This window comes from Acomys russatus, chromosome 28, assembly GCF_903995435.1.
Source record: "Acomys russatus chromosome 28, mAcoRus1.1, whole genome shotgun sequence".
NCBI lineage: Eukaryota > Metazoa > Chordata > Mammalia > Rodentia > Muridae > Acomys > Acomys russatus.
The window spans coordinates 42,114,889-42,236,568 of record NC_067164.1 but is presented as its reverse complement, the minus strand read 5'-3'; the positions used below and the strand labels follow the sequence as shown (position 1 = coordinate 42,236,568).

Here is a 121,680-nt window from a genome sequence, read left to right as displayed (position 1 = left end):
AAGAACATTTTGACAGGAAGCAGCAGAGACAACTGAGGATGTCAGCAGCTAATGTCAGCCTGAGGTTTTTAAAATATGTCAGACATACTGGGCCAGAAGGCTGACGATGATGCTTATAGAGCTTTGGGCGACTGCTCAGGCAGCAAACGGTCTCTGTCATCTTCTCACTTGGGAAGCTGCTAACCTGCACTCCCGGCAGACTCAGGTAATCAAGTTTATTCCTTCTCAAGTCTCTGATGGAGTTGAAGACCAGGTAGCTTAGTTTTACAATGACGCTTAGCTGGTTAGGGGTTAAGATGTTTTTAGGTCTAGATAGAGGTTTTAAGTTGATGATGAGAAGATGTGATGGGGATTGATTTACATTCAGAATTTTAGATGCACCAAGATAGGAAAGATGTTTTCTTCAAGGCTGCCAAATACAAACAGCCAAAACACTAAGAATGTAACAATTATATAATTCCTGATTGTGTCATGGTTCTTACTGATATAAGTAATCTATTATATGTGTGTAATAAAGTAAATGTATATGTAAAAAAAAAGTTTAATTAAACAATAAAATAATATAAAATAAACTTGTGGCTGGGAGCATAGTTCAGTGGGAGACCACATGCTGAGCATGAATCAAAAACTCACGTAGGTAACAAAATAGTAAGAAACAACCCAACTTACCATTTCTGTTAGCAGCTGGTTCTAAATATAATGGTTAAATTTTCAAGATCTTCGCATTTTAAATGCAATTCTGTCAGCAGGGCAGCTGTAAACTGTGTAAATACCACATTTTTTGGAGAATCTTTCTGAATGCCAAGACTCGGCGTCAATCTGAAACCAATAATAGCAAATGTATATGAAGGAATGAGAAGGGCTGCAGGGTGCCATGGCAAACCTCCAGAGGAGGAAGAAGTTTCCTTGAAATAACAAAATTCCTACAGAAAAGGCTTTCCTAAGGTAGAAGTCTCAGAAGACTGAAAGCCATCTACATAGAATGCTTGGATTATACCACCTAAAAAAACCAAACCAAAACAAAAAGATTACCTTTTGGGATATAACTTGTTTTAACATTTTAATTTTAAAAATATTAAATTATGTATCATAAAGCATTTAATAACCAATTTCATGTTTTCTTTAAAACACTTCGGATAAATTTCTCTAAAGACTGACTAAATGTAATAGAGACTGTAATTCTTACCAAATATAAACAGTGCACTGTATGGACTGAATTAAAAGCTTTGTACATGCTGGACAAGCTACACTCTCAGCCCTAAGATTTTTAATTTTTTCTCTCATATATTACATCCCACCTGCGGTTGTCCCTCCCTCCCTCCCTCCTCCCCACCTGCGGTTGTCCCTCCCTCCTTCCTTACCCCCCCAAACACTGCCCACCATCTCCCTTCAGAAGAGTGCAGGCCTCCCAGGGAGATCAAACATGGCACATCAAAGTGCAATAAGACTAGGTGTCTCCCCTCATATTAAGGCTGGACGAGGAACCAGTTGGGGAAGAAGGTCCCAAAAGCAGGCACAGGAGTCAGAGGCAGCCTGCAGTCTCACTGCCCCACAGGAACACCCAGCTACACAAACACAGCTTATGTGCAGACGGCCTCGGTCAGACCCAGGCAGGCTCCCTGACAGTCCACGTGCCTTTGTGGCACATGCCAGGGGCCATTTTGAGAAGTGAGATAGTAGTTTGGACTAACTGGGTTCAGAGATGCCTGCAAATTCTCCCGTCTGGGCTCCCACAGGCATTCTGTTGCACTGGTGAAGGGTTTAGCTGCCTTACCAGTTCAGCTTGGGCTCAGCAGGGTAACTATGACCTCAGCCTTTGAGTGCTGACAGGAGTCATGACATGCAGAGCTGAGGGGCTGTCCTTGAGAACCAGGATATCAAGGTGCTTGCCCCGAGATCAGAGATATATATGGACATGTGCCTCTTCCAAGACTGAAGGCCGACACCCACTCTCCTCACTGTGCCAAAGCGAGGTGCCTGCTCCTTCCAGGACAGGTACACATGTATCATCATTAGCATGGGTGTCATGAGGGGGTCTTGAGCATCTGTTTCCAGCCGCTGCTCCACCCCAGATAAAGGGGATCAGAGGAGAACACTGCCCAGCTTTGAATGAAGCAGCAGAGAACACATGTAGACCTTTCTCTGTAGTTCCCAACACCACTCTACCTCTGTATCTTGTCTGCAGCGCTGTCAAGCCTCCATGAGTGCCACAGAAGTGGCAAGTGCCTCTCTACGCGATGTGTGCTGGAGGCTGATGGTCTTGGATACACGCCTTTTGATAGTAGCAGAGCTAGCACTGAAACACTCCAGGAAACACCCACTGCTGGGCAGAGGCCATTATGCCCACTGTGGGAAGAGCGACACGGGGACAACCCACACCCAGTGTTCTCTGTTGCTGAAAAGCGGTCTGTAGAGACTGTGACGGTGTACACTGTGCCTAAGTCATTAGCCACATCTAAAGAAACTAAACAGCGAGATGACAGTATGATGTCCAGCTAGATGCAAACCCAGCAATGACGGTGTAATGAAATGGTGACCAGGACACATTTTTCAGAGAGAGCTTCTCACTAACACCCTATGAAAGTGGTTGCGATGTCTACCAGACATGCAAACCCCAGGGAAGGGCACGGCAAGTACGAGAGGCAGACACCCATGATGATATCGGGGTCCCACAAGGACTTTTTATTCAAATTTGATGATGAGGAGGAGGAGGATGTGTACACGCATACACATGGTGTGTGTGTGTAAGCATGTGCTGTGGCATGCATCTGGAGGTTATAGGATGACTCTAGAGTTGGTTTTCTCTTTCCACCTCTTATATAGGTTTTGGGATGGAAAAGTTGCCAGATTTAGGCATCAAGACCCTTTGCCGACTGAGCCACTTCATTGGCCCCAAGAACATAAGTCTTTTCCAACGGATTCCAAAGAGTTCAAATGGATAAAATACTTGATAAAGAATTTAAAATAATTATGATAAAACTTTTTTTTTCTTGAATGGGACTGGAGAGATGGCTCAGAGGTTAAGAGCACTGCCTGCTCTTCCAAAGGTCCTGAGTTCAATTCCCAGCAACTACATAGTGGCTCACAGGCATCTATAATGAGATCTGGCGCCCTCTTCTGGTGTACAGGTGTACATGCGGGCAAAACACTATACGTAATAAATAAATAAATCTTTAGGAAAAAAAAAAGAAAGAAAATGGAAACCATCCACCAAAACTTGTAGGATTCGGCAAAGGAAATACCAAGAAGGATGTTGACAGCGACAGGTGCCCACATGACATGGGTATGGCAACACCAGCCTAACCCACTGGGGGTGGGGCATAACAATTCTACAACAGCTCATGACACATAATTGGTTCTTTGAAAAGATACAGCCAGTAAATCTCAGCAAAGAAAAACAGAAGCTCCAAATAAACCAGAGACATAAAGGGACATTATAACTAATGCCACAGAAATATGAAGTTCCATTAGAGACACTGTTAAAAACGATGTGTTAAAGCCAGGCATGGTGGCACACGACTTTAATCCCAGCACTTGGAGGCAGAGGCAGGTGGAACATGGTGAGTTCAAGGCCAGCCTGGTCTACAAAGGGAGTCTGGGACAGCCAAGGCTACATCAGAAACCCTGTCTCGAAAAACCAAAAAGGTAAAAAACATGATCTGTTAAACTGGAAGGTATATAAGAAATGGATACATTTATGAACACACATGATCTATCAACACTCAACTATGAGGACAATAAAACCCAAAAAAACCAATAGCAAGTCCCATAATAAATGTGAATTCCTAGTAAGCTTCCTAACAGAAAAGCATAGGAATAAATGGCTTCACTACTGAATTTTATGTATCTTTTAAGGAACGAAAACCAATGACTGGAATCCTTTCAAGTTTATTCTGAGGTCATGCATAGGGTTTGGGGTAGATTATCACAAACATGCAAGACTTCTCAAAAAGTATTTAATAAATCAAATAGGATATCAAGATCATTCATCACAAAGATGATCCAACACACTCAAATTAGTAAATAAACATCAAAAGAATGAAGGATAAAAACTATTATTTCAATAGAAGAAGAGAATTTGATGAAATAAAAATACTAAACAGGTCCATAAAGAGGTATTGGACATAGTAAGAGCTAATGTCTGAAGTCCTGGCCTCTCAGAACTATGGGACAAGGTGCCTATTCTCCTTGATCCTGGTCAACGCACTTCCCCACGCTGTCATGAGAGCAAGTAGACAAGAGAAACACGGCACACAGATGGAAGGGAGAAAACCAATCACACCTGTGTGCAGACAGTACACTCTAAACAGGAACCCAGCAAACACCACTGACACTGACAAAGGAATTCACTGAAGTAGCAGGCCATAAACATGAAAACCAACAGGTCTGGCAGGTGTGGCGGCGCACCTTAAAAACCTGTAGAGCATTGCAAGTAAGGTAGGCAGAGAAAGTGTTGATGGAGGATCACACAAGGTCTGTTAGTGACAGCAATGTCAGTGTGGGGCTGGAGATGCCTGTAGCCAGTCATGGAGACCACATTCCTCAGGCACCTGGTGCCAGGATCGCCTGCCTATTCACGCTTGGAGCTTTAAGTGCGCTGTGTAATTGTACTCCTGGAAAGCTAGCCATAGACAATTCCTTTACTATTATTTATCTCCTTGGAAAGTGTTTCTTCCACACCCTATTCTCTAATAGAAATGCAAATGGCCACAGCTATATAACATGGACCTTCTAAGTGTCGTTAGCTCACTGAAGTTGCTTCTGGAGCAGAGGTGAGATGCAAATGAATACACAGGCTCTAGTTTTGGTGCTGCACGGGGGCTACTTCTAGACAGTCCTATAGCTTCTCTAGAGAACAGGCACTTGACAAAAAGACAGGATGGTTTTGACAGGATGGATCGCTGTGAGTTGGAGGCTAGCCTGGTCTACAAAGTGAGTCCAGGACAGCCAAGGCTAAAACAGAGAAACCCTGTCTTGAAAAACCAAAACAAACAAACAAACAAAAACAAAACAAACTCAAACAAACAAAAAAACCAAAACAAAAACCAAACTAAACAAAACTAAACAAACAAACAAACAAACAAAATAAACCAAAACAAACCAACCAAAAAAAACCTATCAGGTGCCTGCAGCTTGAGAGGCCACTCTTGTATTTTCTGTAACGTTCCTCTCTTTATCACAGCCCTCATTTAGAGCCATGAAGGTGTTCTGAGCCTCCCTTCTTGTTTGTATACAGCTGCGTCCTCCTGCCAGAACATTCCAGAGCACCAATCAGGAGTTTGAAGTGCACTTTAAATGCATAGGTGGACCAAGCACTACACAGCGCCTTCCACCTCACTCCTACATGGTCCTCCTCACTTCTGTTCGCCTGGAATTCTGTGCTGTCAGTTGTAAGTCAGGGCCTGGGCCGCGGCAGCGCGCTACAAGAGGGTCTCTCCTCCCATCTTCCACGGGCCAGAAGTACTAGCCAAACAAGGAATAATGAAATGCAGGGAAGGGACATTCACAGTGGTCACTGTGGGAAGAGGAAAAAATAAAGATATCTAGTTACACCTCCAGCTTCCCAAACCCTGACATGAGCTTTAAAGATAATGTCTAACTAGGCAGACCTGGTCTAGGTGTAATCTGCCTTTACGGACCCATGTCCTGGCTCCAGTCTTTCCTGCAAGGTAGTCTATTAAAAGTTGTCAAAGTTACGTGAAATCTCTTTCCAAGAGACAAGTTCCTCCTTTGGCTGGCCCTAAGCTTCAGCCTTTTTCTTTTCCCAGTATGAAGTTCCTGGGGGAATCCCAGTTGCCCAGGGAGCATTGTTTCAACGGTGTAGCAAGCAAAGGGAGGGACAAGTGTCTCCAGAACACCTGTGTTCTTAACAGGACAGACACATGGGAAGTGCTCATTCTGCTAGGAGGAAACAGAGCCAAGTGTTCCTGGGCAGGCTGTCTAAAACCAGCCAACCAAGCAACCAGCTGGATCCAACAAGAACAGCCATGAACCAACTCTATTACTCAGTCTAGACCCAAAATCCCAGGCTCAAGTGATGATTCTCTTGGCTCAGCCTCCCAAGTGTTGGGATTAAAGACACACTATGCTCAGCTCTTAGACTCCGCCTTCACGTAGTGATCTGGTCTTTTTTTTTTTTTTTACAAGATTGCTGATAAACTACTACTTTGACCTCCAGGGATGGACACTTGACACTGCCACGTGGAGCATGCTGCAACGGTGAACATATCTTACACTTTATAGACACCATTCTTCGTACATAATTGAATCTCAGAGTTTTCACTTTGTTTCTCCCTCTCTGACACACACACACTCTCTCTCTCTCCCCCTTTTTTGCTTTTCAAGACAGGGTTTCTCTGTGTAGCCCTGGCTGTCCTGGACTCACTCTGTAGACCAAGCTAGCCTTGACCTCACAGAGATCTGCCTGCCTCTGCAGGGATTAAAGTTGTGCACCACCACAGCCTGAGTTTACTGTTCTATCTTGGACCTTGTGGACTTTTGGGAGGGGCTGAGGTTCCTGAAAATGGCTTAAGCTAACACCAAGTCCTGCTCGTCCTTCTGATGCCACGTGGCTCCTCCTCATCTCAACTGCTGCTTCCTTGTGCGCCACCAAGCCTGTCACTAGGAGAATGAGCGCCTCAGCACACACACACACTGTCTGCATTTACTACCACAGACTATAGCACAACAAACCTCAAGACTACACTATGAAATGAAGTTGTCTTCCACTTCAAAATTCACCTGCCAGATCTTATCAAACACCCCCCCCCCAGTTAAACTGACTTTCTAGGCCCATATGTATATTTTCTCCCCCTTTTGAGACAGGCTACGTTGTTCAGGCTGGTTTCGAATTCCAAGACTCAAGCAATCTTTCTGCCTTAGCCTTCCTACCCTCATTTTAAGTTATCCTTTCAATCTTTTCATTAAACAATAACCCATCATACATTGAAAGGGACTGAAGTATCTATTTTAATCCTTACACTTTTAATAGTGGATATCAAAGAAAACTACAGATTGAATAACTTCTATCTAATTAAGAGATACCAACACATCACAGTTGATATTTAACAATGTGTTTTCTGTAGGAAATATCTTTAAAATCACTGGTAGAGAATGTGAATGGCAGTGAATCTTTTAAAAATAATGTTTGTTTGTTTTTTAAGTACCAATGAGGGCACAGATGATACTGAAAGGAAAGGGCTGCTTAGCACACCTTACACTAGATGGTGAGAGCTTAGCACACCTTACACTAGATGGTGAGAACTTAGCACACCTTACACTAGATGGTGAGAACTTAGCACACCTTACACTAGATGGTGAGAACTTAGCACACCTTACACTAGATGGTGAGAGCTTAGCACACTCTAGACTAGATGGTGAGAGCTTAGCACACTCTAGACTAGATGGTGAGAGCTTAGCACACTCTAGATGGTGAGAGCTTAGCACACTCTAGACTAGATGGTGAGAGCTTAGCACACTCTAGACTAGATGGTGAGAGCTTAGCACACCTTAGACTACTAGATGGTGAACATCTGTTTTTGTTTTTGTTTTTAAAGGCAATAAAAAACTTGTAACACAGCTGGGAGTAGTGGTGCACGCCTATAATCCCAGCACTAGGGAGACAGAGGCAGGCAGGATATCTGTGAGTTCTCTATAAAGCAAGTCCAGGACTACACAGAGAAACCCTGTCTCGAAAAACAGAACCAACCAAACAAAACCAAAAACCAAAAACAACAACAAAAACCTTGTAACATATAAAATCACAAACAAGAGAAGAAATCTCTCATACAAACTCCAGGGATTCAAATGCCAACTCTGAAAACACAGAGGCATGAACAGGCGGTTCTTTACCATGTGGCGAACGGCATGACAACAAAAGCAAAGCCAAGTGTGGGCCAGCACATCATGGGCACGCCCTTTAGACCACTGCTCCACATATGCCACCTATCAAACGGAGAGAGTGCGTCAGGTTGGGGCAGGCACTCTCCACTGTCATTACAACATCTGGTCATCAGGACCTGTACACAGTGAGTAGGAAGAGTTTCAAAGTCTGGGCAGGACACCTGAGGGATTTTTAATAAAACACAGTCAAGGATTGAGGGCTGTGAAGACTATTGATTAAGACTCAGAAGTTACCCAGAGGTCATGGGTTTGTAGTCTATCACTAGATAGAGACATAGTAAGAGTTCATGTTTTTGTTTATTGAACAATTGGTTAAACAGCAGATTCCATGCTGTATTCCCTGTAGGGCAATGACAGTCAGCGGTGAGCTTGGCTTTTTCAGTGGCCTCTCCATCTGACCCACACGGCTGTGGTCACGGCTCCATGTAAAGCCCCGGAGTCTCAGACGTCTCTGGGCACCTGCATCAAAACTCATCTGAAGTAGGAACATTGTGTCTGGGGCTTTTTCTGAGAGTCAGACAGGCCGTTGTGAATGACACTGGGCCACACATCTCCCTCATACAAATGATCTAAGTGAAGAAGGAGCTGTGAGAAGGCCTGTGTGAGTAAATGTCACCAGAAAGCACAATGCTGTACGGTTTAGGGGTGGAGGAAGGGGCAGGAAGCAAAAAGCCACACTTTTTTTTTACCTATCAGATTTGAGAAATTACTGGGTTCACACAGAGTTCTGCCGCAGGGAGGGAACCCACTCTCTTGCTCACCCTGCATAAAGGCCATGAAAATACAGTGACTGTTAAAAGGTAACACTGGCCTTAAAAGAAAAAACCTCCAGACCCTCACCTGGCTTAGATTCTGTATATTAGAGCTGGGAAGGAGACGGTAGGAGGGAATTTTCTGCTCAAGAGAAATACCGTCTTAGTTTGCACACATTGTGTGTATCATGTTAGTAACATACAAAGACACATGAGCTGGAGGGGAGGCTCACCCCTGTAATTCCAGCCTTCCCAGGCTGGGCAATGAGGACTACCACACGTTCTAAACCACCCTGGGTTAAAGTTCCAAATAGGAAATGTAACAGAAGCAAAGGCTGCCGGGACAGTTTCACTTTTCATAGGTTTATGTAAACTGCTCAGGCTCCTGAGCGCTGGTTACGGCACTGCATGGCTGAAGCATCACTGAGAACGGCTCAGGTGAAAGTCTAAGGCAAGTGTGCCTGCAGCTGTGCTCTCTGAGGCTACGGCCTGACTTCTCAAATGGGACTCTAGAAACTGAGCCAGGACTTACCGTCCTCACCAGAACTGAACGGCAGAGGGTTAAACTAGAGCACCTCTCCTTATCAGCCTGCACTCACTCAAAAAGAATGAAACCCCAGTGACCTGTGACCAGCAACACAAAAGCTTGAGATGTCACCCATCTTCAAAGTTCACAAAATACCTTCCTCAGATAGGAAGAGGTCAGATATAGTTTCCAAAGGAATTCTGCCTGTATATTTAGGGCTCTTTAGGATACAAATAATCAGAATTTAAAATTTCAAGTTTCATTCATATTTAACATGACCCCCCCCCTTTTTTTTCCTGTTTTTTTGAGACAGGGTTTCTCCGTGTAATCCTGGCTGTCCTGGAACTCACAGAGATCTGCCTGTCTCTGCCTCTTTAAGTGCTGGGACTCCCCCTTCTTCTTGAGACAGGGTCTCTCTGTGTAGCCCTGGCTGTCCTGGAACACAGAGATCTACCTGCCTCTGCGTCCTGAGTGCTGGGGTTAAAGGTGTGCGCCGCCACAGGCCAGCACCTTGACCTTTCTTTACCCCATTCTTTCTTGGACGGAAAGCAGAAGGTTCAATGCCAGCAGGGAGACCACAGACTTTGTCTAGCCATGGGATGAACTTCCCTCCTACAATCATACGATAAGCAGCTGGGCTAAAAGTCCAAAAAGTCACACGCGACACAGCCTTCCCCTTCTGTAAGTAGCACAGGCCACGTGCCACGGCCACTACTTCAGGGCACTTTTCAGTTTTGTTGACCCTGACAAGGAAACACAGGGAGAGGTCAGAAATCAATTTTACCTTCATACACTTTGTTTCTCTTGCAGACCCCAGCCCTGTATCCTAGCTGGCCCCCTTGTAGGATTCCAAACACAAATCAGTGATTTATAACTTTGTAAAAGATTCTTTTTTTTTTTTTTTTTTTTTTTTTAAATGAAACTGTTGGTCTTCCTGTGAAGCTGCAGCAGGTGTGAACGCCACGATGAGGCCAAGTGACTCTGAAGGTCACGTAAGCCAGTGACAGAGGAGCAAACAGCCCCAGAAGCACCCACAGTCTGCACTGGTAACCGCGAGACCACAGCAGCTCACACATCGCATTCATTTTAGGAGCCGAGCAGGTCTCATGGTTTTCAAAGGCCATTTGTGTATGCTCTTCAAGTAAAACATGAGATCTGCCATTACAAGGTAAGCATACTAAGGAAAGCGGGCAATCCTACTACTAACACCCCCCTTCAATTTCGTGCTCTGCCCAAGCACGCCTGGTGCACACAGCTCAGTCAAGACCCCAGTTTTTGGTTCTTTGTGTACAATTAGCCCCTAAAACCAAAACCTGACGTCTTACAAAGACCTGAATTGAAACTTGTGAATCAGTCACTAGTAAATGTATTTTTTAAAGTTCCTGATGTGATTCTTTTTTTTTTCTTCTTTTTCCGAGACAGGGTTTCTCTGTGTAACCTTGGCTGTCCTGGACTCACTTTGTAGACCAGGCTGGCCTCGAACTCACAGCGATCCACCTGCTTCTGCCTCCCGAGTGCTGGGATTAAAGGCGTGCGCCAGTAGGCCTGGCTCCCCTGATGTGATTCTAATGGGCAGCCAGGACAGAGAAACTACAATTCAAAGTGCCCCCTAGTTGTTTCACCTGGATCTTGTGGTGTTGCCTGGGCTGGCTTTGAGCTCTCTTGTCTGAGGCTGAGTAGCTGAGACTCTGGGCACGTACGCTCATGCCTGCACTTTTGAACTGAATTTTTGGTCAAATGCAATCATGCTGAATCTGTGGTTATGTATTACCACACTCTAGCTGTCCGCCGGCTGCTGACAGAAACTGAACAGTAAAGGGAATCTTCTCACAGGCAACCAGCTAGGGGAGGTAAAGGCTGTCACGGACAGCTCCCACTGCATGTTAGACAGGTAAATAAGGACAGTCATGGTGCTACCACCTGCCTGCTAGGACAGGCAATCGGTGGGCGTGGCAAACTCCACAGAGCCATGTCAGACATCACAATCTGGGAAGTCACTAGATATTTGAAAAACTAACCTGTTCTTAGGAAATTCTGTGCATCTGCAGTGCATGCTGGCCACTCCTCCCCCACCTCCCTGCTAGCACTCCACCCACCCGTCCTCCCCACAACCCTCCCTTTTTCTGTCTATTCAGTTTGTTCTGTGATGCAGTGAGTTTAACTAACTCCGGCCATCAGTGTGATGATGCGTTTGGCGTTCTCTGTTGGGGCCCGGCGGGCTCAGTACAAGGCACACAGCTGAAGCCAGTCATCTCCAAGAGCCTGTGAGCCTCCACTGCCCTTGTTGACAGGCTGGCCTTGTGTGGGCCCGCTGAGGGAGCTGCACCTGTGTGTGTTCATGACTGCAAAGGCTGTACCCTGAGAACGGCAGTCTGCAGGCCTCACCCTATCCTGCAGCTCCAGCATTCTTCCTGTACCATCCTCTGTGCTGTTCCTGAGCCGTGGAGGGATGCTACAGATGGCCAGCTGAGGCCTGGCCCACAGTCCTTGCTTGGTCTCTGCACAGCAGGCATGAGCCTCTGCAGGCTCCACTGTTTACCTCAGGAGGAGACTTCTCTATCGTGCGGCTGTTTTGTCTGTGTTAGGCCCCTGTGTAAGGTCTGGCTCAGCAGCTGAGACCTGTACTGCTTGCTCTCCAGTGGCCTTGAGTTCTGGTTGTAGCACCCACACTGGACACCTTATAGCTGCCTGTAATTTCAGCTCCAGGGCTCTAGTGCCCTCTTCTGGCCTCAGTGGGCACTCAGCTCAACATGTCCATGCACACAGACACACATAAATAAACATAATAAAACTAATATTTAAAAACCGTCTATTCCAATCAGGGTTAAACGTCAGTGAAGAGAATGTAATAGCTGGGTGGATGGGCGAGACACACGGCAAATGGCTCTGCAGAGCACAACCTCAGGTGTTGTTTTGAGATAGCGTCTCTTTGCTGTCCTCTCACTGAGTGTGCTAGCCTGTGAGCTTCCAGGTGTTGTGTCTCCACCCTTATTACATGGCTGCTGGAGACTCAAACTCAGGTCTGAATCTTTTATCCACAGAGTCACCTCCCCAGCCCCTTGCTCTCTTTCTGGAACCAATCTCTTGCCTTTACTTCCTGAATCTTTGTCCCTTTATCTTAGCTACACCCAGCAAAACTGCAACCCAAGATCAGAGCAGTTTTTCCAGAACACAGGCTGACTGTAAACAACTAGGGCAGGACTAGGAATGAGGGTGGGAGAAAGGAGCTCGACTGGTAGCACCGCACTTCATCAAGGTCATGTATGTCAATCTCCTGTAGCTCTCGGTCAGCTGCTTTTCTGCATCAAGGACCATTGTCACTACATTTCCCCCAGACCGCAGCTCTGTGCCCTGAGAGCACAGCCTCCTGCCCACCTCACCACAAGGCAAAGTGTCCACCTGGAAACCCATGTGACCAGAACACACTCTTCACTACACTCTCCTGATTAGAACACTCGAGCTACTCTCTCTGCTTGTGTCCACAATCCCATTTCTTTGAATGTCTTTGAAAGCATGCTGCCCTCGTATCCTGCCCTTGGCTCCGAGTTATTAATTTTTAATGGTTCTTCCCCCGTCTCTTATTGAGGTGACAACGAACATGAGCGTCTTTCTAAGTGTTGCTATCGAATCTCTTCTCCTCTAATGTGTGTGCGTGTGTGCGCGCGCGCGTGTATACACGCTGCATTTTCAGTACTAAGCAATCTTTTTTGTTTCTGTTTCTCTGTGTAGCCTTGGCTGTCCTGGAACTCACTTTGTAGACCAGGCTGGCCTCGATCTCATAGAGATCCACCTGCCTCTGCCTCCCGAGAGCTGGGATTACAGGTGTGTGCCACTGCACCCAGCAAGTACGTGCTCCTTTATGGCATAGATACATGAGCTGTTCCAAAATGGTAGCAGCGAGCTCTCAAGTTTGTACATAGGGACAGTCAGTGAGACACTAACACCTAGGACAGTCAGTGAGACACTAGTAACGTAGGACAGTCAGTGAGACACTAACACCTAGGACAGTCAGTGAGACACTACTAACGTGAGACAGTCAGTGAGACACTAACACGTAGGACAGTCAGTGAGACACTAACACGTAGGACAGTCAGTGAGACACTAGTAACGTGGGACAGTCAGTGAGACACTAGTAACGTGGGACAGTCAGTGAGACACTAGTAACGTGGGACAGTCAGTGAGACACTAGTAACGTGGGACAGTCAGTGAGACACTAGTAACGTGGGACAGTCAGTGAGACACTAGTAACGTGGGACAGTGAGACACTACTAACGTGGGACAGTCAGTAGACACTAACACCTAGGACAGTCAGTGAGACATTAGCAGGAGGATAGTCAGTGAGACACTAACAGCAGAAAGCAAAGGACTCCAATGTCCTTCCCTCCCCTGGCTCTTACATGCTCTAGAATTCTGTGAACAAATGTAAGAGAACGGAAGGATTTGCATTCCAGCCCCAAGAGCAAGATTTTACCTTTAACTAGTGTGACCGTGAAGAAGCAAGAAGAGTGTTCGGCCTCCGCAATACACAAAATAAACAGACATAAAGCTAAGGAAGGAAAATTTTTGGCAAGCACTCTAAAATTTGAGAATACTAATTTTTCTTTTTATAGCTTCATTTAAATTTGAAAGACTATGCAATAAAACGGATTTCACAAAAACTAGTTAAAAGGAAGCCTCTGGAGCTGGGCATGCTAGCGCACGCCTTAATCCCAGCACTCAGGGGGCAGAGGCAGGTAGATCACTGTGAGGTCAAGGCCAGCCTGGTCTACATAGTGAGTCCAGGACAGCCAAGGCTAACACAGAGAAACCCTGTCTTGAAAAACCAAAAAACCAACCAACCAAACAAAAGGAAGCATCTGTGCTAGAGAGAGCCTTGCCCTTGCTGTCTGATGAGTGACTTTCTGCCAGTTATCCTGCCTCTGCCTGCCAAGTGCTGCTGATCAAAGCATGTGCCACCATCACTGGGCCAGACAGCTCTTTGACTGTTTTACCAATTGGTATATGCCAGTGAATTTAAATAATTTAGCAAACGGTAGGTGTGGTGGGCGCATTTATAATCCCAACCCCTGGGAGTGAAGGCAGTAGACTAAGACCGAGGCCAGTTTGGGCAGCAGAAAAACAAGGAAACAGTTCTTTACAAGTGTGCTCACTTAGCTAATAGTTATAGACCTTAGAAAACACGGCTGGGGAGACGGCTCAGAGCTATGAAAGGGCCTGTCGCTACCTCTGTAACTGGAGTCCGACCCCGAGATGCACACGACAGAGGGAGGGAACCGACTCCCACAAGCTGCTTGGCCTTCACAGGGTGTCTCGGCACAGACATGGCCCCCACTCAATAACTTACAGCATAGTTAATTTTTAAAACCTAGAGGTATGAGGATGTGTTTTTAGTCGTGTTTTTAAACTATAATTTGTTGATGCATTTAGTGTTGGGGTGGGCGTATCTGTGGCAAAGCACGCTGAGGAGGTCCTACAGCTCACAGGGCTCTACTCCTTCACCTGACTTACTCAAGGAATATACCCCCAAGTTAGTCATGGGGGGCACACGACACGAGGACGCGGAACAGCAGGAGCCCACCCCGTGACGACAGTGACGGAGGCTCTGTTTGTGTAAGAACAGTGTTTCAAAATCACTCCACTGACTGGACATTTGTCCTGATTTAGCACTGCTTCTATGTTGTCCACACAGACTCCAGAGATAAAGAGAAAGTCTCTTGTCTTACAGAGGCTTGTGCTTACATATATATACAGCTTTTGGAGGGGTGAACTCCATGCTCATGTCCTGTAGACTGACTCGTAGGCCATGGGAAGATAAAGGCATGAGAGGCAGAACTCATAAATGTAAGACGCGAACCGCTGTACAGGCCAAAGCTCAGATGGCTGGCCTACTTTCCCTAGGGCACATCGCTATCTGAGGTAGGAGGAGAACGAATCGGAACCTCTAAGTGTGGAAGCAGGGAGAACTTGTGTGCATGTGTGCACACCAAGGACTAAACCCACACTAGCTTCGCGCACTCAAGACCAACACCGAACTCCACTCGCCTCGTTCTTCATGTCTGAAATAAAGATTATGAGTAAACCTTCCCCAAGTAACACTGACTTCAAGCCAAACAGAGAACCATAGTGGGGAGAGCAGGTAAGGAGGTATGCTAAGGGCTGGAGGGAGAAGAGAAAGGTAAATACACCTTTGGGGACAGTCCCAGAGTCTTGGACATGGCAGCCATCTTCCCAGGCCCTCACAGAACTCTGCCCGCCTCCTGCACCACTCCTCCCTTTTCGCTCAGCTGGACGCCAAGGAACGCACTTGCAGCTGCTGGGACAAGCGCTGCCTCACCAGAGCCCGAGCTCAGTCTAACTCCTCACATTTCCACCCAGTGAGGCTGAGGGATTTGTGCAAAGTGGAAGTGAGGGCTTCAGGACTCACGCACAAGTTCTGTCTCTAGGCAGTGGGACTGCACTAAGAGCTACTTAGTAGTTAACCCTCCCTCACGTGAGCTGGGTGCAGCGCTGCACTCCTGTAAGCCCAGCACTGGGTGTAGCGCTGCACTCCTGTAAGCCCAGCACTGGAGGCCGAGGCAGCCAGGGCCACAGAGTGCGACTGTCTCAAAAAACAAAACAAAAATTTACCTTAAGTAAAAAGACAGAGTCATCAAACTAAGAAACTATAGGTACATAAGGCATGCAGTGTGATGGTTCAAGATCAGAGAGGACAGATAAGAGAGCACACTATAGAGGGCCATGCCATCATGGGCTCTCCACTTCAGAGCTTTATCTGGAAAATGGAGATAAAAGCTTTGATTACAGAAGCCCATAGCAGCCAAATAAAATAAAGTGTTTTCCTTCTAACAGATGGCTCATGCCCTGATGATGTTTAGGATTACCTATTAATAAGGAAGCAAGGGTGCTGTCCACCGATATTTCTAATTCAAAAGAAACAAGTCCTTTGTAAATCACTGTGGAGGGCTATATTACATGTATGTTTGTTTAAGGGGCTGGGGTGGAGCACCTCTAAAACTTTATATCTAAATCCTGTTTGTGGCGGGTCTGTAAAGCAGCTGTAGATGAGCAACAGTTTGTTTTCATCTCTCCTGCTCCTGGGCAGTGCTCTCAGGTCTGTGGCTCCAGCCTTCTGCTTTTCAATGCTGTGTGATGAAGTGGGATCAAGCAGTGTGCCACACAGTGATGGCCGCACTCTTCCAGTGGTGAGCCCCAGTGCTGGGGTCCCACACAGTGATGGCTGTACTCTTCTAGTGGTGAGCCCCAGTGCTGGGGTAACGATCACTCAGGGAACTTGAGATGCACAGATGCTCCTGACCTGAAGCTCTGGCTAGTGAGAGCTGCTTGCCACCAACTACTGTCATCCTCGACGATGCTGGTGTCTGGGAATGTGGAGGAAGTCCCCTCCCCTTTTTTTCTGAGGTATCTTGTTTGGTTTTTCTTGTGGGGTACCAGAGATGGAACGCAGGGCCTCACGCACTGGTAATTTTTAACATGGATTAAGACAGCAAGTTATGGATAAATAAAAGACTAAGTTATAAAATTGCTGGAGATGTAGGAAATTCTAAGGAAAAAAAAAAACTCTGTAGAAAGTAGGCTTTGGTTAGAAATTTTAAAAGGTGTTATTTCTTTAGAATGTGTTTGAATTTTGGGGTTAGGGAACTGGCTGAGTGAGTAAAAATGCTCACTGTGAGAGCCTGATAAGCTGAGACAGATCCCTGGAACCCACGCTAAAAAGCCAGGTGCAGCAGTGTGCATCTGCGCCCCAGCACGCCCACCCCAGATGGGTAAGCAGAGGCAGGACTGCCTGACCCTGAGACTTTAGGTCAGCCAGTCTACAGCTGGAGGCCCGCTGGCAGAAACAAGCCAGGCCCTGCCTCAAGCAAGGTGCAAAGTGAGACGTGATGCCCAGAAGTCATCCTCTGTATTCCATGCTTCTCTGTGACATGAGCACGCCCTTAACTGACCTTCTGTGCACCGCTCTGCTGGCTGAGAGGAAGGGACCTCAGTTAAAAATACAAGTGTTAGTTATAACCCCTAAGCTTCCTTAACCTACCAAACAGTGTCATCAGCTGGGGACAAGACAAGCACAGGACATGCAAGGCTGTGGGCACTGCGCATACGAGCACCCACAGTGATGGCTGGATGCAAGGACGAGACACGTATGAAGAGTCAGTGTGTGGGAGCCTACACGCTGCCAGTGACTGTGGGATTTGCGCTACTGCAGACAACAGTTCAGCAGTTTCACAAAAGGTTAAACATGACCTAGCAATTCACTTCAATGTGTACAACTAAGATGCATCATACAAAGCTGGCCCAGAGTAGGAATGACAGCTGAGCAAATGAGTGCAGTGTGTCCACAACATGGACTAGTATTTGGTCGTAAAAAAGTACTGTTATATGCTGTGACAGGAACAAAGTCTCTAAAAATGTGTTAGCTGAAAGAAGCCAAACACAGACAGACACAACCTTCGTGATTTCATTGATTTGAATATTCAGAATAGGTGAACAGATATACGGTCATTCCATACCGTTCCAAGTGTGGTCAGGAGGAGAAATCAAGGCTGAACTCATATGAGGCTTCTTTCTGGGGTGACTAAATTGTCCTGTTATTACATAGTATGGCAAATACTCTAAAATCCAGGACAGTGTAGAGATTAAAATGGGAATTTTATCTCAAGATCAATTGTAAATATTCCATAATTATAAAAAAAAAAAATCTTAGTCTTCTAATATGGTCTCCAATAGCAAATGTGCTTTGGAATGGTAAGGGAGATCCGGTTTCAGGAACACTTGTAAGAACCGTCTCTTTGTTTTCCAAGGTGTGTGCACAGACTCTTAGGAGGAAATGAGTGGTGGAGTTAAGTGCTTTAGAAACCGTCAGCTGAGGGGAGAGCCCAGCAGCCCCAGGGAGGTGGTCTCCAGAGGGCCTGGCTGTGATGCTGCCTCGGAGTGACTGTCTGCGTCCTGATGGCTTTTGTTTAGAGATCGTGGTCAAGTTGAGCTCGTTTAAAATACCATTTCCCAGGACTCACAAGCTACTCCCTGAACGACAGGAACGCTCAAAGCTTTTAGAGGGAATAAACTGCTGGATGGTCTCTGACGACAAACAGGCCACAGTTCACTGGAAACAGCAGTTCAGATAAATAAAATGAAAGCAGACACTTTGGAGACGGCGTTGAAAGCTTTCCATTAGAGAACACCACGGGCGGCAGTGTCGGAACGTTATGACTGGCAGGAGCCTCTTCCCTTTATCTTCTCTGAGTGATAGAGCGCGGTATTCATCTCCTGCACTGGACAGCCAAAGTTCCAGGGAACGTGACACATTTTTAGTTGAGGAAACTTGATCCGCATTCCTGGCACGGGGGCTACATACATGGGATGCCGTTTCTTTGGCTGCCAGTTTTGGATTTCTCACCAGCATTGGCATAGTCCTATTTTGTGTTATAACTAGAATTTCATGACAATGGTCCAATCCAAGGAAACAAAAGGCAAAGGCAGAGCAAAGGAGTGGTGGGACAGCTGAAGGAGCTGACCTACGGCGTCCTCTCAGGGACTCGGGACTATGAGCACGCACAGGGGCCTGTCGCGCCTCTGCCTCGGTGAGACAGGGATTACCAAGCAAGGAGAAGTGTAAGGGAGCTCCGTGCCGGAGGGTGCACCCTGATGCAGACTGTACTTCCTAATTTGATGTATAAACAAACTATATATCAATAGGTTTTGTGTAGTATAACACATAGGTCCTAAAATGCAGAAAAGCTAACCTACACACACTCTTTTGTTAAAAGTAACATAGCAAAGATTGTAATAAAAGCCTGTACGTAATTAGGGCATATTTATTTGGGAAAATCCAATTCAAGTTGTATTATTCCAATGTATAGATAGCCCTTCCAGGAAGAATCTAATTTGAAAATAAGATTTGGTTAGATTCGATTAGAAAAATTATTACTTAGGGCAGTAATTACTCAGTTATTTCACTGCATTTCCAATCAGTTCTTCTTTGTAAAAGATCAATCAATGATCACTGTCATTCTGTGCCTCTTGAAAATCTTTAACACGGGGTAAATAAAGATGAGAGGGCGAGGACGGCAACTCCTTCACGTGAGATGAACACACACTGCTTAAATCCTGCTTGAAGGGACTCTATGTGTTCTTGGCAACTAGTTAGGCTCTGAACATATAAAATAAGCCAACCAATGCTGCAGTCACAATAGCTATTGAAGCCCCATCAACTCAGTGAGTGAGCTGTGAAGCATTCCCCTACACACTCAGATCACCAGCGGTGCCACCTCCACCACAGTGAGTCTATTCCTGAGACTAGATTGTTATAAAAATCCAACACATGCACCGAAGCATGATATGTTGTGATCTAAAGTTTTATCAGTGGTAGGTTTGTGAAAGCTCAAAGAAAATCACCAGGAAAAGATTATTTTCTATTTTTAAAAATTCTTTCTTTCTTAAATACTTGTGTGAAAACTGAAGCCCTGGCACTTCCTGTGGCTGTGGGCTAGCATGTCTTACAAAGGCACACTCCCCAGGCCCTGGTAAGAGCGCCACAGAAGCGTAGAATTCTGAGATGCTTTCATGTGTTCAATGAGTATTAGCAATAAAACTTTAATATTCAAAGAACTGTACTATACTGTTACACTATTTATCATACAAAATCATAAATATCTTATATAAGATGACTGGACATACCAAAACCTGAGAGGACTATATTTTAAAACATTTATTTACTTAGTGTGTATGAGTACAGGTGTACACATGCCACAGCACGCGTGTGGAAGCCAGAGGACAACTCTCAGGTGTGTGTTTCCTCCTGACAATGGTGGGACTTGGGGGCCAAAACCAGGTCACCAGGCCTGCGTGCTGAGCCTCCTGCAGTCTAGAGAGCCTTCCTCAGTAACAACAGTTGCTCTACAGGATTATGTTTGGTTTTGAATATGCAACTTAGAAATGCCTGTAAGTTCTGAGTAACTTGCCTTGAAAATCTGGAAACAGCTGTGAGGATTTCTGCAGAATGAGCAGGAGAGACTTTTATGCCTATACCCAGTTTCGTGGCAGGGTCACTGGCCACAGTATATGCGGGGCTCCCATTTCTCTGGCTGGGGGTCTCTGTGGCTGTCTGAGCTCTCTACACTTTCCACGGTAGGGCTGTCTGTCCAACACTGACCCTCACCCCATCTCTTCTTTGCACAGGGTAGTGCTATATTCACTAGAAAGTCTCTTAAATTGGACATGGGTAGAAGGTGGTGGGATGGCATACCAAGGATAAGCACCCCTTACCGAGGAGACACATATTTAAATTCTAGCCCCAACAAGTGTAGCAATATTTATTTTAGAAGGGTGCTCAAAAGAGCTGTGGATGAAAGGGCTGCCGGCTAAGCAACAGGTTCCTAAGGGGTATGTGAGAGGCTAAACGGATACTCTGAAAAAACCAATTAGACAGTAATGTACCGAGATGGAAGTCTTAGGAGCTAATGATGAAAGAGAAAGGAAGGCACCTGACACCTGCAGCTACAGCCTGTGCACACAGACTGCTTAGGAACTGCTAAGGACACAAGATTTCAAAAACAAAACCTTGGGACATGGGACCTACAGTGACCAGTGATTTTAGAAGAAGCGAAAGACTTACTCCAGCTGTCAAAAGGGGGAAGATAGCTCTAGCTGTAGCATCAGGGCATAAGAAGAGTGGCAGAGGACACAAAGCAGTGCTAACAGCTACAGCTTAAGATTGCGCATGGACAACCTGACGCGCTTAAGAAGCTCACAGCCGGGTCCAGTGAAGGGCTGTTACACCAGAACCCAGAAGCTGAGCAGCACAAAAGAACCAGCACAGTGTAGTTCCTGTCACAGGACACCTGTTAAAACCAAGCAGCGCTTTTCCTAAAATTATTCTTAGGCTCTAAATACTTGTTTGTTTGTGTGTGTGTTTTTGTTTGTTAGGTTTTTTGTCTTTTCAAGACAGGGACTTTCTGTGTAGTCTTGGCACCAGCACCACCAGCATGAGCGTGTGTACACATGTGTGTGGAGGTCAGAGGTTGACGTTGGTGCCTTCCCCAGTCGACAAGGCCTCTCAGGGAACTGGAGCTCACCGACTCAGGTGACCTGGCTCACCAGTGAGTCTCCCATGCACTAGCTGCCACACCAGGCTCTTACGCGGGAAGGAGCCAGGGAGCCAAGCTCAGTCTGTAGCTTAGCAGCCATTTTGCTGACAGAAGCATTTCTCCAGCACCAGAGCTCTGTGTTTACAGGGAGAATTATAAGGATTTTAATACTAGATTGTATTATTGTATTTTTCCTTTTTCTAGGGGTGGGGTGTTCGAGACAGGGTCTCTCTGTGTAACCCTGGCTGTCCTGGACTTAGTAGGCCAGGCTGGCTTTGAACTCAAGAGATCCGCCTGCCTCTGCCTCCTGAGTGCTGGGTTAAAGGTGTGCGTGGCCACCGCCCGGCTCAGGCTTTTTGCTGCTAGACATTTGGAATGTGGCGGGAGCTTGATACAAACAGCAAAGCCTGGTCACGCCTTCAGCTGCAGAAGCACAATCCCGAGACGACTGCTCACGCCTCTAACATGTCACCCAGACAGTCTTCCCTCTCAGGTCATAACCCACAGAAGCAGTCAAAGACAGTGTCTATGTGCGCTTATTGCCAGGCATAGCACACTGTGGGTAGCCAGTTATTGATATTTTTCTGTCAATGACCAAAATACTTACACATTCCATAAAGTAGAAAAATCTTTTAAAGATTAATAAGATATTTTTCATGAATGCCAATTCAACTGGAATACTGGATAGTAGAAATAACAAAAGATTTGTTCTTAGGGCTGATTAAAAATTTATACCAGAGCATCAAGTAAAGTTATTTTCTGTGTTCTGATTTAATGAATCCTGTGAGTTGTATCTGGCTGGGTGACACAGATTCCAGCTCACTGAAGCTTACTCTGATCCACCCCACACAGGCTTCCGTGGGACAGGGAAGGCACATGTCAGACCAAAGTAATATCAAAGAAAAGGAGAGCAGGGCTGGAGGTGCCACGAGGTCGACGCATAACATTTCGTGACCCGCAAGCGCCCGTAAGTCTCCAATTGTCTATGGGCTCCAATGACCTAACAAAGGCGGCAGTGCAGTAATGCAGGGTGAATGATCCTCAGAAGACTATTCTAGCTCAAGCTGAAGAACACTACACCTAATAAATGGCTTTAACCCTTCTGAAAACTAGCCTTAGAAGCCACCAGTGGTTTCTTAAAAGGTGAGTGAGTTTTAAATGTTTCATGTATACTTATTTAGTGTTTGCTTAGCTCTTTTAAACCTGTTAATTTAAAAATGTACACTCACAAAACAAAACTACCTACTACTATTAAAGACAAACTATGTCCAAAAATAAAAGATATGTAAAAACACAGATATCAAACAGTGAAGTCATTCCATCTTAATAGAATAGGTATTAAAACGAAATGTAAAACACTGTTGCATCAATCTTGCATATGGAGATATTATCTAACAGGAGATAAATATTTATGAAGACCGAGATTCTCATAAGATGGTGGAAAAACAAGGAAACAATTACAGCTTCTCAGGATATGGTGCACCCCTTTATCTGGAAGCGACCTTATTGCTTAAGTGAGGAAATAAGGCACAAAGCATGGAAGCAGCTCTCCCCAAGACAGCACGCAAGACCTGTGCCCGTTTTCCCTAGCCAAACTGTTCACTTGGAGATGAAGTCTGAGAGAGTACTTACAATGACAGCAGCACCACCGCGATTAACGTCCATTCCACGGGCTTGTGTATAATGTTCCTATTTGATAATCTGAAAGACATCAAGATTGGCCTTTGGATTTTAGTCCGTGGAAAGAATTATGACTTAATGTGTCAAAAGGTATCTGTAGATATCTGTCTTGCTTCTCTGTCAGGAGGGCGTCCGGGGGCGTCAGGGGGGTGTCAGGGGGATGTCAGGGGGGTGTCAGGAGGGTGTTGGGGGGTGATGGGGGGTGGCAGGAGGGTAACAGCACAGCTGTTACTGGGACTTGACTTTGACTGTCTCCCACCCAGGCTGTAAGAGGCGCAGACTGCGTATCTCCTGTGCTCAGATGCACTAGGCGGCGTGGGGTGGCTGCGGATGGTGGAGGCACTGGCCTCACTCTCACATGCGCACAGCAACAGGGTTACTAGAGAGAACAAGGCTGTGAGCTTAGCGAGGGACACGAGGTCACATATATGAGTAGACGCTGAGGCCGTGGTTTGTACCATCACCCATTGACGCTACCAAGGTAAGTGCTCTGACCTTACTTTTACCTAATAATCTTTAGCACTTTTCAGCTTGTGCTCGGTGGCAGCAGGCTACTAAGGGCTGTCAGAACAGGCGTGCCAGCTCACCAAGCTGTAAGAACAGGTCTTTGCTAAGAGTCTGGAATACATAAGTGGTAGCTTACATGTGCCTATAAAGACTAAAAAGTACTTTGACTGATGATAATGGTATCTGGAAACCTTTAGCAAAACATTCCTTATAGCACAGGAAAACAAACTGCAGCATATTTAGAGCACTGAACACCCTTAACACGAATGACCTGGATCTACACATGCTACCTAATCAGCCTGTGAGTGAAAGCAAACACGGCATGGCTTCACTTCCATTAAGCAAGGATGGGCAGCGCTGAAGCCTGCCAGCGGACACACGCCTGTGGTGCCTGCGCCTCACAGGACAGATGGCCGCCTCTCCCTCTCCCTGATTTTGTGTTCTTGTCCCCCTAGACCTCACAGCGCCTCCCCACATATTATTTCTTACTTTTCTCTTGCCTGGGGGAAGAAATCTGTGTTCCTCCTGTTTACTCAAAGTACCCAAAACAAGTGCCTGTAACCAGTGGCCATTTGAGTCAGTATCTTTGTCTATGTCTGTCTTTACTTAACATCTGAATGAAATTTTAGAAAATTTAAAATCTATTCATTAGCTTTATCAATCTGGATTTTCTCTATAACTTAGAATGCTTATTCAAAATTTTAAAAAAAGTCTGGCTATAAAAAGGCAGTACAGTGTAAGTCAGCTAACGTGGACATTAGGCCATCTCTAACACTTCCTAGTGCTACAGACTCTGATCCATACTAATAATGTAAACCATTAAGCCTGGTGTAGTAGCACACCTTTGCTCCCAACACCGGAGAGGCAGAGGCAAAGGAATCTGAGTCTGGGCTAGCCGGGTCTACAGAATTGGTACAGAAAAGTCAGCACCACGTTTCCTCACAGGCTTCTGCACTGATCAAGGGTGCAAGAGGCACATGCTGCCAGAGCCCCTTCCCCTACCAGCTGCTCCACACAGCTGAGCCGAGCAGTCCCTACATGGACTGAACCCACCTGGTTTCTCCCTCTCTCCCGGCATCACCTGCCAACATAACCCTTAGTACCACTGGGGCCTCGTCTCTGAAACCAGTCTGACAGCACCAAGTGCACTGTGAAGCAACACTCTCAAACCCGTCGGCTCTGGGCTGGATCTCTTTCCTCAAGTCTGGTCTCTGCATCAGATGGTCTGCTTGATACATGCAGCACAGGCACACACATGTTCTGCACGCTCAGGGAGATTTTTCTATTCCCAACCCAGTTCCATGGTTCTTGACCAGATTTTTCTCCTCTAGCCTTTGACAACTTTCCCAGGCTTATCAGTATCCTAAATGTTCAACGACTACGTTAGGCTCACTCCTGTTTTCAGACTTTTAAATTTTTCATATGATTGGGAGCCTTTCTTGCATGTGTCTGTGCACCATGTGCATGTAGTGCCCACAGAGGCCAGAAGAGGGCGTCAGACCCCCTTGGAACTGGAGTGACACATGGTTGTGAGCAACCATGTGAATATTAAGAATTGAATTCAGGGGTGGTGGTGGCGGCGGCGGCGCACGCCTTTAATCCCAGCACTCAGGAGGCAGAGGCAGAAGGATCACTGTGAGTTCTAGCCAGCCTGGTCTACAAGTGAGTCCGGGGCAGCTAGGGCTACATAAAGAGAAACCCCATCTTGGAAAGAAAAACCCACCACCAATAAAAGATAGCGCAGCCCGTTAAGTCACTCTAATAAATTCCACACGCGCATGCACTCACTCTCTTTCTGTCTCTCTTCCTGAGCACCCTGGGTTTCTACCCCGAGGCCGTTCCTCTGCTGCTTGAACTCAGGCCCCTCTGGAAGGCAGTCAGTGCTCTTAACTATTGAGTCATCTCTCCAGCCCCATTTTCAGGGTTCTTAAAAAATTTTTTTTTTAATTTGGAAATTTAAAACAAAATGTAGAGATGCAAATGGCTGAAGAAATTATTTTGGATTCTGCTATGAAACTAATTTTTCTATCTCTCCCTTTTCTTCTGCTTTATGTTGTTGCTCTGCCTGCTTTTCCTTAGTCATGTCTAGGAGACGGGACCCGCTTACAATATGGCCGAGCTTGAGGCCTTTTGTCTATCCATTTCATAAACCATCATCTTATAAAACTTTTGTTTCTTGAAAATAATATTTTCTTTTTTAATATTTTAAATTTTTACATATACATTTATATTACTATAATATATAAAATAAACTACATAGAGCAAGAAGAACCTGAGACAATCAGGAATTCTATTAGGTTTCTTACTTTTTCATCTTTAGCATGTGCTGTGATGTGTGCTGGTCTGTGTGCTGTGGCACACACATGAAGGTCAGAGTCAGCTTCTCTAGAGCTGGTTCCCTCTTCCCCCTTTCTGTGGGCTCAGGAGATCATATGTCAACAGGCCGAGTCATCCTGTCTGCCCTGGTTTCGGGCGGTTCTGTCTGACAACTTCAGGCAGCAGCTCCCTCCTGGTCTCCCATTCGCTCTTTATGCAGAGGCCGCTGACCGCTGTCTTTCCCTCGAGGTTAGCTAAAGCTGAGCTTTCTCGCTCTTCAGTCCTTATCCCCCCCAACCCCCGGCCCAGCTTCTCGGAAGAAGTGGAGAATGTACTGGAAAAGAGAAGAGCACGCACAGCCATGCACACTAAAACGTGTATGCAGCGTCTGTCTGGAGGGCCGCCGTGAGATAAGAGCTCTTCTGTTTGTTCACTGTCTTGTAGCAAATAACCTAGAACCCAGCGCACAGCCATAGGAGCCCGAACAGCAGGATAAGCGTGGACATAAAGATGACAAGAAGTACGATACAGCCTGTGTGTGTGCATGTGTGTGTGCGCGCACGCTCATGCACAATACAACCTGTGTGCATGTGCATGCAGACAATACAACCTCTCTTGTGTGTGTGTGTGTGTGTACATGCACAATACAGCCTCTCGTGTGTGTGTGTGTGCATACAATAAAAACTCTCTTGTTTGTGTGTGAAACAGGGTCTCACTATGTAGGCTTGGGCTGGCCTGGAACTTACACAGACTGGCCCACCTCTGCCTCCGATTAAAACTGTGTACCATCAGGCCTCAAATTCTGTTTTTTGATGTTTTTAAACCTCTCAGTTAACATATATTTAAGATTTCATGAGTTCATTTTGTCATTCAGGGAAAAAAATGTGGCACTGTGTAATCCATATCACTGTTCCAGGCACTGGGCAAACAGAAGTAAGAGGCTGTTTTAGTTGCTTTTCTATTGCCCTGACAATGCACCATGACCAACACAACGTATAGAAAAGTGTACTGAGGCCCCCAGTCTCAGGGGAGGCCACGGCCACGGTGGCAGGAAGCAGCCATGGGCATGGTGCTCACTGCAGCAGCTGCGGCTGAGGGCTCACATCTCATTGGAAGCAGGACAGGGAGAGCTAACTGGGGTGGCCCGGGCTTTTGACCCTCCAAGCCCACCCCAATGACACACTCCTCCGACAAGGTCACACCTCCTGATCCTTCCTAAATGGCTGCACCAGCTAGAGACCAAGTGTTGAAGCGCACGTGTCCCTGGGGGCCATTCTCCCTCAAACCACAGGGACTGTGCTCTTGTCTTGCAGTGCTTCTGTTACGTCAGCAAAGTCGTTTTCATACTCCGAGCATATTCATATGCTGAGTCTCTGCTCTAACATGCTAAATAGGTTTACTATTGTCTAATAATTAAAAAACAAAAGGGGCAAGGGGCCAGAGGGATGGCTCAGGGGTTAAAAACACTGGCTGTTCTTCCGAGGACCCGGGTTCAATTCCCAAATCCCATGTCCCGGGCTCACAGCCATCTGTAACTCCAGCTCCAGGGGCCCAATGCCCTGTTCTGCCCTCCCTGTGTTTAGGCACACATTTTTAAAAAAGTTTTGGTTCATCATAGCTGTAATTTTTAAAGAGGATATTAATTCACATCGGCTCAGACGAAAGCCTTGACCAGCTGTGTGGAGCCTGCTGTGTGTGTGACAGGTTGGTAACAGTCACAGCCCAGCTCGGGGTTGGGGAGTGCGAGGGGAGTGCGGAGGGAGTGGTGGGCAGCTCTACTCACGCATGAAAAGCTCTTCAGAGAGCCCTAATAGGCTGTCAAGGCTGCACACTGGAATTACCTAGGGGGCTTTAAGCTATATTGCTGTCGGAGCAGAACTCAACTCGTCAAGGACACCTGTCTCCAGGGCCGAGCCGAGCACTTGGAGCTGACAAACGCGTGAGAACGGCTGCTCTACAAGTTCTTAGTATGGATGATTTCAAGGGGAAAAATGTTGTTCTTTATGTCAGCTTTTCCCCAGTGGTCAGTATTATTTTAAGGAGTTCTCCGCAGTGGTCACCACCAGCTAGAGGGCATCTTCAGAGGACACACAGATTACAAATTGTGCTGTCCTGTTAGAAACCTAGGACCCTTGTCCCTCAGAACATCTGACGTCTCCCTAACGGTAGAGAGGGGAATTAATCTTTATTAGAGCTATAGACTCTGACCTACAGGTTTTAGGAAAAGACTTAAAAAATAACTTAGTCAACATCAAATTCTGTCCTGGAAGCAGAATTCTATCGTGTCCCCTGGCGAGATGACGCCTGCTTTTTGGCTTTTGGCAGATGGCTTTATTAAACTTCAAGTCCATGTAAAGGTAGAGGAGAGGTGAGGCAAGCTCGTGAGCTCTTCCTGACTAACGACGTCAGCTCCTGGCCAGCCACGCTTCACCTCCACAGCCCCACACCCACGGATCCCACTAACTCAGGTGCTTTCGGAGCTAACAGTACCATAGCGTCATAGAATACTGACAAAGTAATTGGGAGGGATCTGGTTGTAAATAGGGACGACAGAAAATTGACAAAATGTTTACATATTAGAGGGCACAGCTGAAAGTGAGCCTCCCATATCTGCAGCCTGTGTCTCAGGACTGAAGAGCATGTGCCTGAGTCCTGGCTTGCTCAGGTGTCGGAGGGAAGCTTGGTGTGTGATGTAAGTCACAGAGGATCCCTACAGCATCTGATGGGATGTAACTTACAGAGGATCCCTACACCATCTGATGGGATGTAACTGTTTACAGAGGATCCCTACAGCATCTGATGTGATGTAACTTACAGAGGATCCCTACAGCATCTGATGTGATGTAACTGTTTACAGAGGATCCCTACAGCATCTGATGTGATGTAACTGTTTACAGAGGATCCCTACAGCATCTGATGTGATGTAACTTACAGAGGATCCCTACAGCACATGATGGGATGTAACTTACAGAGGATCCCTACACAATCTTCCACAATGATCCCTTTAGGCTCTTTGGGGTTTTAAGATTTGGCCTGGTGAAATTACTGGTGTTCAGCGTTAATACCTCTGGAAGTACTCAAGTACTCTTAAGTGTGCTCCCAGGGGGTTTTGCGTGTGTTCTAAAAGATCAAACCTGGGCCTCAAGCATGCCAACTGCATACTCTGCCACTGAACCACACCCCCAGGCCACATAGCAGACTTACTTTTCGAATTTCAGCTCTATTTATTTTTTCGTTTTTGGTTTCGCTGTGTGGCCCCAGCCGCCTCTGCCTCCGCAGCGCTAAGGTGCACGTCACTGCTGCCTGGCGTAAGGCTCAGCGGCGTTTACATCTCTTCTTCACGACAGTGCCGCTGACGCAGCGGCCTCCTCACCTGCAGGGCGGCTTCCTACCACAGCTTCAGAATGCCGGAAGTTTGGTACGTGTCATAATTTTTCCAGCTTTACTGAGGGATAATGGGTAAACTTGTATGTAAGTGACTATATATACATTTACCAGAAAAACTGGGCTGATCAGCACACCTCTCACTGTATGCAGCCTGTGTGTGTAAGTGTGGGTGCAGCAGTAACAAAAACTACTCTTTTAGCAAACTCTAAGCCTACTATCGAACATAGGAAAGTAATAAATGTTTCCTACAGTCGCTGGTGAGACGCGTAAGGGAGAGACTATGTCTGATGTGTGTTCAGGCCCCCAAACACAGGCAGCAGATAAGTAGAACTTGAGTTGTAAGTGAATAAACAACATACGGCATGTGACTTGGAGGGACACTGGCCTGAGCACAGACCTGGCCTGACATGGCTTCCAAACCAAACACCTACACCTTCATGGTATACACAATAATGGAGGGATGAACCTCTGGTTACTTTAAAACTATAATTAAGATGACATCAGTAGCTCCAAGGAGTAAGAGATGCCGCTTTTATGGCAGCACAAGTAACGAAAGCATCTCACTTCAGAATTTTACGAAGTCCTCGGCACAGAGGGAACAGGAACTTGGAGAAGAACACAGCAACAGGCATTTCACCAGTGTCTTCACGTGGTAAAAATTCCATCACTACTGACTGCATGCAGGAGAGAGCAGGAAAACCAGGGGCCTGGGATGGTCCGTGGGGCAGTAGGCTGCACGTATATATACACGCAATACGGCAGTCAATTCTAATAACATCTGTGGAACATTATTTCCCCGTCACTTCAAGACCATTTAATTGTCAAACCAATTAAATCAGATTGCATGGGAAATAAAGGGCAGCAAGACCCAGGTGGCACTTGTGCAATCAGTTTCCAAGTTTGAGCACATCTCACTGTAGACTGTTTCATTTTCTTTGAGTTTCTAGAGGACCCAAGAGCCTTGAGTTTTGTCACTGTGGTTTATGGCAATATCCACACATCACTTTAGGACATACAAAGTAAACCACTAATCTACTTTAAACGAGATTAGAAGAAGTGCAGTTTATGATGGAAGGGCTTGCTGTGGGGTTGGAAGTCAGTGCCGTCTGCATGCCAGGTGCGCGCTCTGCAGGTGGGCTGCTGAGAGGACTCACTCCGAGAGCGCTTCTGTTGCCCACGTTTCTAAGTCAGGGTCTCCCTATGGCCTGTAACTTACTACCAGGCTGGCTGGCCAGCAGGCCAAAGCGGTCGGCCCTCCGCCTCCTCAGCGCTGACATTATCAGCCCACGGCCATGCAGCTTTTTCGTCTTTTTAATTTGGTTTCTGGGGGATGAATTCTACTGACAGTTCTCTCTCCATCCTGAAATTTTCCTCCTAATGAAGTTTTCTTTATAAGCAAGCTATCCAAAGTAAAATGTGTCAGAATTTGAGCCAATAAAGAGTTGGGACACAGACTGAGTCTAAGCTGTGAGTCCACAGAGGCACGACACTGCTGCGCGCGCGTCTCACCTAGCTGTGCGCTGCGCAAGACAATCAGTCACGGCAAAGGAGAAGGAAACTTACATTAACACTAACCTGAAAGTCTGAACGAGGCTTTTAAGCTCAGTGTAAATATCTCCTACTGTAATCTGAAGGGGACCCAAAAGTCCAGGCAACCTGAAGAGAGGGAAAAAAAGAAAAAAAAGAAATTAGAGACATTTGAAATAAAACATGATGCTTACCATACATGGAACACGTGCAAAGGAATGAATATATGTAACACACACACACACACACACACACACACACACGTGCGCATGCGCACATGCACACTGGAGATGTAACCTAGGCTATCCTCCACCTTTCTGTGTAGTCAGGGCTAACCTCACTTCTCGTCCCTCCACTTCCAGTCCCCAGGAGCTGGGCTGTCTGCATGCACCACCCCCAGCTCAGATCCAGCCTTTCAATGCTATGTTTCTTCATTTTTTTCTGTCTTTTGCCCTACCCCCAATACTACATTAGAGCAAATCCTTGACATTACGTTGTTTGGCCTTTGTTTTCATTTATATCTCTAAAGACAAAGGCATTTTCTTTCTTTTGTTTTTTGAGATGGGGTTTCTCTGTGTAACAGCCCTGGCTGTCCTGGACTTGCTTGTAAACTGGGCTGGCTACAAATTCACAGAGCTCTACCTGCCCCTGTGTCCCTGAATGATCACAGGCGTCACCACTGCACCCACCCTGAATGCGGGATCACAGGCGTGCAGTACTGCACCCACCCTGAATGCGGGATCACAGGCGTGCGGCACTGCACCCACCCTGAATGCGGGATCACAGGCGTGTGGCACTGCACCCACCCTGAATGCAGGATCACAGGCGTGCGGCACTGCACCCACCCTGAATGCGGGATCACAGGTGTGCGGCACTGCACCCACCCTGAATGCGGGATCACAGGTGTGCGGCACTGCACCCACCCTGAATGCGGGATCACAGGTGTGCGGCACTGCACCCAGACAAAGGCATTTTCTTATACAACTACACCAATATTTTTTTTTCTGATGTTAAAAAAAAAGACCTTCCCAGAAGAAGGCGTTTCAAAGCCCTTACCCCCCGTCTTCCGGCCCTTCTTCTGCACTGTGCACTAAGCCTTGGAGGAGGCTGCATACGCACAGTCTTGTTTAGGCTGAGCATGACCATCCGTGCCATTAGCTAAAGCACCTAGGAAGCCATTCCCACTGAAAGCCCTGAAATGACAATCTCCCCCAACGTGCAAAACCCACAGGACCACAGGTAAGTTTGATAACGCTCTATCAGATGGGTGGTGACTTATATTTAATTATTTCACAGATATAAACGATCAAGCATAAAGATCAGTTTAAGACGTGGAACAACATGGCTGAGGAGAAGCAGGAAGATCTGTGGGCGGACAGGTGGGTCCTTGGGGCTCCGTGGCGCTGCCCCAGCCCCGTCAGCAGCAGTGAGGTCCCAGCTCAAGGAACAGAGTGAAGGTGAAGGGCTCTTCGGGAATAATAACATCATCTGAGGTCGGCCTTTGCTTCCATGCTCACACACATGGACCTGCATACACATGAACATATGCAAGCACCCCCCCCCACACACACACACACCAGCGTAACAGACACATATGCAGAGCCTAACATATGGGCTTGCTGAAAAATTATTAATTTAAAAATTTATTAAAAATGTAAAGAGTAGTCTTCTTGATCAGCATTGTTTAGATTGAGGCTGTGTCAGGCGTGGTGGCACTGGCCCTCATGACAGATGCACAGCTGTGTCAGGCATGGTGGCACTGGCCCTCATGACAGATGCACAGCTGTGTCAGGCGTGGTGGCACTGGCCCTCATGCCAGAGGCACTGCTGTGTCAGGCGTGGTGGCACTGGCCCTCATGACAGATGCACGGCTGTGTCAGGCGTGGTGGCACTGGCCCTCATGACAGATGCACGGCTGTGTCAGGCGTGGTGGCACTGGCCCTCATGACAGAGGCACTGCTGTGTCAGGCGTCATGGCACTGGCCCTCATGCCAGCACTCTGGACGCAGAGACAGGAGCAGGTGTGCCCCTGTGCATGGGCTACATCGTGAGCTTTAAGCCAGGACACCAGGGCCACGTAGTGACGCTATTTCCAAAACCACAAGCCAAATCAATGAACCAATCAATTAAGATCCTAGTACTAATCAAAAAGTTCCAAGTGTGGCTTAGAAATCCGTATTTTAAAGTAAAACAGTTGTACTTCCATTGTGTCACCTATAATGTTTTGAATCCTGGCTGCTTAAAAAATACTATGCTTCCAGAAAACGTTTTTTCCTTTTTTTCAAAATACTAAAAAACTACGACTTCTCTTAATGCACAACTCCTTAAACAGGGGCCAACACAGTTCTTTTTTTTTTTTTTTTTTTTTTTTTTTGCTAAAAAAAAAGAAAATGCAGGTTGAAAAGTTTAGGATGGATCTTTTTTTCTTTCTTTTTGGTTTTTGAGACAGGGTTTCTCTGTGTAGCTTTGACTGTTCTGGACTCAGTTTGTAGACCAGGCTAGCCTCGAACTCACAGCGATCCACCCGCCTCTACCTCCTGAGTACTGGGCAGACTGGATCTTATACCCTGGTAAAAAAGACTTGCCAACTTTTTTTTAAAAACAGAAACAAAGAGCAATTTTTGTTGCTGTTGTTTTGTATTTTTTGAGATAGGGTTTTTCTGTGTAGCCTTGGCTGTCCTGGACTCACTATGTAGACCAGGCTGGCCTCGAACTCACAGAGATCCACCTGCCTGGGGTTATAGATGTGAGTGACCATGCCCGGCTTAAAAAGAGCAATTGTAAGTGTTATTGGTGACTGGGCTAATTTTAAGAACCATCTTCAAGGCAAAGTGCAAGTTGAACTGAATGAAACTCATATCCAGACTGGGAAATGGGCTATAGAAGGTAGCAAACCGAGGCGTGTCCGGGGCTGTGACTGCCATGGCGCAGAGCTCCCTGCCAGCTTTAACGTCTCTCTCTTCCTTTGCTGGCTTGGGAAGGCCTGGGGTGGCTTGTTTTTCTATTCTACAATCTTAGTTCCCTCCTTATGATATTCTTATGCCATCTATTACTGAAAAATATCTGAAAAGATACAATCTTAAAATGAAAAAAATTCAAGTGAGGAAATTCATGAAAGCTTTTCAAATCATTTAAAAATGTTCAGAATTCAAGGATAATATTTGTACATTGCAAACTCATGAAAATGTTGGGTTAATATAAACCTCTTACAAAACGAAAATGATACATCCATACTTACACTTTGCTCAACTTTTCAAGAACAATCCGTTTTCTAATCTGGTTCTGGGAACTTGAATCAATCAGTGGGAAACTGGGATCAGGTGGAAAACCACCCTAAAGCAAACAGAAAAATAAACTGTTTAAAAAAAAAGAAAAAAGCAAAGCAATAACATTAAATAGAACAGTTCACTCTTCTAGAATAGAAAAGACTTGAGAATTAGAACATCCAACCCTGGGCATCAGCTGACGTCATCATCAGTCTGAGGAACCTGCCTGGCCCATCTGCCCTCTTCTGAGGTAGCTGCCTCTTCTGTAAACTGCTAAACTCAGCATAAATGTGCATTTAAGGATTAACATCAACCATTACTAGAACTTGTGGCAAAGTCCTATTTCCAAAAAAGATAAGATCATAAAAATAAACTAGGAATGAGACGGTTGAAAGGAAAACACACAAACATACTAAAACACAAAACAAAACCCATCTCACGTTTGTTTGAAAGTAGCATGGAGCTGGCAAGGTAGTGAGGGACGCAGGCTGAGACCCTGGAAAGGGTCAGTCAGGAGGGAGCCTGGGCTAACCCTGGAGGTCAGGAGGGAGCCTGGGATAACCTTGGAGGTCAGGAGAGAGCCTGGGATAACCCTGAAAGAGGCAATTCAGATTCTGAGGAGCTGAGTAGTTTTTCTACAGAAATTACAGGCCACTGCACGCCACAGAGGAGGGTTATAGGTGATGCTCCCAACTGGAGGAAAGACAGGAGGGAAAGCACTCTAGGAGCAAGTCGGACTCCGGAGGACTGCTGCCCCAGGAAGCTAGCTCAACTCCAGGTGAGGGCATGGTGATGTGGGGCTGCTGACAGTCTTGAGAGGGGAACGGATCCATCCTAGAAGATGCCAGCAGTATCTCATGCCTCCCATGTGCAACAGGCTGGCTTCAGACACAGGAGCCTGCCTCAGCCTTCCAAACAGGGGTTACAGGCGTCATCAGTAAGCTCAGTTTGAACATTTTAATATACAGTGTTTGATGTTTAATAAAATAAGACAATATAACAAAAATCAAGAGCAACAGCCCATCAAACCCAAACCCTCAGGGTTCAGATAATGGAGGTATATTGCTGTGGAGAGCTGTGCTGTATAATGCCCATACAGAAACATTCAACGTCTACAAACAAAAATGACATTTACAAACTGTAGCAGACGACTGAAACTGTATGAAAGGACCAACAGAGGCTCCAGAACCAAGCAACACAGCATTTAAAGCCACTCACTGGGCAGTGGGACAGCAGAGCCACACTCTCCCAGATGACTTAGGACCAGGGTCTATCATGAAGCACAGGGCCTGCGGCTAGCAGCGTGGCAGCTGGGCCTCTGACGAGGGGGAGGGGGCAGTGAGCATTTCCACACGGATTCCAGCCACCACCTGCGTCTTGCTCCTGGCTGTGTGTGGTCTTGGTGCTGGGGTTTGCAAGAGGGGTGTTGGGAGCTGCCTTAGTAATCGTCACCCAGTGCTGGGGACTCTCCATGCTGTAGCTGTGGCTGCCCAGCACGTTAGTGATCCTAGCACGCTCAGCCTCCCACAGCGGACCTGGGTGGAGGCTTCTCTTGGACTGCTGGTCCCTATTCAGGGGAAAGTCATACAAAAGGCGGGCTCAGGGCCCACAGGACACAGGCTGGGGCCTCGGAAGCTCTTCCTCATAGTGAAAGGACGAACTGCAGGAACGCACAACAGCACGAGCGTCTGGAACCAAACAGTACCATACAGCAAACACAGAGTACTCAACCCTGCAAGCGTAACCTCTGCTGCCACAGGACTGTGGTCCTGGAAAGAGCGATGACGGGGACGACACTGGTGCTGCAGTCCCCTGGTCTGGGCAGTGACGTCACGGGACGTCAGTGCAAACACTCAACTATCCATACACTCGCTATCGAAGGCCAGTGAAAAAGCTGTGAAATGTCCTCCAGCACAGTCAGGGCTCCAGACACTCATCTTTTCTTTTTAAGCTTCTCAGGGCAGACAGCGGTGAGTGAGGGAAGCTATGCAGCTCACAGGGAGAGACCAACGGCTCTCTAGCTCAATGTAAGTTTTTGGTGTTGTCTACTATTAATGCTGAGATTTCAAATATGATGTGCAGTTAGGTAAAAATTCTGTAAAGACCCAAGACATTTCTGTATATTTTTCCTAGCTCCACTTCCCCTCTCCAAATCTCCAAGTGCGTTTAATCTTAGGGTGGTGTCACTAAACCTTAGTAACACAGGTACACAGTATGAATGAGACCATTACCACTGCTCTCTTTGTGCCATCCGATTCTCAGACACATTTGAGCAGCGTCCTGGCCTTCCTGTCAGCGCACTCTCAGCCTGCATGAATAATGGCTGTGTACCAAGTTATCAGTGTGTGATGTGCTCTCAACAAACGGTCGATGGGCGCTACTACAAGTCCCCGTCACAGAGAAGCGGAGACAAAGACGTGTAAGAAGCTCACAGACGACAAAGCGGACATTCATGTATCTGCTCCATCCAGCGGGTGCCTTTACTGTGCTTTCATCTGTGACACTTCCTCTTGTGAGCTTGTGGGTGTTTACACATGTGTCTGTGTGCACATGTAGGCACATGGCGGCCAGACATCAATGGTGCATGTCTTTTGCTCTCACTGTTCCCCACCTTAGCTTTTAGGGATAGTTTCTCACTGAATTCGGAGAGGTTTCTCTAGACAGGCTGATCAGGGAGCCCTAAAACCCGCTGGCCTCTGCTCGCCCCTGCATGGCAGTGCCTAGATGCACACAGTGGGTGTGAGCAGTAGGTGTCCTCCGCCCCTGCCTGGCAGTGCCTAGATGCACACAGTGGGTGTGAGCGGTAGGAGGTGTCCTCCGCCCCTGCATGGCAGTGCCTAGATGCACACAGTGGGTGTGAGCGGTAGGAGGTGTCCTCCGCCCCTGCATGGCAGTGCCTAGATGCACACAGTGGGTGTGAGCGGTAGGAGGTGTCCTCCGCCCCTGCCTGGCAGTGCTGCAGATGCACACAGTGGGTGTGAGCGGTAGGAGGTGTCCTCCGCCCCTGCCTGGCAGTGCCTAGATGCACACAGTGGGTGTGAGCAGTAGGTGTCCTCCGCCCCTGCCTGGCAGTGCCTAGATGCACACAGTGGGTGTGAGCGGTAGGAGGTGTCCTCCGCCCCTGCATGGCAGTGCCTAGATGCACACAGTGGGTGTGAGCGGTAGGAGGTGTCCTCCGCCCCTGCATGGCAGTGCCTAGATGCACACAGTGGGTGTGAGCGGTAGGAGGTGTCCTCCGCCCCTGCATGGCAGTGCCATAGATGCACACAGTGGGTGTGAGCGGTAGGAGGTGTCCTCCGCCCCTGCATGGCAGTGCCATAGATGCACACAATGGGTGTGCGGCAGGTAGTAACCTCAGCTCCTCAAGCTTAGGCAGCACGCACCTTCTCCCATGAGCCACCTCCCCGGCCATATCTGTAGTATTTCAAATGGATATGCTAAGCAGACATCACCTAGAAAAACAGCTCCTGTCTAGGCAATGGCTCTGCAGAAACACTGCAAAGCAGGAGACACGCTCCCAGATCTGCTTTGCTGAGTTCTCCCAAAGTGAGCAGCCTAAAAACCTCATCACGGAAGACTTACCTCTCCTGGGTCCTGCGACTTGGTAGTTTCTTCATTTAAAAAGCTGCGCCCTCTGTAGAACTCCCTGACCCTCAGATTCAGCAGTTCGGTTTCTTTTTTCAAGCTCTCATAACTTGGCAACGGCTTAATGGCTGTGTCTGAGCCGCTGAAGGGCAGTGTCTCCCCCAGGTTGTTCTGAGGTCGGCTCAGGGCAGTGCCACGGCCACCTGGGTCACAACTAAGGTCATCTTCATCAAGTTCTTCGCCAGACTCCAAGGCTGAAGAGGGTTTCGGGCACACAGAGGCATGATCCTGGCCATACAAAAACCTGAGTGTTTCTTCTGTCTTCCATTCAGTCAAAGTGTCCTTTAGAACTCGAAGTAAGTTTGCCTTTGCGACTTCAGGGCACACCCGCACCGAACCAGACGCTGACCTGGAACCTTGGCTGGATCTGGCAAATTTGCTCCTGAAGTGCTGGGCACTCTTCTTGCTTATGCCTACGAGAGTAACTTCCAACGCGCTGTGTTGACTTTCAGAAACTACTGGAGTGTTTGATCTTTCACACAATGGGCCAGGGGAAGATATCTGAGTATTTTCTTTCTTCGCAGGAAGTTTATCAGCAGACACTTTCTCCTGACTATCTAACCTGCAATTACCCAGCCGCTGAGTGACCTCTGCCAGCGGCTGCTCCCCGTGCTTGGGGGTCCCTCTCGGAGCAGCCTTCTTTCTCACTGTGCCGCCATCTGTGTGTGGCTGTGGTCTCGTATCTGCTGCCTCTGGTCTGTTTCCTGGTAGAAGGGAAGAAACAAAGCCTTGCTCGTCATCACTGGTGCGGTCACTCCAAGAGTTGGACGACGTAGGTTCGATATCTGCGGCTGAAACGGCTTCAGTGAAGAACTGAATGACTTCCCCAGAACAGCCACTGTGTAAGGAAGGACAGGCAAGCCAATCACAGCCACGACCACAAGGCAGTCACTTACACTGTAGAATCTCCAAAGTAAAAGCTTCTGCTCCTTAGACACAGCCTGACTTATCACCTCTCGCACACAAGTCTCAGAGGCTTTGGTTTATCCGTATCTCACACCTGTTTCTCAGAGTTCTTTTGCTTCTACCTAACACTGTGCAATTCTTAAAGCAGTACAGCAAACAATCACTGTAACACCTAATGACTCTATCCTACTCTGACCTCTGCTTTAAAAAAAAAAGTACCGTCTTCTAGTTCTGGGTAACCATTACGCAGAAAATTCCATGTAATAAAACAACACAAAAAGAAACTGGCACATCCACGTCAGTCAATGAGAGAAGCTCAAATCTGAAAACTCACAAATGCAAACAATAAGACAGCATCTGTTCTCTGGCTGCATCTTTCCATTTTTAGACTCAACTTAAATTCGATTTAGAATTCTGAAGGAGTGAAGACAAAACAGGAGCTCGTCCAGGTCACGCGGAGACCTCAGGTATGCCTGAGCCCTGAGCCCTGACCCTGTCGCAGGAAGACCCGTCTGTCTAGAAGCACTGTGGCAAGTGCGAGGGCAGAGCTGAGGGAGCAAAGAGCTGAAGACGAGGCCACCGTGCGAACACAGAAAATGGTCAGAATTTCAAAACTTTCAGGGTCACATAGAGTTGTTTTTGTTTTTGAAACTAAAATCTAACCTACATCGTTAGGCAAGTGACTTGGATAAGAAGAAAAAAAAGTTTAACTTTAAAAAATCAGAATACAGGCTGGAAGGGCATGTCTGTGGTTAACACCACCTGTTTTTCCAGAGGACCCAGGTGTCTCACAACTGTCCATAACTCTAGTTCCAGGGCGTCAGTGCCGTCCTCTGCCCTCCCTGGGCCAGTGCACAGACATACACAAGGCAACACTTATATACATATAGAAAAATGAAAGAAATCTTTAAAAGAGTTAGAATCTTTCATATCTCACTTTTTTCTCCTGAGGTTTTAAGGGAATTATATTCGATACTAGGTTAAATCCATAAAGGTGTCCATCAATAAACAAGTGTCTCTTACGTGTGCTGAACACACAGACTAAGGCTGTGATTAGCAACCGAGATATTTAAACTTCTAGAGATTGCTACAGTTGAGCAAACACTATGAAGATCTAACAAGTGGAATCAGGAAAAACCAAAAACCTACAACCTGCATTTTATATTAACACTTTAGATATTATTTCAAATAATTAACACATTAATATCTTAAAAACCTATAAAATAAGACCATAAACCCTTTCTCCAAATGTACTGGGCACAACCTCTCCAACAAAGAACAGTATCTGAGATGGGGGCTGTGTTTGTGTCTGCGTCAACAGGTTCAATTACATGTGCTCAGTGGGACAGCTGTACAATAAATCAGACAGATCAAACAAATCACCTTCCCCTCACAAAAGAAAACGCTGAACATGTCACACACTTCTTTGTGGCACACTAGCACAGGAAATCCAGTGCTCGAGCCACCTGGCCCCTCAGGTCAGTGAAACTGACTCGAACAAACCTTTGTCCTTTCTTCAGCAGCTGAAAATCAGGAGGCCTGGAACAAAACACAGAAAGAGCAAACTGAAGGCAGCTGACAGGTTCAAGAGTCTACTATAACTGCACTGCACAGGAAACATAATTAAAAGAGTGATTCATATGAAGAGGTTTTTCTTCCTTAATTAAAAAAAAAAAGGACAAAGTACTGTAAAATACATGCACTGTAACCTACAATTGGAGTTTTTGTTTTATACTTAAAATGTGGGCAAAAGCAAACCACCCCTTCTCTAAGTTCCAGTCACTGTCAGCTCCAATGAATACAGTTACCAGGCTATTTAGTTTATTGCTAAAACTATCATGTTTTACTATTATGCTAGAACTAAATGTTTTACTTCACAAACGCTCAAGTTGGGTTCTTAACTGATCTACCTGCTCCTTAGGGCAGGCCTACGCTGCAGTTCTTACCCGGCCAGCCCAGCTCCTGAGACAGCAACCATGTTGCACTATGAAGGCCTTGAACTCATAGCCCAGTGCTGGATCAAGGTGCTACCAGACCTGGCTTTTTAAGACTGTGTTTTGCTTGCATGAGTATTTGTGCCCCGTGCATGCGCACTGCCTAGAGATGTCAGAAGAGGGTGTCAGATTAGCTGGAGCTGGAGTTCCAGAGAGCCGTGAGCTGTCACGTCGTTACGGGAACTGACGCAGGATCTGCTGCAAGAGCTGCAAAGTGCTGGTGCCCACTAAGGCACCTCTCCAGCCCTTGGACCAATCAAGTAAGTTCAACCTAACACTAAGGCACCTCTCCAGCCCTTGGACCAATCAAGTAAGTTCAACCTAACTCTGCGAACCATTTGGATATACACTGTCAGAAGCCACATTTGACCATCATGAATGCTGAAAAAGGGTTGGAGATGTAGCTCAGTTAGCAGACCTGCCTAGAGTACGCAGAGCCCTGGGTTCAATCCCCACCACTGCACTGACTAGGTATGGCAGCGCATGCCATAATCCAACACTCAGGAGACAGAGCAGGAGGATCAGAAGTGGTGGCGTAGCACTTTCCTCTGAGAGAGAAACATTCTATCCTGCAGGGAAGCTCCTCAAACCAGATGGTCAACAGCTCGAAACAGCCAGGAAGTCCCTGAGAGTGACCAGATTGCTAGGTCCTGCCCCCAGAGTAAGCAGTAAAAACTGCAGAGCATCTCTCCGAGACACACCAAGCTGCAAAGAGGACTCTGAGACTGGCCCAGCTGCCCGGAAGAGGCTTAGACTGAGTCCCTTGGAAGGACACTCTCCAATCGAGCTGCTGCAGGCGCTGCAGAGTGCTCTGGGTTCCATCCATCTTTGAGGCACTTCTGCTCCTGTAAGTAACCCTGATAAAGCTCACTGGCTCACCACGCTGGGCTTTGGTGGTGTTCACACTTTGATCTGTCCTGGGACCCTATCTGGGATGAGCAGACGTGTGTTTTGTCTCCTCAGAATGTTGTGTCAAATAATAAAAGTTCAAGATCATCTTTGACTTAAGAGCAAGTTCAAGGCCAACGGTGGCTGTTTCAAAGAAAGAAAAGCAAGCAAATGCAAAGCAGGGCAAACATGATGGCCAGTGAGTTCAGGCTGGAAAGATGGCTCTGAGGTTAAGAGCACTGGCTGCAGCTGGGCACAGTGGTGCACACCTGTTATCCAGCACTCGGGAGGCAGAGGAAAGTGGATCTCTGTGAGTTGGAGGCCAGCCTGATCTACAAAGTGAGTGCGGGATAGCCAAGGCTACACAAAGATTCAGTGTCTCAAACAAAACAGAACAAGAGCACTGGCTACACAGAGAATCAGTGTCTCAAATAAAACAGAACAAGAGCACTGGCTGCCCTTCCAGAGAGAGGACCTGGGTTCGATTCTCAGCACCCACACGATGCCTCTCAGCCATCTGTAACACCAGTCTCAAGGAATCTGGTGAGATCTTCTGGACTAGATGGCACATGCACACGGCACACAGGACACATGCAGACAGTGCAGCCCAACACATAAAGAAGATCTGCTCTCGTCATTTTCAGTTCCAGATCTCTCATTCTGCTTTCAACCCTCTGTCTCCTGGGATCTACACCCATTGCTTGTCTTTAATGGCTTTTGAGATCAGCGATAACTACCACGGTGGTAAACTAGCAGAGTGAAAGGAACCAATCTAAAAGAAAGAATGGACTAAATCATAAAGTCAGGCCTAGGAGAAAGGCAAAAATCGAGTAACAGAGCAGAGCACTCTGTTTGCAACGAGGAAAAAGAAATGAGAAGCCAGGAAGAGCCAGTGCTGGCAGGGATGGCAGTGCACTCACATGCGCGGGCACAGCAGTGGGCACACCAGAGGCGATGCCAGCAGGAGACCTGAACGTGCAGGCAGTAACAAACCAGTAGGAAGTGTGGTAAAGCCGTGATTGCGGGCAAAGGGACACGGAAGACATGAGCTCCGACACCAGATGCCCCTGGGTGGGTGGCGGTTAATGTATATATGTATGTACATTAGAGTCTTTTTTTGAGGGGGCGGTTCGAGACAGGATTTCTCTGTGTAGCGTTGGCTGTCCTGAACTCGCTTTGTAGTCCAGGCTGGCCTCGAACTCCCAGCGATCCGCCTGCCTCTGCCTCCCGAGTGCTGGGATTAGAGGCGTGCACCACCACGGCTGGCCAAGAGTCTTTCTGTATCTCGGGCTGTTCTTGAGTGTATGCTTCTCCTGCCTCAGCATTTCAGGTGCCAGCATACAGATGTGAGCCAGCATGCAGACATGAGCCAGCATACAGATGTGAGCCAGCATGCAGACATGAGCCAGCACACAGATGTGAGCCAGCATGCAGACATGAGCCAGCATACAGACGTGAGCCAGCTTGCAGACGTGAGCCAGCATGCAGACGTGAGCCAGCATGCAGACGTGAGCCAGCATACAGATGTGAGCCAGCATACAGATGTGAGCCAGCATGCAGACATGAGCCAGCATGCAGACATGAGCCAGCATACAGATGTGAGCCAGCATGCAGACATGAGCCAGCATGCAGATGTGAGCCAGCATGCAGACATGAGCCAGCATGCAGATGTGAGCCAGCATGCAGACATGAGCCAGCATGCAGATGCGAGCCAGCATGCAGACATGAGCCAGCATACAGGCGTGAGCTAGCATGCAGACATGAGCCAGCATACAGGCGTGAGCTAGCATGTCTGGCTCCAGATGATGCACCCCAACCTCTGCACACAAGCCACGTGCCCTCGTGCACACTGCTGCACCTCCACGTCCCCGCCCCTGAGTTACAGAGCACTGGGTGACCACAGTAAAGGGAAGCTCTACCTAAACTGCTAATGGTCTTCACAACATTCTCGGCAATATTCAGCAATCCAAGTACTGGAAAAAATAAAAAGGGCAACTGGACCTTGGGAGCCACACTGTAAGTGCCGACGACAGCCTGAGAAAGCAGATATAGAAGAGCCAGTCTGTCAGCCCGGAAGGCCAGAGCTGGGGGAGACGGAGGTCAGAGGCAGGTCACACAGTTGAGTGACAGCTGTGTCAGAGAGGGAGGGAAGCTCTGACTGCAGTAAGTTCCAAGCAAGAGCATGCTCCAAACACAGCTGAGCCCAGGGACAAGCAGACCAAACATGTCATACCATCAATACAATCTAAGCTAGTGTGACTTTCATTTTGTGGGTTCCTTTCTTTGAAAAGAGATCACGCTATGTGGATCAAGCGGGTCTTCAACTTGAGGCATCACTGATGCTGCCTAGCCTTCGGCAGCCGGGAGCACAGGCTCACACTGCTGTGCCTGACAGTCTCTGAGGACATCAGCACACAGTAAGCACGGACTGTGTGCTGCACAGGTTCTTGTTTTTTCCATATTGCTATGACAAATGTGCAACTCAGGGGAGAAAGGGCTTATTCTGGCTCTTGGTTCCAGACTTCACTGTAGGCAGCTCAGAAGCAGCGCTCCAGGCAGCCTGGGCCACTGCATCCAGCCAGGAAGCAGAGCAGAGCACAGGCTGCCTTCTCCACCCATACAGCCCAGCGAAGGTGATAGCTACAGTGGGCGGATCTCCCACTTCAATTAAGGTAAACTAATCCCCACCCCCACTCCAGGGTATGCCCCGAGGGTCTAAGTTTTTAAAATTGTGTAAAGGGGCCTAGGATTCAGCTGGGAGGTGGAACCCGTCTAGCAAGGCCAGGCAAACCAGGAATGGACAGCACATCCAGGCGTCTGTCCAGCTACCGCCGCTGCTGCGGCTGGCAGTGCCTTCTGTCTAGACTGCCTCGTGGCCTGAGCACTATTTCTTTTAATCTCCGACTTCCAGCTGTTTTTATGGGTAAAGGAGGAAGTGAGGCTCCGGAAGTGGCTGACCTGAGGCTGCACAGCCAACAGTAAGTCAATATCAGAACGCAGGCCTCATTCAAACTCTACGGTCTTTCCACCTCTGTTGCCTCTGGTGTGAGGAAAACACCCCCCCAAACCAAACCAAACCAAAATAAGACAACAAAAACAAACAAACAAAAAACCCAACCAAACTTGAGGACAAAACTTTTGGTTTGTTCCTCTTGTAGGGACTAAACATACTTTACAAATCCTACTGTCCTTTCTTCTAACCTCTGGCTTTCTATAGAGTCTCACAATCACCCTTGTACTAGCTGATACACTCAGGGGATAAATAATACCTTGGTTGGTCCATCGGCACCTAAACTACAACTGACAAGAGGTTTATTTTTGTTACGTGGCATTTAATAGACAATGAAACAGGATACACTGCCTTTTCTATCCTGACTTGGGTAAAGTTAAAATTCTCTTTGTGTTAAAAAGGCTGTTTTCATGCTAACTTCTTCATGAGTTATGTTGCCCTGGTGATAGTTCTGGAACCAAAATTAAAAACACAAAACTAGCAACTACCCTTCTCAAAGAATGCTTTCAAAATGGCTGTTCATAAGTGCTTTATCTTATTTTCACTGAAGTATGTTAGATGATTAATGTAATTACCTTTATAGTTTGGTTTTTAGAGACGTGACTAATCCATGAGCTTACAATGTAGTGGAGTACAGTCTCTAGTTCCTTACCCTCCTGCCACCACAGGTGTATGCCGCCGCCGCCGCACCTTGCTCTAGATAACTTTAATTTTAGCCAAGTGAATCCAAAACAGAAATAATATATGCCCCAAACATCATGTAGATATGTTCATACATGTGCGTACCATGTGAATCAACACATCTGGCAGCCTAGTGATCCTGAGACAGGTAGGACTCAAGTGCACTCGGACATTCTGAGACCCTCTTGCTCTGCTCACAGGAGAGGCTGCTGCTCTGCTGAGGCTTCCGCCGCGCTGAGAGGGTGCATGTAAACTGCTGAGAACTGACATGTACAAGTCCCTGACTCTATGCCACATGACACACTTAGCCCTCTCAGCTTAACCACTTATCCAAATTTCATATTTAAAACAAAATTTGCTTTTTAACATTTGTCCTTCCTTTACAGATTTAGCACATAATTCTAGAAATTTCATCTTCCAAGCTCTGTCAAACTCTGCATTTATAAAACCATACAGGAATCTATGACCCACATCATCGTCAGAACTGTATATGGTTTGTTTGTGGCCACCAGCTGGGCAAGCAATTTCTAAGTCACAATTTGAGACACATCATACATTGTGAACCACAGAGCGCTAACTCACGGTCTGCCTCTGGCAGATGCTCTGTGGGAGGCACTGTTCCCCAGTGTTTAAGGGTGTATTTTAATTTTAGATATTTTTTCATATACTTAATGACTCTTCCTAACCCTAATACATCAGTAAGAGAAACAGCAAACTTAATTGAGGCATCAGGTTGTAAGACTAACTTTAATTTGCTTGATTTAATTGTCACCTTGGTAGGCTTAGTGCCTCCTGCTAACCTCAGCCTGGTCCTGGAAGCTTCTGGCCTCTGTACAATCTAACCTAGGCCTAGAATGTTTTCAGCCTAAGAGACTTACTGCTGAATAAGCTCACCCTTTCTAATTCTTTCTGAGCTCTGGCTGGCTGGTTCAACTCAGCTGTTCTGGCTCAAACTCCTCTCCAAGCTGACTGGTTCAAACTGCCTTCTCTTAGCTTCTGACTGGACTGCTCTGCTTGGCCTCAAACTAACTCTAGCAATCTGTTCTAATCTTCTGGCTCCTTCTCATTCTCTGGCTCGTTCTGTCTTCACCTGTGTCCAGTTTGTAAAACTCTCCCTGTAAAAACTGCCTCTGGATCCCATGAGCTGAGCTGCCATGATCTCAGCTCCACTGCACTGCCTCTCAGCTGACTGACTCAACCGAACTGCCTGACCAGAACTCAGAGATCTGCTTGTCTCTGTCTCCTGAGTGCTGGGATTAAAGGCGTGCACCGCCACACCTGGACCTAAGCTTTTCTTTTCCTGAAACTTGCTCTATAGCAGGCTGGCCTGGAACTCAGATCTGCTTGTCTCTGTGTCCTGGACTAAAGGCGTGTCTGTGTTCGAGCCACCTCACACGCACCTAGGAGGTGTTTAGATGTGATCTCTTGCCAGAAGAGCCACATTCTGAATTAAAATTCCTCTACACAAAGTTATGAATATGATACTACAATGCTTGAGGATTTTATAATCTAATAAATATATGCTAGTATTCACAATAATTTATGAGAGATCAATTTGGGTCAGATTTAATATTCTGTTTCTATTGGTGTAAGACCATGATGTCCCAGGATTCAAACACGTAAAATGCCTCTGGCTTTTCTTCTCGTGTAGAACTCTGGCCCAGCCCTTCATCAGCCTTCACTTTTATAAACAAAAGCATCCCAACTAGTCTAAATTCTTAAATCGGAGCCTGTAACAAGACAATTCAAGTTTACCTGGTCTCATTCTGACAAAAAACAAGAACAGATCTAATAAAACCACAAACTTCTACTTTTACAAACGAGGAACTGTGATCCAGGGCTAAGAAAAGGTTTTCTGATACTAAAACAACTAACACCCTGAACAGCGAGTGACAAGCGAGGCACGTGGCCAGCATGTCACAGAAGTGCTAGGAAATAACTAGACACGTAGTACCTGTTTTCAAGTTATATGCATATATTAGACTATTAAGAATGTCATAATTCACTGCAGTCAGATTTTTTAATTGAATAGATTAATAATTTGTGCAATGTATGCCCATATTTTAAGACAAAAGACTGCATCAAACACTAAAGGCTGCTACTTATTCTAAAGGAAGCAACACATTTAGACCTCAGCAACAGTGACCTCTAGTGGATTCATTGAGTACAGCATGGCCACATGGCCAAGGGTTTGGAGATTAAGTCAACACTGATGCACCCAGACAGAGAATGGACCAGAAGTTAGAAGCTCTGGTTACAAGACTGCAAGAGGAAGACTTAAATTGACCCTCTACTGAGTCCTGTTGGCCAGTCAGAGTGCACAATCCTGGCCTCACTCAGAGCCTCCCACCAGCCCGGGAAATGGGCTGTTTCTGAAAGGCCACAGAGGGACTGGACTGACTCTGTGGGTCCTTTAAGCTTTTGTGATTCTTTCAATTCATCACTTAGACCAAAGCCTTGAGCAGATCCAGCTCTGCTCCACAGACGTGTGTACTAGGTGTCCTTGACTACCACATAAAAGACCCCAGGTGTGACACCTGACAGCTCCCAGTACTTGAAAACTGTGTGTGTCATTCATTCTTACCAGGTAAAGTCAGCTGCTCAAAGCCAGGCCCTGGCTGCCCTGCACACCTGCACCCTGACGGTTTTCCCTCTACCTTTGCAGCGGTTCAACAATCAAAGCCATCAGGTCACCACTTTGCCCTGATGCTCGCTCTCTTATTCAAGTTTTTATAGGTTTCAGGATAAGAGCGAATGTAAGACTTTCTTCTCAGCTATTATGACCTTGCTTTTCAACAATGCACAGCAGTGTCCCTCTGATCCACGAGGGACACACCCAAGGCTCCAAGGCTCACGCCTAACTTCATGAACTGTGTACAGTGTGCTTACACTGGAAAAGGGCTGACTCATGCCCTGAACAAGGAGGAGCAGTGGGTATGAGGTTTTTATTGTGCTGTTCAGAATGGTTCATAACTCAAAACTTATGAATTACTGCTGGAGTCTTCTATCTAGTACTTTCAGGTTATAGTTGATGTTGATAACTGGGAAACTAGACAGTAAAACAACAGCTAAGAGAGGGCCAGCTTAGTGAGCCACTGTTCAAGACCCCAACCTACTCCCATAGTTTTTCTCTTTTGTTTATAGTTTGTCATTAGGTAATGTCATAAATGTATCTTATACACACTCAGTAAAGTTACTAAATATTGTTTCACTCATGCATTATTATCCAATTCCTATTAAATTTGCAGGTTGAGATTTATGTGTGAACATGAATATGCATGTCTTGCCAGGTACATATATGGTGACATGAATATGCATATGCTTGCGTGTGTCTTGCCAGGTACATATATGGTGACATGAATACGCATGTGCTTGCGTGTGTCTTGCCGGGTACATATATGGTGACATCAATATGCATGTGCTTGCGTGTGCCTTGCCAGGTACATATATGGTGACATGAATATGCATGTGCTTGCGTGTGTCTTGCCAGGTACATATATGGTGACATGAATATGCATGTGCCTGCGTGGGTCTTGCCAGGTACATATACAGTGACATGATTATGTATGTGCCTGCGTGGGTCTTGCCAGGTACATATACAGTGACATGATTATGTATGTGCCTGCGTGGGTCTTGCCAGGTACATAATGGTGACATGAATATGCATGTACCTACATGCATGTGAATACTGCATACTCTGTACATTAAAAGTATTGTCTAGAGGCTGGAGAGATGGCTCAGAGGCTAAGAGCACTGTCTGTTCTTCCAAAGGTCCTGAGTTCAATTTCCAGGCACAATAGGGTGGCCCACAACCATCTGTAATGAGATCTGGTGCCCTCTTCTGGCCTTTGAGCACTGTATACATAATAAATAAAATCTTTAAAAAAAAAAAGTATTGTCTAGATTAGAGACGGTGTCTTTGTAAAAAAAAGACAAGCATAACTTAGGCCACTAGGTGTCCTCCAGCGGGGGTGCGATGCGCTGCTGCTGCTGGGATCATCTCACTGATGGCAGTTTTGGTGAAACAGTGAAGCCCAAGGCAGGCGTGAGTCCCGCTCACCTTAGCCAACGCTGTTCTTAACCCTCTAGATGAGCAAGCTGCAGCTAGTACTGAAATGACCAATCTAGTCTATTAGTTCAGTTCAAGGCCAAAGGCTGGTGGCAGGAAGGGTAAGAAGGGAGTCTGCCCTCAGAGGGACTGGCATGGCGGCCAGTGCGCTGCTGGGGCTGAGTCCTGTCCTACACCTTCTTAAGGCGCGGACTTTAAGGCTGTGCCTGTTTGGGTCAACTGCATCTCTTCAGACCTAACTGTATCTCCTCAGCATTCCGTCTTCACTGTCTGACCACAAGGAACAGGGCTGGTGCGCTCCTCAAACACAGCACTGAGGAGGACACCCATTTCATTAAGCCTGGAGCTGCGATACAATCTCTTCAAATTCTGCGTCAGCACAACACTTCGCGTGTTTAATTATTTCCCTAGGCAAAAGCCCTGTGGTGACCACAAACTTTTTAACAAGAGGATACTTTCTTATTGGCTTTCTTTAAATTCAGGGTTTATTGTAATAAAGCCTGGTATCGTAGCAGCAAGGCAAGGTTGGCCAGATTTGCAGGAGCTAGTGCTCTGCAGGAGCTAGCACTTTAAATCAGGGTGGTTACGTTAGCAGAGTTCAGAAGCCATGGCAGACCAAGAGCCAGAATCAAAGTTCCAGGCTTGTGATTAAAATTACAACATTAGAGAAAAAAATGTCTGCATATAAGATTTCCCATTTAAAGTCTTAGTAACTGTGCCTAGACATAACTGTTTCCTCACAGCTACGGCGTGTAAAATGGTGACGGCATACAGAAAACCACGTCCGCTCTCAGCCCATGTCAAAAGCAAAGGCCGCTGACTAGCGGAGCGGAACAAGACAAAGACTGAATTACCTCTCTTCCTCTCGAAGCCACACTGGAGTTTTGGGAATCTGTGTTTCAAAATATTTAGATGCTTTGTAACAAAAATTGCTGCAGAAAGACTGAAAAAAAAATTAAAATTAGTTCATTATTTTTCTGTTTTGAAATATAACCTACACACAGAGAACATGAGTGTGAAGGTCAAAGACAGAAACAAACCCCGGAGCCAGGTGGTGGCGCACGCCTGTGATCCCAGCTCTTGGGAGGCAGAGGCAGGCCCATCTCTGTGTAGACCAACCAGGCTGGCCTCGAACTCACAGAGCCTGGTCTACAGAGCGAGTCCAGGACAGCCAGGGCTGTCTCAAAGAACCAAAACCAAACAAACAAAAAAAGCAAAATCCCACAGGCTCTACCACACAAGGTTGAGCATAAAGGACAGGACCTTTGATGGCTTGTGTGTCCCCGCCAACTACATCGCCTTCTGTGTTCCCCAGGCTTAAACACTATCAGAAAGTCTTTTTTCACCATGGCTTTTGGTCACCACCCACCCACTTCCCCTGTAAAACAAGAAAGTGTGGCCGGTTCTAAGCTTTATCTAGATGGGGTGTGGTCACGTGTTCATGTCTCCTTTCTTTTTGTTCAAAGTCACATTTTTAAGATTTGGCTTTCTGCTGTGCAGCAGTACACTCTGGAGCTGGGTCACAACAGGGGCCGAGCACGCGTGCCGCCCCTGCAAGTGCCCGGGTTCCATCCTTACCACCACAGAAAGCAGCTATGTTCCACACTGTTAGCATATATTCTTCCTTATGCACAAGTGAATTGCTTGATTTTTTTTGCTACCACTTAAATGTTATAAATGTTAATATATATATTGAGATGTGTGTGTGTGTGGGGTCTCACTTTGTACCCCAGACTGGCTCAAAACTCACTGTGTAGCACAGGCTGGCCTTGAATTTGTGGCACTCCTGTTGTGCAGGCCACCCAAGTGCTGGGGTTTCAGGGTGAGCCACCACAGCCACCTTAATAAAACACTTTTCAAGACTATCTTTAGCTGGGTGTGGTGGCGCACGCCTTTAATCCCAGCACTCGGGAGGCAGAGGCAGGCAGATCACTGTGTGTTTGAGGCCAGCCTGGTCTACAAAGTGAGTCCAGGACAGCCAAGGCTACACAGAGAAACTCTGTCTCATAAAAAAACCAAAAAAACAAAACAAAAAGCAAAACAAAACAAAAAAACCCCAAAAAGACTATCTTTAATACTTTCACTTTTTAATTGTTTTGTGTGTGTCCTTGAACTCAGAGATCCATCTGCCCACCTCTGCCTCCCTGTCTTTTTTTTTTTTTGGAGAGTTTTGTTGTGCGGCCCAGCTGGCTTCAAGCTCTCCACCCTCTTGCCTTTGCCTCTGGTGCACGGCTGCACACAATGCCACAGCCCAGCTACTCAGTGCACAGTTCCGCGATGTTCCGTTCACAGCGCTGTACAGCTCTCTTCAGTATTTATCTTTGGAATTCTTCTCAGCATACAAAACCGAAACTCTATAACCATGAAGTAGTAACTTTTCCCCCTAACTTCTTTGACAAGCACCATTCTGCTATAAATATGATGTTTATTTGTGTTGGTTCATTTCCCTTGACAATGTTTTCAGAGTTCCTGCATATAAGAGGCTCTGGGTTTGAGCCCAGCCTTCCCCACTTCAGGGTGCAAAACTGAGTCCACAATAGGTTCTCAGTGTGGCTGTAACAACCTTTACTCCCACCAGCTTTGTTGGTTTTTATCTAACTGCTAAAGAGGCTGAGCGTGCTTCCCTCCATGTGTTCACTAGCCGTGTGCACTAGTGTGTGAGAGCCTCCGTGTGTTCACTAGCCGTCTGCACTAGTGTGTGAGAGCCTCCATTAGTTTGCCTTCCTTTTTCTTAGACCGCCTGCTGGAGCTATGAAGTTGTAGGAAACAGAACTTTACACTTTTTCTTTGTTTCCTCATTTTCTAATGAACAAAACTTGTAAAGTTTAATACAGGAAAGTTTACCAACTTTTCATATGTGGTCTAACTTTCTGCACAAGTTCACACACTCCCATGCGATTCTGAGAGAGGTCTTTGTCCACCTGTTTTGACTGGAGGTTGGTCAGTTCTCACACAGCTGCTGCCCTCCCTCCCTCCCTCCCTCCCTCCCTCCCTCCCTCTCCTATGACAGTCCTGTCTCCACACGTGAAGGGTTCGCACATGTGACCAATCTGCTCCTGGCCCATCCTTCTTACCACAGTTTATTTCCTTATATTTATACCAACATGCACCTCACAGTTTTAAATGTTTAGATCTTCTGGGGGAGAGAGGTAGCCCCGAGAAGCTTCAGGCTTGTTGCATGGCTGACAATGACTGTGAGGTTCTGACTCTCCTGCCTCCACCATGCCCAGCTTCAAGGCTTCCCACCCATCTCCCAAGACAGGGTTTCTCTGTGTAGCCTTGGCTGTTCTGGAACTCGCTTTGTAGACCAGGCTGGCATCAAAATCACAGGGACCTGCCTGCTCTGCCTCGCGAGTGCTGGGATTACAGGTGTGCACAGCACCCGGGCTGCTTCCGGTCTTATTAAAGCTCAAGCAAGGAGCCTTCTCAGACCTCAGCTTTTACTACAACAACCTGTTAATATAGTTGTTTTCTAGCAGGCAAACTTTAAAGTAAGTACTAAAAGTTCTATTTAATGTCATTTAAAAATTAACTGCCACATTAGACAGCTTTTGAACTTACCTTTCTTTCAGTAATATCATAGACTTTATTGGTTTTGGTGGAAATTTTGTATTTCTGTTTCGGTATCTAAAGAAAAATAAAGTATAATTTACAAAAGAATTTAAGTAAGGAGCACAAGCTTTATGTCAGACACAATCAAGTCATCTACAGTTAATACCTGTGGCCAACTCAAGCTATTATTAATTCATTATTTCCCGTACTATGACGTATTTTGTAAACATTAATACATACACTTGAAAGAAAGGTACTTACAACCCCTAGCTTCTTCGGACATACAGGATAGCCACAGAGTCTGAGGATGGCCCGCTCCTCTACAACATCACTGTAGTGAGCAGGCGTGATGAGCGCCCCCTGTGGAGAAATGAAAGGGTGTTCCCAGTGGACCTTCAGGACCAGAGGAGCACGTCTGACAGACAGTGACATTATATCATTTTATGACTTCTGCCTGCCGAGATGGCTCCAGGGTATAAAAGGTGCCTGCTGCCATCTCTGGGACCCACGAGGGGAGGACAGAACTGAAGCTACAGCGCTGTCTTCAGACCTCCACACACATGCTGTGGCACCTGTGAGTCATGGCTCATGTGCTTCTCCCACACTAATATGATAAAAATAAATTTAAATGTACATTATATGTAACTACAGCCATCTTACTGTGCACGTTTTTATAAATTAATTCTCATGCATCATGTTATCTGTATGTAAGGACTAAAAAATGAATGAAAGATTTCAATAGTACAAAGAAGTTTTACTTTACTTTGGGGGCTGGAGAGATGGTTCAGTGTTCAGCAAAGCTCACTGCTCTGTGAGAGAGGCTGATTTTGCTCACACTTGCTGTAACCCAGGCCCTGAGGAGCTGGTGCCCTCTTATGGAGTCCACAGGTTTGCATTCCTATGTGGCATACACACACACACACACACACACACACACAGCGCTCAACAGTCAGGAGCATGTGTGGCCCCTGCAGGTCCTGAGTTTGGCGCCTGGCACTCATGTTGAGCACATCAGTACCTGCAACACCAGTTCCAAGGGATCTAATGAACATGTCTGGACTCTGGGCACCGCACACATATAATACACACATGTAAATGTACACACATACAAGACACTTGGGTTTCTCTTGCTCTGATGAAACACCATGACCAAAAAAAAATTGGGAAGAAAAGGGTTTATTCATCTTACACTTCCACAGTCTTGCTCATCACCAAAGGAAGTCAGGACAGGAAATCAAGCAGGGCAGGACCCTGGAGGCAGGAGCTGATACAGAGGCCATGGAGGGAGTTGCTTACTGGCTTGCTCAGCCTGCTTCCTTATAGAACCCAGACCACCTGCCCAGGGATGGCTCCACCCACAGTGGGCGGGGCCCTTCCCCGTTGGTCAGTAATTTAGAAAACTCCTTCCAGATGGATCTGATGGAGTCATTTCCTCCACTGAGGCTCCCTCCTCTGTGATGACTCTAGTTGTGTCAAATACACACACACACACACACACACACACACACACACACGACTCTAGTTGTGTCAAACACACACACACACACACCACTACAGAGCCACACTCCTCCTTCCCAGTATCTCGCATTAAAAACATACATAACTTTAAAGGTTCAACAGTCTTGACAAATTCAAACACTTTAAGATTTCAGTCCCTTTAAAATAGCCAATCTCTTTTAAAATCCAAAGTCTTTTAAAATTCAGTCTCTCAACTGTGGGCTCCAGTAAAATACTTTCTTACTTCAAGAGGTGAAACTCAGGGCACAGTCACAATCAAATCAAAGCAAAGCAAAATCAAACTCCCAACTGTCCCATGTGTGGGATCCATTCACGATCTTCTGGGCCCCTCATAAGGGCCGGGGTCACTTCTCCACCTCTGCCCTGTGTAGCACACAGCGTGTCTCTAGGCTCTGTGCTGCTGCTCTTGGTGGCCGTGACACGGTACTGACATCTCTAAAATGCTCGGGTTTCTGCCTTAAAGAGCTACACTTTCACTAACAGGTTCTTTTCCTGGTCCCAATTCTCAATTTCTTTGAATGACCCTTCAGTCCTGGGCCTTCAACTGCTACTGAGGCCACACTTTCACCAGTGGCCTCCCCTGGCCTCTCACAGTGCCGAGCCTCAGCTGCTCTCTATGACCCTTCATGCCTTCAAAACTGGTGCCATCTAGGTGACTCTTACACATGACCAAGTCTGGCTGGCAGCACGAGGTGCAACCATGGCCACCTCTGGAGCACAGCTTCCTTCCCAGAAGGTTTCACCTAAGTGGTGCTGGTCTCTTGTCACTCACAGCTGACTCTTCAGCCCTCGCTGACCAGAGCCACAGACTCTTTGTTTGTTTGAGACAGGGTCTCTCTGTGTAGCCTTGGTTGCCCTGGACTCACTTTTGCAGACTAGGCTGGCCTCAAACTCAGAGACCTGCCTGCCTCTGCCTCCCCAAGGGCTGGGATTACAGGCATGCACCACTGCACCAGGCTGAACCACAGAATCCTAATTCAAAGTAGCAAACAGCCCTGATAGAGTCCTTACGTGACTCCCCAGCCTCCCTCTGTCCCTCACAAGCCAGGCCTCCATCCTCCACAGGCTCTCAGCACGCTTATCTTCAAAGTTTCTACTGAGCATCCCACTGAGCTCTCAACACTCATTGGCTTTTCTAGCCCAAAGTTCCAAATCCTTCCACAGTCTTCCCAAAAACATGATCAGGTCTGCACAGCAGTACCCCACCGTGCTGGTACCAACTTGTCCTAGTCAGGGTTATCACTGCTGGGATGAGACACCACATCCAAAAAGTAAACTGGGAAGGCAAGGGTTTATTCATCTTACAATTCCATGTCACTGTTCATCAGAAAGGAAGTCAGGACAGGAACTCGCACAGGGCAGGAACCTGCAGGCAGGGGCTGAGGCAGAGGCCAGGGAGGGCGCTGCTTACTGTCTTGCTCAGCCTGCTTTCCTACAGAAGCCAGGACTTCCAGCGGGGAGACGGCCCCACCCACCCCGGGCCCGCCCACATTGGTCATTAATTGAGGAATCACCCACAGCTGGAGTTTGTGGAGCCATTTCCTCCACTGGGGATTCTTCCTCTCTGAGGACTCCTGCTTGTGCCAAGTCAACACGCAAAACCAGCCAGTACAACACTCACACACGAGTCCTTAAATATAGATGTTATATTTTACATCTGGTAGTCTGTCAACTTAATACTTACACACTCCTTCAGGAAGTCTTCTGTGATGCTGTCTTCTAGGAGCTGCTCAACGGCGCGCACAGCGTTCCTTTCAAACTCCACCTTCCTCTGCACAGCAGCTTTTAGTTCCGCTTGCCTGCAATGTTAATGAGAACGTTAATCCAAATAAGACTTCTCTTCAAAAAAAACAAAAACAAAAACAAAGGGCCGGGCGTGGTGGCGCACGCCTTTAATCCCAGCACTCAGAGTGAGGAGAGGCAGAGGCAGGTGGATCACTGAGTTCAAGGCCAGCCTGGTCTACAAAGCGAGTCCAGGACAGCCAAGGCTACACAGAGAGACCCTGTGTCAAAAAAACAAAACAAAAAGACTTCTCCTACCTCCAACACTCCATGCTTTAAAAGCCACCACTAACCTATTATTCTGCCAATAAAATTTATAGTATTTAACCGTGCCACTTCTGATCCAGTACCTTACAAAAAGCACACTATTCATTCCAGTGTGTATACAGAAGCTGACCACGCAGACCAGCGTGCAAGGCACTTACAGAATCACACAGAAAGGAGGGAAGGGCAGGACATGGCTGTACACGTCTGCAATCACAGTGCTTTGGAGGAGGAGGCAGAAAGAATCAGAGCTCAAGGCAAGCGTGGACTACATAGTAAGAACCTTCTGTCACAAATGATGGCGATCACCGGGCGTGGTGGAGCAGGCCTGTAATCCCAGCACTCGGGAGGCAGAGGCAGGCGGATCACTGTGAGTTCGAGGCCAGCCTGGTCCGCAAAGAGAGTCCAGGACAGCCAAGGCTACACAGAGAGACCTTGTCTCTAAAAAACCAAACTGAAACACAAATGATGGCGATCAACACGGTGCTGCAGCAGTCTTACGTCAACTTGACACAAGCTAAATTCACTGCAGAAGAGAGAAACCTTAAGAAAATGCCTCCAGAGGATCAAGCTGCAGGCAAAACTGTCCGGTGTTTTCTTAATTCCTGATGGGCTGGGAGAGCCCAGCCCATTGTGGGTGATGTTATCCCTGGGCTGGTGGTCCTGGGTGCTGTATAAATGCTGGCTGAGCTAGTCATGTTGAGCAAGCTGGTAAGCAGCACCCCTCCATGGCCTCTGCCTCAGCTCCTGCCTCAGGGCTCCTGTCCTGATTTCCTTCAGTGATGTGCAACTGTAACCCAGATAAACCCTTTCCTCCCCCAGGTTGCTTTTTTGGTCATGGTGTTTCATCACAGCGATGCTAACCTCAGACGGTGGTGCACGGTGGCAGCCTCTGCCTCCTGAGTGCTGGGGTAAAAGGCGTGTGCCACCAAGCCTGACTAGCTTACGGCTTCTTTAGAGAGGCCTTGCCTTGGAACCCCACAGGGCACCTCCCTCCCAAGCCCTCTCTAAAGCAGCAGCTCCCTCGTAGCATCAGTCGTCTTCTTCATAGTGCTCACTGCACTTTCTAGATATGTATTCAGCTGTGTCAGGTCAGCTGCTACGTCTCAGTTCCGGTGAGCAAAAGCAACGGGTTCAACAGTACATCCTAAGGGCCTGGCTCTGAAATACACACTACCCTGTATTTGGAAAATATAGTCAAAGAAAGAATTAGTAAATTCTGAAATGATGAATCACAGACGCTTTTAATCTCTTCAGATGAGATCCCATTCTCAGGATCTCCCGGGACAGGAGACTTGACTTTTTAGAAACACTGAAGGATGTTTTTGGTTTGTTTGTTTTAAAATCCACACTGAATGTTGCAAAGGAGAAGCTTATTTCAGTGGGATCATGCACCAGAGCGTGCCTGGAGAGACAGGAAGGGTGCTTGGCTTGCACAGCCTCCTACAGGTGCTCACCACATTGGTTCCCACAGCCTCCTACAGGTGCTCACCACATTGGTTCCCACAGCCTCCTACAGGTGCTCACAGCACTTCCCAACAGGCAGAGACACCAGTTTGGTTTTCTTAATTCTTCTTCCTCTTCCTCCTCCTCCTCTTCTTCTTCTTCCTTTTTGTGTTTTCATTTTTTAAGGCAAGGTCTCTCTGGGTAGCCTTGGCTGTCTTGGAACTAACTCTGTAGACCTCCAACTCAAAGATCCACCTGCCTCTGCCTCCCTACTGCAGGGATCACAGGTGTGTGTGGCCATCACCATGCCTGGCTGCCGAGTTTGGGTTTTTCAAAGCCAGAGGCTGTAACAGTCTTAAGTGAGAACTGATAGTGCTCCCTACACCTTCTCATAAGTATTTTCTTCAAAAAAGGTATCCAAGCTGGGCGTGGTGGCGCACGCCTTTAATTCCAGCACTCGGGAGGCAGAGACAGGCGATCATTGTGAGTTCAAGGCTAGCCTGGTCTACAAAGCTAGTCTAGGCCAGCCAAGGCTACACTGAGAGACTCAATCTCGAAAACCCAGAAAAACAAAAACAGGTATCTATGATAGTTTTAAGCTGTATGGGCTGGGAGTACAGCTCAGCAGACACACTGCTTGTTTAGGGTGTGTGTGTGAAGCCCTAAGCTCAGGTCCCAGGTCCCAAGACCAGAAAATAAAACATCAAGACCAAAAACATCTGATTCGATTAATATGATGTACAAGGAATGAGAAATGCAGTCGCCCACGTGATTATACCTTCTAGAAGCATCTCCTCGGTTCAGGGTACTTGTCTGTTTAGTGCCTACAAGCGAAGAGGTAACAGTTAAGTACAAACGCACATTTGATGTAGCAGAGTCTTGCCCAAATGGCATACCGTAGACATCTCTCTCTTCCTTTTCTCTCACACATTTCACTTCCAACTCCAATTTGTAAAAAAGAAAGACGGGGGGAGGGGAATAAACAGGAAGGAAATTCCATTGTTTCGGTAAAAGAATTACATTTCCATTTTTCTTGACTAAACTCTCTTTGGGGACTGGCCTTTCTCATATGTCGTATCTGCTTTAGCCAAGTGCTTCTTAACAGCGCTTTGAGCTGGGTTCCTCTAGGCTAACATTTCTCCGTCTCCCAAAAGTTCGCCAAGCCTGAAGAAAGGAGTCTGGCCCAGGCCACGGCTCAAGGCAGCTGACCACCACCCGTCTAGGTCCCCAGGTCCCCGGGGATCCTCAGCACGGCCCAGGCAAGGGAGACGGGGGATCCGGAACGCCTGAAGAGCCGTGGGCTGCTTCTCCCGAAAGCACCAGGGCAGCGGTGGGAGGAAGCTGCGGGCCTCCGCCACCAGAGCCTCTCCCCGGGGCAGCCTCGAGAGCGCCCCGCGCGCGCGTCCTTCTCAAACCCAGCTCTCAGGGTCCAAACCTGGGAAGAGGCCTTCTTCGTACCTGCAGCGCTTCGGCAGGAGCTGGAAGCCAGGGCACTCGGGCACAGAGAGCAAGGAACAGCAGAGTCAGCCATGGCCGAAGCGGTCAGGAGCTAGGTGTGCTGTGAGCAGCGGCCGCGAGGCTCCGCCTCCCTACGCGTCACTCGGGCTGAGGACGGGCCTACGGAGGGCGGTGGACCTATGGAGGGCGGTGCGAGCGCGGAGGGGCGGGCCTAGGGAGGGCGGTGCGAGCGCGGAGGGGCGGGCCCATGGAGGGCGGGGCGAGCGCGGAGGGGCGGGCCTAGGGAGGGCGGTGCGAGCGCGGAGGGGCGGGTCTATGGAGGGCGGTGCGAGCGCGGAGGGGCGGGTCTATGGAGGGCGGTGCGAGCGCGGAGGGGCGGGTCTATGGAGGGCGGTGCGAGCGCGGAGGGGCGGGTCTATGGAGGGCGGGGCGAGCGCGGAGGGGCGGGCCTAGGGAGGGCGGGGCGAGCGCGGAGGGGCGGGTCTATGGAGGGCGGGGCCAGGAGTGCGGCCTGCGCTGCCCGCGGTGGCGGAGGAGGCTCGCGGTCTGGCGGGTAGGTAGGTGGACGTGCTGGGTCGGGGTGGACCGGGCTCGCCGCACAGGATCCGGGCCGCACGCGGCTCGCCGTCTAGGCCCCTCGAGGTGCTGGAGCCTGGACGCTCTGTCCGGCGTCCAGGAGGAGGGAGGCAGGGAGACATGGCTTCCCCGGGCTCAATCCACAGGCGCGGTCGGGTGATTTTCCTGTTCGTGCCTGCGGGGCCAGCACCGCCGCTGGCCTCGTGTTCAGAGAATCGGTGGATCTCACTGAGGGGTGGTGACTTTGGGGAGGGGCAGGGCCTGTGGGGAACCGGCTGGGGGGCATCAGAACCTTCAGTTTCTTTAGGTGACTTAATTGTGTTGGATTCCAGTTTTTTGTCAATGGGACCTTTAAAAAATTACCTACCGATTAGAATTTTTATTCTAGGTCCACGGTTTGGCTTTTTTTTTCTTGGAAAGATTACTTTCCCCTTTTGAAAAAAAAAAGGGGTTTTTTTTTTTGGACTTCTCTAGGGCTCCTTTTCGTCTTTTTTACTCATCATTCTTTCAAAATTATGCTCTTTAAATGAAACAGTAGGCTCTTTAATAGAATGGCGCATTAATAATGTTCAGTAATAGCAATTAAGCTATAAAACCACATTGTGTTTATTTTCTAAGAATTCAGAATGAAACAGTTTATCAAACATAGTTTACATAATGTCACACAATTAACTGTTTTGTATTAGTTCATTTCAGTGTCGGAACTAGGAGAAGTAATTAGGAATATGGCTGTGGAGGAACTTCAGTGCGTAATCAAAAGATGCGTAAGTAACTCTGAAAACCACTTCAAAAAATGGGGACGGGCATAGGTTATCTTTACTTTGTGGTCCCATCTAATTTCTGGGTGTTTTGGGGGGTTTTGTTTTTTTTGTTTTGTTTTGTTTTGCTTGTCAAGAAATGGCATAAAATAGGAAAGTGGGCTGGATTTTTTCCCTTTTGTGGCCTTGAATCCCAGTACTTGGGCGGGAAAGACAGGGGGGATCTTTGTGAGTTTGAGTCTGGCCTGGTCTACACAGTGATTTCCGGGACAGCCAGGGCTACTTAGAGAGGCCCTGTCTCAAAAAAGGGGAAAGGTGTGGGGGGGGAGGCGGGGTGCTAGAGAGATGGCTCAGTGATTAAGTTGCCTGGGTTCATTTCCCAACACCCAGGCCCTCTCTGGCCTCCAAGGGCACCAGGCACATGCATACATGTAGGCAAATAATCATACATATAAAATAAAAATAAACCTTAATAATTATGTTTTAGGTTTAAAAACATTTTATGTGTCTGTGTGTGTGTGATGTGTGTGTGGGTGCTCATGGACGCCAGAGGGGTGCTGGGTCCACCTGGAGCTGGGGTTCTAGGCGGTTACAAAGCCATATAACCTGGGTGTTTGGGAGTTGAACTCAGGTCTCAAAGCCACAATGAATAAGGCCAAAAATTAAAAAATGATAATTCAAATTTTCATATGTATATATTGTGTCCACTTTCTCTGGAATTTAAGATTATTTTCCTAGAGATCAGGAACAATCACCGACTTCATATTTGCGTCTGTGCTTATTTTTGTCCGTCTGTTTACAGCAAATTCTGGAAGAGCATGACTTTAAAGAAGAAGACTTTGGCCTCTTTCAGCTGGCAGGCCAAAGGTGCATTGAAGACGGGCATATAAACCAGCTGCTACAAGTTATCCAGGATGAAAGGAACAAGGTAAGAACAAGCTTTGTGTCTACTTTTCAGGAGGGGGTAATTGTTGGCTCTGTTTCTTAACAATTAAACTTTATTATACAACCCAACTATCTTACACAAGAGGGAAAAAAGGTTAAAGGGACACAAGAGTGAACCTTCCGGTATCCATTCCTTGGGACGGGTCCCTAGGTGTCTCTGGCCTGCGGCCTGTTCACTGATCCTTTTCCCGATCCACGTGTGCTCCAGCTCGGTCTGAACCTGCTGCCCCTCTCGTGCTCTCTGCCTGCCTGTCTCTCATGCTCCCATTGAGGATCGATTAGAAACACAATAGTCCAGGTGGAGTCCCTTGGTCCCCTTCCAGAATTCCAGGCCCAGGATGGCTCCACCCAGTCTATCTCAAGGTTAATCTCAGGGAGTATCCATGGTGTGTCCAAGGGCAAAGCCCACCAAGACTGCTTTCACCTATGACAAAGCTTACAGTCCTTCCCACAGATAATACATTGTTGTTTCCCATTTATCCGTCTTCTTACTTGTCTCCTGCTGTCATGAGAAACCATGACCTTGACTTCCTTAGAGAGGGATGTTTATTAGGGCTTAGAGTTTCAGGGAGCGAGTCCACGAGAATCACACCTGGGAACTGACATCCTGGTGGATGCCTCAGTGGCCCCTGTGACCCCAGAAGCCTGAGAGCACTGTAGAGCTGCTGGTCCTAGGTCATCCACACACCACAGGATGGAAGGCCAGGGGGCAAAAGTGCCATCTTCCTGCTGCCGTTCCCTTATGTCTGTGCTGCTACCACACCAATCAGAGCGCTTAGGACAAGGCTTCACGGTGAGGCTCCCAGTGGATGCGAAAGTCAACTGCAGTAGACTTTTACAGCCTCCAATACAATCACTTTTCAGGGGGTTGGTTGGTTGGTTGGAGGTTTTGTTTTGTTTTTTGGTTTTGGTTGAGATGGTCTTTAGCCTTTGTTTTGTTTTGTTTTGTTTTTGGTTGAGATGGTCTTTAGCCCATGCTATCCTGCAGTTCTTTTTTCTTTTCTTTTCTTTTCTTTTTTTTCTATCCTGGAGTTCTTAAACTCACTGTGTTTTATTGGGGGGGGGGGAAGGGGGGAGGACTGTGTGTGTGATGTGCAGATTCATATCAAGACCCGAGGCTGACATTGTCTCCCGCAGTCATGTCCCTCACTGAACCTGGAGCTCATGGCTTCATTGAGGCTGGTGGCCAACAAACTCCAGGGATCTGCCTGCCTCTGTATTTTTAAGTTTTCTTGTTTTTTTTCCCAGTTGTGCTATTGAAGGGTAACTTTTGACAGCAGTGTTAGGTGCTTTCAGTGCTAAAATTTATTAATATTTAAGCTTCTGCCAGATGCCTTACCTATGTTACCACATTTCGCCTCTTCAGCATCTCAGGAGGTAGGCATTTATGCCGGGCGTGGTGGCGCACGCCTCTAATCCCAGCACTCGGGAGGCAGAGGCAGGCGGATCGCTGTGAGTTCAAGCCCAGCCTGGTCTACAAAGCGAGTAGAGTACAGCTAAGGCCACACAGAGAAACCCTTTGTCTTGAAAAACAAAACAAAAACAACCAACGAGACAGGCATTTATTTGTAACGCCTACAATTCCAGTGACTTGAGAGACTGAGGTTGGGAGGGTACTTGAGCACACAAGTTCAGGACCGCCAGGGCAGTATCATGGGACTTTTACTTCAAAAGAAACAACAAAACAAAACAATCACTTTATAGGTAAGAGGCAACCCCTGAAAGACACATCAGCTTTGATGTGACAGGATTCCTGTATCCCAGGCTGGCCTTGAGCGCGCTGTGTGCTTGAGGATGACCTTGGGTTTCTTATCCTCCGCCTTGCGCCTGGGATTATAGGTGTGGCCAAGTGCATCGGCTTTATGCGGTGTCTGGGAGCTTTGTATATCCTGGGCCAGTGCTCTACCAACTGTGTCCCCAATAAAGGATACGTTGATTGTGGGGATTAAGAGCAAGTGAGTCATAAAGGACGACTGGTTGTTTTGGCTTGGTTGTCTTTTGTTTTTCTATGTGTTTTCATTATTCACATCTGCAATACAGATGTGATTTCAACAAAATAGCACCCTAACTTGAAGAGAAAGCTTGCAAAAAGAAAGGCAAGGGAGAAAATTTGTCTTGTGAGACATGGCAGGCAATGGGAAGTAAGATTTTTTTTTTATTATTATTATCTGCCTGCCTCTGCCTCCTGAGGACTGGGATTAAGGGCGTGCGCCATCATGCCCAGCTCGGAAGTAGACTTGTCTGTGACTCTAAAACTCAGGCAATTAAAGGACAAAGGGTGAGGAGGCCCTGAGCTCACTAGGGTAGGCAGAAGGAGGCCCAGTGTCTCATCTTTTAAAACCTCTCAGGGTGACGTGCATGTGTGGACATGGGCAGGCCATGGTGCATTCCTAGATGTCAGAGCTGACAGGACCTCTTTGCCCTTTGCTGCCATATATGCTGCACAAGCTGTTCCCTGAGCGTTCACACATCCCCGTCTAGCTGTGGGAAGACCACATGCACGCTGCCACACTGCCACGGGGTTCTGGGAACCAAGTGATCCTGGTGCTGCTTCTGTTAGGAGCACTGCGCACACTGAGCCACTCCCCTGCACCCAGTGTCCCTTCTTGAGGAACCCGGTAGCTGAGAATCCGCCTGCCAAGGTGAGGTTCAGCACTGCATCCCTGAGGCCAAGGAAGGAGGAGGCCATAGCACACTACCTGTAGGTATCCTGTAGCTCAGTGGTTTATTTTTAGTATGTTTCTAAATAGCTAATAGGATAAATTTAAAGATAGTGAGGCTTAGGCTTAATATCGAAAATCACCTTTGTGCTATATAATCTGATATATACAGGGTTCAGATTTCAGTACAATATATAACACCAATCACGACTTGATTTTCCTTCCAGGTGACATTTTCAGGACTGGTTCTGATTTACTATTAATAGTCTATGTTAATATTTTTAAAGTCACATGAAGACCATCTTGTCCTAAGACCCTGTAGTGTAGACTTTCTTACTTTAACACTGTTTATATCTTGGCAAGGATCAGTGTCCTGTGCACTGTATATTCAGGGCAGTGCTGGCCTCTCCCTGTTACACCAACAGCACCCTCTGCGCCAACACCAACTGAAAGTCTTCAGACCTTGCCAGGTATCCCCTGAGAACTTGAAAGCAAGACTGCCTCAGTGGAGAGCAGTTGGAATGTGGGCAAAGCTTGGGCAGGAGATCTAAGCCCTGGCTTTGCCACAGTCTTACACAAGGTGGGGCGGATACAGTGTTACCCTGTATATGTCAGGGTTAAGGTGGGTAAGGATACAGTGTTACCCTGTGTGTGTCAGGGTTAAGGTGGGTAAGGATACAGTGTTACCCTGTGTATGTCAGGGTTAAGGTGGGTAAGGATACAGTGTTACCCTGTGTATGTCAGGGATAATGTGGGTAAGGATACAGTGTTACCCTGTGTATGTCAGGGTTAAGGTGGGTAAGGATACAGTGTTACCCTGTGTATGTCAGGGTTAAGGTGGGTAAGGATGCAGTGTTACCCTGTGTATGTCAGGGATAATGTGGGTAAGGATGCAGTGTTACCCTGTGTGTGTCAGGGTTAAGGTGGGTAAGGATACAGTGTTACCCTGTGTATGTCAGGGTTAATGTGGGTAAGGATACAGTGTTACCCTGTGTATGTCAGGGTTAGGTCTCAGGAAGCAGAGGCAGGTGGATCTCTGAGTTTCATGCCTGCTGGATTCAAGTCTGTACCTAACTCTTTTCCATATACCGATTAATGACCCTTTCCTTTCCCTAACAAAGACGGTGAGATATTTAGCACTAGTGCCTATAAAGTTCCGAAAGGCATCATTCTACAGTGCCTAGTAACCTAACCTTGTGACTGATACATGTAAAATGTTTAGCTAAAATTCGTGGGGGTAGGCAAAGAGGCTTATATCACTTGCCACCAAGCACCGTGGTCTGAGTCTGACTTCTGAGATCCACATGGCTGAAAGTGAGGTTGACAACTCCCAGCTTGTCCTCTGAGCTCCACATGCTGTTGTACATGTGCCAAACACATACGCACACTAAATATATATTTAAAGTTGTTTACCTCAGGTAAACATTTTACTCTTAAGAATCTGATTACCATTCAGAGGATCACTTAAAGGATCTTAAAGGAAAGAAGTAAAGCTATGCAAATAGGAAAAAAACAAACAAACCAAAAAAAAAAAAAAAAACCAAAAAACCACCTGGTTAGAAAGTACACAGGAGTCAAGGCTATTTTGCTTTTTTAAGCTTAAGGACAATTAGAATTTAAGAGAAAACCATTCTGGTCAGGCAAGATGTAACCTCAGCAGCTGTCCAAGGAGAACAGAAAGGAAAGAAAGGCCTGTGCTCAAGTTAAGCTGGCACAGAGGTTGGCCACGTGGTAGCAGGCAGCCATATGGCAAGAAGTGGGGCTTCCGAGAGAGAGCAAGGAAGCCACAGTACCGGAAGAGTGTGCCTGAGTTATGGCCAGCATCTGAAAGACACACAAAAAGGAAAAGAGGAAAGATGCTGAATTCAGGGAGGACTGTGCTGGGACCAGGAATTCTGGGAATAGAAAGTACAGGATCTCTTTGAAGGAAAAATTATCCTGCCTATCTGGGTGTCAAACTTTAAAAAGTGAATTTGGTCTTATTCAGTAAGTTATGGTGAGATAGGAATTTTCAAAATTTTAGTGCTTGTGTTTACATATGTGCATGTATATGAAAAATTTGAAAATTTTAACAAAATTTCAAAATTCAGTTACTAATTCATAACATGAATTCTTGAAAAAAAATTTTAAGAACATTTTTTTTTTCCAAGACAGGGTTTCTCTGTTTTTAAGAACATTTTAATGACTTGTTTATTTTTATTTTATATGCATTGATGTATTGCCTGAATGTATGGTTGTATGAGGTGTCAGATCACCAGGAACTAGAATTGTAAACAGTTGCGAGCTGCCATGTGGGTGCTGGGAATTGAACCTGGGTCCTCTGGAAGAGCAGCAGTGCTTTTAACCCCTAAGCCATCTTTCCAATCCCAAATTTGTGAATATTAAAAGTCAAACTATACAAAAGAAAATTAGAGAAAAACAAAACATCAGATCGTTGGAAGCAGGATAATTTGCTATACTTAAAAGCTAATAGATGTCGCCAGGCGTAGTGGCCCATGCCTTTAATCCCAGCACTCCGGAAGCAAAGACAGGTGGATTTCTATGAGTTCCAGACCAGCCTGGTATACAAAACAAGTCCAGGACAGCCAAGGCTACACAGAGAAACCCTGCCTCGGAAAAACAAAAAACAAACCAACAAAAAGCTAATAGCTGTCCTCTAACCGGTGTTGCGTACCTACTTTGTTCACTGCCTTGGTGGCAAGACCTGCACGGTTACTTTGTAACAGGTCCTGGGCTTGCTGCCCAGAAGAACTCCTGGAGTGACATTCTGTTACTTTGCCTTCTTGTTTGTTTGCAACAGAGTCTATGTAATCCTGGCTGTCCTGAAGCTCCAATATACACCAGGCCAGTCATGAACTCAAAGAAATCCTCCTGCCTTTGCCCCTTAAGGTCTGGGTTTGAATGCATATGCCACCATGCCTGGCTTACAACGTGATATTCTAGTGAACAAAAAAATCCACACCCTAAGATAGTTCTAAAGAATGTCAATGAGAATACAGAGGAAAATCGGTTCGTGGTGGAGGAGATAGATTTGAAAGAAGTAGGGACGCCAACGACAGAAGTGCAGCGCAGAAGACACAGCACACTAAAGGGTATTCAGGGCGAACGCCAGGCACAAACACCTGCTGGGAAAATGTGGTCATACAGAGTAACAGTAAGAAGAATGAATAAATATTTTAGGAAGAAAATTGAATTATTAGATAAAAAGCATGATTTTGTTCATTAAAGTTGTACTTTATTTTCTGACATATTCTAAGCACCAATTTCATTGAATAAAAAGAGAAAAGTGAGTTTTTAAAAATTGACTATAAATCTCTATAGCGAACTTCATTTAGGCTTAAACAGTAAAAGACAGACCAGCTGCCCTGGCCCAAATGTTTGGTGTGTCTATTAAAATCAGTGAGAGCCTAGGCAGACTTGAGGTCATGTCCCTTTACCCCAAGTACTGTAGTAGCTGAGAGTGAGGCCCACTTGAGCTTAGGTAGTAAGACCAGCCTGGGTAGCATCTTAAGACCTTGTCTCAAAGCAACAGCAACGGTCCAAGCAAATAATTATTTGTCAGAATACAATTTTTTAATATTTATGCTGCAACTTGATAAAAACACTGAAGCATCCACTGAGCGAAGCTGGTGATATTTCCTCTTGTGGATTCCTCACACCTTAATGAAGCTCCTTGAATTTCTCTAAGGCCTGGTGAGCTTCATATGTACACGCTGCCGTTTGAGAACCGTAAAGCTTTTTGTTTTTTTTAACTGTCTATTCCTGATTGGTTTGTTTCTTCAGAGCTTTAACTTAGCCCTGGGGACCCTCTCTTGCCTTTACTGTCGGAGCTTCACGTCATGCACGCCAATCACAGCCCCTTCCCAGTCCTCCCATGCCTGCGCCCCGCCCCCCACCCCAAGAAGTTTAAAAAAAGGAAAGGAAAGGAAAGGAAAAAAGTTCTCTTCGCTGGCTTCCTGGCTAGGCTGTTACCTTTTTTGGGTAGGGGGTCAAGGGCTGGGGTAGGGGTTGTCACAGAAGCCTTCCATGTCCCTCCCTCTCAACTGTGTCTGCAGTCATTGTTGATACCACAGCACAAATAGCCTACTTACTCTTCCTAGTCAGTGGGAGTCCAGATCATGGGCCTCCTCGTGGCTTCTGGTGACACCACAGACCACGAACATAGTTCCCTGCTATGGTAGGACCCTGGGCCCTGACAAGATCCTTGGAGGCAGCATGGCCCACAGACGTCAGTGTGGACTCGGGTGGCAACACCAACCATAGACCTTTGGTAGTAACTTGTACCATGGACAGCAACACAAACCCCAGCTGCAGTACTATGGCTCAGACTCAGGTGGGGGACGGGCAGCAAGACCTCACCATGGACTTAGGTGGCAGTAGAGGTAACTCACATCAACTTGTGCATACCACCCCCCCTCCCACCAGGCCTGGCTGGCTGCTGGCTCTGCCGCTGAGCGCCTGCCCAAGAATCTCATACAATGAATTCCATCAGGATAGAGACTTTTCTCTGACGTGTTAGCAATGGTATGTATTAATAACTTGAAACAGGTCAGAGAGCTGGGGTATATTGTTAATAATTTTAAAAATCTGTTTGTTTTTGTTTGTTTGTTTTCGAGACCAGGTTTCTCTGTGTAGCCTTGGCTGTCCTGGACTCTCTTTGTAGACCAGGCTGGCCTCAAACTCACAGCGATCCCCCTGCCTCTGCCTCCCATGTGCTGGGATTAAAGGCGTTCAACACTATGCCCGGCGCAAAAATCTGGTTTTTGGTATGAATATAAATCATTAATTGTAAAGATAACTTGTGTAGGAAGCATTTGAAATGTGTTTGAAAAGAGTAGAAAATTGCAGCCCACACCTTAATTCCAGCACTTGGGAGGCAGAGGCAGGTGGATCTCTGAGTTCGAGGCCAGCCTGGTCTTCCGAGTGAGCTCCAGGACAGCCAGGCTGCACAGAGAGACCCTGCCTTGCAGGAGGGTGGAGAAAAAGAGAAGTAATTTTTGTATAGGGAAGAATGACAGTGACGCCACGGTCCTTATCTTGTCAGCACCAACAGCTGCTGAGGCCTGAGATCTAGCTGCTGAGTGAGAGTACAGGCTTCTGTCTCCCTCGGTGAAACATTACTGCATTCAAACATGGTGGTAGGCACTGGCTGTGTGCCCCAGAGAGGCCGTGGGCACTGGCTGTGTGCCCCAGAGAGGCCGTGGGCACTGGCTGTGTGCCCCAGAGAGGCCGTGGGCACTGGCTGTGTGCCCCAGAGAGGCCGTGCGCACTGGCTGTGTGCCCCAGAGAGGCCGTGGGCACTGACTGTGTGCCCCAGAGAGGCCGTGGGCACTGGCTGTGTGCCCCCAGAGAGGCTGTGGGCACTAGATGTGTGCCCCAGAGAGGCCGTGGCGACAGTCTCACCTCCCTCCTAGTTCAGGTCAGGAGAGCACTAAGCTGAGCCGTCCTGCTGACTGTTTGCTGTCCTCTTGCCTGCTCTGCAGACCATCATTAAGTCTATGGGCTGGAATCTCGTTGGTCCTGTTGTTCGATGCCTCCTGAGGAATGGGGAAGAAGATAAGAGAGACTGTTTGCTGATGTTTGATTTGCTGGTGAAGGTACGTCAGACACTGAGCAGCCCTGCAATTCCCTTTCATGTTTAATTCTTGTTCTTTGGTAAGAAAATTTTAGTGCAGGAAATTACCCTTATGTAACCCTGGGTGTACTCGGCTGGATGGGTGGGCATTTCCCACCTCAGCATTTCCCAGCGTGTCTCGGTGCAAGGATTATCCACTCTGAGGCCCCTGATTCAGATTTCCAGTAGGAGAGCTATACTGCAGTTTAACAAGTGTTCTTATCATATAGATGAAGGCAGTTTAATGCCATCTGGCCCTTGGCGGCAGCAGAACCAGTGCTGCCTGAGAAATGAAAGCTGAAAGGAGACTATGGGGGGAGGGTAGACGAAAGGATGGGGGGGAGGGTCAACAGTAGCAACTTCTGTTTGAAAATACCATAGTAAAACTTAAAATAGGAAACCAGAGACCGGAGGAATATGCACAAATGAGTAGCTGGAAAGAGGAAGCTTCTTGGAGCAAGTGTTGATTAGGAGGACTTTAAAGAGGGAGGCGGTAGCTGTGGAGACAGCGCTGGAAGACATGCTAAGGAAGTTAGGCAGACTGAGACGCTAGGACATGGCTGTCAGGGCTGGGGGTGTGGGCAGTGGGGGGGTATGGGCGGTGGGGGGGTGTGGGCAGTGGGGGAGGGTCGGGCAGGGCCCCACATGCAGAGTCGCCAGAGACGGTCAGAAGCTGCGAAGGGCCATTTAACAACAGCATAGTGAGTGCATTTTACAGCTGAGCAAATGTAACTGTTGTCTAAGTTTGTCTTCTTAAACACAGTAATCATGTGGCTTTAAATACAACTTGTATTAAACAGGTTCAATTGTGAATATTTTTATAGTTATGTAATCCAAAGGAATTGTTGTTGGGTTTGCTTGAACTCATTGAAGAGCCTTCTGGAAAACAGATTTCCCAGATTATTCTTCTTTTACTTCAGCCACTGCAGACAGGTAATGAGCACTTTGTTTTATTTGCATAAGTACCTTGATATTTCCCCCAGCGTGAACAGTCTACCAGAGCAAAGCTTGTGATAAAGTACTGAGTGCTCGGCTTTTAGGCTGTCCCGGCAGTGCTGGTGTAGATGTTGCAAGGTACTCAGAAGAGTGGCTGCTCAGTAAACACTTCCTCCCACGTCATACTGTTTTCATGCATGTAACCTGGTTAGTTTTCTTTCTTTCTTTCTTTCTTTTTTTTTTACATGTATGAGTGTTTTGCCTGAATTTGTGTCTGCACACCACTTGCATGCCTGGTACCCTTGGAGGCCAGAGATACGCATCAGATCCCTTGAACGGGAGTGACAGCAGGATGTGAGCCACCACAGGGTGCTGGGAGCTGAACCCAGGTCCTCGGGAGGAGCAGGCAGTGCACCTAACCACTGAGCCATCTCTCTAGCTCCCTGATTAACTTTATTACCTACAATTCACAATTCCCTCTAAGCATATTTAGTTGTCATCCGTGGTATCTGCAGCGTGCAATCTAACAGCAGGTGGTAGTCCTGTGTTTTGGTTGAGAAGGATGTCAGACAGGGCGTGGCTCAGCGCTTGAGTTGGGAGGCTGGAGTTAAAAGGTCCGTCTAGAGGATGGAGTGAGGGAGGTGAGAAAGCCCCATGGCTTAGGATTGGCAAATAGTGGGTCTCAGGAATCAAGACAGCGTTTTCCCATGAAGGCAGCTGTTTCATTTTAGAAAATGTATATGCTTTGAAATGTGGTAGAGGGACTTAGACACATATTTCTTAAATATTTAAAATCTTCTAAGGGTACAAAAAGCTTTATAATACTCTATTACATTTATACAGTACTTTGTAATTTTCTATTCATATTTCATGCTTTAAACAAAAATAAGGGGAAAATGTAACCACTTATAAAAATACTATATTAGTTGATTTTCTTATTGCTCGGCCCAAGCGCCTGACAACTGGAAGAATGGTTGGCCTGGGTTGGGGTATGTGTCCATCGTGGTGGGCGAGGCACGGTGGCAGTGGTGCGACGAAGTACCTGGCCATACTGCAGTGGTACTCAGAGGAGTGAGGCCAGGCCATACCACCTCAAAGCCGGCGTTAGTGACCCACTTCCCTCAGCAAGGTTCCACATCCTAACGATCCAGAACCGTCCTGTCCTGTGTCCAGCATGCCTATGGGGCGGTCCCTCAGCAAGGTTCCACGTCCTAACGATCCAGAACCGTCCTGCCCTGTGTCCAGCATGCCTATGAGGCGGCCTCAGGTAACAGCTTGGTCTGTTGCAGTCATTCGGAAGGTTCCCAACGAGGCTTACTCACTTGGCTTGGCCCTGTCCACCCTGTGGAGTCAGCTGTCGCTGCTTCCTGTCCCACACTCAGAAGAGCAGATACGGGCAGATGAATATGGCCTGTGTCAGTGCTGCAAGGCCTTAACAGAGTTCACGAGACCTTTTGTGGAAGACATGATAAATAACAAAGAAAACAAGTTAAAAGATGAAGTACTGAAATTGTAAGTATATTTTGAAGAACATCTTTTGGTGGAATAATTGGTAGCCCAGTTCCTATTTCTTATTCTATGTTTTCTATTTGTACATATAAATCTAGCCTTAGATTCTGAATTTTACATACAGACATTGGGCTGATACAGCATGGTTGTTTATGAGGCAGTGACAATATACGCCAAACCCTTCGTTTAATTCACACTTACCCATTACAGCCAGCACATACTGGAAGTGGGGTCAGGAGACATATTTAACTCGGAATTTACGCTGTCTGTGGGAAATTGTATTTGGAAGCAGCAGAAGGACCACTAAACACCTGAGCGTCCACCCTACTGCACAGTCAGCTCGCCCACTGCCCTTCACTGACTGAGCGTCCAGCCTGACTGCACTGTCAGCTCGCCCACTGCCCTCACTGACTGAGCGTCCACTTCAGTATGGCAGACAATCACTTGGCACATGGATGGTGCCATCAGTATAAAATAGCCTGTAGACTTGAAGACTAGGCATGTTTAAAAAGGGAAACCGTAAGCTGGGTGTGGTGGTGCTCACCTGTCATTCTGGGGGAGTTCAGACAGGAGGGTACAAGAGCCTGGGTTACAGAATAACCTGTCTCAAAAAGCCACACCAAACCCAAACCTGCAAAACAAAGAAGAATGTACACCGTAAAAAGAAAGAAAAGAAGGTAAAATTCTTAACTAATCTTGTGTAATTGTAACCTATCAAAATATTTCAGCTATATTGATAACTGAGGAAAATTATTAATTTCACCTGTTTCTTATAACTTTTCTCATGTGACTACTAAGAAATCTTAAATCCTAAATTACATATGGAATTTGCGTTAAATTTCTCTTGACAGTACCAAGATTTTGGGGTTTTTTGTTGTTGTTGTTGTTCTTTGTTTTTGTTTTTGTTTTTTGGGGGGGTTGCTTTTGGAGGGTGGGGTGGGGGAGACTAATGTTATTGTTACTTTTCTAAAGAACTAAAAAAGACTTAGTTACAGAAGTTAGATTTTTTAAAAGTAAGTAAAAGTCTGTGGAAAATATATACACTGCCCTGAATTTCCCTTGGCCTGAGCATGGCTGTGTGTTAGAGCAGCCCTGGGTCTCAGCGGACATTAGCACCAGCTGCAGCCGTCTCGACACTCCGGGAGTCTCAGTGTGTGGACTCCAGCAAGGCTTCTCGTGTCCCCATCACTGTTACTAGTGAGAACGGACGCATCGTGATGTGTAGGCGCTGAGCTGTTGGCGCTTGCCGTAGGCCACTTGTGCTGCTATGGTAAAGTCTGAGGTGATTTACTATAAAACTATACTGGCTTGAACTCGGGGCTAGACTCCTAAGATTGGAGTGCTAGGAGTTGGTGGAGGAGGAGCTTCAGGTGTGCTGAGCTCCTCTTTCCCATCTGAGTGGCCCCCACCTTCCCGAGGCCGCACTCTTTACTCCTGTCACAGTGACAGTTAGGTTCCGCCTGATTGGGGGGGATGAACAAGCTGTGCAGTGTTTACGGGTCGTACAAAGCTGAGCTCCAAGTACTAGATACGTTGTGCTCTGGGAGTGTTGGCTGCACCATCACCTGTCTCTTTACTCCCTAGCTGCTTCAAAAGCTTGAAATGCCCGCTGCTGACAGCACAGTTCCTTGAACAGTCTGAAGAAGTTGGAAATGACCCTTTTCGGTGTTTTGCATCTGAAATAGTAGTAAGTACAGCCAATATAATCTGCTATAATACTTGCTGTAATTTTAAATTTATCCTACTGTGTTCTAATATATGAGCACTTAAACTGAGAACTTATTAATAGAGAAATAGTTTTTTGAGAATACAGATAAAAAACAGGATGAAAATTAAATAGTAATAATCTCATTATCCAAAGCCTTACAGATGTTTCTATTTATATACTAATAAATAAGAAATGTATCCATACACAAAAGGTCTTGAAAGTTTATATCATACACTCCTGTGTATTTTTCTCTTAATACTACAATACGGCCGGGCGTGGTGGCGCACGCCTGTAATCCCAGCACTCGGGAGGCAGAGGCAGGTGGATCGCTGGGAGTTCGCGGCCAGCCTGGTCTACAAAGTGAGTCCAGGACAGCCAAGGCTACACAGAGAAACCCTGTCTCAAAAAAACAAAACAAAACAAAAAACCAAAAAACAAAATACAATACGAACCATTGCTATTGATATAGCAGTATTTTTAGAAAGAGAGAAAGAGTTTTGCCTGGATTTGTCTGTATGCCGCTTGCAGTACCTGTGAAGCCAGGAGATCTCGGTTGTTAGCTAACATGTGGGTGCTGGGAATTGAACTTGGATCCTGTAGAAGAGCAGGCAGCCCCCAGCTTACACATTTTTAACTACAGCTGTCAACAAAACTCATCTGTGTGTGTACCTTTAATTATGATTTTGCGTGAGTCTCATGAACAAAGCAAAGCCCTACCTGAGTAGGTAAAGCCCATCCAGGGATTCTTTTGAATAACTCATTGGAAACCTTCGTTGCACCAGCAGGCTTCCTTGCTGCCTTAGCTCTGCGGCTGTGAAGACACACCATGATCTTAGGAAAGAAAGCATTGACTTGGGGCTGGCTCACAGTTCAGAGGGTCAGTGCACTGTCACCACAGTGGAGAGCATGGCAGCGTGCAGACAGACATGGCTGGAGAACAGCTGAGACCTCTACACCCAGATCCTCAGGCAGCAGAAAGAGACACACTGAGCTGGGTTAGGCTTTTGAAACCTCAGAACCCACCCTCACTGACACACTTCCTACAGTAAGACCACACCTACTTTAGCAAGGCCACGCCCCTTAATCCTCAAGTAGTGCAGCTCCTTGATGACTAAGCATTCAAATACATGAGCCTGTGGGGCGTTCTTATTCAAAGCACCACACTCACACTCACACTCACACTCATCATGAGAGTGATGATCAAAGCAAGTACCACAAGTTCAAAGAGAGGGGGTTGTGCAGGGCGTGGGGGGAGGGGGTTGTGCAGGGCATGGGGGGGGAGGGGGGTGTGCAGGGTGTGGGGGGGAGGGGGTTGTGCAGGGCGTGGGGGTGAGGGGGTTGTGCAGGGCGTGGGGGGAGGGGGTTGTGCAGGGCGTGGGGGGAGGGGGTTGTGCAGGGCGTGGGGGTGAGGGGGTTGTGCAGGGTGTGGGGGGTTGTGCAGGGCGTGGGGGGGGGGGGGGTTGTGCAGGGTGTGGGGGTGGGGTAAATGGGTGATACACAGGTTATATGCCAAGAGCTTCCTTTTGAAAAACCATTTCACAGGGATTTTTATCACAAATTGGACATCCTGTCCCCCAAATTATTCTTAATCATGGAAGAAAAAAAAAGACTTGGGATTACCTTGAATTTGAGGAAGACGATGACAAACAACTGGCAGACTCTGTGGCTTCTCTGACATACCTAGTATTTGTTCAGGGCATCGGTGTTGATCAGTTTCCAATGGTCCTAAGGTAAGAGTCAACATCAAACTCTTGATTTGTGTATATCCGGTACAAGCATGCTAACATACCAGCACACTGAAAGATGGAAGATGAGAGATGCCTAGAATATTCCTGAATCTCCACCAGTGTGAAAAAAAGACATTAAGGGGGCTAGAGAGATAGCTCAGAGGTTAAGGGCACAGACTGCTCTTCCAGAGGTCTTGAGTTCAATTCCCAGCAACCACATGGTGGCTCACAACCATCTATAACGTGATCTGATGCTCTCTTCTGGCCTGCATGTGTACAAGCAGGCAGAGCACTGTATTCATAATAAATAAATCTTTAAAAAAAGAAAAAAGATACCAAGTAAGTGTGTAGCTGCAGAGGGAGGCACGGGAGTACAACAGCTGTCAGCACACAGAGCAGATGACACCCAGTTGTATTGAATATTAGGCTTATAAAAGAAACTACGGGGACAGTGTCCCCCAGGGGAGCTGTAAGAGGAAGACAAGAGCAGCCTCGGTAAGCCCCACAGGCACAGAGCACGGCACTCTGTACAACAAATCAAGTCTGGATCTATGGTCTACACAGCAAACAGCTAGAGAGGTGGGCCTGCCCTGCTCACCGATGCCGCAGGGGACCCTGAGAGATCTTGTCGGCAACCTTTTCGGGGTGGGGTAGGGGTGCAGTAGAGGCCCTGGAATTCCTAAACCTCTAAGCTCTAGAGGCTTACCCTATCTGCCGACTCCGGGAGCAACCACCCTGAGGAGCACTGGGCACAGGAAACTGATTTTGACTTGGACCGGATCCGGAACACAGGGTTAACTAATAGGAGGTGTGCGCCCACTGCAGAGGGAAGAGGAGGGACTTACCACCGGGAACTAACTGCATCTTTACCTCTGCGAAGAGGAGTAAAATTGGCTGTGAGTAAATATAAGCCCAGGGCTCAGACAAGACGAGTGTGGCCGTGCCTCCTCCCCGCCCAGCACAGATGCTTTCTACAGTCAGAGCCCTGCAGACTGTGGTAGAGACACAGCTGCTGCTTGGGTATTCCCCACGGCCATAGGCACACCTCCGGTAGGAAAGAACATCCAAAAAATATTTCTCAGTGTAACTGGCAAGACTCGATGCAGGGTGGACCTGGCCGGCTGAACAGATATTTAAGGGAACCAGTTCCGTGGGAAAAGCACCTCAGCAGGACAGGAGGGCGGGTTTCTGTCTGACCGTGTGGTATTATATTCCCTCCGGGTTATTTCTTTTACCTTTGTCCTATAGGTATCTTTGCTTTTTCCACTATCTTCTTTGTTCTCTCTCTCTCTTTATTTTTTATTTTTTTGTCACTTATTTATAACTTTACTAGCTTTGTAAATTCTAATTTATCCTATAGATGTCCTAGCTCTTTTCTATCCTTTTTTTGGGAGTATGGTTCTTGTTTTCATTTTCTTTTTCTGTAACTAAATAGTTGTGGGTTTGTTGTTTTTGTTACTGTGGCCTGTTTGCTGTCCTCGGTTGTCACCACTCTAGAAGCAGTGGGGCCTGGGAGGATGGAGCCAATGAAAGAGGTGGACAAAGTCTCACCAAGAGCCGCAGACTGTATTGTGAGGGTTAAGAAAGGCCACATGGATAAGGTTCTAATGAATTCAAGCTGTGTGCAGTCACAAGGACAAGCCGCGTGTGGCAAAACCGTATTGTCCCATAGAGGCATGTGAAGGACAACTTAAACAGTTAACCGAGTAGCAGCAGCGCACACTGAGGAGCAGTCTGAAGTAAACTCACTCCTCTCCGCCACCCCTGGAGGAACACGACAGCACAGTCCAAGAGCAGTGCCGAGCTGTGGAGACACCGAGGCCACAGGACTCTTGCTCTCATGGGGTTTTCTCACGGGCACTCAGAATTTTCACATGACTCCATTCCTGGACCATGTTCCAACACTCTGTGTACTAATGGGGACTTAGAGAAAGCTGGCGCATTTTAAAGACCCACAGAAGTTACACTCTCAATAACCAGTTCCAAACACAGTGAGTGAAGTGAGTGAAATGCCAGAGAATCCAGAAAAGGAGGCAGCCACAGTGGCCATTCAAGACACTCTGCATGGGAAAAGTAAGCTAAAATGTCAAGGGTACGGGAAAAGCAAGATGGAAAGCTACAAGGGTAGAGTGCCAAGGCAAACTCATCACAATGCATCAGACCCCTCAACAAAAGGAGACAAGCAAGATCATGGAATGATACATTTCAAGCTGAAAGTAAATGACTTCCAAAAATACTACTATAGCCAACAAAACTTAAAATCGGCACAAGCTAGAGTAAGTCAAGACCATTATGCCAGCACTTAAGAAGGTGCATCAGGCAACCACACACACACACAGCACAGCCAGCACTAAAGAAGGTGCATCAGGCAACCACACACACACACACACACACAGCACAGCCAGCACTAAAGAAGGTGCATCAGGCAACCACACACACACACAGCACAGCCAGCACTAAAGAAGGTGCATCAGGCAAACACACACAGCACAGCACAGCCAGCACTAAAGAAGGTGCATCAGGCAAACACACACACACACACACACACACACACACACAGAGCACAGCCAGCATTAAAGAAGGTGCATCAGGCAAACACACAGCACAGCCAGCACTTAAGAAGGTACATTAGGTAACCACACACACACACACACAGAGCACAGCCAGCACTTGGGAGGCAGAGGAAGGTTAGGGTTGGGGTGAGTTCAAGGCCAGCCACCATGAGTTCTAAGCTGGCCAGGGCTACACGGTGAGACCCTGTTTCAGAGAAATATAGACAGACAGGAAGAAAGTGACAACCACAGCAGCATGGAGGAGAATAAGTCACAAGGAAAGCAGACGGCCAGATGAGAATCACTGAACTCCAAAACAAGGTGCATAACTTAAAAAGAAAACAGTACCTTAACCAGAATTGGCCATAAGCCTCTCAGTAATAGCCCTAAATGTAAACTGTCTTAATTTTCTAATTAAAATATACAAGTCAACTGACCCAACTAGTTTCTATCATTTTAGAACATTTTAAATTGTGTATGTGTGTGCATGTGAGTACAGGTGCCCAAGGAGGCCAGAGTACCTCGGTCCCCCTAGAGATGGAGTTACAGGTGGTTGTGAGTCACCCAGTATGGGGCCAGAACATAGGGAATGGTGCTGCCCTCAGTGGGCTGGGCCCTCTCCACACCAGTCAAGACAGTGTCACAGGCATAGTCACAGGCCAGTCTGACCCAGGTAACTCTTCACTTGAAATCCCGTCTTCCTGGATGTGTAAGCTGTGTCAGGTTGACAGGAAAGCCGGCTAGCACAGCCAGGAAGAAGACTCCCTGGCTTCTCTGTCATCTGGATCCTTGATGGTCTTGGATCACCCTTCCTATGTGCAACTCTCTAAATTTCCTTTTGTGTTTTTAATTTATTTAATTTTATTTTATGTACATTGGTGTGGGGACAAGGGTGTCAAATCCCTTGGAACTGGAGTTACAAACAGTTGTGAGCTGCCATGTGGGTGCTGGGAGTTGAACCTGGGTCCTTGGGAAGAGCAGACAGTGCTCTTAACCACTGAGCCATCTCTCCAGCCCCTCTTTTTGTTTTTTTTTTTTAAATACTTTTTAATTATGTTTGTGTGTGTGTGTGTGTGTGTGAGAGAGAGAGAGAGTACAGTGCCTGCAGAAGTTTGAAGTGGACCTCATGGGGCAGGAGTTACACACATGTGTGGGCCACTGACGTTTGTGCTGGGAACTGAACTCAAATTCTCTACCAGAGCAATATGAGCTCCTAACCACGAAGCCGTCGTCCAGCCCAACTTTCCTCTTTAATAGGCATGGGGGACTGTGTTAGAGCTCACCCCCAAGGACCTCGCCCGAACTCCATAAAAACCTTAACTCCAGTATTCTGATTCCGGAGGCTGTGACTCCAGCATGTGTGTGTGTGTGTCTGTGTGTGTGTGTCTGTGTGTGTGTGTGTCTGTGTCTGTCTGTGTGTGTGTCTGTCTGTCTGTGTGTGTCTGTCTGTGTGTGTGTGTGTGTGTCTGTGTTTGTCTGTCTGTGTGTGTGTGTGTCTGTCTCTGTGTGTGTGTCTGTGTGTCTGTCTGTGTCTGTCTGTGTGTCTGTGTCTGTGGTGTGTCTGTGTGTGTGTGTCTGTCTGTGTGTGTCTGTGTGTGTGTGTGTGTCTGTCTGTGTGTGTGTGTGTGTGTGTGTGTGTGAGATGTGTGTGTGTGTGAGATGTGTTTGGAGATCAGTGTTAGGTGTTCTTGTCTAGCATGTGTGGGGCTCTGGGTTTGATCAATGCTGGAAACTGCTGTTTCTCAAAAAATTTTTTTAAATTCTTTCCTATTTTAGCCCATCATATCTTTTGCAGCTGAACATGGAGCACATTGAAGTGTTTCTGCAAAAGTAAGATCTTATTGATGAAATCTCAGGACTAAATTGTAGCATTAAACAGTCTTTGGGAGGGAGGAGGATCAGGGTTCAAGCTCGTCCTTAGCCACGTCGAGTGCTGAGGTCGGGGCGCTACATGAGACTCTGTGGCAAAGAGCAACAACAAAAAATGTTTGCTAATTCTTCAACAGAATTTCTCCTTAAACATGCATATCATTTAATTAATTTTGAAACAGTCCTGTAGTGTCTAATGCTTGGCCCTTTGCTTCAGCCTCCCAGGTGCTAGTATAAGGTATGCATGAGTCACTCCAGCTAATGGTGTGACTCTAAAACACCTGATAATTTCAATGTTTATTTGCTTATCCAAAAATAGTCATTCTAAATAAATTGTAAAACCATAGTAATAACTTTTAATGTTTTCTTCCAGAACAGAACAGTCTGTTTTCTCCAAAGGATTGGTAAGATTTGCTACCATTGTGGTGTGTGTGTGTGTGTGTGTGTGTGTGTGTGTGTGTGTATGTGTACAACCTGCAAAAGCCGATTCTCTCTACTATGAGTTCTGGGGGTCTTAGGTCACCAGGCTTGGGGTAAGCCCTTTTCCCTGTCTGCTAACATTATAAATAGTAAAAATATCAAAAGTCACTGTGAACTGAAACTGCATGTGTGTGCATGTATTTTCATGTGTAGGAACTTCTGGAGACTAGCTTATTGAGATTAGAAGACGACAGCCTACTTTACCAGTACTTAGAAATCAAGAGTTTTCTAGCAGTTCCTCAGGTAAGCAGAATATATATTCACATATTGCCACAGCTCTTGCCTATTCTGAACTCTAAAGCAATGTTGCCTGTGGCTCCTCTCCTTTTCTTACCAGCCTCTGCAAGTGCTACTGCAGCGTCCCCTGAGCTATGCTGACCATGACAAAAGCCAGACTACTTGCTATGTAGCGAGGAAGATGCTGAAACTGAATTCTAAATTCTATCTTGATTAAATTAATCAAAGTATAAATATACTTTAAAAATACTTTTATTCTTCATGAGCTTCCCCTGTCTCCTAGGATTAACATAGACCTAATAGCTTTTAGCGACCATCCTAGTCGATGGCGTAATAAAGGCCCCTTGACTTTCACTCTCGGCTCCACCCTTTCCCATGCTATGAACACAGTGTCCACTGTGTCTCCTCCTGTGGTATACTGCCGGGTGCTCTCTGTTCACTATGGAGCTCCTTAGCTGTGAATGTGGACATTTCTCAGTGTTTAAGTAGAAAGGTGTGGCTTTTGCCATGGTTATATTTAATCAATGTATTATATTTCTGCACATTTAATTTCATTTTCTTGCTATTCCATACATAATTGAAAATTAGCCTTGACTTTAAAATCACATTTAGTCACATGTCATTTTGTGCTGTGTACAAAATTGACCGTAGTGAGCTTGCCACCGAGGTACTAGTGCGAGGCCAGAAGAGCAGGTCTCCTTTCTCTGCCCTCTTTCTCTCAACTTGTAGTTTGCACCTCGTGATAATTTAACTTTGCAGACAGAATCTATTTACATCTGGATTTAAAATGCTTTTCTTTTATTTCTAGGGCTTAGTCAAAGTAATGACACTTTGCCCTATTGAGACGTTGGTATGTATGATTTGAACACTTAACTCATGAATCACAGCGAGAAATTTTAATAAACAATTTAATTTTAAATGTTTTGTATAATCTTATTTGTTTCACTGCAGAGGAAGAAAGGTTTAGCCATGCTTCAGCTGTTTATCGACAAGTTGGACTCACAAGGCAAATACACATTGTTTAGGTGTGTATCGATCTGATGGCGGAGGCAGCTTAGGGGGAAATACACATTGTTTAGGTGTGTACCGATCTGATGGCAGAGGCAGCTTAGGGGGACAGGGCTACTGGGGCTCAGTGCTTCTGCTGTGGGCCTGTGGTAAGACAGAGCTCAGGTGGAGACGGTGCATGGGGACCATGATGGAGCAGAGCCGCTCACCTCACAGGAAGGGCCAAGGACAAGCACAACCTTTCAGAGTGTGCCCCTGAGACCTACTTCCTGGACTAGACTACCTCCTAGCTCCCATTCCTCAAGATTCCATTATATTATGACTCGGCCGAGGGGTCAGCTATTGATCTGTTTGAACCCTCAGCATCTCATCAGTCACTTCAAGAAGCCTGTCAGCTGCACGCAGCCTTTAACACGTGAGCTTTTAGGAGATATCTCAAAACATAGCTGGTGGCTCATTACCACATGTGGCAGATGGACACTGACTAATGCCATGTAATTGATTAAAGGTACTGTTCAGTATCTGCAAACTAAAGGACCAGCTTATCAAATGTTCTGGAATCATGCTATGTGAGCGGCAGTGTGTAGCTTCCAGTCTGATGGACACACTTTGAACTTGAGCATCTTAAAGAGTAACTGAGCCTGATACCGCTCCTGCTGGAGCCCCACAGAGTTGAGTAACCTCCATTATTTGTAGTTAGCACTGAGGGCAGCACAGCGGGCACCTGTAACTGGACAGGCTTGTCACTGAAAGTCCATAAAGGTCAGCAAACTTTAGGCTAAACAATAAAATACCGACTCTGTAAGGCTGGATAACAGTTGGGTTCCACTGTCCTGATTTAGGAGGTGGGCGTGTTCTGGTGACCCTGACATAAACAGCAGCCTAAATTCAGCCTGCAGACCCTATCTTGTCTCGCTCTGTCCCAGGGGCTGAGCTAACAGGGCTGGAATGCTAAGTGGTCTTTGGGTGTGTCCGACACTCGCATCACTGAGCCTCCCCTTTTCTTCCCTGCTGACAGTGCAGCCAGACCTAGCTTACACACTCTCAGCCCTCAGATCTTGTCCTGTCTGTACACTGCCGAGAGATGCCTTTCTCTTACCTCCTTGGTAGCGTCTGGCTCCTGGCTTGAGTCTGTGCAGTTGGCTTTGTTGCCTTGGGGCAGAATGTCATGGCTGTAGTATGTAGGTAGCAGAAGAGCTGCCTTCTTCATGCAGCGAGGAGCACATGCCCTGATGTAGCTGGCTTCTTCCAAGATGCCACCACTAGCTGAGAACCAGGATGTCAGCACATGGGGCTTTAGGGGACACTAGCGATCTAAGCCAATAAAGTGTCATCAGGGTCACTTAGCGAGTAAGCCAGCATGAGGTTCACATGGAACAATTGTGAGTTTTTAGGTTATACTAGTGCCCAATTTTGCCATGTTAAATTACCATAACTATATATAGAAAATATTTGAATCTGACTTGATAGAAATTTCTCCCTTGAGGGCTAAGGAGATGGCTTAGTGGGTAGGAACGCCTTCACGAGCTTGGGCCTGTTTTCAGATCTCCACAATCAATGTGGAAAGTTGTGCATGCTTATACACACCTGTAACCCCAGGGCTGGCTAGAGGGGCAGGAAACAAGAGGACTGCTGGGTCCTGCTGTGCCAGCCTGGCTCTGGTTCAGTGAGAGAACCCTGTCCCAAAGAATAAGGCGACTAATGGAACAGACCCATGTCCTCTGGCCTCTGCACCCGCTTACATTTACCAGGTAGTGGAAGCAAAAGCTGCTAAGATGGCCCCATACTTGGCTGGCCACGTTGATAATTGTCTTCACTGTGAATTTCATATTCCTAGAAATTATATAAGGCCCAATTTAATTGTATAATTTCATGTGTTGTGCTTTTGCTTTCAAGGTGCTTATTAAATACAAGTAATCACTCAGGTGTAGAAGCCTTTATAATTCAAAATATCAAAAATCAAATTGATACCTCATTTAAGGTAAGAGTGCAGACCCAGGTAAGGGGTCAGTTACCAATTTACTTATTCACATGTGGCATATGTCAATACGGGTTACCCACAGTATAATTAAAATTACCCATTTAAAAACATACCGTCCCCACACCCCTGAATTCTGAAAATTTGTTCACTATAAACTTTTATAGTGCATTTTAGTTTAAGTTTAGTTAAGTTTGGCTGATAATATGGCTTTTGTTGTGCTATATACTTCAGAGAAATAAGAATTTGAGTCTCAGTATTTGCATATGCTTAACCCCATGGAGAAACAAGCGACCACCAGTGTTCTCAAGCGGCAGGGTCTTCATGTGTCTGGAATGTTGGTGGGGGCATAGAAATGAAAGCTAAAATGTGTATTTAAAGTGTAATTGTTTTTGTAGTGTTGGGTTATTACAGTACATAAGATTCAACATAAACTTTCAGTCTTTCTCTTGCTTTTCAGAAAACACGTAACAAATGGTTTGCAGGCACACAGCTGACCTCCCTGCTGCACTTGGTCCTGTCCCTCCCCGAGGGCGCTGAGACAGATTTACTGCAGAACTCAGATCGGTGAGGTGACCAAGGAGATGTGCCTTATGTGATTTTATGATCTGTAACTAGTTTTAAAGTATGTAAACTTTCCTGAATAAGTTGCTCAGTGACTTATGTAGAAACGAAATCTATTCTTTCAAGGACAGTGGGGTACTCTGCTTTTCACAGAGATTCGAAACTACACATTTGTGACAAGAATCTCCCAAAAAATGTTCATAAAGGGCTTATGTACTTGGGTTTTGTCTTCCAGGTCCATTTTTTCCGATGTAGAGCATATACTTTACTTTTGGTGTGTTAGAGTGGGTGTGGACAATTGCTTGTATTATAAACAGAACCTTAAAGTCTGGAGGACGGCGGGGCGGGCTCTGGGGTGTGGGGTGATGCTCCCCTTTGAACTGACATCAGAACAGTGGGAACAGTTCCAAGAGCAAAGGTGTTGGCAACAGGATTTCCAAGCCTTTAACTTGCTTTATATACTGCAGTTGTTGAATACATGAATCTATACTGCAAATAACAATTTTTTTAAATTAACAGGATTATGGCTTCATTAAATTTATTGAGGTATTTGGTCATCAAAGATAATGAAAATGACAATCAAGTAAGTGAATTATTTGGAAAAAAAACCTTGTGAGTACATCCTGCTATCTTGAATGTCATCCTAAGGCGGCATTTAGTATTTTCGGGTACCTGTTCTGACTCCTGCTGCCACTCCCCAGGCACACCTCACTTTTCCTGCTGTGCCTCTGCTCTCTGGTGGCAGGTCTTGCTAAGGCCTGTGGGTGGTAAGTCACGGGTCATACTCTAACTGGCCTCACGGGGGTCCACAGCACACGGACATCTCACTCCGCTTCCACTGCTTGTCTGCAGCTCAGGGTTTTAATCTGAGCTATACGAGTAAAATTATCTGATGTGGCCTCATCCATCATGACAGACTGAGACATTTTTAGCCCTAAAACTGGGTCTGTTAACGGCACTTTTTGAATGGTATGTAGGAAGTTTGATATTATTAATAGCACCTCATTAGAGGTATTCAGTAAATAGGAAACTATTTGAGGGAAATTTGTCATGCCGTAAGGTCACGTTACTTGGAGCTTCTTTCCTCCTACTCCATTCTAATAATTGCTCTCCTATTACCTGTGTCCACGTGAGTCATGTTGTTAATCTGGACTTTTAAAAACAGTAATACAAAGAATGAAAGTAATTAAGTTTCACATAAAAGTGCCAAAGAGATATTTTATACTCCGATAAGTCACGACCTGGATGAGAAGTATGAGTGTCTTCAACAGAAAGCTGAGGTTTCCAGCGAGCAGCTTCCACACGTGTGCACTAGTGCATGGATGCAGTGGCGTCGCCGGCTCTTGTCTCTTTACCCAGAAATACGTCACTGCTACCATTGACTGGGGCTTAGTCTGCACTAGATGATTGTTTTCAATATTTTATTGTGAAAAAACTGAAATGTCCAGCCAAGCTAAGAGAATTCTACCGCAGTTCTTCACTGGCCAGACTCCGTATCAGCCTCCCTCTGTTTCCACTGTTTGTTTGATGCATTTCAAAGTTAACTTAGACATCAGTATATTTTGTCCCAAACATTTCAGCATAAAATTATTTTGTTAGGCAGAGTTAAACATATGTCAGGGTTTTTTGTTTTGTTTTGTTTTTGTTGTTTGTTTGTTTTGGTGAAGTAATGAAGTGCACAGATTTTAAATGTATGGGCGTTGTTTTGGTTTGGTTTTTGAAACATAGCTGTATAGATCTGTCTGTCCAACTGTTTATCAAACGTGCCATCATCACCGATGCTCCCATGTGTTCCCACTGGTCTGTCCATACCCTGACAGAGGTGACCACTGTCCTGCCGAGGTGCTGTGTGTCATCTTCACAATGCTGAAAGAAAAGTACACTTTGTTTCCCTTCTCATTAATCCCTCTCAGAGGAAGGATCAGTATTTCACTCAAGTGTAGATATCTAGAAGGTAATAGGAATTGGCTGAGTCCATGCAGAACTTCTGAAATTAAAGCAGCCCAATTCCTAAAGGAGCTTATGGTAAAAACAGAAAAGATACAACATAAATGGAGCAGCACTGGGCCTGGGGACCCTGGCAAATGTCCTGAGGGACGGTATGAACTTAACCTTGCAGTAATCAGGAAGGCTGAACACACACAAGAGTAGATGTGATCTGCTCGGCACAAAGTAGTCTCGCTGGTTGAGAATGGTGGGTGGGCTTGCTGTAGAGCACAGCGTCAGGAGCGTCTGGAGAGGGAAGGCAGGGTCTATTCTGGCATCCATAGGTAATGCCTGAATGTACTTCAGGCTGCCTTCTTAGTGGCTTATTTTATACTGCTTTTTGCTTATTTCTTGCTGTATCCCACCATAAGAATTACCGTACCAGGGAAATAATTAATAAGAGCCCTAATAAACTGCCAGACTGATGCCTAGTGCTCAGCTTAATAACCTGTGGCATAACGGAATGGGGACATTCCCCTAAGAGCAGTTCCAAGGAAAGGCAAATAACCGCTGTGGCTGTCAGATAGCTGGCAGCTTCCCTCCTGGAGCGCTCCCTCTGTGTGGAAGCGCTTACAGGGCAGCCTGCCTGCGGTGTGAAGGAGGACCCTAGAAACAACCAACCGCAAAGTGTGGCTTTTGGCTCCTCTACAACTCACAGGTGACACTGTGGCGCTTAAGTTTTTCCTCAGAGGAAGCTGCCACTTCCTGTTTTGCCCATTCAGGTGTACTAAGAGATGAAAGCTAGAAAGGCACATGGGAAGAGTGCGAAAGCCATCCCCATGTAAGAACAATGAGGTGGTTCCTGACCAATGTGAGTGGCAGCCTGTGTTCTTTCCTGTCCTCCTTGTCCTCTCCCCCCCACAGTGCACTCCCAGCACTCTCCCCCGCGCCCTGGTTTGCTGTCATCTTTAGAATTGGATAGACCAATTATCTCTCATCTCTAAGTTTCATGGCTCACATTCTCCATTGCTGGGGTTCTTTAGATAGTTTCACTTGCTTTGAATTATTTATAAACTTACTCTAAAATACAGCCATAATTGTGCTACTGCTTACCGTCTGTCCTCCTCACCAGATCCTTCCTAATGTCCCTTTATTCAAGATTAAAACGCCAGGACGGGAGTTATAGCTCAGTGGCAGGATGGCTGTCAGCAGTCATGGGTTCAGTCCTCAGCACACAGTAAACAAGGGAAGTGGGGCGTCCCCGTGGCTATGGCAGTGGACTCTGCAGGGCCACGTGGCTAGTGGCAGTGGACGCTCCTTACTACTGAAGTGGCAAAAGTTCTGTGATACCATCTAGTAAATAAGCCACATGGTAGGAGAAAGGGCCAAGAAGTGGGCACGGCCACACCCTTTCCCCCTTCTTCCCTTTATTGTAGTTGACTCTGTCTTTGTAAGATTCTCGCCCATTCTAGAACCTATTGACTGTGGTGTCACAGTGTCTAGTTGGGTAGCATAGGCTACCCTGAATCTTCACAATAGTTACACAGAACTCAACAGGTCTCAGCAGTGTTAGGTCAGTGGCCTGGGTATGAAATGAAAGGCAGACGGGTGTGAGGATTTCAAAAGCTTAATCCTTCCAAACATTGTAAAAATATCTTGTTACTTTTTTTTAACATTAATGATGAAAGAAATCTTATTAACATTTCTTTTGTGTTTTACTTTCATGCAAGACAAAGAATATATTTTTACCTCCAAAGCGTCTTTACTCCTACACACATCTGAAAACAGCATCAGTATAGGAAGGGTGGAATTGTGCTGAACAGCCTATGAAAGGAAATGTCTGAATTTTTAATTAAACCTTTCTAAAGTTTAATTTTGAAGAATACACTGTTTTAATGTTATAGACTACAAATTAAAATAAATTATTGCCCTTTGCCAGATGTTATGGCTCATGCCTATAATTACAGCCCTGGGGCGGTGAGGTCAGCAAAGGAAAAAGAAACAAGGCTATATACAGTTATACCTTTGTTTGTTTGTAAGTTAATACTTTTAAAAATTATTAATAGTAATAATAAAATAAAAAGTGTGTGTATGTGTACGTACGTACGTACGTGGAGGTCAGAGGACAACTTTCAGGAATCAGTTCTCTCCTACCATGTGGGTCCGAGGATCAAACTCAGACCACTGGAGTTGGCAGCACAGGCTGCCAGCTGAGCTGTCTTGTTCTTTAGACAGGGTGTCAAGTTGTCCATGCCGGCCTGGAACTTACTATGTAGCCAACAGTCATCACAAATTATGGTATTATAAAATCCTTGTACTGGCTGAACAAGAAAAACAAAAAACAGGCCAGTTTGTGAATTCCAGCAAGAATTTCTCTTGCCTGAACATCAGAACAACAGGATGATTAGGTTTTCCCATCTGTGGGAAGGTGTGTGCCCACAGGAAGTCTTTGCTCAGGTCTTGAGAGCAAAGGGGTGAACTAGCACCCTGACTTCGACTCCTGTACTCGCTCCTCTTCTAGGACAACCCAGTAAGATCCAGCCAATTACAGGTTGTTATTTTTTTTTTTTTTTTGGTTTTTCAAGACAGGGTCTCTCTGTGTAGCCTTGGCTGTCCTGGACTCACTTTGTAGACCAGGCTGGCCTCGAACTCACAGCGATCCGCCTGCCTCTGCCTCCCGAGTGCTGGGATTAAAGGCGTGCGCCACCACGCCCGGCTTACAGGTTGTTATTTATTTTTATTTTTGCTTTTAAGAGTGGGTCTCACTATGTGCCTCTGACTAGTCTGGAACTTGCCAACATCTTTTAATATATATTATATTAAGTGATTTCGACATAACAAATGTTAAGCACCTGGTTGTTAATGGCTACCTTGAGTACAGGGGACTTCAACCATAATGAATACTTCTTCTGTGTGGATATGGGAAGTGTAGGTTGAAGAAGAGATGGGTCAGTGGTTAAGAGCACTGTCAGGCAGTATGGGTGCACACCTTTAATCCCAGCACTTGGTGGACAGAGCAGGTGGATCTCTGAGTTCAAGGCCAGCCTGGTCTACAGAGTGAGTTCCAGAACAGTCAGGCTACAGAGAGAAACCCTGTCTTAAAAACAAACAAACAAACAAAAACCAAGACACACACGCACGCATGCACACACGTGCACTGACCACTCTTGTGCAGGATCTAGGTTTGGTGCTCAGTACCTACTCCAGTCCCAGGAGACCTGCTGCCCCTCTCCTGCCCCCCTCTCCTGCCCCCTCTCCTGGCACACAGACACATATGCAGGCAGCGTGTTCACGCACATCCTAAATATCAGCGCTGAGTATTCTTCCTGTATGCAGTGCATACAGTGCATAGTTGTGCTTGTAAGCCACAGGTGAAGGAAATGGGGACAGAGACAGGAGTTAACAAGAGAGGGTAGAGAGGTGTGAACAGACGTGAGAACAGTGGTGGCACACTGTCCTACTGTTTAATGTGCCTGTGCAGTAAAGATGAAAGTCTCTAAAAGCACACTTAAAAATAACAGTACTAAGCAGGTTCCCTGTTTAAAACAAGGTAACTACACAAGAGAAAGTAAGAGAGCTGAAGGTGGCTCTGTGGGTACCACGCCTGAGTTCAGTGTAATGTGTAAGGAGAGAATCCACACGGCAGAGTTGTGGTCTGACCTTCACGTTCACACAGGGCTGTGACATGCACACGTCACACACATACTAAGTGTGTGAGCCAGAGGGACAGCTCAACAGGTAGAGGCCTGATGACCCGAGTTCAACCTCTGGGTCCCACAAGGTATCAGGAGAAAGAACCAGCTACAAATTGTCCGTCTTCCTGAGCGCCACGTTGACACCATGGCACAGCCTCATCCTCACACACACACACGCACACACAAAGTAAATTTGCAAAACATTAGAAGTAAAGGCCAGAGTCACACACCCGTCATCCTTGTTGGTATTATACTCTTGTGGCACTTTGCACATTTTTCTCTTTTAAATAAAAATAATATCAAGTCCATTCAACAATATTTATTCAAGAAAAAATTTTAATGTCTATAATTTTCTGTTATGTGACTATACCACAGCTTAACATTTTCCTGTTATGAAAAATATTCTTGCATTCTTCATTAAACATTGTTTTTAAAGGCATCTCTACATTATAAAACACATCTTTGTTTTCCTAGCATAAATCCATAGATGTTGAATGGACTCGATAGGTCTGTTTTTTAAGTTTGATTTTGTATTTCGTTTCTCCTTAGACCTCTGCATTTCCCAGCAGTATAAGAATAAAGTTTTTTCTCTCTTGTTACTAGCATATTTATTTGACCAAATAATGAGTTTCATTATGGCGCTTTCACAGATGCACATAGGACACGCCCATCATAGTGACCCCTTTTCACAGATGCACATAGGACACGCCCATCATGGTGAACCCCTCTCACAGATGCACATAGGATACGCCCATCATGGTGAACCCCTCTCACAGGTGCACATAGGACATGCCCATCATGGTGAACCCCTCTCACAGATGCACATAGGACACGCCCATCATGGTGAACCCCTCTCACAGATGCACAGACACGCCCATCATAGTGAACCCTTCTCACAGATGCACATAGGACACACCCATCATGGTGAATCCCTCTCACAGATGCACATAGGACACGCCCATCATGGTGAACCCCTTTCACAGATGCACATAGGATACTTCCACTATGGCAAACCCCTTTCACTCTGTTGCCCTTTCTCCCTCCCACTAGCTCTTTTCTCCTTTTAAATTGTCCTTCTATTTCCATGTCTCAAAAAAAAAAAAAAAGTGTGAATTCTGCATATGAGAGACAACAATATGAGGTATTTGTCAAGTGTCTTACTTTACATCAGATTAACTCATTTCATTTGTTTTTCTGAAATGACACTTTGATTCTTTGTGGCAGAGTAACACTCTGTTTTCTTTTCCTGTCGTCTGTATTGGTGGTACCTAGGCTGGTGCAACAGTGTGCACTGTGCCTGTGTAGATGGCCTGTAGTATAGGGAAACTACAGGATAGTACCAGTTAATGTGGTCACAGATCTCCACGTCAGGAGTTACTCAGGTAGAGCATTGTAAGCAGTGTGCTGTACACTGTTCTAGTGGGCACTGCTGGCTGACAACACTGGGACTTAATGCATAGTGTCTGGAAGGGCAGGACCGTGATGCCCACATTGTTTCCCCTGTTGACAGAAGGCATCCTGTCTGTGATGAATCAAGTCACTAACTTGTTCATTAAATCTTTTAAACAGACTGGATTATGGACAGAACTTGGAAAGATTGAAAATAATTTTTTAAAGCCACTTCATATAGGACTTAATATGTCAAAAGCACATTATGAAGCAGAAATTAAAAACAGCCAGCAAAATAGCCAAGGTTGGTAATATGCAATTTTATTTTCCATTAGGTCTAAACACTCAAATTCTGGAATGGCCATATTTTTTTAAGTATTTACTTTATGTGTCTGTCTATGCCTGAGTGTATTTGTGTATGCTACATGTGTGGATGAGCCCGTGGCAGTCAGAAGAGGTTGCTGGGTCACTTGGAACTGCAGTTACAGGTGCTTTTGGACGCCCGTGTGGGTGCTGGGAATACCCCAGGGTCTGTTAGAGCAGTAGGTGCTCCAAGCCACTGAGCCATCTCGCCCACCGCAACGGTCGTGTGTTAGTGTATGGTCCCTTTATGCAAAATCAAGGGGCCGTGAACGCTGTGTGTGTGCAGTTAAAATGGTTCTTAGCCAATACTGAAATTGGGTTAATGAAGACTTAAAACAAATGGAAAATTTTGTGTCTTAAAGCTTTCAGTTCTGGGTGTGAGTGGGTGTGTCACAGGCATCTGTCCTCAGGTGCCAGTGCGTTCTTTTACACCATCAAGTGCCCACCCCTCAGTGCCCCGTAGTAAACTTGTACAAATTTTAAAAAAGAAATGCAGATTCAGAATTACTTTTTTACTGTTAGCAGTTCTGCTGTAGTGACATTACAATCCCTGCATGGGTGTTATTAGGAACTGTCCTGTAGGCATAATGGCAGTAATTCCAGTGTGCTACAGAAGCAAGCTCCATGTGCCCCACACATGCCAAATGGAGCTCTTCCCATACAGAGTCAGCTCACATGTTGCATAATTCTAGTGTTTAACTTTCTATAACAAATATTCCCTAAGGTGTTACCTCACTGACACGTTTAAAATTAGTAATGACTGCAGTGGCGTGTAAGTATATTATTAAAATCTGAGAGGTGACACGATGGCTCCTTGCCATCTGCCGTGCCTACAGCCTGAGTCCAATCCCTGGCACCATGTGGTGGAAGAACCGGCTTCAAGTCCTCTGACCCCCACACGCACACACAGCACACACATGTACATACATGTAATAACGTCAGCGTTGGAGCTGGGCACGAGCTCAACAGTAAAGCATTCCCCTAGGAGGTTCAAGACCCTGCATTTGATTCCCAACACTACAAACACACACAGGGCAGAAACTACAAAATGCTGTGCTGGCTAACTGTGAAATGCTTTTTTTTTTCCCTCCCTACAGTAGCCTCGATGTGTAAAGGTGTTTGCTCAGTGACAGTAGGAGGAGAAGAGATGCCTGCAATGCCTCCTGAGATGCAGCTCACGGTAAGCCCAGCTCCAGAGCTGCACCCAGCCCGAGGTCCTCTGAGGGCTGTGTTTTAGAAGCAGCATTAATGACATAGATCACTGCTGGGTGTGGAGGTGGGTCTGGAGCCCCAGCACGGGGTGCTGAACCGGGGGGGGGGGGGGGGGGGCTGCAGGTTAGTTGTCAGCCTGGGCCATCAGCAAGAGCATCTCCTGTCTTGGCATTTCAGGTCTTACACTCAGCTCTTTTCACATTTGACCTGATTGAAAGTGTTCTGGCCCGAGTAGAAGAGCTCATTGAAATCAGGACCAAGTCCACCTCTGAAGAATATGTTGGATAAAGTAAAAATTCTGTTACATAAATAAAGTGTTGTTTTCCAGTATCCTTTATACTGCCAGAAAAATATCTGCAGAAATGTACTGCTAGAAAAATACAGCTGTCGAAAAGCCGGGCGTGGTGGCGCACGCCTTTAATCCCAGCACTCGGGAGGCAGAGGCAGGCGGATCGCTGTGAGTTCGAGGCCAGCCTGGTCTACAAAGTGAGTCCAGGATGGCCAAGGCTACACAGAGAAACCCTGTCTCGAAAAAACCAAAAAAAAAAAAAAAAAACCAAAAAAAAAAAAAAAAAAAAGAAAAATACAGCTGTTATTTTATTTTTTCTTGGCTTGTCAGTTTCTGATACTTGTCCATAGTAAATTGCCCTCACTTTTAAAAGCCTGGAAAGATCACTTCATGGTTAAGAGCACTTCCTGCTTTTCCAGAGGACCTGGATCCAGGTCTCAGCACCCACCTGGAGGTTACACCTGTCTGTAACTTCAGATGCAGAAGCTGTGGCACCCTCTTCTGGCCTCTATGAGCACCAGGCGTGTGTGTGTGTGTGTGTGTGTGTGTGTGTGTGTGTGTGTGTGTGTGTGTGTGTGTGTGTGTGTGTGTGTGTGTGTGTGTGTGTGTGTGTGTGTGTGTGTGTCTCTCTCTACAGGCGCGCACATGCGCAGGTGCAAATATATGAGGTGAAACGTCGACACACATAAAACAATTGTTATTTTTTTGGTTGTGAGCCTAGCCTTTAACAGCTGAGCCATCTACAACCCATAAAACAATTCTTTAAAAAAAGATAGCGTACTACTTTAGAAGTTTGGACAAAGCCAGGTACACTTTCTGCTTGTTGGATGCTTGTTGACGCCCTAGGGCACCTCTGCTAGGCTGGTACCACACTGCTGTGGAAGTGTGGACAATTGTACTTCAGAGCAGTTGGTTGGTTCCCTAACTCCCCTCCCTGTTCATGGCCTGAAAGCGGTCTTGGGGAGTAGCAGTGCCTGTGGTTGGGAGGTAGAGGCAGAGTGTTAGTTACAGATGAACCTCCACATGGAACCCTGTCTCAAGAAACTTAAAAAGCAATCTCTTGCAGTTATGTGTGAAAACGCCTGCAGAGATTAATTTTAGAAAGCCCCCAAAATGTACATGGCTTTTCCTTTAGTCCAACTAATACATTCTGTACTTTCATTTCATACTAGATTTGTGCATCAACAAGGTATCATTGGGAAACTGAGCTTTACGCATATATCATTATTTTTTCCCCTCTGCAGTGTTGGTTAAACAAGGGCCTGTATATGTCAGGGAAGCACTGTACTACACAGCTACGCTCCTAACCATTAAAGGAATCACTCAGCCCAACTCCCAAAATAAAATCATGTTTAATTTATACATATTATTTATAATATACATGCCCTTAAATATACATTTGGACATTGTAATCTAGTAAGTTTAATTATCTGGATATTCCTCCTAGAGAGCCCTTAGGTCAGTGCTGTGGATCTGGGCTGACTGGGTCAGCGCTCAGCTTTATCTTCTGGAGAGTTCTCCAGACAGGACTCTGCTCTATGACGTAAGCCTTAGCTGTGATCATCCTGTAGCAGATGCTGTCTATGTTTGGTTTGGAGGAAGTCTGAAAGAAGATGTAAGCATGTTGCATTATTTATAGAAACTGTTTTTGTAAGATTATATATTACAAAATTCATTCTGCTGGAGTGGTGGCACACACATCTGACCCCAGCACTTGGGAGTCTGAGGCAGGTGGATCTATTTCAGTTTGAAGCTAGCCTTGTCTGGATGGGGAGTCTTAAGATACCCAGAGCTACAGAGTGAAATCCTGCCTCAAATGGTAATTTAGCAAACACCTCTTGATACTTATTTGCCAAAAAAAGTTTGTGTGAATTAGAGTGATAGAGAAGAAGGTACCTGAACTGTATCCCCAGTGGACCTCAAACCCTAACACCCCAAACTGTAGTATTAGGAATGCTTTAGGACATACCTTCCAATGCAGGCACAAGGAAGGGAAGTTGAGGTGTCTATGCACGCTTGGTGGAGAAGCCCCTGGGAAGAGACTGTGCTGGTGGGCAGCAGTTCCCATGGTTACCAGATGTACGCTGAGACCTCAGGCTTGAGAATGAAGTTTTCCCTCCTGGCAGCTGACAATGCTCGCAAGAGCTACAGGCCATCTAACAGACCCCAGCACCAGGCATGAGGAGCCCTCTTGACTTGTTGGCCAAGGTTGCCCAAAACATTAGAGGCTATTGATATTTCTCTTGGTTGCCCCATGGCTAGACAGCAAGTAAAAGTCCGTATTGCTTAAGACACCGTGCACTTCAGTCGCACTTGGAGCTGGCACTGGCGCTGACCTGAAAGCTCCCCTGAAGCCCGGCCTTCATGACCCCAGAAGGTGCCAGCTTCCAAAGGAGGGAGCGGCCAGCAACCCCGCAGCTGCGATGCCTGTGGAGCGCAGCAGTGACCGGCATGCTGTGATAACCCTAAGGGTGCAGTGGTGGCATGCATGTCTCAGCAGGAACCAACAGCTCTGTACCTGGACGCAAGACCTGCTCGTTAAGAGGGAGAGCCTCCTGTCCTGGGAGCCTGCCAGCTGCCCATGGCTGGGGGAGCCGTGGGTCTTCGAGGAGAGAACCTACAGTGGTCACTGGCCTAGAGCAGCGTGTTCCCTAGTGTACTTTAAATGTTTCCATCGTATCCACAGGTACAGTTAGTCCTCACCCTTACCAAGGAAACTTCTCTTTGCAAAGACAAAAGATCATTATAGAAAACCACAGAATTGTGGAGCCTAGTTCTTGTAAATGTTTTTATTTCCTCTGATGATGGCGTGGGATGAGAGCTGTGCCCAAGCTTTACTAATGCAAGGCTTGGGCTGAGACCAGAGTGTTTCTATCCTTAGGGCTAGGGCTGGAAGCCACACCCAGTTTTTAGAGCAGTGAAACAAGAAAAACAGTAAAAATGGCAATCGGACCATAAGGCACACACTAGTTTCCCCCACACACACACTTTAGGGAGGAAAAAAGTGTCTCTTATGGTCTGAAAAATACGGTAATCTTCTGCAAGCCTGGACCTTGAAGGCTTCAGCTTCCAGCGTCAGGGTCTGCTAAGAGGCCTAGAGTGTTTTTAGCCTCCAAGAGTTACTGCTGAATAAACTCACTCTTTCTAGTTCTTTCTAAACTCTGGCTGCTGGTTCAACTCGGCTGCTCTGGCTCTAACTTTTTCAAACTGGCTTCTCTCTGCTTCTCACTGAGTTTTTCTGATAGGAAAAACTGCTTCTGAGCTCTTAAGAGCTGAACTGCATGAACTCAACTGCGTTGAACCGGACTGTACTTCTGAACTCTACTGTCTGCACAGACTCGACTCCTCTGTACTGCACTGTCTCACTCACTCTCTACACTGCTCTTAAATGCCCGTCTCTGTCTTGAGTTAGACACACCCTTTCTCTGACTCACTCTGCCAAATCTTTCTCCGATTCACCACTTTGTCTCTCAATTAGATGTCACTGTTTGGGATCAGGGGTATGCAATAAAGGCATACCTATATCCAGCCAGAGGATTAAAGTGTATACTAAGGGCATGTCTGTATCCCAGCCGGATCACAGACCTAGGTCTTTGGGTGGGATTCCCTGCCAGAGTAGCAAGGACTGAAATTCCTCCACAAGTTCTAACTGATACTCTACCACACAACCCCTGCATCTAAGGCTTGGGGATCATTGCAAAGGAGTCAGATTTTACGAGTCAGAATAGGGAGTTTGGTGTGAGACTGTGTCTCCTAGCAATGTGAGAAGCTACACCCATGAAGTCTCATCAACACTGATGGTTAAATATGACCTACAAGGGGCTGGAGAGATGGCTCAGTGGTTAAGAGCACCGCCTGCTCTTCCAAAGGTCCTGAGTTCAATTCCCACCACATGGTGGCTCATAACCATCTGTAATGTGATATGGCTCCCTCTTCTGGCTTGCAGGAGTACATGCAAGCAGAGCACTGTATACATAATAATTATAATTATAATAATAATAAAAAATAATATGACCTACAAGAGGACAGCACCAATAGAGATGCTAACACAGGGAAAAGTTCATGAGGGTCAAGCCTGGACACAACTCAAATTGTGGTTAGCCTGGAAATCATACACAAATAGCATTAAGGGGACTGAACAGGTTATATTTATGTTTTTAGGAGCACACACACATGTAGCAAAGAAAAAAGGCCATAAACTGGAAAGAGAGTGGGCTATGTAGGGAACCTTTAAGGTAGCGGTGGCGGGGGGGGGGGGGGGGGCGGTGATACATTATCTCAAAAACATATTTAAAAACAAAACCTTAAAATCTCTGGCCAAGATGTGTATGAGTATCTCTTCCCCAGGCGACTTACCTTAGCTATAGTGCACATAAGGTCAATGGCATTTACAGTGTTGTGTACGGGAAGTATTCGTAAGTTACTGCCCAAGAATCTGAAAAGAAAGTGGAGCTGACTGGCATTAGCTGTCATAGGCAGGACGAGGAGGGGGCGGAGCTACGGTTCTATCACATGCTCAATCATTTTACATTGCATCTTAGAAGATTAAAGGTAGCTGTGTAACCAGAATGTAGTGCTCACTCAGCTTTGCTTTTGTAGAGTAATCAACATCAACTCTAGCCACCTTGGCTTAAGGAATAGCTGTCTGCCCTGTGTGATTACATATGACAGGTTATAAAGCTCATCTTCCAGCAAAGTAAAACTCAGCTGCCTAAAAGCATTAAGAGCCAAAGTGAACAGAACAGTGTTTGGCTGTGCCGGGCGTGGTGGCGCACGCCTTTAATCCCAGCACTCGGGAGCAGAGGCAGGCGGATCGCTGTGAGTTCTGAGGCCAGCCTGGTCTACAAAGTGAGTCCAGGACAGCCATGGCTACACAGAGAAACCCTGTCTTGAAGAAAGAAAGAAAGAAAAGTTGGCTGCACTTGCGTTCATACCTCTGCTGAATCCTGAACATGAGATTCCATTCTTCAGGCCCATGGAGTGGGGCAAATAGAACCAAAAAACTATTTTGGTGAATGGTAATAAACTTCTCAATTTTGGTTAGAAATATTTCCTCAGCCGATATTATACATTCGTTAGCATCCATCAATAAAAATGCAGCTCCTAGGAAAAGTGAGTATAATAAAGATACATAGAGCAAAATGCATAAGCTCAAAAAGATCAGGGACTTCAAACTCATAAGGAGCAGACTTTGTTACTTGGATAATTCTTTGACATGCTCTCTATAGCTGAGTGGCTTGTTCTACATAGTTAAAGGAGAAATGTTGACCAGTAGGGTTTTTTTGTTTTTTTTTTTGTTTTTTTTCTGCCAAGGCACTGGGCACATGAAGGTGCTGCCTAATTTTAATTAAAAGATTAAGTCTAGCTGGGCAGTGGTGGCGCACGCCTTTAATCCCAGCACTTGGGAGGCAGAAGCAGGCGGATCGCTGTGAGTTCGAGGCCAGCCTGGTCTACAAAGCAAGTCCAGGACAGCCCAGGCTACACAGAGAACCCCTGTCTAGAAAAACCAAAAAAAAAAAAAAAAAAAAAAGACTAAATCTATTTTAAAAGTTCACCCTTCAAGCCAGGTGTGGCACAGTGCTGGCCCCTGTTAACAATCTCTATTTATTGTTAGGCAAGTACAGTTTTCTACTTTCACCTTAGTCCAAAGCAAGTACATTTTCCCATCCTCAAGACTCCATTTAACCAAAGAAATATACCCCACAGTTAGCCATCTGCACTGCTTCCACAGCAAGAGCAAAGTGTAACCACATGCTCTTCCAAAAGAAACACACTAAGTGGTTATACTGCTACTGAGCTGCAAAATTAGGATGTACTTCACATAGCTTACAAAAAAAGAAAAAAAAAAAAAAAACTTGAATAAAGGCAATAAGCAAATATTCCATACCAGAGAGAGAAAATACAATCGATCCACTTTCCAATGTATCTGAATACCGAACCTTGTGGCTTCGATTTTCCAGGGCAGTTGCGATTTCATAACTCTTAAAAGAATTTTCAGAAACACAAACATAAGACATGCTTGAGATGATTTTTATTACAGCTAATAAAAAATTAAAAGTGTTTAATGGTTTGTTTATCATGTTCCACTTAAGGACTGATCACCAAAGAAACAAACCTACTCTCTCGGGCAAAACACTGGAAAAAAAAAAAAGTGAAACTGTTTCTATTGAAATTCTGATTATTAATCCTGGATATGAGTGAATATTATTTAGGGACAAAAAAAAGGAGCACTGTTCAATAACTAATATCTATGAGAACTAATAAAAGTGCTTTTTAAAGAAGCCATCTGGCAATTACTGCAGAAGCAGGGGGGTGTCCCCTAGATAGCTGGGAGGCCCACATAGTGACAGACTGCCACACAGGGGGCAACCAGTCTCCTAACTCATGTGTTACATTTACTATAGGTGAAGCCAGAAAACATATAAAGGCAGCATTGCTGTGTTCTGACTTAAACATTACCTTATTTATTATTCCACCCAAACAGCGAAATCATACCAATCAAAGGGTTAAAACCTAAGTGGTTAATATGTTTCCTAAGGTCAGAACTCAGGCTTGTTAGCCTCCACATTCAAAACAAAACACCTGTAACCTAGGTCCTGGGGAGATAGCACAGTGGGTAAGAGCACTTCTTTGGCAAGCATTAAGGACTGAGTTCAAATTCCTAGATGCCAATGTAAAAAATCAGACACAGCCACACATATGTGTGACCCCAGTACTGTGCTTGTTGGCCACCAGCCCAGCTCCAGGTTCAGTAAGTGACTCTGTCGTGAGAAATGAGGAAGAAAGGCATAGCAGGACTCTAGCCTGTGAAAATTTGTATACAAGCATTTGCACCCACATACATGTACAAATACACCACATATACGTGTGCACATGCACACACCACATACATATACACACACATGTGCACACACAGACACTCCATACCTAAAGTGACTTTATATCTTCCCTCAGAACAATGTAATCTAAACACCTCGTCTGCAACATGCGCTCCCTTTCCCTCCTAAAGAGAGTGCTGTGTGTCACTGAGACCTGTGTGTCACAGAGACCGTGCCCTGGAGTCCAACCACGACCCTTTCCTGAGTGGTCTTAGAACTGTACACTGCTTCCAGCAAAGGCACAGTCAGTAAATCAGGCCAACTCTCCTGCTCAAAGAACTTGAAAAACAACAGTCTGAAAAACAAAAAACTGTACAAATTCATCAAAGAGCTAGCAGGACAGTGAGAAATTATAAGGCTAAGATCTGCACAGAAATTCAAAGACATGACCCCAATATTTAGGCTATTTCTTCCCCCAAGGCACCTGCCAGTTCAGGAAGGACGGAGGGAAAGCCGAGCAGAGCTTTCGGCAGGAGTCACAGAAGTGGAGCACCTCTCACAGGAGTGGAGCACCTCTCACAGGAGTGCAGCAGCTGCACTGCTTCAGCCGGGGAGTAGCTCGCAGGGGCTCTGACTTGCCCTGCTGGTGCACCTTTCCCAATTCTCCCATAACTAGTGCCATTCTAGATGCACAGAAGGTTAGTTAACTAATAATACAGAACTTGGCTTGCCAAATTTAGCAAATAAAAATAAACAAAACTCATTTAAATTTGAATTACAGGCAGGCATGGTGATGCACGCCTTTAATCCCAGCACTCGGGAGACAGAGGCAGGCGGATCGCTGTGAGTTCGAGGCCAGCCTGGTCTAGAAAACTCCAGGACAGCCAAGGTTACAGAGAAACCCTGTCTCGAAAAAACAAAAAACAAAACAAAAAAACAAAAAGAAAGAAAAGAAAAGAAATTGAATTTGTGTCCAGTGAAGGGAATCCAATCAGGAGCTCTGCACATTCACCAGTTTTGGTGATGCAATTTAAAATGTATCTTGTATAGTACTGAAGACTTATATTAAATGCATTATTCATCTAAAATAAAAATTTGTTTTGCCTGGCAAACAGAGCATCAATTTAATTAATAACAGAATTAAGGACTTTGCAGAAGAGCATATTCTAAATATATCATAGATGTCAAATTACTTGTACAATTTTAAAATATAAATTACAACACACACACACACACACACATACACACACACACACACACACCCCTACCCCAGCCATACATAAGAGGTAAGTTTAAACGAAAGAGAACTACCATGAATAGTCGCTAATAAAAATGAGTACATAGGGGACCCATATGGTTGGGCTAACAGATAAATATCTTAAAATAGGGGATGAAAAATGTTCAAAATTTTAGCAAAGAACAAAAAATATGAAAGGATACAACAGATATGCAAGAATCATGAAAGCTGCCTAAAATATTAATCATATCTTTAAAATTACAAAAGGAGTATATCAGGCAGAAGAGGAAAGCAAACCACGACGAGGGAGGTGAAAGGCGCAAGGCGGAAGGACAGAGAAGGCGCTCGGGGGTGTGAGCTCCGGGTGGTGAGAGGCCGGTGTAGCCGAGGCAGGGGCTTCACAGAGAGGCTGGGGCGCAAACACCAGGCCCCACATACACTCTGCTAATGACTTACAGTCATAGAACAATAAAGCTACAAAGACAAAGTGCTAATGTGAGGAAAACGGGAAGTTGAGGGCTTCCTAAAAACAACCCAGAATCGAAGGCTTAGTTTTCCAAACTATGTTTCATAATCCACGAGGAAGGAAAAGAGGCTGCTTGTCAGGCAAGGCCGGAGCTGAGGAAGAGCATGCGCTGCCGGTAGCGGGGCGCCTGGGCTCGGCACCACCGTACAGCAGCCGGGGCTGGGAAGCTCCGGGCACTCATTTGCCTCCTTTGGGGTTTACGGTGTTCTGCAGTGCACCAAAGTTCTGAAGAGCAGCGCGGTTCACTATACAGTATCTAGCAATGCTCTTCAAAACTAGCATCTAGAAATCTCACATGGAAGTACAGATTTACACAGACTAAAAAAGAGCACTTAACTGATCAAAATTTATTAGAAAATTAAAAAAATTCCAATATGAAATGGCAAATTTCAGAGTTCAACTTAACAAATTTAACCTCTATAATATGGATGAGTATTTGCAAATATATAATTTATAAAAATATACTCTCGGCCGGGCATGGTGGCGCACGCCTTTAATCCCAGCACTTGGGAGGCAGAGGCAGGCAGATCTCTGTGAGTTCGAGGCCAGCCTGGGCTACAAAGGGAGTCCAGGACAGCCAAGGTTACACAGAGAAACCCTGTCTCGAAAAACAAAACAAAAAGAAAAATATATATATATATACACACTCTCAACAAAGGATAAAGCTTAACAAAGAAACCATTCTTTTTCTACATTTCTTTTTAATAAATGTATTTATTTATGGATGAGTATGTTCTGTGTGCATAATGGTGCCCACCAGAAGAGGGCGCCAGATCCCACCGTAGATGGTTGTGAGCCACCACGTGGTTGCTGGGAATTGAACTCAGGACCTCTGGAGGAGCAGCCAGTGCTCTTAACCTCTGAGCCATCTCTACATTTCTTAAGAGACTAGGAGCACAAATCACTTTATCTTGCACACATTCCCACCCTAGCTCCCGGTTTGGGGCTTTACACACCCCAGGGAAGTGCTCTACATGTAAAGGACAGTCCAGGGAAATCCTTTTAAACCTCAGGCTCTGAGCTGCTTATGCACATAAGGACTACAGGAAGGGGAAGATGGCACAGGTAGTCCAATCTCTAATAAAAAATGATTCAGAAGTAAAATTAGCAAATGAAGCTATAAGAGAACAGCAAGCAGGACCCACAGAAACCAACCACAAAGACTCCTCACTTAGGGTCTCTTCGGCAAATAACACAAGAAATGCATTTCAAACACTGAGCACCTCTGAATGCACTGAGATGCCCAGATCATGTAGGCTCTGACCTGATGAGTAGTTAGTGTAGTGATGGATTAAAAACCAGAATAGACTAGCAAGCCAGGGCAGCACGGGCCTGTGTCCCCAGATCGTGGGAGGTAGAGCAGGGAGATCAGGAGCCAAGGCCATCCTCAGCTATAGCAAGTCCGAGGCCAGGCTTGGCTACAGTCAGAAAAGTAAGTAAAATAAGCACAAGTAAAAGACAACCAGAAAAAAAAACCACTTTTTTTAAAGAGGCAATGAAGGAAAGAAAGGGGCAGGGCCAGTAGCAGACAGCTGCTGCTCACTGTGCAGGGGAGGGTAGGAGCTCAGGCACCAGGTCCTCAGTGCCACAGCCAGCTTGAAGCCTGCGCTAGGGAGACCCTCCTTGCCTAAGGAATGATGCCAGAACATTTCCAGATTTCAACAATTTAAGGAATCGGGGTTTTGAATGTGAAGACAAAACTTTCTTGGGGGTTGGGGGTTGAGACAGGGTTTCTCTGTGTAGCCCTGGCTGTCCTGGACTCCCTTTGTAGACCAGGCTGGCCTTGAACTCACAGCGATCCCCCTGCCTCTGCCTCCCGAGTGCTGGGATTAAAGGCGTGCGTCACCACGCCCAGCAAGACAAAACATTTGTCACTAACTCTGAAATACACTCAGCACATTTACTTCCTGTTTCACAGCTGAAGGCACTTGAAGCCACGTATCTTTGAAAACACTGTCCTATGTGAGGTGCTTTAGGTCTTGTAAAGGAAGATGAGCAGTCTCAACACCCTGACCTTAAGAGAGGAGCTGATAATGATGGTGGTCGTCCATCTTATTCTTTCTTTCCCACTGCCGCCATCCATTGTCTGCTGTTTGATAAGCCCGGGGTCTAATGGCGCCACAGTCTGAAAGCCACAGAGACGTCTGATGAGTAAATACATGTAAGAGCACTGAAACATCGAAGTCAGACAACGGAAACGCTCTCGCTGCGCATCCAGCGTCTTTGATGCTGTGTCTTCCTAATTAGTTGGGTTCTTTTGAAGACAGTGTGTCATGCAGCCTCTGTTGGCCTCAGACTCACTGACCTTCCTTCCTCACCTCCCAAGTGACCCACCAAGCCTGGCTCTCAGGTTCTCGTTAAGTTAGAAGCAATTGTCCCTAGAGACTTAACGTCAACAACTGTGAAAGGCTGAAGTCTCATCCGCTTGAAAGCCGAGAGTTGCCCTGCCAGTATAGAAGATGCAAACTCAGACAAAAGGACAGATTTACCACAGTGGTGACACCGGCAGCTTCAGCATCAGCCTTTGCTGGCAGCAGTTGCTAAGGCCAAAGCTATAGGGTCAGGGGACAAAGCAAAAGTGACGTATGAGCACATAGTAGGTTGTATGTAATGCAGCTTCCTACATCAGTGTGCAGCAATCTGTAACTTTTAGAGGCAATTCTGCATTCTATTCTAAGGGCAAATCCCGTCTCCTGTGAGATGTGATGTGTACATCCAGTAGCCAAACTGCTCTTTTAGAGAACTCTCCAATAAGAGAACAGAGGTCGCTTGGAGAAACAGCTGACTGTAGGACATAGGTGGGAAATATGTAACAGGAGCCAGGAGTCTGTGCTGTCCAGAAGTAAAGGCAAGTTCATAAACAAAAACAGAAAACAAACCTCATTGGCGGGGGAATCTGGGCAGAAGCCAATTAAATGGCCAAAGGTGAGTGGGGCAGTTTGAATGGAGAAAACAAACAAACAAACAACAGTCTAAAGCACAAGGTAACTGTTCAGGAATCCACATACATTTCAAGCTAAAGGCCGTGCCTGCAGCCAGAGCACGGCAGGAAGGCCCACCTGAGCACACACACAACTGCAACCAGAGCACTGACAGGCAGAGACAGACAGATCCTGGAGCTCGTTAGCCAATTATCCCAGCTGAAAAGTTGGCTTCCAGGTCACTACAGACCTTGTCTCAAGGCAATAAACGGAGAACAGAGCAATGACACCTAATGCCGGCTCTGGTCTCTGTATGCCACACTCCCTGCCCCAACAGACAGATTCTGTGTAGTTAATGTAGACACGGTGGCTTTCCCTCACAAAGTGCAGTGGGAGATGGGTAGTGGCTGTATACTGGAGAATCCTGCCAACACTTCCTTATTCACTCTACACTGACGGCCATGGACCATGTTACTGGTGTCTATCTTTGATCTGAGACAGCCTTCCTCTCAGTAAACCATCTGATCATAAGAAAAACACGTTTCAAAAGAAAGTCATCTTACAGATAATGTGAATAGCACTCTATTACAAAGTCAAGGCTATAAAAGTCACTTTTATTCTCCTGGCTCAACTGTTGTCTAGGAGGCTAACTGCCTCCTTCTGCTAACCTCAGCCTGGTCCTGGAAGTTTCTAGCCTCCGTACAATCTAACCTAGGCCTAGAATGTTTCAGCCTCTGAGACTTACTGCTGAATAAGCTCACCCTTACTTGTTCTGAGCTCTGGGCTGCCTGGTTCAACTCAGCTGTTCTGGCTCAAATTCTTCTCCCAGCTGACTGAATTAATCTGGCTTCTCTTTTGGCCCAGAATTGCTCTGCTTGGCCTCAAACTAATTCAGCAATCTGCTCTAATCTGGCTTCTCATTTTCTGGCTTGTTCTGTCTTCACGCGAGTTCTCTCTCTGCAACCCATCTCTCTATTACTGTCCTGGTAACACTGCCTCCTCTCTCTGTAAAACTAAACTGCCTCTTAAGTAGCTTCCCTTTCCTCTCTCTTCTCCTGAGTGTTGGGTGTATCCTATTCTGTCAAATCTTCTCTGATGTCACCTTTTCTGCCACTCAATTAGGCATCACTTTCAAACATGCGTGCTTCCTTCTACAAACTAACTTTACCTTTGTTTGAGATTAAAGGCGTGTACCACGACACCTGGACCTATGCTTTTCTTTACCTGATACTTGCACTATAGAGCCATGTTTTGAATTAACACTTCTCTACACAAGACCATTAAAGTAAATCTGAAAAAACATTATGGCCTAATTACCTATGAAAATATTTCATTAAACTCAACATATTATCTTGGGACAGAAAAAAAGGGGGGAGGGGTATTGGACTTTAGCTAATAAAAATGTAACAAAGTCAGTTCATTAACTGTGGTAGACCCACTGTGCTAACATGTTAATAATACAGAACTGGGCAAAAGATGTTACTATTAATAGGAACTGGGTATTGGCTATATAGGTGTCTTAGCTACTTTTTTATTGCCACGACTCCGTACCCAAGGCAACTTATATTTTTAAAAAAGCATTTAATTTGGAGGCTCACGGCTCCAGAGTGTGAGTCCATGACCCTGGGGGCAGGCGGGGCATGGACCAGGCAGGTCAGCATAGTGCTGAGGCAGTATCTGAGAGCTCACACCCCAGCCACAGGCATAGGGTGGGGGAGGGGAGGGGAAGAGGGGGAGGAGAAAGGGGAGGGGTTAAATGGAAATGTCATGGGCTTTTGAAACCTCAATGCCTGAGCCTGGAGAGAGGTGGCTCAGTGGTTAAGAGCACTGGCTGCTCTTCCAGAGGTCCTGAGCTCAATTCCCAGCAGCCACATGGTGGCTCACGACTATCCATAACAGGATCTGATTTCCTCTCCTGGATGTGTGTGAAGACACATTACTCATATACATATTTTAGGAAAAAAGAAAAGAAGAAGAAGAAACTTCAAAGCCCACTCCCAATAGCACCTCCTCAAATAAGGCCACACCTTCTAATCCTTCCCAAGCAGTTCCACCAACTGGGGACCAAATATTCGAACGTGTGAGCCTAGAGGGGCTCTCATTCAAACCACCACATTCTCAGCATTACTGTCTCAAATTCTGTGTAAATCTGAGTGTTCTAAAGACCGAAGAGATGCCTAGTGTTACCAGTCTTGTAGAGGATCCAAGTTTGAGTCCCTGGATCCACAGCAGTGGCTAGAAAAACTTAAGGTTCCAGCCTCAAGAGGGTCCGGTGCCTCTGCTCTCCGTGGGCACCAGCATCCACACGCACACAACCACAGAGACTGACAACATGCAAAACTGAAAACAGTCATTTAAAAAGAACTGATTTTATTTATGTGTATCGGTATTTTGCCTGTATATATGTTTATGCACCACATGTGTACAGTGGCCACAAAAGACAGAAGAGGGAGCTGGGCCTCCTGGAACTGGAGTTACACGGACAGTTGTGAGCTGCCATGTGGCTGCTGGGAACTGAGCTCAGGGCCTTTGGAAGAGCAGCCAGTGCTCTTAACTGCTGAGCCATTTCTCCAGCCCCCCAAGTAATGACTCTTTAAAATAATAAAAAGTTCACCTACAAAACAAAATATTTTCCTGTCTACTCCAAGAAACTATAACCCTTCAAACGAAATGAGACTAAGAATTTGCCTTACTCTATTGAGCACTTAGTGTATTTTCTCAACAAATTATTTACAGGAGTATTTAATTTCACCAGCTAAATCATGAACTTAATGTCAACTAAATTTACATTCTGCATGTTACCTAATACAGTACTTCAAAGCAAAATTTAGAAGCCAACTAATGCAAATGCGTCACTCTGGGGGAGGGACAGAGAGTACCTCCCAAGGCAGTTTCATTCCACCTTTGAACAGGTCTCATATTAGCAGGTTCTTCCTGCTGAGTTAACCCAGCGGCTCCATAATTTCCTTACTTACTGCATGAATGGATGATGGCAAACTAGCTCTCTGTGAGCAAAGACATTTTCTGCTGTGCCTAAGCCAGCATCTGACACATGGTGAATAAAGTAGACCCACCTCCCCACCGCAGTGGCAGATACCTCGCCATACAACGCCCATACACCACATACATGGCAGTGTCTAGAGTTAAAACTCAAGTACTGACTGGCGCGTATTTGTTTAGGTTACATAAATTATAGCTTACATTGCTTGAAAACAAACTATATACGGGAAGTGCTTTTGAGCACTGACAAGCGGGGAAAGTATTGGGGTCAGTAATTTCCCAAAGGTGCACTGTTGAAGATTAAAAAATCAGAAAACTAGGGCTAGGGAAAGCAAACGTTCCCCTCAGTATTTCCATGGGGGTAAAAAAGTAGGCTAGCAGTCAAGGCAAGCACTCGTTCACTCCCGAGCTACTTTATAGCCAAACCACCTCGCCTCCAACTGCAGGCCTACTTCCTCTCCTGAAAATGAACTTACAGGCCAGGCGTGGTGGCGCACGCCTTTAATCCCAGCACTCGGAGGCAGAGGCAGGTGGATCGCTGTGAGTTCGAGGCCAGCCTGGTCTACAAAGCGAGTCCAGGGCAGTCACGGCTACACAGAGAAACCCTGTCTCGAAAAAACAAACAAACAAACAAACAAACAGAAAACGAACTTAGACGCGCAGGGCTCAGCGGGTCAGAGTAGGGCTGCTTTGCGGAGGATGGGGCTTCAGGTCCCACACCGCTGGGACACCCTCCCCTGGTCTCCTTGGACAGTGAATGCGTGTGCGACACAGACGTACACGAACGCAGACGACGCACGCACAGCAAAGCCAAAACCTCAAGTCCTGTTCTTAACTAGGCTGACAAACGCTCTTACATTTTAACCGCGCTCAGCGTGGGGAGTAACTTCCGGGAAGCCACCTCCCCGCTGGCCTGACCGGGCCCTCACGCGCGTGCTGTCCCTTACTCTTTAAGCAAAGAGCAATGGATAAAGCAGACAAAACCTAAGTTGACACGGGGCTCACGACAGGCCGAGAGGAAAGCGGCTCCACACTGCTACCCAGCATGCCCGGCGGCCCCCCCATCGCGCCATCAAACCCTGAGGTAAAGATGGCGACTCAAACGTCAGAGGAAACACCTCCCCACGACGAACTGGGGAGACAGACAGGTCGTCGGCGCCATGCGCAGAGTCGCGCGCACACACACGCACACACACACACACACAGACACACCTGACCGCCAGGTCCCACTCTGCTCCTCTCGCCTCAGCCGCGGTGCCTGCTGGGCTTTGGCTTCTGCGCAGCCGCAGACTGCGTTCAGAGCCGCGCACGCCTTTAATCCCAGCACTTGGGAGGCAGAGGCAGGCAGATTGCTGTGAGTTCGAGGCCAGCCTGGTCTACAAAGCGAGTCCAGGACAGCTAAACCTTGTCTCGAAAAACCGGGGGGAAAAAAGAGTTTCAAAAAAAAAGGGGGGGGGGTTAAGAGAGATGGCTCCGTGGGTTAAGAGCGCGCATTGCTCTTCCAGAGGATCAGGTTCAGTTCCCATGCCTCTCTAGGGGAGGATTGGTATTACCAAGACAATTCAGAAGGCTTTCCTAGGCTAACAGCAGGGGTGAGGCACCCAACAGTAAGCCACAGAGCCTCGGTAGGACTTTAAGATCGGCTCCCTCTCCGTAATGATATCGGATCCCGAGACCTGTTAGCGGAGCTGCTCAGAGAGCGCAAAGTAGCGTACTTTGTAAGAGGTGCTTACCAGAATGAGGCAGAGAGATTTTATTGTGAACTTTGTGCTAAGCACTGTACCACAGACTTTAGGCGTGCCAATATGTTGTGGTTAATTTAAAAGTATGGCCTAATAAATGTTCATTATAAGGCTAATTATTATTACAGTGGTAGGTATTTCCTAACCCGCTAGCAGTCTATGAGAACACAGACAGTGGATGTATTTTAGAATAAGCCTTTACCCGGTGCACGGTGGATATTAACCACCTCCTAAGCTGTTCTCTTTATCTCCCATCTCCATCCCATTCCATCTGCTTCTAATAATTTCTATTTGGGATATCTGGTCTACCTCCCACCCATAATCCCAAAACACTTACTAAGGTTGCTCATTTTGGCCGTCTCTTTCCATGAGAAACTTGAGAGCTCCTCCTCTGGGCCCGCGTGGCTCTTTTCCTGTGCCATGATGATCCTCTTCCTCCTCATTCCGTCCACAACTCTTCCCCCAAAATTCTGTGAGGTGCGTACTTTTCTAATTTTACGGTTACAAAACAAAACAACAAACAAACAAACAAAAACAAACCTGAGATTTAGATTAAGTTATTTGGCTAAAACAGAGAGCCTGTGAGCCAAAAGCTGAGACTCCAATCTAAGCGTATCATAGGCCCAGGGCGCAGTCCTACCTCTGCAGGCTCTGTTCGGCTCCACACCCAGGTCCTTCACAAAGCATGGAAGACGCCACACGAGCAGCAGAAGTGGCATCTGAGCACAGTGATGACTCAGGAGGCCTCCTGCAGCTGCTCTGTTCAGACACACTCAATGTGACCTGGAAAACGCACAGTGTCTGTCAGGCCCTCTTACTCCACCATATTTTACACAGCTGTATTGTGTGATCAGAACATCTGTGTACTCGGGCGCACACGCGCGCGCGTGCGCGCGCGCGCGCGCACACACACACACACACCAGATCGCACACTGAAACCAAATGTGACAGCATTAAGAGGGAGGGTCTTGGGTAGTGACTGGGTCCCGAGGCTCCTACTCCCCCCAGATGGAAGTGATGTTCTCAGACAGGACGGGGGAAGAATGTTCTCTGATTCTGCAACGTGAAGTGAGAACTAAAAGGTGCCACCTGAGGCTGGAGAGATGCTCCGCGGTGAAGAGCACTGGCTGCCCTCACAGAGGACCTGGGTTTTGTTCCCAGCACCCACGTGGCTGCCCACAACCTGCAGTAACTCCAGTTCCGGGAGATCGGATGTACACATTCATACACATTAAAAATAGGTCACCTTAAAAAAATAAAGTGTGCTGGGTGTGGTGGCGCACGCCATTAATCCTAGCACTCGGGAGGCAGAGGCAGGTGGATCGCTGTGAGTTAGAGGCCAGCCTGGTCTAGAATGGAGTCCAGGACAGCTAAGGCTACATGGAGAAACCCTGTCTCAAAAAAATGAATAAATAAATAACCTAATTATACTAGTATTTAAATATTAAATAAAGCCACCCAGAAGTGACCTTCCACAGGTGCCTCTAGCATACTCACCGCCCACCGTCATCTCTACATACTCCAGGATTTGTATTTCCCTCCGATTGCAATAGACACCCTGAGCACCATCTGTGCGCTTTGCCCTGCGGGTGGACATCAGATCCTGTGTCTTCTTGCTTATCAAAGAAAATTGCTCCAACAGCTTTCCTGTTTCTCTCTCATCACCAGTTGTCTCCTATGCACCAATTATTCTCAACAGAAAATAATCTGTTTTTTCTTGCATCTTAAAATCTCTTCTTAAAACTGGGTGTGGTAGCACACGCCTTTAATCCCAGCACTCAGGAGGCAAAGGCAGGTGGATCGCTGTGAGTTCGAGGCCAGCCTGGTCTATAAAGCGAGTCCAGAACAGCCAAGGCTACACAGAGAAACCCTGTCTCGAAAAACAAAACAAAAAACAAACAAAACAAAACAAAAAGAAAGAAAAAAGAAAAAACTAAAAAAATGGCTGGAGAGATGGCTCAGAGATTTGGCTGCTCTTCCAAAGGTCCTGAGTTCAATTCCCAGCAACCATATGGTGGCTCACAACCATCTATAATGAGATCTGGTGACCTCTTCTGGCCTGCAGGTGTACATACAGGCAGACACCGTATACATAATAATAAATAAATAAATCTTTTTTTTTAATTAATTTATTCTTGTTACATCTCAATGTTTATCCCATCCCTTGTATCCTTCCATTCCTCTCCCCCCCCCCCCATTTTCCCATTATTCCCCTCCCCTATGACTGTTCCTGAGGGGGATTATGTCCCCCTATATATTCTCATAGGGTATCAAGTCTCTTCTTGGCTACTTGCTGTCCTTCCTCTGAGTGCCACCAGGTCTCCCCCTCCAGGGGACATGGTCAAATGTGAGGCACCAGAGTACGTGAGAAAGTCGTATCACACTCTCCACTCAACTGTGGAGACTATTCTGACCATTGGCTAGATCTGGGAAGGGGTTTAAAGTTTACCTCCTGTATTGTCCTTGGCTGGTGCCTTAGTTTGAGCGGGACTCCATAAATCTTTTTTTAAAAATCTCTTCTTGACCTCACGTCCCAGTCTGGCTAATCATTCTATTTACTTGTTTCCATTTTTATCAAAACTCAGAAGGGTAGTTTGTAAGTTGTTTCTAATGCCACATCTCTTGTTATTACGTTTCATCAGGTTTTGTGTACACCAGAGAAACTGCTTGTCAAGGCCATTCCGAGCCCAGCAGACACTTACTAGTACTGATGTAACTTAGCCAACCAGCAACATTTGTTACGGCTGAATGTTTACCAATGCCTCCTATCTCTACAGCGAGACACCTGCCTTTGCCTCCCAAGTGCTGGGATTAAAGGCTTATGGTACGGTTTAATCTTAAAAAAACGTTTGTAGTGTTGGAGATTGAACTTTGGGCCTCACACACTCTCAATAGGTGCTCCACCACGGAGCGATACTCCAGTGCACTTCCTGTGTTTTATTTAGAGGCATGTCTCACTCAGCTGTGCTAACAGGCCTGGGATTTATGCTTCTTATGCCTAGCCTCCGGTGTAGCTGGGATTTGGTGCCACCAGGCACGGCTTCGTTGTTGCTTTTTATTTTACTTATTATTTATTTATTTATTTAAACAGGGTCTTGCTGATGTAGCCCAAACTTTAGGGCTCATGTGATCCTCTTGCATCGTCTCCCTGAGGGCTGCGGCCTGAGCACAGGTGTGTGTCATCACTCCTTGATCCAGCCTCTTACCCTTGAAGTCCTCCAGGGTCAGTCCTGGGCCCTCTTCTCTCCTCTGGCTTACTTACATCTGCAGCGATTGTGTAAGTGTAGATCCCTAGATGCCACCATCAGTCATAAACTCTGAATTTCCATTTTGGGTGCCCGGTTCTCTTACCTGCCAGGAGTTTTAGCACTCTGCCCAGACGGCACCAGAGCTGATGACCCGATCCCTTCTTCAGATTTGAGTTCAGCTATCACATTTTTCAATGGCCTACTACAACATCCTTGCTTAAAATGCATAGTCTGGTTTTATTTCTCAACACTTGTCATCTTCTGACACACTATGCAAGATACACTTATTGCCTGTAGCTCTGCACTTCTCACTAGGAGGCAAAGATCCACACAACTGGGGTTTTTATCAGTTTGAGTTGCGGGGCTCCTGTCCCGAATGGTGTCTGTTCTGATGTACAGTGGGAGGACAAGAGGCCCTAGTGCTCACACTTGTGCACAGGAGAAGCCAGTGATGCTAAACTCAGAGGGTGTCTCCTACGTGGAGGACACACACACCTGTTTTCTGCCTGGAAGGCTGCGGTGGATGTAGGTAAGAGCCTGGTGATCTGAAGGGCCAGGCCGCACTCTTACGTTTATCCCAGGCTCCTCCTCTCTAGTGTTGTTTCTCAGTCAATGGAACCCGTCCTCAGGGGAGATGTCACATGCACGAAGTAGCTTGGGGACATCTATGATGGCCTTGGCTACACCAAATCGTCCCCTAGGCCCTTAAGCTACAGAACCCTTTTTTTTTTTTTTTTTTTTTTTTTTTTTTGTCTGATTTTTGTTTTTTGAGACAGGATCTCTCTATGTAGCCTTGGCTGTCCTAGACTTGCTTTATAGGTCAGGGTGGCCTCAAACCCAGAGAGATCCGCCTACCTCTGCCTCCTGAGTGCTGGGATTAAAGACTTAAAAGTTACCAGAAAACTTTTCCCCTGAAAATTGTAGTGTACTTAAATATGCTATAAAAAATAAATAAATAAAAGTGAGTCCAGGATAGCTAAGGTTACACAGAGAAACCCTGTCATGAAAAACCAAAATAAATAAATAATAAAATAAACTGCCCTGCGTCAGACTCTGGATGTTTGAGTCAACACCAGCTACCAAGTCCTGTTGAACCAGATTTCCTTCTTGTCTCACACGGATTGTTTGTTTACTCTGCCAGCCCTGGTGTTTGCAGAGACCCCGACAATTAATAAAAGTCATGTGGATTTATCCGGCCATCCTCCTGTATACAGTGCTTCACCAGACGTTAGTAGCTGGAAGATGTGTAGGCTTTTGGCTGGAACCCCTGCTCGTGCCTGCCCATCTGCCCCGCCCCACCCCCTACCCACCTCTTGCCTACACTGGAAGTCTCCAAACAAAGAAGAGGCTCCAAGAGCTAAAATGCCCCTGCCCTAGCCTGATGTGCGGCTACCTCAGCCATTTTTTTAAAAAAAATTTGTTTATTGTATATACAATGCTCTGCCTGCATGTACACCTTCAGGCTAGAAGATGGCAGCAGATCTCACTGTAGATGGTTGTGAGCTACCATGTGGTTGCTGGGAATTGAACTCAAGTCCTTTGGAAGAGCAGCCAGTTCTCTTATCCTCTGAACCACCTCTCCAGCCACCATCAGTCATGTTCTTTGGGGCTGATGAACCCAGCCGGGAGCAAAGCCTAATAAACCTGCTTTCATGTGCTTTGATATGGTCTAATCTGGCCTATATCTGCATCACCAAGAAGGGAGGGTACTGTTACATAGTACCCGAGGGACTTCATTTTATTACAATTCTTAATCCTGTTACTTTTGGACTTTGATTTTTATTTCAAGCTTTGGTCTTCTGGGTTCAGGCTAATTAGTCTGCCTGGGAGGCATTTTCTAGAAATAAACGTTTCATAGCTAATTCCGCTGAACAGGATTTTATCCAGGATGCTCGCGTGTTACTTGTTACCAGAACATGGTTGTTATGCTTTCAAAGGTGCCTATGGATTAAGCTTCGAATAGATTGAAAATGAGAACAAGACCACATCTGGCAACTCTGTAACGGCCTGGCTCTGTGCTTCACTGTTCCCTGGAATTTCTAGATAGAAATATGTTTGGTTTCCACTTCTGCTTAGAGTCAGACCATTCCTAACTCAGAAGCTGCTGCAGTGAAAAAAAAAATCCATAAATTAGCTTCTCAGATTGAAAATACACACTTCAATTTACAGCCCATAACCAGTAAAACTATTGTGCGTTCCACAAACCTTTCACGTTAGTTCCAGAATGACAAACTGTTGTGAGATGCAAAGAACAACCTAATGTTTTGGAGCGATGTCTCTGTTCCAAACAGCAGCAGACTCTCTAACCCACTGCGGCCTGATTGCATTGATAGCTCCAGGGCAATGAAGACATTTCAATAGCCCCTGTTACTCAGCTGCAGACATTAGCAGGCGCAGTCTTTTGAGGGTCCACTGCACGTTCTTTTTGTTTGCTGCTTTGTTTTTGTTGGTTTTTGTTGTTGTTATTGTTTTGAGGCAGGGTCTCACTATGCAGACCAGGCTGGCCTTGAACTTACAGTGATCCACCTGCCTCTGCCTCCCAAGTCCTGGGATTAAAGACGTGTGCCACCAGGCCTGCCATCCCATGCCTGATGTTTTTTACTTTCATGTTATAATTCAAAAGGAAACATCACACACACCCACACACCCATACATGTACATACATATGCACACACATGCACACATATATGCACACATGTGCACATACACACATGCACACATGTGCACACACATGCACATGCACAAAGACTAAAAAACCTGAGGAAAGTTTTTGTAGCTGTTTCAAGTACCTCTCACCAGGTTTTTAATATAAAATACTGACCCAATTGTTGTATTCTCTGTCAATGATTGTGTGTGTGTGTGTGTGTGTGTGTGTGTGTGTGTGTGTCTTTGTCAGCTTTCTGTTCGATAGTTAAATCCCTAAGATAACAAACTTACATGAAGGAAGTCTAATTTGGCTCCATTTCAGTCCCTATGCATGTGACCCTGTTGCTTTGGGCCATGGCAACACGTTATGTCGTGTTGGTTGTGTGTGGAGAACAGTGGCCTGTTTGTCTCAGGTTAGCTGGGAAGCAAAGAGAAACAAGAAAGGCTGGGGTTCAAATCAATCTCCCTTCCACGGGCACACCTTTGATGACCTAACTTACTCCTGTCAGTCCGACCTCGTTCAAAACTCACATCACCTCACAGCAGCGCGGCGGCCGATGGAACAAGTTTTCAGAGCACAGGATCTGAGCGATATCATTACATAAATTCTTATTTTAAAAATTGGATTAAGCCAGTTGTGGTGGCGCACGCCTTTAATCCCAGCACTCGGGAGGCAGAGGCAGGTGGATCTCTGTGAGTTAGAGGTCAACCTGATCTACAAAAGTGAGCCCAGGACAGCCAAGGCTACAGAGAGAAATTCTGTCTTGAAAAACAAAAACAAACAAAAATAACAACAAAATTTGGATTAAAATTACTTACGATGTTGCAAACAGCAGGCTTGGTTTAATCAAGCGTTGTTATTTTGCTGACAGCCGGCTGTTTACTCTTGGCTGCATTTCTACTTTCCTATCAGCTTGACTACGTAAGACTATGGCTCACACAGTGAAAGCAGAACGCCTAGTTTTCCAGCAAAGCACTAACAGAGATTCTTGCACGTTCCTGGCCCTGTCTGTCCTCTTTGACTTGACTCTTCTTGCTCTAGCCGACTTTTAGGAGAATCCATTTTCAGCTGCAGTTGACAAAACAGACTGCCGAGGCTAGCGAGAAATTCAATCGTGAGTTCCTGAAAGTTTAGACATTTTTCTAGGTTCAAAATTCTGTCAAAGGAAACAGCCTTCCACCCTCGGTCACACACTAAAAACAACCACAATGAAACATCACACACACACACACACACACACACACACACACACACACACACATCTCAAAAATTTGGAGTGCACACAGAGCTAGGTTAGTAACCTACTCAGGCATCCCTCCAAAGCTCTTCTGGCTTGGCCATAGCAATCAGACACTGTGGAAAGGAACAAGGGTTAGGCACGTCCCACTCCTTGTGCCCTCTCTAGGATCCAGGGTCTGTGTGAGACAGAAACCTGATCATCACTTTTCCTGTCAGCCTGTTTTTTCTGAAGCAGCCAGAGTTCTATCAGTCAATGTTTCCTGCCTCCTCCTCCTCCTGATTCTCCGTGGTTCTGTGGAGAGATGAGGAAAGGCAGACCCTGTGTGCTGAGAAACATAGTAGCCTACACAGCATCTGAGGTAGGAGTAGGCAGACGGTAAGTTTCTGGCTGGGAGTTATCATTTTCTGCCAGTTTCATTAATTCACAGTAATATGTAGGGGAATCTGGCTAAGCAAAACTTCAATGAACAGTGACTGAAGTCAGAACCAGTATACACGCAGGTGGGCAGGGACAGGGCCGGGGGAGACACACGCAGGTGGGCAGGGGCAGGGCCAGGGGAGGCACAGGCAGGTGGGCACGGGCAGGGCCGGGGGAGGCACAGGCAGGTGGGCAGTGGCAGGACCTGGGGAGACACAGGCAGGTGGATGGGGGCAGGGCGGGGGGAGACACAGGCAGCTGGGCGGGGGCAGGCCTGGGGAGACACACGCAGGTGGGCAGTGGCAGGGCGGGGGTGGGGGAGGGTGGGGGAGACACAGGCAGGTGGGTAGGGCAGGGCGGGGGTGGGGGGGAGACACACACAGGGGGGCAGGGGCAGGGCCGGGGGAGACACAGGCAGGTGGGCAGGGCAGGGCGGGGGTATGGGGGGAGACACACACAGGTGGGCAGGGGCAGGGCCGGGGGAGACACAGGCAGGTGGGTAGGGCAGGGCAGGGGTGGGGGGGAGACACACACAGGGGGGCAGGGGCAGGGCCGGGGGAGACACAGGCAGGTGGGCAGGGCAGGGCGGGGGTATGGGGGGAGACACACACAGGTGGGCAGGGGCAGGGCCGGGGGAGACACAGGCAGGTAGGCAGGAGCAGGGCTGGGGGAGACAGGCAAGTGGGCGGGGGCAGGGCCTGGGGAGACACAGGCAGGTGGGCAGGGGCAGGGCTGGGGAGATATTATCTCCCTTGATAAACACCAGGTCTGCAGACTCCCCAACCCCCCGGCAAAAGAAAAAGCCATGAAGTCTAAGAAGTGACTGTAGAACAAGGCAAAGGAATGCTACAGCATCCAAAAGACACCATCGGGAAGCTAATTAGGCTTTCTCCTGGGCTCTGGTCCTAACGGAACTGGAAACTGAGTCTGGGACATCCACTCCCGAGCTGCGCACCGGGCTCTGGCACTGGGAGGCTTTCATTTCACTAAAGGTGAGGCAGAGTCTCACTGTATTGCTCAGGCTAACCCTGAACATCCAGGCTTCAGCGAGCTTCTTGTCTTGGTTTCCTGAGTATTTGGAACAGTGAACGTGTCTTAGGATACAATCCAGCTCGCTAGCTACTTAACAGGTTGTGTAGGAAGCCGTTCCCGTTCCCACGCCTCGCGTGACTCTGTGGAGTTGGTGCCCTCCTTCCACCTTCTGCGGGGGATCCCGCGGACACCACCCCCCCCCCCGCCCCCCGGATCCTGCGGCCTCCATGGCTCGCATAGACTGACCATCTGTGGTAGGTGAGAAAGCAGTTTGGTTCAACACGACTAAGTAGCTTGTATTGGCTTAACCTTTTGGAGTCGGACCCCGAGTAGCTTATTTTAGGCATATTTAATCACAGTACAAGGACCAAACTAACGGCATGTATGTTCTGTAACTAATGCCGTGGTCTGTATGTTCTGTAACTAACACCATGTTCTGTGTGTTCTGTAACTAATGCTGTGTTCTGTATGTTCTATAACTAATGCCGTGGTCTGTATGTTCTGTAACTAATGCCGTGGTCTGTATGTTCTGTAACTAATGCCGTGGTCTGTATGTTCTGTAACTAATGCCGTGTCCTGTGTGTTCTGTAACTAATGCCGTGGTCTGTATGTTCTGTGACAACCTGTCCTCTAGGTGACCCTTACTTCTCCCTGAGTTCTATGAATGACCACGTACTGCCGTAAACTGCACCGGCCAGCAGTCTCCAGAAACTCCACTTGGGCAACTAGATAAAGTTAGCACCCAATGTTCCTCTGAGATAAAAAACTTCCCTTCTGATTCAGCCTCCACCCAACCCACATAAAGGTCAACACTCCTGTGACCCCCAACCGCCCCCACCCCCACTTATGGCTTTTCCCTTTATAAACCCATACCCTTGAAGCTTGGTGCCACTCTCCTATCCTATTGTGTCAGGAAGGAGTATGGTCCAAGCTCAAGCCTGTAATAAAGGACCCTGTGTGTATTGCATCGGTATCGAGTCCTGGCGGTCTTTTTTGGGGGTCTCGTGATCTGTGTACAACAACAGCACAATTTGGTAAAACATATTCTGGTGGCAATTAACTCAATCCTGTGTGCATAGTAAAGCACATGTAAATCTCTTTGAGGAACAAACTAAGCTAAAAAAGGCCAGACCTGACTAGATCCAAACTCTTTGTAAAACTACATGGGACACATTTCAGTAATATGGGTTCTATAGATGGATAAGAAAAAGAAGCTTGATAAAGGCCAGGGGTGGGGGTGGAGGTCCAGTGTGTTCGCTAGTCACACAGATAGCACCACAGTCACCAGGCTTTGAACATGTCAGCTCCCAGCCTTCTGGGCGAGTAACAGGTGACGGGCAGGTAGGAGGTGACAGGCAGGTAGCAGGTGACGGGCAGGTAGGAGGTGATGGGCAGGTAGGAGGTGACGGGCAGGTAGGAGGTGACGGGCAGGTAGCAGGTGACAGGCAGGTAGCAGGTGATGCATCCCTTCCCCGTGGAGCAACAACTCTGTGTGTTTAACATTCCAGGTCCCCTAGTGTTTATCTTGAGCACAAAGGCCTCACACATCCTACAGCCTTTAGGGGTGTCCCAGAGATTAGGCGCCTCCTACAGCCTTTAGGGGTGTTCCAGAGATTGGACTTTAGTCATCCGGCTTGTTCAGCAAGTGCCTTTACTTCTGCGCCATCTTACCAGGCCCAGGCAAGAACTCCCCAAGTAGGGTTTTAGTTACTCGGGGGATTCTCAAAAGGCTAATTCAATACATATTGTATTTAAGGACAACAATAAAAAGAAATCAGCACAGTCAGTGGGTTGATAAGGCGGGTGGTCCACAAAGGATGAAGTAGGAACAGCCAATAAACATGGCTACTAGGCATCTTTATTATCAGCCATGATAAGAATTCAGTGAGACCAGTGTGTAATTCCCTCACCTCAGCCAACATGTTGCTGAGGACCTTGACACAGGGAACTGTGGTATAAACTGCTGGTTTCAACTAGACCAGCCATTCTGCAAGTTCCTCAGAACACCAAAATGGCTCTGCCGTGGGACCCACCTATCCCATTCCTGGGTATTTACCCAAAGCATTACAAGTTGACCCATCACAGAGGCACGTGCGCATCCCTGTTTGTTATTAAGTTATAGAATCAACCTAAGTGTGTGACCACAGAAGAGCAGGCCCTGAAAGTGTGGTGAATATACACACCTTACTTAGGGGTTTATGCTGTGAAGAGACACCACAACCACAACAACTTCTATAAAGGAAATTTTTTTTCTAGACAGGGTTTCTCTGTGTAGCCTTAACTGTCCTGAACTCACTTTGTAGACCAGGCTGGCTTCGGACTCACAGTGATCTGCCTGCCTCTGCCTCCTGAGTACTGGGATTAAAGGCGTGCGCCACCATGCCCAGCTAAGGAAATCATTTAACTGGGGCTAGCTTATAGTGTAGAGGTTCAGTCCATTGTCATCATGGCGGGAAGCATGGTGGCATGCAGGCAGACATGGTGCTGGAGGAGTTGAGAGCTCTACATCTTCATCCACAGGCAGCAGAAGGAGACTCTGTCACACTGGGAGGTGCTTGAGTACAGGAGAGCCCAAAACCCACACCCACAGGGAAACACGTTCTCCAACAGGGCCACACCTTCTAATAGTGGCTCCTCCTATGGACCAAACATCCAAGTAAGCGAGTCTATGGGGACATCCCTATTCAAAGCACTACATATGCATAATGAAAATCTTTTCAGCCATAAAGAAGAACGAAGTTATGTCATTTTCAGAAAGAATGCAACTGAAGATGATCGTATGAAGCTGAGCCAGTCAGCTCTGAAAGACAAACGCTGAATGGTTTCTCTCATTTGTGGCTCCTGGATTCTATATAGATACATAAAATCATGTGTGTAGACACAAAAGTCAAAGCGAAGCTGTCTACCAGGACAAGGAAACTGACAAAAGGGGGAGAGGAGAAAAAGGAAAGGGAGTTGTTTATAGCCGGGAAATACGCTGGAAGTATGTTATACACTTCACAAGACGACCCATATGTAACTGTACCATGTATAATAAATATACACTAATTTGGACTTTTAAAAAAGAAATGCTAGAGGGTGGCAAGATAGTGTAACAGGTAAGAGCAGCTTGCCTCCAAGCTGACAACCTGGGCTGCACCTCTGGGACCCAGAAGGCGGAAGGAGAGAACTGACTCTTACAACATGCTCTCTGACCTCTGTGTGTGCACCACAGCAAACACATATGCGTACACACACATACACACATACACAGATGCGCACACACAGACACATACAAATACACAGATGTACACACAGACATACACACAGATGTGCACACACAGACACAGACATACACACATACACAGATGTGCACACACAGACATATACACATACACAGATGCGCACACACAGACATATACACATACACAGGTGCACACACACAGACACACACACACACATACAAACAAGCACACACAGACACACACACAGATGCGCACACACAGACATATACACATACACAGGTGCACACACACACACACACACATACAAACAAGCACACACAGACACACACACAGATGTGCACACACAGACATATACACATACACAGGTGCACACACACACATACAAACAAGCACACACAGACACACACACAGATACGCACACACAGACATATACACATACACAGGTGCACACAC

The 121,680-nt window shown here is 46.5% G+C and overlaps 3 protein-coding genes across 3 annotated transcripts; 1 reads left to right on the top strand and 2 right to left on the bottom strand.

Annotated features, from left to right (window-relative positions):
* Nucleotides 1-597: 597 nt before the first annotated feature.
* Rpap2 (RNA polymerase II associated protein 2) lies at nt 598-59,253 on the bottom strand. Its single transcript, XM_051170297.1, has 12 exons — nt 59,181-59,253; nt 58,501-58,546; nt 55,915-56,029; nt 52,974-53,072; nt 52,722-52,787; nt 50,015-50,103; nt 40,022-40,057; nt 37,550-38,450; nt 33,940-34,034; nt 30,750-30,830; nt 22,917-22,985; nt 598-819 (listed from the first exon to the last, which is right to left on the bottom strand). Exons 1-12 carry the CDS (start codon nt 59,251-59,253, stop codon nt 678-680), a joined length of 1,812 nt encoding a protein of 603 aa, XP_051026254.1. The 3' UTR covers nt 598-677.
* A 412-nt stretch (nt 59,254-59,665) lies between these two features.
* Nucleotides 59,666-93,192, top strand: Glmn (glomulin, FKBP associated protein). Its single transcript, XM_051170566.1, has 18 exons — nt 59,666-59,733; nt 61,253-61,442; nt 69,603-69,716; nt 70,558-70,666; nt 71,959-72,181; nt 73,763-73,865; nt 75,429-75,616; nt 79,942-79,995; nt 80,408-80,438; nt 80,668-80,757; nt 81,560-81,601; nt 81,703-81,776; nt 83,656-83,740; nt 84,198-84,304; nt 84,821-84,884; nt 91,492-91,615; nt 92,775-92,854; nt 93,064-93,192. Exons 1-18 carry the CDS (start codon nt 59,666-59,668, stop codon nt 93,172-93,174), a joined length of 1,857 nt encoding a protein of 618 aa, XP_051026523.1. The 3' UTR covers nt 93,175-93,192.
* A 1,294-nt stretch (nt 93,193-94,486) lies between these two features.
* C28H1orf146 (chromosome 28 C1orf146 homolog) lies at nt 94,487-103,839 on the bottom strand. The gene is made up of 5 exons (XM_051170724.1): nt 103,771-103,839; nt 99,063-99,156; nt 98,110-98,278; nt 97,532-97,610; nt 94,487-94,778 (listed from the first exon to the last, which is right to left on the bottom strand). The coding sequence occupies exons 1-5, from the start codon at nt 103,837-103,839 to the stop codon at nt 94,635-94,637; spliced, it is 555 nt and encodes a 184-aa protein (XP_051026681.1). The 3' UTR covers nt 94,487-94,634.
* Nucleotides 103,840-121,680: the final 17,841 nt, after the last annotated feature.

What these genes read in the sequence shown, in the direction of transcription:
- Glmn (XM_051170566.1), top strand. Translation starts at nt 59,666, where the DNA reads ATGGAGGGCGGGGCCAGGAGTGCGGCCTGCGCTGCCCGCGGTGGCGGA. An exon ending in GGAGGCTCGCGGTCTGGCGG is followed by an intron (nt 59,734 to 61,252) that starts GTAGGTAGGTGG and finishes TTATTTTCCTAG; the next exon opens with AGATCAGGAACAATCACCGA. An exon ending in AAAGATGAAGTACTGAAATT is followed by an intron (nt 72,182 to 73,762) that starts GTAAGTATATTT and finishes TTTACTCCCTAG; the next exon opens with CTGCTTCAAAAGCTTGAAAT.
- Rpap2 (XM_051170297.1), bottom strand. Translation starts at nt 59,253, where the DNA reads ATGGCTGACTCTGCTGTTCCTTGCTCTCTGTGCCCGAGTGCCCTGGCT. An exon ending in AGTCGCAGGACCCAGGAGAG is followed by an intron (nt 34,035 to 37,549) that starts GTAAGTCTTCCG and finishes TGTTTGCTTTAG; the next exon opens with GGTGGTTTTCCACCTGATCC. An exon ending in AGCCTCGTTCAGACTTTCAG is followed by an intron (nt 22,986 to 30,749) that starts GTTAGTGTTAAT and finishes GATGTCTTTCAG; the next exon opens with ATTATCAAATAGGAACATTA.
- C28H1orf146 (XM_051170724.1), bottom strand. Translation starts at nt 103,839, where the DNA reads ATGGATGGCGGCAGTGGGAAAGAAAGAATAAGATGGACGACCACCATC. An exon ending in GATTGTATTTTCTCTCTCTG is followed by an intron (nt 98,279 to 99,062) that starts GTATGGAATATT and finishes CACTTTTCCTAG; the next exon opens with GAGCTGCATTTTTATTGATG. An exon ending in TTATGTGCACTATAGCTAAG is followed by an intron (nt 94,779 to 97,531) that starts GTAAGTCGCCTG and finishes ATCTTCTTTCAG; the next exon opens with ACTTCCTCCAAACCAAACAT.